This window comes from Odocoileus virginianus, chromosome 4 (genome assembly GCF_023699985.2).
Source record: "Odocoileus virginianus isolate 20LAN1187 ecotype Illinois chromosome 4, Ovbor_1.2, whole genome shotgun sequence".
NCBI classification, from domain to species: Eukaryota; Metazoa; Chordata; class Mammalia; order Artiodactyla; family Cervidae; genus Odocoileus; species Odocoileus virginianus.
In genome coordinates, this window is record NC_069677.1 from 27,860,388 (window position 1) to 28,004,566 (window position 144,179).

The 144,179-nt window shown below is 37.1% G+C and overlaps 2 protein-coding genes, 1 long non-coding RNA gene and 1 other non-coding gene across 9 annotated transcripts; 3 read left to right on the top strand and 1 right to left on the bottom strand.

Moving 5' to 3' along the window:
* Positions 1–26,803: 26,803 nt before the first annotated feature.
* Positions 26,804–31,938, top strand: DNAJC19 (DnaJ heat shock protein family (Hsp40) member C19). The gene is made up of 6 exons (XM_020901381.2): positions 26,804–26,956; positions 27,722–27,773; positions 28,572–28,645; positions 29,627–29,706; positions 30,370–30,440; positions 31,789–31,938. The coding sequence occupies exons 1-6, from the start codon at positions 26,954–26,956 to the stop codon at positions 31,857–31,859; spliced, it is 351 nt and encodes a 116-aa protein (XP_020757040.1). The 5' UTR covers positions 26,804–26,953; the 3' UTR covers positions 31,860–31,938.
* Positions 31,939–38,569: 6,631 nt separating this feature from the next.
* FXR1 (FMR1 autosomal homolog 1) lies at positions 38,570–106,112 on the bottom strand. 6 transcript variants are annotated; one of them, XM_020901376.2, is made up of 18 exons: positions 105,971–106,110; positions 85,629–85,681; positions 84,019–84,112; positions 67,664–67,735; positions 67,101–67,249; positions 66,777–66,870; positions 66,004–66,120; positions 64,545–64,715; positions 63,017–63,095; positions 58,922–59,031; positions 52,960–53,046; positions 51,645–51,702; positions 51,495–51,557; positions 46,633–46,836; positions 44,445–44,645; positions 43,663–43,743; positions 40,031–40,122; positions 38,570–39,288 (listed from the first exon to the last, which is right to left on the bottom strand). In XM_020901376.2, exons 1-18 carry the CDS (start codon positions 106,019–106,021, stop codon positions 39,118–39,120), a joined length of 1,947 nt encoding a protein of 648 aa, XP_020757035.1. In that variant the 5' UTR covers positions 106,022–106,110; the 3' UTR covers positions 38,570–39,117. The 6 variants fall into 6 exon arrangements, with proteins under 6 accessions (XP_020757035.1, XP_020757032.1, XP_070322446.1 ...); XM_020901373.2 differs by having other exon boundaries at positions 51,495–51,702; positions 105,971–106,112; XM_070466345.1 differs by lacking the exon at positions 52,960–53,046 and having other exon boundaries at positions 105,971–106,109.
* On the top strand, positions 40,120–44,871 carry LOC139034747 (uncharacterized). Its single transcript, XR_011487283.1, has 2 exons — positions 40,120–41,007; positions 42,137–44,871. It is a non-coding gene; the product is annotated as an uncharacterized lncRNA (long non-coding RNA).
* Positions 106,113–119,745: 13,633 nt separating the features above from the next.
* TRNAC-ACA (transfer RNA cysteine (anticodon ACA)) lies at positions 119,746–119,817 on the top strand. Its single transcript has one exon. It is a non-coding gene; the product is annotated as a tRNA-Cys (tRNA).
* Positions 119,818–144,179: the final 24,362 nt, after the last annotated feature.

Here is a 144,179-nt window from a genome sequence, read left to right on the forward strand (position 1 = left end):
AATAGTGTAAGATGCTAACATCAGGGGAAACTGAGTAAGGAGTATATAGGAACTCACTCTATACTATCTTCACAATTTTTCTATATACCTAAGTTATTCTAAAATTAAAAGTTTATTTTAACAAAGACTGATAATAACAAAGATTTATAATCCATTTAAGAAAACAAGAATGCAAGGGTATACACTGATAGTCAACATAAATGAACACATGAGAGAATGAATAAATAAGAAAGAAGGAAAAGCTCATTCTAATTACAGAATATCAACTGATAAATATAAAAAGAATGATAGCTAGAAAATTTCATTTTACAACCATCAGGTAAATAATTCAAGCAAAAATCAGAAAAAGATGTTATAACTATTGGATCATATTTCAAGAAGCAAAGGACACTCACACAGTGTCAGAAAATCTTCCCATGTTACTAATTTTCAAGGGAAAATGGTTAATATCACCAGTAATGGGACAACTATCATCACCTAACCTCTAACATGATACACTGAGGACATAACATCACTTATATAATTTTCCTATGAAAAATTTCTAGCCTGGACTTACTCATAAGGAAAGAGGCAGACCCAACTGAGAGAGATTCTGGAAAACTACTGGCAGATATTTTCCAAGAGCATCTATGACATGAAAGAAAAAGAAAGATCAAGGAATTACTACAAGTTAAAGGAGACTACAGAAGCATAACAACTAAAGGGCAATGCACAATCATATATTGAATTTGGGTTAGAAAGGAAAAATATTATATTACCAATGTTAATAAACCATTCAGTCTACATCAATTTGTAACTGAATTAGTTATGCCATATATGATGTAGAAAACAGAAAATTATGCTCAAGAATTCTAGGAATTCTATCAAATTACCAATAGTATTTTCACAGAATTAGAATGAAAAAACTCAACATTTGTATGGAGACACAAGAAACCCTGAATAGCCAAAGAAATCTTGAGAAAGAAAAATAGAGCAGGAGGAATCAGACTCCCTGATTTCAGATTATACTGCAAAGCTATACTCATCAAAACAGTATGGTACTGGCACAAAAATAGAAATATAGACCAATGGAACAAGATAGAAAGCCCAGAAATAAACCCATGCACCTATGGGTACCTTATTTTTGACAAAGGGGGCAAGAATACACAATGGGGCAAAGACAGCCTCTTCAATAAATGGTGCTGGGAAAACTGGACAGCTACATGTAAAAGAATGAAATTAGAATACTTCCTAACACCATACACAAAGAAAAACTCAAAATGTGTTAAAGATTAAATGTAAGACCAGAAACTATAAGACTCTTAGAGGAAAACATAGGCAGAAAACTCAATGACATAAATCAAAGCAAGATCCTCTATGACCCATCTCCTAGAGTAACAGAAATAAAAACAAAAGTAAACAAGTGGGACCTGATTAACTTAAAATCTTTTGCTCAGCAAAGGAAACAATAAGCAAGGTGAAAAGACAAACCTCAGAATGGGAGAAAATAAAACCAAATGAAACAAATGACAAAAGATTAATTTCCAAAATATTCAAGTAGCTCATACAACTCAATGCCAGAAAAACAAACAACCCAATCAAAAAGTGGGAAAAAGACCTAAACAGACATTTCCCCCAAAGAAGACATACAAATGGCTAACAATGAAAAGATGCTCAACATCGCTCATTATTAGAAATATGCAAATCAAAACCACAATGAGATATCACCTCACACCAGTCAGAATGACCATCATCAAAAAATTTAAAAATCCACAAACAATAAATGCTGGAGAGGGTGTGGAGAAAAGGGAACACTCTTGCACTGTTGGTGAGAATGTAAATCAATATAGTCACTATGGAAGACAGTATGGAGATTCCTTAAAAAACTAGGAATAAAACCACCATATGACCCAGCAATCCCACTCCTAGGCATACACCCTGAGAAAACCAAAATTGAAAAAGACACATGTAGCCCATTGTTCATTACAGCACTATTTATAATAGCTAGAACATGGAAGCAACATAGATGTCGATCAACAGATGAAAGAACAAAGAAGTTGTGGTACATATATACATGGAATATTACTCAGTCATAAAAAGGAATGCATTTGAGTCAGTTCTGATGAGGTGGATGAACCTAGAACCTATTATATAGAGTGAAGTGAGTTAGAAAGAGAAAGATAAATATCATATTCTAATGCACATATATAATCTAGAAAAATGGTACTGAAGAATTTATTTACAGGCCAGCAATGGAGAAACAGACATAGAGAACAGATTTATGGACATGGGGAGAGGGGAGGAGAGGGTGAGATGTATGGAAAGAGTAACACAGAAATTTACATTACCACATGTAAAATAGATAGCCAATGGGAATTTGCTGTATGGCTCAGGAAACTCAAACAGGGGCCCTGTATCAACCTAAAAGGGTGGGGTGGGGAGGGAGATTGGAGGGAGGTTCAAAAGGGAGGGGATACATGTATACCTATGGCTGATTTGTGTTGAGGTTTGACAGAAAACAACAAAATTCTGTCAAGCAATTATTCTTCAATAAAAACATAAAAAGAATAGTGGCTAACTCATGATATACATTGGAATAATACTGGCTCACTCATGATATAAATTTTTCCCTTCTTACATTTTTCTCTATTTTCTATATGAATGTTATTTTTATAACAATAAAAGACATTATTATTTTTTAAAAAAAAAACTACAATGAGATATCACCTCACACAAGCCAGAATGACTATCATCAAAAAATCCACAAACAATAAATACTGGAGAGGGTGTAGAGAGAAGGGACCCCTCCTGCACTGTTGGTGGGAATGTAGATCGGTATGGTCACTATGGACAACAGTCAAATAATATGACCCTGCAATATATCCTGAGCATATATCCAGGGGAAAAAAAAAAACCTAAAAGGCTATATGCACCCAATGTGCAGTGTAGCACTGTTTACAATAACCAAGACATGGAAGTAACCTAAATGTCCTTTGACAGAGAAATGAATAAAGAAGATGTGATACATATATACTGTGGAATATTACTCAGTCATTAAAAAGAATGAAATAATGTCATTTGCAGCAACATGGATGGACCTAGAAATTTTCATACTGAGTGAAGTAAGTCAGAGAAGGAGAAATATCATATGACATCTGTTATATGTGGAATCTAAAAAGAAACTATATAAATCAACTTACAAAGCAGAAAGAGACTCACAGACTCAGAGAATGCACTTATGGTTGCCAGGGTAGGTGGGGAGAGTTGGGGGAAGGGACAGTTAAAGAGTTTGGGATGGACATGTACACACTGTTATATTTTAAGATGGATAACCAACAAGCACCCACTGTATAGCACATGGAACTCTGCTCAATGTTATGTGGCTGCCTGGATGGGAGGGGAGTTTGGGGAACAATGGATGTGTGTGTGTGTGTGTGTGTGTGTGTGTATGTCTGAGTTCCTTCACTGTTCACCTGAAACTATCACAACACTGTTTGATAACTGGCTATATCTCAATACAAAATTAAAAGTTTTAAAAAAATAGGAATTAATACTAAAGAATACTCCAAAGAATTAACAATGTGAAGATACTCATTGTAACATATTTATAATAGACAAAATTTTTAAAATAAATGCCTGTATTTAGAGTTCTTTAGGTTGCAACTGACCAAGAATTCAACTTATAAGTATTTAAACAAAAAGAAAATGCATTGACTCTTGTAACTAAAATAGCGAGAGAGAGAGAGAAGCAGGCTTTAAGGCTGTCTTCAGGTTCCAACAATGTCACCAGAATGAATCTTCTGAGTCTGCTTATTCTGAGAGTCAGCTTCACCTTGTAACTAGTCCACTTAATGGTCATCATTTGAACACCACCAAATCCAGAGCATGAGAATCTGTTTTCCCAGAAGTCCTGACAAATGTGTTCTTGCATTATGTTAGTTCTAACTTGGTTACGTATCCACCCTGATCCTGATTATATGGCTTTGCTAGAGCAATCTCACGTGAACCATATGGCTAACAATTGGTTAGTAGGAGTTTACAATAGATATGTGAGGTACAATCATCACTAACAGGGAGAATTGATACTATGCAATGGACTGGGATTTGCCATGACTTCTAGTGATAAGCCATTGCTTAAATACATTACAATACATATATTAAAACTGTGTTGAAGAGGAATATTTTTACATGGAAAAATTGCCAAAATATATTGTTAAGACAGAGAACAAGTACTAACTAAAAGAATGGAAAATAATTACAACAAAATATTAATAGTGTTTATTTCTGAGTAGAGAGATGTTCATAAATCCTCTGAACTCATAAGCAAAATTTTGTGTGTAAAAGCTGTTTAGTATGAATAGGTTTCATAGTATTCATCTAGCTCTCAAAGAGTTATATAGTTCACAAAAAAGGATAAGATTAAATGATTAGGGCATCCTCGCAATTCTGAAGACGAGAAAACTGGGGTTCAGAGAGGTTAAATGCTCTCCTCTTGGTCAAACAAGAACACGGTACAAGCTTCAGATCCCTGAACAGACGCTCTTCCCATTTTGCCATGATGCCTTAATTTAGCTGGTCAGGTGACAGGGCCCAGGTTGCAACTTCTTGCAAATTAAAATTCTACTAAACGTTGTGAATTAGATAAGTGAAAGTGTTAGTCACTCAGTCATGTCTGACTCTTTGTGACCCCATGGACAGTAGCCCACCAGGCTTCTCTACCATGGGATTTTCCAGGATAGAATACTGGAGTGGGTTGCCATTCCCTTCTCCAGGGGATCTTCCCCACCTAGGAATCAAACCCAGGTCTCCTACATTGCAAGCAGATTCTTTGCCTTCTGACCCACCAGGGAACTAGATAAACCATCCTATTTTTAAATGTATTGCAAAAGTTAGGAAGCTTATATGTAAAAGAAAGAAACAAAAGAGAGCAAGCTTTCTCAAATTTAGAACCAAAGATCTCTTGGAAATGTGCCATGGACTTCTTTATAAGGATCAACAAGTTCCTTATGGCAATATTTTTATTTCCATTTTCATTTTATTATAAAATTAATATTCTAATACATCCTGATGATTCCTAGCAGGATATGAGCTCTGCAAGGACAGAGCCTTTTTCATTTTTATTCATGGCAGTATTCCCAGTGCACAGAACAGGGCCTGGCACATAGAAGTATCTGGTAAATGAATTACTAATGAACAAATAAATAACTAATTTCTGCCACATAACTTCTGTGCTCATGCTTGTGTTACATTTACACTGGCACTAAGTTGTACAGCTTTAATTATTAAAAGCTAAAAAGAATGGGAAAGGTAGGTTAAGTAAGTAAATGATATGCTTGCACTTCAGTTCAGTTCAGTTCAGTTCAGTCATTCGGTCATGTCCTACCCCTTGTAACTCCATGGACTACAGCATGCCAGGCCTCCCTGTCCACCACCAACTCCCGCAGCCTACTCAAACTCATGTTTATCGCGTCAGTGATGCCATCCAACCATCTCATCCTCTGTCATCTCCTTCTCCTCCCACCTTCAATCTTTCCCAGCATCAGGGTCTTTTCCAATGAGTTGGTTCTTCCCATCAGGTGGCCAAAATATTGGAGTTTCAGCTTCAGCATCAGTCCTTCCAATGAATATTCAGGACTGATTTCCTTTAGGATTGACTGGTTGGATCCTTGAAGTCCAAGGGACTCTCAAGAATCTTCTCCAACACCACAGTTCAAGAGCATCAATTCTTCGGCGCTCAGCTTTCTTTATAGTCCAACTCTCACATCCACACATGACTACTGGAAAAACCATAGCTTTGACTAGATGGACCTTTGTTGGTAAAGAAATGTCTCTGCTTGTTAATATGCTATCTAGGTTGGTCATAGCTTTCTTCCAAGGAGAAAGTGTTTTAATTTCATGGCTGCAGAGACAATCTACACTGATTTTGGAGCCCAAGAAAATAAAGTCTCTCACTGTTTCCATTGTTTCCCCATCTATTTACCATGAAATGATGGGACTGTATGCCATGATCTTAGTTTTCTGAATGTTGAGTTTTAAGCCAACTTTTAGACTCTCCTCTTTCACTTTTATCAAGAGGCTCTTTAGCTCTTCTTCACTCTCTGCCATGAGGGTGGTGTCATCTGCGTATCTGAGGTTACTGATATTTCTCCTAGCAATCTTGATTTCAGCTTGTGCTTCATCCAGCCCAGCCTTTCCCATGATGTACTCTGCATATAAGTTAAAACAACAGGGTGACAATATACAGCCTTAATGTACTCTTTTCCCGATTTGGAACCAGTCTGTTCTTTCATGTCCAGTTCTGTTGCTTGCACTTAGTTGAGGCCAAATAATATCCTTATTTACTATGCAAATCAATAAAGGAAACTGGCTAAACAGTTGAGTCATGACATAGAATTATTAATTAGGTGAGCCAAATTCAAAGAAACTCATCCCATAACAAACAAGATCAAATGTAACATTCAATAGATGATTTGGTTTCAGCAAAACAACATCTTCCAGCTTATTGAGTTCAATTTCTAGGTTTTTTATGTTTATTGATTTCCTTCAATTTTGTAGAAACTTAAGCATGAGATATATGCCTGATTTCACATTCTTAAATATTCACATAATTGTAAATAAACAATTCATCAACAATAGGAGTCTAAGAAATGTATGCCTAATTTCATAGTCTTAAATATTCACATAATTCCCAATAAACAATTTTTTAACATTAGGAGTCTAAAATATCTTTTCCTCTAAAAATTATCTTTGTATTATTCAAGCTTTAAAGCCAATAAAATAGAACAAATCAAGAATTAGGAATTTAAATCAGTTTTATAAGACCTACTGTATAACCAAGTTTCAAACACCACTGTGGTTCCTTTTTAATTCATAAAAGTGGGATTAACTTGAAAAGTATTCAGCATAATAATTGCATTAATCAAAAAGTTAAGAATCTGAAATAACCTGGAAAAATATCGAATCCAACCCCTCCAGAGGCATTAGGATGACTTGCCCAAGGTCACATAATAAGCTATGGTAAGAGTGGGCTGAGAACCTAGATCTAATCATTGCATCTACTGAAAAAACGCCAAGCATTGTAAAAATACCTCTTAATGATAATGATGCTTTAACTCAACAGCCTATTGTTCTTAAATTGATTCCTGGGCACTGTTCTCGTTTCGTTCTTTAAGTACAGTGAAAAGCAGCATACTGTTCTGGATTTATACAATCAGATTTGAGGGCTGACATTATTGTAATTACTTGGTCCTTGAGTCAACTGGCAGTGCATCAACCATTAAAATGAAAAGCATGTAAGGAAGCAGGAAGATCTTGGCAGTGCGTAAATGCACTTAGTAAGAAAAGTCAAATTTGAACCTATCAACCTTGGCAGTTTTCCTTTAAGAGAACACAGAAAAGCCTTAGTGACCATGGAAATTAAAATCATATTCTAAATGAATGAGAAATGCTGCAAAAATGAGGAGCTGAGAATAATAAGCAGTTGAAGCCTCTATGTACCAATCAGGGTTTTTAAGATACATTTGGGATACCATGTAATAGATGAAGTATTGGAGTGAATAATAAGACCAAACTATAACAATAATTCTCTTCTCTTCATCTTAGACCAATCAATGTGATAGTGCACAGTTTATATTTAAATGTAAATCTCAAAACTAATTATGATTTCCAAATAGCAGATGGTAATTCAGTTAGAAATACAATAAAAAAAAAGATTCATTTAGCTTGCTTAAAATGTTTTAGCAAACAGGTTGAAAAACAAAGTTCATACCGGTCATGGGATTCAAAGTACACTGGAATCTGCGGACTCCCCATGGATATTCTAATCAGTTCAGTTTACTTAAGGTCCCAAATGAACCAGAATCTTCTGGTTTCTTGCTAAAGTTACTCAGAAGACTCACAGACTACCCATGTCAACCCATTCCCATAGTAGTTCCTCTCCAAGAACCGTTTAGCCAGTAAACAATACCCTGGCTTCTTCTGCCAAGCATGTGAGGCCTGTCTTTATCGGTACCATATACTATATCATATATCCTAGATGTGCTGGAATGGTCTCTATTTTTCTATCTCATTATCAGAATCATGAGTCCCAATATTTCAGCTGGAAAATAATGATCTCTATGACATGGCACAAAAAGTGAACCAACAAGGCCCCTGGGGGGCAATCCCAAATATTTGAAGCAGGCCTAGAAGTTGGCATTGAAGAGGAGTCCCTGGTTAACATCATGTAGAAGCCAGTTTCATAAAGAGAGGATCAGTGGACAGTGAGGTAGTACATTACTATGAATTTAGCAACCAGTAACCGACGAGTCACGAGTACACTCCCATTCTGAAGACACTGCACTTAGCAAGCTTTACCATAACTACACATATCTGCTACCAGTGTCTGAAATAATGGTGTTCAAAGAACATTCTCTGAGGTACTACGTGCATCCAGCAACACCATCTAAAATGAAACTATACTATTTATATAAAAGTTTTTATTTCTCTCTGTAAAATAACTCCTAAACCGGAGTCCTTATTGCTAACAGCACCTGTATTTAGGGAGACAGAAGAAATATTTATAAACTTTAAATTTTGTTCTTACCTCTTTGCTTTTAAGGGGAATTAACAATTAGGTAAAACATTCAGATGATTGCTTCTATATGACAAGTTTTGTTTTCACTAGCAGAAAAGGAAAACCAAGGAGAGCTCTGATATGCAACTGTCAGTCAGCTAGGGATGGCCCTGACACTCTTAATTCAGATATTTTCTTTGGGAAGCTGATTTTGAATTTTTATTTCTTATTTTTAAATTTTACATCCCTGCCTAGGAGGAAAAAGCACAGCTTTTCTAGATCTCAGTTATGTCATGAAATTAAAAAGATGATGCTCTGGGCTGAATTATGTACCCCCAAAGTTATACATTGTAGCCTTAACTCCCACAGTGACTGCATTTGGAGACAGGGTCTTTAAAGAGGGGTAATTAAGGATAAATGAGGTCATAAGGGTGGAGTTCTAACCCAATATAACTGGTGTCCTTATAAGAAGAGGCAGAAACATCCATGGTCTACTATGCCTGAACAGAGAAAAGGTCATGCAAGGATACAGCAGGAAGGTGTTCATCTGCAACCCAAGGAGTGAGGCTTCTGGCAAAATCAAACACACCAACATTCTGATCTTGAACTTCCAGCCCTCAGAACAAGGAGGGATACATTTCTATTGTGTAACCCACCCATTCTGTGGTATTTCATTATGGCAGATCTACAAGATTTATGTAGATGCCAAATATTCAATATGAACCAGATGGTGCCTGAAACTTCATTTTAACTACTCCTCTTAAATTTTTTAAAAAGCAAAGAACTGAGGCCCAAGTACATGGCATTTGGGACATTATAAACCACACAGAAGCACAGTCTCACTGGTTTACCGTGTTAAGGAAAGGCTCCAGGGTAACCGCAGCATCTAGTAAGTAAGGAAGGACATCCCAGGAAGAAGGGAGCCAGAGAGAAGTGTCCCAGATTCTGTGTATAAACTCCGCCCAAATCTCTGGCCAACTCTTGAACAATGTTTGCACAGGACAAGTTCCAATCAGTCCAGATAAGTTTAGAAGAACCGAACTGAAATTTCAGCTATCACTCTCTACATAAAAGACTAAATTTTCAATCTGAGCTAAGCCAAACTGGTAAAACAAAAGAAATAAATACATTCAAAAATAAATAACAGGAGTGATACTACCAAAAATGGCAGAGTAAAGAATTCCAAAACACCATCCCATCATTAAAGCAATGATTAACAACAAAAAAAAAAGGAGAATCAACTTTTTCAGAACTTTGGAATCTAATCAAAACTTTACAACATCCAAGAGAACACTTATGAGGAAAGAAACTACTGAATTTTGTTAAGAGAGGGTTGTGGCATTTTTTACCTAAAACCTCTCACCCGCTAGCTCAGGGGGCAGCCATGAAGATGATGGCCCAGCCTCTTGATAAATCCAAACAGAGCAATGTAGACATCGTTCTCAAAGGATTGTGGTGGTGTGGTTTGACCTATCAGTGGCTCCCTGAGAGACCAGCTCAGAGGTTTGGCTACTCCCTCCCTATTCCTGTACACTCTGGAGCTTTCTCAGTGCTAAAGAGTGGAGGGAATATAAAATTGTGCATCTCCTTTGGAAAACAGTTTGGAAGTTGCTAAAAAAATTAAAGAACTAACACAAAACACCTGTACTTCTAGGTAATATATATGCGTGTGGGCTAAGTCTCTTCAGTCCTATCCTACTCTTTGCAACCTTATGGACTGTAGCCTACCAGGCTCCTCTGTCCATGGGATTCTCCAGGTGAGAATACTGGAGTGGGTTGTCATGCCTTCCTCCAGGGGATCTTCCCCACCCAGGGATCAAACTCAGGTCTCCTGTAATACAGGCAGATTTTCTACTGTCCAAGCCACCTAGGTAATCTATATCTCTCTAAAATTGAAAACAGTTATTCAAATAAATACTTGTATATGAATGTCTCTAGAAGCTCTATTCATAGTACCTAAAGGTAGAAACAACTCTTAATAACTACCAGCTGATGAAAGGATAAACAAAATGTGGCATATTGATATAGTAGAATATTATTCAGACATAAAAACAGAATGAAATACTCATACATGGTCAACATGAATTAATCTTGAAAACATAACATTAAGTGAAAGAAGCCAACCTTAAAAGGCCACATAACTATATTATTCGTATATTTATATGAAACATCCATGGAGAAAGAATGCAGATTAGTGGTTTCCAGGGATGAGGGCGGGGAGGAACGGAAAGTGGTGATCAGCTAGTGCCAGTTTTCTTTTGGGATAAGGAATATGTTCTGGAACAAGATAGTGCTGATAGGGGCTTTTCTGAGACAGGGATTTCCCTGACGGTCCAGTGGTTGAGACTTCAGGCTCCCATTGCAGGGTGTGCAGGTTCTATCCCTGGTTGGGGAACTAAGATTGCCCATGCCACAGAGCAACTAAGTCTGCACACTGCAACTTCTGAGCCTACGTACCACGACTAAAGAGCCCGCACAATGCAACAACGATCCAGTGCAGCCAACTAAAAAATAATAATAAATTAGTTAATTAAAAAAACAAACACAAGACTTTATGGAAGGCCCAAAGATAGGAAGTTCAACACAGAATGTGGCTTATTCTGAAATAGCTCTGAGAGGTCATAGGTATCATCTGACTCTGAATCCATGCCTGGCTCCTGCAAGAACCACTTGTGAAGCAAAAACCATTCCACTCACATCAGTGGAAAGTCCATGTGATCCTATACCTCTGACTCAGTTCAATACTCCTTTAGTCCTAATAAAAGGAGAAAAGGAAAATAAATAAAAATTGTCCTTTCTCCAGTTCAAGTGGAAAAAATCTATTTCCTTCATGAAAACCCCATATTACTGCACCAGATCATTTCCATACACTGCAGGCAGATTCTTTACCATCTGAGGCACCAGGAAGCCCATCATTTCCATAGATTACTTACTTTTTAAACTAGAATCCATGTCTCCTAACTGCAATCCCAATATTCTTTCCACTGCTGTGTTGAGTGTGTATCATTCAAACACTAGCTCAGAGAACTATGATTTTTTTCAATACACACAAACACATAGCTTGGCTTTGGCAACCAATTAGGAAGCTACCGTAATAATCCAGTCAAATGTTGATGAGAGCCTAAACTAAGGCAGTAATTCAAACTTACAGATAGCAAAATGTAATGACCAATTAAATGTGAAAACTGAGGGGAAAGATAACAAGACAGAGAAGACAAGGAGCTGACAGCACTGAGGCTCTGTTTAGACCAGAGAGACTAGTTATCAAAAGATTACCACCATAAAGTCAAAATAAGGATGAGGTACAATTACCGTGTGTTCAGACGAGAACACAAAGTTCAAAACTCACGGTAGGTAGACAGAGTGGACACAGTTCTCATTAAACCACCTAGTCATAGATGTGTCCTTCTGGCAGAGAGGACAGTAGAAAACCTTAGATAAAAGAAGACTAACTTAGGTAAACCAGGAGACTATGGAATGAAGCAGGGGTGGAGGCCAGAGTAGCTCCTGAAAAACAGTGACAGATATATAACTAAATGACATACTAAGGAAATGACCTCGACCTAAAGTAAGGGCTACATGAAACAAAGCCCAGTGCTAGACAATGGAGCCTACGGAAACGTAGCAAGGAAGTCAAAGTCCCAGGAGAGCTATCCTGACCAAACACTGGCCAACGACCAGGTGATGTTTTAATTCTATGGGCCTGCAGCTAGCAGGGATGTTCTGAGGTGAGCAGAGATGGGGGAAAGAAAGAAGCAAAGAGATTTAAATTTCAGTGCCTCAGAAGTTCTTAACCCTGTTTCTACCATAGACTCTTTTGCCTATCTGTTGAATCATATGAACTCCTCAGAATAAAGTTTTTAAATATGCCAAATAAAATACATAGAATTGCAAATGAAACAAATTCCATTGAAATAAAGTCACTGAAAAATTTTAAAATTTGTAGTATGTAATAATAAGTATGCTTTATTAACCCATTAAATAAGAAGAGTCATTTCAAAATATCCTAATTTTAAGTATGTGGTGGTGGTTTAGTCACTTCGTCGTGTCCAGCTCTTGCAACCCCATGGACTGTAGCCTGCCAGGCTCCTCTGTCCATGGGATTTCCCAGGCAAGAATACTGCAGTGGATTGCCATTTCCTTCTTCAAGGGATCTTCCCAACCCAGGAATTGAACCTGGGTCTCCTGCTTTGCAGGTGGATTCTTTTCTGACTGAGATATGAGGGAAGCCCCAATTTTAAGTATGGTAAGTGTAAATGATATTTTAAGATTTATTATAAATTAAGTGTGCTATAAAAAATACCTGATTTCTACTGATGACAAAGTTACAGGTACTACTAATATGATGTGATGTTTCACTGCCTACATTCATAATTGAAGGAAATGATAAATTTCAATAAGAGTTAGTGAAAATTAAAATATAAGTTTTCTTCCATTCAAGTTCACAGGCCCTTTGCACACTGAGAACTCCTGATTAAGGATACTTGTATGGTTAAAAACAGATCACAGTCTGCTTGATGGAACATAGATCTAACTCAGGAGCCAGGGAATTCAGAAGGTAAGGAAAATGTTCTGGAACATCAGCAAAGTATAGGCCCAACCCTACCTGTTGTGGGGCCTGGGGCAAAAGTACAAATGGAGGCTCCCAGCTGTGCATGACGTACACACCCACTTCCACCTTCTCCTCCATCATTGCCCATTTTTCTGCTTCTTTAGAGACCTCAGTTTGAGTGTTCCCAGTGTGTGATCTAGAAAGGGAAACACAGTCTCCAAGCAAGCACATCTCCTAGGTCCCACAAACTCATCACCAATCAGGAGAGGCACAGCCAGAGAAGGGCCAGATTAGAGCACTCCAAAGCACTGGACTTAAGGCAGAATCCTGGATGACAAGGTGGAAGGGCATTCCTGAGCAGAGGTGTCTTATTTTTAAAGAAAGCAGGTATGCAATGCATGGGCATCATTAAAACACTTAAAGGGTCAAGGAGCTGCAAATTTCTGAAATTTTGTCTTTGCTGTTATTCTTATATTCTCCAGGAAACTAAATGGAATTGTTTTCCCATTTCCTCATTTTTCATTATATTCTTCACCTTTCACCGAAAATACTGACTTGCCACTTTTATTTGGGTCGAATTCTCTATTTCAACTCTGCATATCTCTATACCCTCCCCTTCAGTGACTACACCTAGCTCTGAAAATCTTAAAAAAGCATTAGAAACATTTAAAAGTATTATCTAATACATGGCCATTTCTTGACTACTTTTATCTCCACATAGACAGTATATATCTTCACCATTCATGTATTTAGACAGGCCTGGATTCTCTGTCCCCTTCCTGTCTTTGTCCCACCTCATCTTCACCAGGAGGGTGAAACAGGGTTCACTTCCCTTTCTCTCTTTCATCCTGCCCCATGCTCACACCAGGGGGAAAAGGAGATAATTTGCCATAAAAATACAGTAACTGTGCACCAGGAGAGGTTTGTGCCTCTGACAGGTCTTCACTGTGGAGAGCGTGAAGATCTGGAGCAAGCTAGGAGCCTACTAAGAGGATTGCGTAGAATGACGGAGAACAGAAGGGAAGCAGAATTCCTGTTCTACAGGAAGTGAACTCCCACTTTCTGAACGGGGACCTGAGGAGAGAAAGACAACGAAGTCTACAGAAACCATTCAATGCCAAGTTCATCCTGATTCACCTGATGAATGCATCCTGGTATTGAGTAAACCCATATCTAACTACTGTAATTACTTTACCATAAACCACATTGCAGCGTGCAAAGGGTAACTGAAAGAAAGCTGGTATAGGCATACATACTAAGATTAGAAAATAAAGCTTCAAAGCAAGAATTATTACTGAAAATAAAATATATTTCATAAGGATAAAAGATCAATTCAACAGGAAGATATAATAATTCTGAATTTCTTTACATACTAACATAGCCTCTAAACACATAAAGTAAAAATAAAAAAAAACTAAAAGCTGAAATGCAGAAATCCACAGTTAACAGTAGAATATTTTTTTCTACCTCTTTCAGAATGTGATAGAACAAACAGACAAATAATCAATAAGATATATGATTTGAACATTAATCTTGTTCAAATTAATGATTTATATTGAACAACGGCAAAGTACATACCTCTTTCAAATGCACATGAAATACTTATTAAAAGTGACCATATCCTGGGCCATAAAGCAAGTCTTATGAAATTTCAAACAGACCAATAATATAAAATACTTTCTGACCCACTGCAAGTAAGCAAGAAGTCAATTTTTTAAAGTAACTTAAAACCCCATAAGTTTGAAAATGAATAAATTCACTTCTGTACAACCAATAGATCAAAGACAAAATCTCAATAGAAATTAGGAAAATTTGAAACTGAATGATAATAAAAATACTACATATCAAAATTTGTGGGATATAGCTAAAGCATTGCTTAGAGGGGAATTTATAGTCTTAAATGCATGCATTAAGAGGAAATGATGCATGCATTACAAAAGAGGAAAGGCTGAAAATTAATAATTTAAGCAAACATCATACAAAGTTAGAATATGAAGAGGAAAATAAACTCAAATAAGAGAAAGGAAATAGCAAAAATATGAGCAGAAATTGGTAAAATCAAAACCAAAAACAAAATAGTTCACCTGAAATTCCATCACCTCCACTAGTTTTGTTCATAGTAATGCTTCCTAAGGCCCATTTGACTTTTCATTCCAGGATGTCTGGTTCTAGGTGAGTGACATAGGATCAAACCATAGACAAAATATTAGCAAACCAAATCCAACAATACATAAAAAGAATGAATATACAGGACCCAGTTGAGGAATGCAAAGTATCTTAACATTAAGAAATCAGTATAATTCTCCACATGAACACTGACAGAAAAGAAGAGGAAAAACAGGGAGAAACACACCTCTTTAATCTTCAATGAAAAAGAAGAATTGTTATATGTTGCCTTAATCTACAATGTTTTCCCTGAACAAACTGAATGAAAGGAGCCATAATGCCTTCACCACTTCCCCCAGCATCTCTCAAATAGGAGACCACTGTGCTTGTGGATGCTTGCAGGTATCCCCCCTACTGTCTACCTATATTTACGAAGAGAACCATAATAACTTTCTTGGAAGCTCAGAACTGATTTGATGGTTGAAGAATCTTTTCTTTAGGTAGGGGGCAGGAGAAAGACACATAATATCTAGGTAACATCTAGTATTGAGTTTTATTACAAAGAGGGGGAATGTGAAAATTTTCACTGACTTCTTACTTTTAATGATGTAAAATATCCAACTCATTGAAATCAAATAAATTTAGTGTGTGATCTAGTCCGGATATGGGTAGCAGACCTAGTTTTAGCAGTCCTTAAACTATTATTTAGTGCAGGAGTTCTCAATCCAACGCATTTTCTCTGCCACCAGGGGACTTTGACAAACTACACAAGCTTTAACCCCACCCTTGGAGATTTATAGGTATAGGGAGCCACTATTCTGATGGAGAGATACCACATTCCTCAGGTGTATTGTTCATGGATATATAGTGGGGGAAATGGGTTAGAATCATTGGAAGAATAATGTAACAAAAATAAAAATATAAATGCATGAAGCATAAATATATAAATACACTAATTTCCCTTTCCCCTGATATTTTTAGACTTTATCACACAAATCAAATTAAAGTACATGTATTTGTTTTCTATTGTATTAATATAATAAGTTACCACAAATGTTATTGGATTATTACAACATGTATTATCTCACGAGGTCACAAGTCTAGGCATACTGTATCTAAATTCTAGTCCCAGGGTCTTGCAAGACTGAAATCAAGGTGTCAGGCAGGGCTGCAATCTCATCTGAGGGTTCGGGGTCTCTTCCAAACTCACTGAAGTTTGGAGAATTCAGTTCTCGCAGTCATAGAACCAAAGCTATCAGCTCTCTGCTGTCAGCTCCTAGAGGCCACCTTCAGGTCCTAGCCACAAGGCCTTTTAAAATATGACAGCTTACTTCCTCAAAGCAAGCAGGAGACTCTCACACCAGTCTGCTCCAAAGGTCTCACATAAAGTAGTGTAACAACAGATGTGAACTATCACATCACCTTTGCCACTTCGATGTAATCAACCGAGAGGGCCATATTCCCACCATATTCACAGGTCCAGCCCATACCTGAGGGGACAGAATCATACAGGGGGTGTACACTAGTGGCTGGGAATCTTGGCAGCTATCTAAGCATCTGACCTACCACAGTGTACACTGGAGAAAGGGAGAGAATATAAAAGAATGGGAAAACCTCGAATGGGCAGAGAGTAACTGGACGAGAGGATCAAATTGATTGAGGAGTGGTGGAAAGAGAAGGAGCTGGGTAAACAGGTCTGGGGGAAAATCGGAGAGTAAAGAGTTCTGTCTGGCAATGGACTTGATGTGAGGGAGACAGAAAAATACAATAAAGAAAGAGGGCTTTAAGGAATTTCTTCTATTAAAAACTTACTCTGTTGATATTTTCTTTAGAGACTGCCATAAAATATCTCAGTTTCTTTCAGTTAATTGTATGTGTAGTTGTTTTTCTTTCATATTTTGAATTTTTTGCTTTGCTGTCATTCAGTTCAAAGAAAATTCATGCTCAGAATGAAACTCAACATGATCCAACAATATTTTGATTACACTGTAAAGATGAGGCTTAAACAAAACTTAAGTCAAATCGACACAACTTTATTTACCAAGACAGTTATTTTTTTAAACCATGACCAATTATTGGCAGACTCCCTGGTGGCTCAGGTGGTAAAGAATCTGCCTGCAATGCAGGAGACCCAGGTTTGATCCTTGGATCAGGAAGATCTCCCGGAGAAGGGCATGGCAACCCACTCCAGTATCCTTGCCTGGAGAATTCCATGGACAGAGGAATCTGGAGGGCTACAATCCATGGGGTCACAAAGAGTTGGACATGACTGAGTGACTGAGCACTTGTAAGAAAACAATTATTAAGCATTATATGCCTATTCTAATGATGTTGCTTACTTTAGCTTGTGATCAAGATATTGCCTCTAGTTGACTGACTTATGTCCTTTTATCTGGTTAAGTGACAGCTGTGGTCACCAGTTTATCCAGATTAACAACAAAATAAATAACTGCAGTTAGTTGCTTTATTAATTTCCTTAAGTGGTTGTACATATTAAAATGGATACCTATAACTATCTAAGGTAAATAATCAATGTTGGCTTCTGCTATTATACTTGTACTGTTTCTTGCACCCTGGCAAACCACGTGGCAAAATAATATTATCATTAAGTAAACGATCTGAAAAAACAGGAAAGTAAAATTGAGACATATCAGGAGAAGAGCTCATATTAAGATCATGCTTCTCAGCCTAGACTGCAAGGTGCCACAGGAGCTATCTTATCCACTAATATTACTCAGAGATTTGCATGTAAAAATTGCTGAGTGATTCAGTTCAGTTCAGTCACTAAGTTGTGTCCTACTCTTTGCGACCCCATGGACTGCAGCATGCTAGGCTTCCCTGTCCATCACCAACTCCCGCAAACTACTCAAACTCATGTCCATAGCATCGGTGATGCATCCAACCATCTCATCCTCTGTCATCTCCTTCTCCTCCCATTTCAATCTTTCCCAGCATCAGGGTCTTTTCCGATGAGTTGGTTCTTCCCATCAGGTGGCCAAAATATTGGAGTTTCAGCTTCAGCATCAGTCCTTCCAATGAATATTCAGGACTGATTTCCTTTAGGATTGACTGGTTGGATCCTTGAAGTCCAAGGGACTCTCAAGAATCTTCTCCAACACCACAGTTCAAGAGCATCAATTCTTTGGCGCTCAGCTTTCTTTATAGTCCAACTCTCACATCCACACATGACTACTGGAAAAACCATAGCTTTGACCAGATGGACCTTTGTTGGTAAAGAAATGTCTCTGCTTGTTAATACGCTATCTAGGTTGGTCATAGCTTTTCTTCCAAGGAGCAAGCATCTTTTAATTTCATGGCTGCGGAGACCATCTGCACTGATTTTGGAGCCCAAAAAAATAAAGTCTCTCACTGTTTCCATTGTTTCCCCATCTATTTGCCATGAACTGATGGGACTGTATGCCATGATCTTAGTTTTCTGAATGTTGAGTTTTAAGCCAACTTTTTTACTCTTCTCTTTCACTTTCATCAAGAGGCTCTTTAGTTTTTCTTTGCTTTCTGCCCTAAGGGTGGTGTCATCTGCGTATCTGAGGTTATTGATACTTCTCCCAGCTACAATGTTTAATAAATGAAAACAATATTCTATGTTTAATTACCAGTTCCACTTATGGAGCTCATGGCCATATTAATGGTCCAGGACCTGAGTAGAGGTAGAAGACCTACCTATCAGAAAATTAAGGGCTTGGAAGAGTTGTTGGGAAATAAATTATGTTCATGTTGGAAGATAATTTAAATAATTTATGCATTCATTTAATAAAGAGTGTTTGAGTATTTTCTGTGTTCTGATACCATAACAGAGGTTGCAGGGGATAAAGTACACAAGATATGATTTATACTCTCAAGAATCTTTAGTTCAATAGAGAAGATACTTGTATACCAACAATTTGTATACAAGGCTAGGCATGGTAAGTGGTATATATAACACAAATGAAATTGTACAGAACTTTAGAGAGATCAGAGACCACTCCAGACCATGGATTGGCTAACTATGGTCCATGAACCAAATTTATCCTGTGGCCTATTTTTAAATGGACCATGAGCTAAGGATTGTTTTCACATTTTGATAAAACAGGAAAGAATACAGAGGCTGTATGTGACAAAGCCTAGAATTCTACTGTTACTTTACATAAGAAGTCTGTGGATGCCTGTTGCAGACAAATAAACAAAGAAGACGTCACATAAGGCACATTTAGTCTGGGCTTTCAACTGACAGACGAGCTGGGATGGGGGAAGAGCACTTGGAACGGAGGGACTCACTCTTACTCAAGTCCAGGGGCAGTGGACTGCAGGACACATCTGGAGAATAATGGTGACAAGTCCATTTGGCAGGACTGTGAATTTTATGAATGAAGAAGTGGAGGAGTCTGGAAGGGTTGTTTGTGATGGGTGGACTTTGGTACTTGACTATTCATTTACTGAGGATGTCACAATAGCCGGAAAGAATTTTATGCAGTTTTTGCAGTGGCCTCTCTTCAAGAATTTTAATGACGGAAATGAAGACTATTTTTCATAGTAGAGCACTACCATAATGTAACCGCTATGACACTTTACCAGAGAGGAATCCCATGTTTCACTCCAGCCAGCAAAGAACTCATGACAGCAATGCATATTCTCTGAACTATAGTCGAGGTCACACTGAAACTCCCAACCAGTTGCTTAAAGACACCTTGCTTTATTATTTCTCATCTCCTCCACCAGTTAGCTCCCTGAAAGTGTAATTTAAAATGAGATTTTAGAAAGACCTTCTAGTGTAGCTTTGTTTCACATGACACTATGCTATTAATGCATGACACTCTATTATTAATAATATTCACCAACAAGTCTCAGACCCACTATTTCACCCTCATTTAGTGGCAACCTCTAGCAATCAAATAATTGCACTTGTCTGTCTGGCCCAAGCACAAGACGCACTTACACAGACTGTTCTGTTGGTCAGTTCCATTTGCTGACAGCTCAGCAGGAAGGGTTCGCTTTATTCAACACATAAAGCTGTTGCATACAAATGGAACTCTGGATAGGGAAGGAAGTAAAGAACTGAGAAAGGCAATGGAAAAAGACGTGTAACAATGGAATGAAATAGAGGGTTGGCTGGGAAATTTCCATTGGGAAAAGACATCTAGTCTTTACCCCCAATTTCCAACTTTCCCCGAAATCTTGAGTGCCTCAATTCTCTTCCCTACAGCCTGAGAAGATAGCAGAGTCTTTACCCAGAAACACATGCCATTACTCCAGTCAAACACATTGCAATTCTTTGGTCCTCCCCTCCACACACATGCTCTGGACTTTATTAATTAGGACAATGGTTCTTGTAATTAGAAAGGAAAGTAGGAAATCAGACTAAAACAGATGCAGTGAGGAAAAAATAAAGCAAGATAAAGAAAAAGGAAAGAAAATCACAGAGAAATAGTTATAAATTATTTTATAACAGGCACAAGGCAGGGTGGGATCACCTGACTTGGATGCAGATGAATCCAACAGGGTGAAAGGGTGGCTAGACTTCAGCCTTCTGATTTTCCAGCATCCCCTCCACTTCCCACTGCCTTAGGCCCTCACATTCCTACCCAGACCTGTCCTCCAGCTCACTTGCTCTAAATATCTCCTTTCTTCCACCTATTCTACACCAGCATTAGAACATTCCTTTTACTAGCTATAATAGCAAAAGAGGCTCTTAAAACACTTCATGAAGGAGTCTGGTGATCACAGCTCAGTATGATAATTATACTAAGAATACTGATTTTCAAACAGGGGAAAACAGGATGAATTCCCAGTGGTAGATTGTCAGGTCATGGTAGGATCACTGGAGATAAACAGGAAGAGGACAAAAAGAGATGGAATGAAGGAGAAGGGAAAGGAACTAAATATTTACTGAGTGCTATTTAGTTTTACATACAGCATTGTATGAACAGCTGTCTACAAGAGAAAGTGAAAGTGAGTCGCTCAGTCGTGTCCTACTCTTGGAGACCCCATGGACTATACCATCCACGGAATTCTCCAGGCCAGAATACTGGAGTGGGTAGCCTTTCCCTTCTCCAGGGGATCTTCCCAACCCAGGGATCGAACCCAGGTCTTCCTCATTGCAGGCGGATTCTTTACCAGCTGAGCCATGAGGGAAACCCACCTATAAGAGAATCATGGGTTAAATGGCTGCTAGTCAGGAACCTGGACTTCACTGACCAGATGTGAGTAAACTCCTAAAGGGTGGTAAGGAAATACAGGGAAAGGCAATTCTATGAGCTTCTTATGACCCCAACATTATATACATTTGGAAAGTGGACAATAAGGGTAAGCAATTACTGGACACAATCAGGGCTTTGGAAAAGTTAGTCTACAATTTTGAAGCTCAGTTTCTTCATTTATAAAACAACGCTGTTGTGGGGAAAATGATCTCTATATTTTCTTCTCATTCTTAAATTAGATGATTCAATGAATTTGGTCCAAATTTTTTCCTCTGTAAGATCATTTCTATAGCAGGTAAACATGCTTTTATTTCTTCCATCTTAAAAATAAAAAAAAACAAAAGCAGAAAAACCATTCTTGAACTGTTTCTCTCTCTGAGACCTGTCATATTTCTCTAATTCCCTTTTCAGCAAAAATCCTTGAAAGAGATGTCTTATGATCCATATCTCCACTCTTTCTCTTCCCATCCTCTCTTGAATCCACTCCAGTCAGACTTTTGTCCCCATCATGTTGCAAAAACTCTTCTCATACGTATCACCAATGATCTCTAGTAGTCAATTCTCAGTTGTTTTTTTATTGTGACTATTAGCAGCATTTTATATAGTTCCTCCACTGAACAATGTCTTCCCTAGGTTTCCAGGACACCATACTCACCCGGTTTCTGGTCAACCGTTTTCAGTCTAATTTTCTGGCTTTTCCTCATCTCCCCAAATTCCAAATATGAAAGATATCAATAGGCAAAACACTCTCCAACATAAATCACAGCAGGATCCTCTATGACCCACCTCCCAGAATATTGGAAATAAAAGTAAAATAAACAAATGGGACCTCATGAAACTTAAAAGCTTTTGCACAACAAAGGAAACTATAAGCAAGGTGAAAAGACAGCCCTCAGAATGGGAGAAAATAATAGCAAATGAAGCAACAAAGGATTAATCTCAAAAATATACAAGCAACTCCTCCAGCTCAACTCCAGAAAAGTAAATGACCCAATCAAAAAATGGGCCAAAGAACTAAACAGACATTTCTCCAAAGAAGACATACAGATGGCTAACAAACACATGAAAAGATGCTCAACATCACTCATTATCAGAGAAATGCAAATCAAAACCACAATAAGGTACCATTATACGCCAGTCAGGATGGCTGCTATCCAAAAGTCTACAAGCAATAAATGCTGGAGAGGGTGTGGAGAAAAGGGAACCCTCTTACACTGTTGGTGGGAATGCAAACTAGTACAGCCGCTATGGAGAACAGTGTGGAGATTCCTTAAAAAACTGGAAATAGAACTGCCATATGAACCAGCAATCCCACTCCTGGGCATACACACCGGGGAAACTAGATCTGAAAGAGACGCGTGCACCCCAATGTTCATCGCAGCACTGTTATAACTGCCAGGACATGGAAGCAACCTAGATGCCCATCAGCAGACGAGTAGATAAGGAAGCTATGGTACATATACACAATGGAATATTAGCCATTAAAAAGAATTCATTTGAATCAGTTCTAATGAGATGGATGAAACTGGAGCCCATTATACAGAGTGAAGTAAGCCAGAAAGATAAAGATCAATACAGTATACTAACGCAAGATGGTAACGATAACCCTATATGCAAAACAGAAAAAGAGACACAGATGTACAGAACAGACTTTGGGACTCTGTGGGAGAAGCTGAGGGTGGGATGTTTTGAGAGAACAGCATTGAAACAAGTATACTATCAAGGGTAAAACAGATCACCAGCCCAGGTTGGATGCATGAGACAAGTGCTCAGGGCTGGTGCACTGGGAAGACCCAGAGGGATGGGATGGGGAGGGAGGCGGGAGGGGGGATCGGGATGGGGAATACATGTAAATCCACGGCTGATTCATGTCAATGTATGGCAAAAACCACTACAATATTGTAAAGTAATTAGCTTTCAACTAATAAAAATAAGTGGAAAAAACAAGATATCAAAACAGCCCTTATCCCTCTTCTTTTCTCTCCACTCATCCAATGGATGATTTCATCTGTTCCATGGTCTTGAAGATCATCTATGGACTGATGACTCTCAGATCCCTCTCCTGACACAGGACTTGCATATCCAAATGCCTTCCTAAAACTTTTTGGATATCTAGTTGATATTTCAAACTTAACACAACAAAATCTCCCATCCCCCACTTGCTCTTCCTGAAGTCTCTCCAGTCCCATTAAGTGGCAACTTCAGCCTTCCAATAACCCAAGCCTACTGCTTGGGAATCACTCTTGAATCCTTTCTTTTTCCCACAAACTATATCTCATCCATCAGAAAATCCTATCAGTTCTTCCTTCAAAATATCAGCAGGAGTCCAGCCACTTCCTTCCACTTCCACTACTACTATCATCTCCTGCTTGATTGTAGCAATCTCTTATAACAGTCACCATTCATGTTGGAAAGAGACAGCAGTCCCCAATGGAGTAACTAAAGAAATTTTAATTAGGGACTGTTTACGAGGATACAGACAGGATTAAGGGAAATAAGCAAATAATGATCAAGTGCTTAGTGTCCAGCATGGCTTTGGGGGCTAATGGAATCATTATTACCCTTAGACATACCTGAAAGAACAAGGAGTGGGAGTAATTACCTGAAGACACACACAACAGGAACTGTACTCTAGTGGACAAACTCAGCCAGCCTTTGGCAACCACCATAAAGGAAGACGGAGAAAGGAAGACCATGAACTCAATCTCGTCCTGCTTTCTGATCTGCTGATCAGACATAACTGAACTCCAAGCTAGAAGACAAGGGAGTCCACTGATGTAGTCCATTAACTTCAGCCTCCTAGCCACCTGTGCTCCTCTGGGAAACAGAGCAGAACGGAAAACAATAGAGAGGGATCTTGGGGGGCAGGGAACAAATGTATTTGGCAAAATATCCTCATCTGCAAAACAGAAATAAATATTACTGTTGTGAAGCGAAATAATCAACATGAAGCATTTAGCACAATGTCTGGCACATGGTTTTTGGGAAAGAACAAATTTTATATGCTTGGCATTAATTTCCAAAGGTGGATTTTCATGGAGTGATGTTTCCCAAACTTCAGATTATGACCAATTAGTGGACTGCAAACTTAATGGATTTTCTGGATTTTTTTCTTTAAATAGGAAAGGAGCATACATCTCAGGAAGCAAGTGCAAGTACTGTCTCAAAAACATCAATTTCCATTAAGTTCAATTTAAATTCACATTAAATTCAATGTGTGTGTGTGTGCACATGCACATTCAAGTATGTCTTTGTTTCCTAGAGTCACAAGCTAAAATATACTTCTTACTATTAATAAGAGTTATCGTCAAAAAGTGTTTGAAAGTCACAATTCAAGACTACGTCTAGATACTCCCTCTAATCTCTCACTTATTACTCCCCCAAAAGTGACTTACTTGGTCGACAAATTTGAGAGGAGAAATTGAGCAGATGTGCTTGAGACTTTTCTCATTATCTGGTCATTCCAAGTCCCCTCTACAGTCTTCTCTTATTCTCTATGGTAGCCTAAATAATAACCCCCAAAGACATCAAGTCCTAAAACCTGGAACCTGTGAATATTACCTTATATGGCAAAATTTTTGCAGCTATGATTAACTTAAGGACCTTAAAATGGGGATATTATCCTGGATTAATACAGGTAGGCCCTATATGCAATTAAATGTATCCTTTAAAAGGGAGGCTGTGAAGATTCTACACACAGAGGAGAAAGGCAACACGAAGACAGAGTAGAAAGGGATTTCAAGATACAGACTTCTTGAAGATTGAAGTTATGCAGTCACAAGTCAAGGTATGCTAGCAGATACCTCAGGCTAAAAGAGACAAACAGTGATTACTCATTTATTTATCAGTTAATAGACTTTTAAAAAATTGCTTTGAAGGGTTCTTCCCATGCCTTTAATGTGCTTGCACTCACGAGTGAAGTGTCATGAGAATTGGGAAGAACTTTGCATTCTGACTTCCCTCTGACCTTCCTTAGTAATAATAATAGCTATACACTGAGTGATAAGTATGTATAGAATACACAATAAACATCTCTATCCTTACAAAAATTTGCCAAGATAGCCATCATATTCTTGTTTTACAAATGAGAAAATGAAGAGTCAGGAATAACTTGCCCAAATGCACATAAATAGTAAGTGACAAAGGTTGTGGATCTAGTTTGATTTGCATCCAAAAACAGCTATCTGCACTTCGAGTGTCTCCCTATGTTGTCCACCCCTGGTTTCCTAAGTCTAGGCTTGTGTTCCTCGAGCAAGCTACATATCATAGCTTGTATATACCAAAACCATATGTAACAGGAAGTTTTAAACATAGGAACTTTAAACTTTTTTCAGGTCAGTTTGATCCCAAGGTCTTATATCCTACTTATCTTTTGTAGTTGTTGGGTTTAGAACTAGATTTTAAAAAGGCAAAAAAGGAAGATGTACACTTAACACTAGGATCTCAGTTTTGGATAGTTTGTTAACAATAAATTTCATTACAGCTCAGGGCTGCCTTGGAGATCCAAATACAGACTCTTTTTACAGAGGAGGAAAACAAAGCCAACAAATTCACCTATTTGTCTAATAACCAAAGAGCTCATCAAAGCAGAATTTTATTGCAGTGTAAGCAGACTTCTGATACTTTCTAAGTGGAATTAATTCCAAATTTATTTTCATTATACAAACAACACACTGCAAAATTTTCATTATTGTCTTCATTGTTTTTCTCTTCTCCTTTTATGTATAGATACATGATACCCTGTAAGGCAAAAGCAAACATTACTTTTTATTTTGAGAAAGGGAGTAACCTTAAATAGCATTTTTCAGTTGAGGTGATTCTGAGATCCCATGATCAGAATATTAACTGTCCTTAAGTTGTAATTCCATTCCACAAAACCAAACCGCAAACATTCACACAAGTTCCTGTCAAGTCACGTATTTAAATAATATTATTTTAAATAAAAGAATGCCACGGAACAACCCCCGAAACAATATGGTTTGCTCTTTTTTCTAGAACATTTTTTGCTATACTGTATCGCTACATTTATGTGGCTTTATGGTGGAACTGTAACGGCAGGTATATGGATATTCATTACTCTTGACAATTACAAACAAAATAAATGCCAAGTGTAGGTGCTAAGACGTAAAGCAAGAATAACGCTCAGAATGAAGCTACACAGTATTTGCTCATGCCCTTCTATACCAAAACCCTTCCCGTAGGAATTCTTAAATACTCTAGGCCCAGGAGCAAAGAACAAAACGGGGCCAGGCTTGAAGGACAAAACGCCGAGAAGCCCCACCTTTGAACCCAATTAGGAGGTGACGCGCCTATCCACCAACCAATCCAAAGTCGCGTTCTCCACCCGCCCACTGCTTGAGCGACCTTTTCCTTCCCGTCCGCAGGGCCACTTTTACGACAGTTTTCCGACTTAGTTTACGGCCGCCACTGCCGTATTTCCTGGGGCGCCCTTGCCTAGGTGGTTTGTAACTGCTGGTGCTGGACGAATCGCTTTGTGATAGAGGCATAAACTTGGTGGGCTGGGATGAACCGCGCTCCTGGTGGAGACAGGGGAACCGAGCAGGTGCCATGGTGAGTTCGGCCTGCTGGCCTCTTGGGCGATTTCAGGCCCAGTTCTCAACCTCAGCTCAAGGCCTGAGAGGAGAGGAGCCGATGTCACCCTAATGGGACTCTGAGCTGGGGGTGTAGCGCCTGGGGGAGTCACCCTCTCTAGGACACAAAGCTGTTGGCTCACCGCTCTCGGGCCTTTGTGCCTGCCGTCCCTAGTGCTCGGAGATAAATGGAAACGCACGTGATTATACCTGCTGTTCCCCTCCATCTCCTCGCAGTCCTTTATCTACATTGCACTGTCTTCCCCCTTTTCTCTTGCTGACTGACACACTTATCGATTCCTATACATATTTGGCGGAAGGCGCTATGAAAAGCTAATCTCTTTGTTAAGCTCACGTTTAATGTTGAATCAGAATTTACAGGTACCCTCTGTAAACAGTTCTTTCTCCGGCAGAAACTTTATTTCCATTCCTCTTGATTAAATTTAAATGTGACTTCACTTTCCCTGCGGTGAAGTAGAAGTTTTCAAGGAGCGGGAAATCATCCATTGTTGTAAAAGTAAATAAGCAAATCAGCTTGCTTTGTTTCCTCCCTGCAGTGAAAGCCCCCTACCTTTACAATGCATTGGATGTAAAATTTGCAGGATCCTTGGGCAGAGTATTTTCATCCTTAAAGTTGTTTCTCCCGTTGAAATAAATTTTGTAGTGAGTTGAAATGGGAGAATGGGCATGATAGGATAGGGTGAGAATGAGAGAAATAAATACTTACTCTGCTTCCCTTTACCAGGCCAGTACAGTGGTAGCAGTTGGACTGACCATTGCTGCTGCAGGATTTGCAGGTTTGTTTATGGTTTGGGGATGGAACTGAAGTAGGAAACGTTGTTCAGTTCAGTCACTCAGTCGTGCCGGACTCTCTGCGACCCCATGAATCTCAGCACGCCAGGCCTCCCTGTCCATCACCAACTCCCGGAGTTTACTCAAACTCATGTCCATTGAGTGGGTGATGCCATCCAGCCATCTCATCCTCTGTCGTCCCCTTCTCCTCCTGCCCCCAATCCCTCCCAGCATCAGGGTCTTTTCCAATGAGTCAACTCTTTGCATGAGGTGGCCAAAGTATTGGAGTTTGAGCGTCAGCATCAGTCCTTCCAATGAACACCCAGGACTGATCTCCTTTAGGATGGACTGGTTGGATCTCCTTGCAATCTAAGGGACTCTCAAGAGTCTTCTCCAACACCACAGTTAAAAGCATCAATTCTTTGGCGGTCAGCTTTCTTCACAGTCCAACTCTCACATCCATACATGACCACTGGAAAAACCATAGCCTTCACTAGATGGACCTTTGTTGGCAAAGTAATAAAAAGTCTGCTTTTTAATATGCTATCTAGGTTGGTCATAACTTTCCTTCCAAGGAGTAAGCGTCTTTTAATTTAATGGCTGCAGTCACCATCTGCAGTGTTTGGAGCCCCCAAAAATAAAGTCTGACACTGTTTCCCCGTCTATTTCCTATGAAGTGATGGGACCAGATGCCATGATCTCAGTTTTTTGAATGTTGAGCTTTAAGCCAACTTTTTCACTCTCCTCTTTCACTTTCATCAAGAGACGTTGAGGACTTTTTATTTTGTTGCTTTTGTTTTTAGGTCGTTATGCTTTGCAAGCCATGAAGCATATGGAGCCTCAAGTAAAACAAGTTTTTCAAAGTCTACCGAAATCTGTAAGACTTATTTAGCACTTTTGCTAATTCTTTGCTGTGTAGGAAGCCTAGAGCCAGACATTCATGGTATTCTAAGTGATTGCTTTAGATCCCTTCTCTTGCTTCCCATGGGAAAGGTTTAGAAGTTCTGAGCTTTGTAATGGGGCTAAAGAATCAAATGTTATATATGATGGCTTTGGGGAAGGGATGTTAACAGTTCTAGTATCATGAAAGGTAATGTCACTTTATTGTTCATATGTGATTACCTTCAGCATCATGTGCTCTGCATCACACACACAGAAGGATCTAGGGATCTGAAGTGACCCATTGTTACTGTGTGGCTGTGGCACTCCTTAACAGCTTACTTGGATAACACAGCAGTTAGTTGGGGTCTGGAGTATGACTGAATGTGATAATACCCTCTGTGGTCAAAATTCAGAGTGAATATGATTTTGACAATCTGTAGAGAATTGCCTTTTATTGTTGTGATTGAGTTACATAGTGGGTAACGGTAGGCTTTTACCAATATGATTTCTGACACATCGAGGTCAATGGACCTAATAGCCTGATTTTCTTAGTACTATCTTAAAGTCTTGTTTTAGTAGCCGCCTTGAACTTTAAAACATCCTTGAACAACTTGCTCACAAGATCTCCAGATCCTATAAAGCACTTGTTCTAAAACATTTAGTCATAGTCTGAGAACAAGTTTTTATTTGAACATGGCTAGCTTGGAATAATCTTCCCTTCACTCCCAGAAGAACTGGCTTTGAGGTATTGTTATTTTGTCTTGTTATCTTTGACAGTTATAGGTTGTCTGGCAGGGTGGGAGGTTGGAAATGGATGTTTAATGATCATTAAAATACCTGTTGCTACTTACAAGCTAAAATACCATAGGAATTACTCTTCAAAGTTTTCTGCTGGTTCTGTGAACATTTATAGACATTTTTTTTTAGCAACTTTCAGTTTGATAATCTTTTCCTACAAATTCATTTCCTCTTTCAGGCCTTCAGTGGTGGCTATTACAGAGGTGGGTTTGAACCCAAAATGACGAAACGGGAAGCAGCATTAATACTAGGTGTAAGGTAACATTTCTTACATTTTTAATATTTTTCTTTCAAATTTAGAGCTATAAGCAAATGTTTAAGACAGACCTTCTCTCTTTTATTAGGAGTTACTTAATTTTTATTTTTGGCCACACTGTGTGGCATGCGGGATCTTAAGTTCCCCAACTAATGATCAAACCCATGCACCCTGCAGTGGAAGAAGGGAGTCTTAAACACTGGACTGCCAGGGACTTCCATCTATTATATACATTTTTTTAAACCTTAACATTCCCTGCAAAAATCCAAAGAGAAGGCCCACTGACACAGAAGTACTTTTTAACTCACTGGAGGTAGGTTTTTCAACAGATAATCAGTACTCAATGTTGTTCTCTATAACTGAGTGACAAATTTTGTGGTGAAAATTCTTTCATTTCCAGATACTTAAACATGCTTTCCAATAACAGGATTGTTGTAATAAATAGTTTCAAGTTCAACTCAATTTTTGAGAATACCTTATTTTTCTAAGGAGCTCTGTTAAGTTCTGTGATTCAGAATAGTCATCTTCCTTGTGTTAGAGAAGAGGCTCCTAGGTAGCTTTTCATACTTAATCCAGTTTCACAATTTTCCACTTACCTTTATAGTTTTTTAATATGACCCAGAACTAGTCTGAAGTAAACAATACCTTTTCCTTTTTTAAATTAGCCCTACTGCCAATAAAGCCAAAATAAGAGATGCTCATCGACGAATTATGCTTTTAAATCACCCAGACAAGGGTAAGTATCATTAGAGTTGTTAACACATTTTGTTGGGGTGACTAATTGTTAATAATGGGATAATTTTATAGCTAAATCTTGGCTGTTTTAAGGAAAATGCTTCAATTTGTTTGTGAGCATTGTCTCCCAAGCTGGGTCTACTTGCTGTTTTGGTATCTTAAAAGAATAAATAGAGTGGAAAATTTACTTAGAGACTAATAAGCAGATCTAGTAACTACTGTCATTTGGAAGTAGTGATAAACATTAACCATGTTTTGAGACCAGCAGTTGTGATGTGTCTTAAATACTGCTAATTACTTTTTGAGGTGGGGTGTGAGGGGTGTCTACATTCTTAAGGAAAATGTTGAATTTCAGTTAATGAAACTAACAAAAACTTTCCCCCCCCATCCATTTAGACTTTTTAAACTAGTGGTTATCTAGTTAGAGAATTATAGGATGTACTTACCAGTTTCTGATACACTTCTAAGCAGCCTAAGGCTCTGTTGAAAGATCAAATGGAATACCAAAATATAGACCACAAAATCCATGAAGCAGTTTTAAGTCCGTTTACTTTCATGTGAGAGGTCTCTCATTAAGAGTTTTGGCTTCAGTGGGGTGGTACATATTTGGTATTTGACTGCATAACATCTTTTACAAAACTTAGCTGGTATTAACTACATTCTTGCCTGGAGAATCCCCATGGACAGAGGGGCCTAGAGGGCTACAGTCCATGGGATCACAGTCAGACATGACTGAGTGACTAAGCACACACCAGAGAACTTCTGATTCCTTAGGTCTAGGATGGAACCCATATATTTGCATCTTAGCTTACTGATTGCTTGCTGGTTTGGAGCCACACTGTTTTGAGACTCACTCAAATCACAGCTCCAGTTTAGAAGGAAAGCAGCTGTAGGTGATACATGAAGGGACTACTGATAACTGGAAAAGGAACTAGAGTGGGGTCTTCCAACAAAGCTCAGAAGCCTTTGACAATTTCATGATTTTATAATAACACAATATGATAAATCAGTGTTCATTTATGAAAAAGGTAACTTACACTATTTCAAAGTCACATGAGAACTTTTTTAAATCTCATTTCTGTTTAAGCTTTTTCAAAAGGCTGTTTTGTGTGTGTGTAAATCTCCCTCATTGGAATACATCATTTCGCATTGATCAAATACATTAATAACTGTTTTTAGTCATCCGGTTCCAGTGTCATAGCTATTTTTTTTTTAAATTAAAATTTCATTTCTGCTCATTTCATCTTAGATAAACAGAGGAGTTCTTGAAACAAGGTAATCAGCTTTTCACCAGGCAGAAATTGGAGAATCCAATATTATAACTATTCCTTTTTTCTTTCTTTCTATAGGAGGATCTCCTTATATAGCAGCCAAAATCAATGAAGCTAAAGATTTACTAGAAGGTCAAGCTAAAAAATGAAGTAAATGTATGATGACTTTACGTTCTTATTCACTTATGCATACCAGCTTTTTATAATAAAATGCCTCAAACTTACAAATTTTAGAAGTTATTTAGTACAAGCTAAATCAAAGCCTTGGTATAAATGTTTAAATTGGAGGATTTTAAATCAGATTATAGATTATTTGTAGGTTATTTTATGGCTAAATGCATACCATCTAAGTGTTGTTCACTACTCATTTGACAAATAATTTGGTACCTATTTCAAGACAACAGTCTCTGCCCTAAAGGAATCCCCAATCTAATGGGAGACTGATAATTAAAATGCGATAAATATGATGGTATTAGCACAGGTTGTTTTAGTAGGGACTCATGTCACTGGGAGGGAAGGCTTTTCAAGGTACAGAGGACTCCCTAGTCACTTAGAACCCTGAATTTTAAAGCGAGTTTAGCCATAACGTTAACCTAAGAAATTGATGTAAGGTATGTATTTACCTCTTTGTCAGTGATAAATCTGAATTGTTTCAGATTTCATACATTAAAAACTATAATAGTATGATAAAGATTTGAGAGTACATGGTTTTTAATGAAGTATGTGCATTTTATTTAGGTAGCCCCTTAGAGAGACTATTTATAAATTAATTGGTTATTTACATAATCAAGTTAAACACTTGTTAAAACACAGTAGGCAGAGCACTACTTTGTAGATACCAGGTGACTCATTTTAACAGCCTACTGGGAAATCACAGGTGATTTTGGAGGTATTAACTTGAAAATAAGAAATCTGCTAATAATGAGATTACTAGCCTTTTATTTCAATCTCCCGGACTAATCAAAAATTGTTTATGAACAAGAGTTTAGTATCAACTAAAAACCAAATTTTTCAGACACATAGAAAATACGCCCAAAGGCAATCAAGCGTTAACTTTAAAAAGGAAAAGTTCATATAGTAGGTATACTTGAGTGTTTAATGCAAAAATAGCATATGTGTTTTAAGAGAAGTCTTAAGACAATGGAATCCACTTTAAAATAATACTAAGGAGCACAACAGAGCATTTTTCTTTCACAGTGATCAGTTTTTCTTTTTCTCTAGGCTTACCTTTAAAGAATCTATTATTTCATTGAAAGCTATTAGACTTACCATTTTTCTTGGGTAAAAGTCATGAATTTGAGGGCTCTAGGTCATGATAATTGATACAAGTATGGATGATCTACAAGACAGCCTTCATGTTCAGTGTCCCCCCCTCCCCCAAATACCTGTGTATTAACATTTATTGACTATGATGTGCTAACACTGTGCTAAGCATTTCCCCTGTATCTCCAAAGCAGTTACTATTAAAGTACATTTTACAGGTTCAGTGAAGTTAAGAAACGGCCAAAGCAACACGCTGGGTCAAGAAAGCTGATCTTTTGCAAACCCAAAGATCTATGCTGTTAACCTCTACACTATGGTACCTTTCAAAAATATAATTCAGGGATGTCTTCCTTGGTGGTACTGAGATACAAGTCTGGCACTTGTCATTACACTTACACCTTGGGGCTTTTTATCGGTTTCTCCTTTCAGATGTAGACACTTTTAAAAGAGAGGAAGGTTACGGTTGAAGATAGGACTAGGGAATAGGAGATACAGGTTTCAATAGCCAGGCAACTTTGAGCAACAGAATCTATATGCTAAGAGCTCTGCTTCCTTATCTGTTGGGGGGAGGAGAGGATGAAAAATTGTGATTTCTCCACATTCTTTGGATGGGAAAATGAGAAACTATGCTGAGTTGCACAGCTAGTGAAACTATAAGCCCAGAATATGTTCTACAATTTACTATGTTCACTTATAATTTGGTTCTCTATGTATTAGTCCTTAAAAGATGCCTATTTACAGCCATCATATTTAGAACTAGCATACCAGAGGTTTAGTTTTCCTACTGACCCCCTTTCCCTTTGTCTTCACTGGGCCTCTAGGTTGTCATCATCAAAATGAGTCCTAACTGCTTCATAAGCTTTATAAACCTGCTTTGCTGGTTATGAAAGTAGGCTATAATGGGCAGTCCTGAAGTTAAATCTATTCCAACCCATGAGAGTTTTAAGCAAATTCTCTTGCTTTCAAGTATTTTACAAATGATGGGAATACCCATGGAAGCATTTAATACAAGTCATGCAGACCAAAACATTCAAGAAATAATTGAGAACCTGTAGGAAAATAGATGGAACACAAGTCCGTATCTATATATTGTGATAAGCTTGGTTTTACAGTTTTCTCTGCAGTTCTTAATTTCTTTTGCTCTAAATTACAAGGGTAAAAGGCAGCTAGATGTAACATGAGAAGTGGAAGAAACTGGATAACTACCGTCTTAACACAAGGGTGAAAACCTAAACACGTTGGCCTGTTACACACTAAACAGCTGTGTAAGAGTCAGCCACTAGAAATTGCACGTCCTCTGCCCTAAAGACGACCTTGTATCAGAAGCCGTTTAAATTAATCCAGGCAGTGTCTTCATTTAAGAGATAATCAAACAAGCTTAAACACTTTAGGCTAAAATACTGAGTTTTACTGTTTCAATGAGAATTTATAAGGCATCTTTCTATTGATAATGACCTGTTAACATTTTTGCACTTCAGAAGTGTGTCTTGCAGTTTACTCAGCATAAATGATTCCCCCCAAACATGTTAATTCCAAAGAAAATTAAGCAATTGGCTCCAAAACGTCAAAGGACAGAACATGATAGAAGGAAAAAAAAAACTAAACATCTGAGGTTAAAATTAAAATACTAGAATATGTTTTTCGTTAAAGAATCCTGAACTGAGAGAACCTTCAGTACCGGAAAACTTAAATAACCTTAAGCTCTGCTATTTGTTGTTGGCACTGTTGTTCAGTGCTGTGTATCTGCTTGGAGTCAGCTGTTGCCTTAGCAACAGGATATAGGAAGAGCTGCTCTCCACTGTTAACCTATTATTCCCGACCTGATGACAAGGTCACATAGTCCAGTGTTAAGATATAATCTTGAACAAGTTAACACTTGCTGTGGCCTTAGTGGTATTTTAGTTAATGGAATTTCAAGTGAAGTCTTTACGTGACTTTCTTTACAGCCTGAAAACAGCAAGGTGAAAAATGAAGCTCAAAGAGGTTGCAGTTAAGAGCTCCAGACAACAATGAAGCATAAATTAGTTCATCTAGAAAAACTATGGGATAATTTTTATAACGAAAATTGTCTCTAACCTAGAAAATGAGTAGCTACATTTGACAATCCAAGTAAAATAAGGTACAAAATACAAAAACATCCAGAAAATACCCCTGTAATTTCACTCTTCGCCCCCACCCCCACCCCCCGCGCAAAATACCACTCATTAAAACACAAACTTGAGAAACTGCTAACTAGTATACTTAATAGTGGAGCTTTGACATTAAGAATATTAGTAAAAAATAATTTTGCCCTTTATTTTTATATTGCATACAACATAGCTGGAAATGCCTGGGATAGATACATATATAAAACAAACACATTTTAATTCAGCATACTCTTTTAGAGTACATAGGACTATGGTTAAGTGTCACACGGTATCTAACATATGACTAGAACCAAGTTATATTAGAAAGGCCCTTATAGGATCTAGTTGGATAAAACAATATAGAAAAGGGTAGTACAACTAAGATAGTGACTCCCAATTCTGTACTTCAGTACCTGAAACATTAATATAGAAGATACAGATGAATCTGAATCTAAAGTGGTCCACTGACAAACCATGTTTTTACAAAATTTTATCTCCCTTATAGAGTATGCACCTCCCTCATCCAGTAATTAGGGGTTTTCTGGATAGTTAGAAAGGATTCACTGCTTGGATGTCCAGAGTAAATGATTATACCTTAAAACATATTATTATTAGGTTGAACCATAAGAAATTGTCGCTTTTGTGGGTCAGAAGTGGTCAGCTCTTGGCAATTTCCTATGTTTCAGCATAACTGACATTTTCAACCAGCAGCTGAATACAGTGTCAAATTACCACCACTTGCAAAAAGTTTTACTATAGCAGAACGCAGTTATTGCTTTATTCCAAGAGTCCTCTGAAATTAAACCCAAATGCTACCATAGGTTAATCATGGGTTATAAGTGACTATTACACATTCAAGCATCCTTAATAAGAAACTAAAACTTAAAACTAAGGGGTCAGCAAATTCACTATATCAGATATCCCTATAAAGGGTACAAGGTATCCAAACGGTAAACAGCAAAGATAGGAAGACTGAATGAGACTTTACAATGAACACTCTACTTGCTACCTTCTGAATATTGCTAAACCCATAGATCTAGTTCAAATCGAAGTTCCTGGAAACTTAGAAAACGTAAGTAATTTTCCTTTACTCGTTTCCAATAATGACCAATCATCTGACAGGACTTAACTGCATTATATAACTAGTATTCCATCCACCTGTCTTTAGTAAACTAAGCTCACTGTAGGCACAGCCTATAATACTGACTAGTTGGTTTCAACCTCAAAAGTCAATCTGTTTACAGCAATGTTAATAACATACCAACTTTGCAGACCATTCTCAGGTTAAACACCAAACTTACAGCAAACAGTAGCTACAAAAATACTTCCAAGGTGATGGATCCTAGCCACAAAAGAATGGCTGACCAGAAAAAGAGAGTAAAACACCAGCTTAGTGTTTTCCTGTTTAATTATTTTGCTTACCTGTATATATCTATACTTGCTTTTTAAAGACTATTTACTTAAGCAATCTTCCTCAGCCTGGTCCTAAGCAGTGTCTCAGTGGTTTGAACTCACTACTTTGATATTCTTTCTCTCACCTTCACATCAAAATACAGTAACTACTTAAGACTTTTATGTATCCCTACTATAATTTTACCAACAATGACTGACCTGTCAACGAGAGGACTAAGGGATCTCAAGTTTCAGGAAATGATCGTTTTTACACCCATGTAATCCCACCTCTTAGTTTGTAATTTAGTTCAGATATCATATATAATTTTATATATATATGCTAAAACAGTATTTAACCCGCAGAGAAACTTTAGAATTGGTGGGGGGATGGGAGGGGGGTCACAGTGGCTGGCAAATTCTTCCATAGCAACATTTCATGTAACTAATAGCCAAAAAAGATGCACCTCCTCAAAGTTTGGAAGGCTACCTCTATAAAGAAGAGTTACCTTTGGGGACTGGGCTTTTTCACTTCTAAATCTGAGCATGTGATATTTTTAAAAAAGAGCCTATCATGATGCTATAGTATGTATTTTTAAAGGATATTGGGATTAGTCATTTGTAAAAAATGAAATCTTAATATTTATATCCTAGAATATGGTTGTCAGTTCTAAAAAATTCCTTGGGTTAACTCCACTTTTAAGATGATTTTGTGTTTCTTCCTTGAACCAGTCTTTACAGAACAAGGAGGATTTTCATGAATATATTCTACTACCTGGAAGAAAATGAAAAATCACTTTTTTTGCCATATTTACCAATTTGGAGATTACTGAAAATTCCCATACCCTAATTTATAATTCTACTATTGAAGAGAAGGATTAAAAAAGCCAAAAATGTTACTTGTTTTTAAAGTCCAAAGACTGCACTGTTCACACTACACCTTTAAAATTTTCCATTATCAGGGTTTTAGGAAAAAGCATTTGATATTATCACAGCTTAACCTCACCAGTAATAAATCTGAGGGCTAAGGTTTATATACACTGACCTGACAAAATATTTTTAGCTACACCCTGAATTATCCTTCAGTTGTATAATCACTTGTTTTTTTAATGCACATAACAAATTAACACAAGTTATGCACATAAAAATACTTCTCAGATCCCAAGTGAACAAAAGGGCTCCCTCTTCTTGCTCAGTAGTCTTTATATAATATTGTGGAGCAAAACCCTCCCACAAATCCACAATTATTATCAACTTGTGAACTTTTACTTTGTGTAAAAGTTTGTACATTCCTAACATTAAGCCATCTGGACAAAATATTTACAAAACAATCATTAATACAAGAACCTTTAAAACTGTTACCTTGAAAACCAAAAATCAGTGACATTTCTTATTTAAAAACTGTTCATTATACTTTATAAAAATAATGAAGAATCAAAGGCAAAAGTAAAATTCTGGATTTTACCTCACTGCCTTCTAAAAGTTGCCTATGACTAGAATTTTGTTACAAAGACTTTCCTAATATCAAATCTCTGAGACCAATTCCCTAAACCATTCTAACATACTAAATTTTTAAGTACTAAGACTTCAGAGGATTCATTACAAAATGACCAACTAATATTTTAATACTATTTATGAACAAGTTTAAATGCATCTTAAAAAGCAATCAGAATACTACTCTAGGCCTTTAGGTAGGTCCAACTACTTTTCAACAGTTTAAAAAGTAGAAAGTTAAAAATCAGCAAATGGAAGATCAAAAGTTTATTTACTACCTGCATACAAAAACATATTGCACATCAAACAATCAAAACCAAAAAAAAAGGAAAAAAAAAAAAGAAAAAAGGGAAAAAAAAGAAAAGATACTCTACTGAAGACTAACATGTAGTTTATACAGAATAAACCTTCTGGAAATTGATCCTTTCAGTAGTTCAGGTTATGTCTGAATGGACATGACTAATTCAGTTTAGTGTTTTAACTAAAGCTATGTTTGATTTTTTAAATACTGTACACTTTAATAAATAAACCAAACAAAGCCTCAATGTAGAACAGTCACTGCCAATAACACCCAGTGTCCCTGCAGATGAGTGTTTAACAAATGTATTCCAGTGGTCTGCAGATTTTCCTCTACAATACAGCATTTTTAAAACACATTAAAACAGACCAGTTTCCAGACTAAAACTAATGAAGAAATTACAATTCAGTGCAAAATATCTTAGACTGCATTTCATTCTAGTTTTCCTCAGGTGAAGAAGTGGTTGCATATTATTAAAAATGTAACAAAAGCAGCTAATGCTTTCATAAAGAATATTAGGTTAGGGATCCCACCCCACCCACCTCCCCCCATCTCTGCCATATTTTGAAAACAAAATAACATTTCCTATAGCCAGCAACTTTTTTTAATGTTACATATACTATTCTCAAGGCACATCTGATGATATATAACACAGTAGGTGTCAAAGTATGTTTAACATATGATTTCTTCAGGATCCCTCCCCTTTCTGAATTCCAAATGGAGGAACTGAAAGTGCGATGGAAAGACTGGCGATCCATATTCTATCTTTGGCAAGCTTGTACAAGCACTATTGTAAAATGTAATGTAAAAGAACTGTAAACTAGGAACTTCTTCAGTTTATGAAACACCATTCAGGACTGCTGCATCTTGAGTATTTTCTTCTTTTAAGGTATTAATCTTTTCTTCTCCTGGAGTACGCTGTAGCTTAGAAATTTCATCGCCAGAAGCACTAGTTGGGCCATTTATTGCCTTTTCTGAAGGACCATGCTCTTCAATCACATCTTTTGCCTGCCAAAGGGAGACAACTTTTTCAACTTCTTTATAAATAAAATCTATAACTGAGGAGGAAAATAACTACATAAACATTAATTAGCTAATAAATAATTTTAGTTTCACATACCACAATGATCTGAATTAAAACATTCTTAAAATTAAAAAAGGAAAAAAAAGCAAAAACAAAAACCCCAATGTATTCCATCTCTCTGGGTCTTTCAACTCTTTATCTCTAGTAGCTAGCAATACATAAGCCACAGGAAGAATCTGTACCTGTTTATTGAAAACTTGCACCTAATTTCATTTTAACCACTGAAAAACTCACCATATAAAAAGACATAAACAGTTAATACCCTGAGTAAGGCAAACCACCACCTATTTACTCACCTTTTTTGCAAACTCAAATTTACATATCAAATCCCTTAAAATATTTCAAAAAATTGAAACAAAGGTCTTTATCCACCACTAAGAAGAGGGTCTATTCAGCCTATTGCTCCCCAAATTAAGGTTAACAGTCTTTATGCCCAGTATCTTTTACAATGCTATTTCTAATTCTAATTGAAAAGTATTTCAGGCTCAAGCATGCATACCTTGTTACCTGGGGCCAAAAACACAATCAAGAGTAGTCTTTAACTAAAATATTACTGGTCTAGTTGGGGCAACAAGTGATCATACAAGTTAAGAAGTAAAAATAAAACTAAACCATAACAAAAACAAAACCAAAAAAGCCAAAACCTACAGGTTAAATTCTCCTTACCATTTCTTTCTTGTTTTTAGCCAAAGTTTCCCTTGGGAGGTTTCTTTGTCTGCTCTGAGACTCAGCTCTAGAAATATAATCTGCAACTGTGACTGTTGAAGATGAGAAAAAAATTACAGGTGTTGAAAAAATATTTCTAAAGTTTATTTATGGATAAAGAGTAATTTTACTTTTAAAATAGACTAATGGTGGGTTACCCAATTTCAAAATTTTCTTAAGATGGGTACCACCTCCAACCAAAAATGAAGTTTGAAAAATATGCCTGTGGTTTGGTGCTGACTGTAGAATATTTCAAGCTGGACACAGAGGACGCCTAGATTAAAGTCCTCTTTCAAAAGAATCCAGCCATTTGCTTCTGGTTAGTCTACAGCTGTGGGATAAGTTTGATATAAAAACCCACAACTAAGAATAGGAAATGCCACATTCTAAGCCCAGATAGTGTTTGCACTTATCAGTTGGGGGGGGGGGGGATGGGTAAATTGGGTGCAGATCATGGTGTAGCACACGTCAATATGAAATTTTCATCAAACATATAAAAACTTTATTACTCAGGTATTATTTAATAGTTCTGTTTTTGTTTTTAAGCACAGTAAGATTTCCAAGTGTGTTTTATGGTTCCTTTTTAATATTTCACACTAGAAACTGTTCTGAGTAATATGAAAAAATTCAAGCAAACTAAAGATCTGTCCACCATCTTAAAATGTGGACAATGATCATGGTGGAAAATGTCCACCATTAATTCAGTAACTATCCCCTTTTCATGTTTTGCCAATCTCTCAAGGGACTGAGCTATTTGCAATGGTGGTGGGGATTGGGGAAAAGAAGGGAAAAGACTAACCAAAACTAACACCCTACCAGCAACCCAATGGCAACAAACTACCTCTGGTCTGCTGGGACTGGCCTCATTGTAAACCTCAGAGCTCTCTCTTCAAGGACTTGCAACTTAGAATTCACTGATTTGAAGAAATATCAAAATAGTAAGTCTCTTCCTTTCAAAGAATTTATTTTCTCTCAGAAACTGATGAAGAAAAATCCCTGATTATGTAAAATATGGTATAAATTATGGGAGCAAGTAAATTATGTAACAATTAAAACTTCGATAAACTTAATATAAGTCACTACATACATGGGAGAACTAATCTATCAGGTTCAAATTACATAAAATCATTTTAATATAAGACTGGACTGTATTTACAGTTCATTTCTCTTAATTGTGAATTAAAATGCTAACATCTTTATAAGATTCAATAATTTATAGAATCATTATATGAATCTTTTTAAATCTCAAGGAAACAACTTAATTCACAACTAATAAACATCTTTAGAAACACCACTAAAAGATGTTTCATGTCTTAGACCATTTCCCTCTATGAGAAACTCAATATGCTCATTTTGAGCTTTAAAAATCATTTAAAATCACTGTAAATGAATCTATAAATAAATTGAATAGTTTCCAAAACTGGGGAGAGGGATCAAACCCACTTCTTTATTATGTCTACATATATGGAACTACAAGCATCCTATCAAGTATTGTAGTTTAGAGAGCACCATGATGAATTCATTCTGTTTCCATGGTTCAGCCTTCAGTTACACCAGGAAGAACTCAGCTACCTGGAAACCTTGATGCACAGGCACACATACTACTAAATCTGAACTTAAGGGTAATTCTTAGAACCATTCGCCCACTATGCAGACATAGAACTTTGATACAGTTTATCAATTAACAGGCACGTAGCTGGAAAGGTAAAAACCAGTGCCCATCCTCCACCAAACAGAGGTAAAATTAAAATCAGTTAATCCAGAGAAAAACCTATAGTCTGTTTTTAGTCCTCATAATGCAAGCCACTTAAAAGTTCAAAACAGAGAAGCACTTATAATATCTAGGAAAAAAACTGAGGCAATTTGTGTGGCGTAATTTGGACTCCAGAATTTCCTCTAAGGGATCCAAAATTTATTAATTGTACACCAGTACACTGCTGCACTTTGCTAAGTATAGTAAATACTCACTGCTTAAATAATACTAAAGGCAACAAGAAATTTTAAGCAAATATGAACAAATTAAATAACTGTTTATTTCAGAGAATGCTGACATTAACTTTTAGATAGACGCTTCCTTCCTAGAACTGCTGCCAGAGCCAAAGGAGAAAATGATGTGATTGTTTCACCTATCCTATCCTATCTTCTGGGTGAGTGGGTGGGTAGGTGGGTGTGGGTGTGTGTGTGTGTGTGTGTTGGGGGCAGGCTGAGAAAGGCTATGAGTTCTAAAGAGGAAATCAGTACTTCCAAAGAGAGTAAAAACAGGAATAAATGCAGTAGAGAACACAAATCATTGTCAAATTATTTAGAACTCCAATTACTCAAGTTTTGATTAATACCATGCAGAAATCTCTTCCTCTTCTTTATCAAAGCCTTTTATGTTATTCCCTTTATGTCCTTTGACTTAGTAATGAACCACCATCCACCTAGTTACTAAATTATGTTTTAATTTATCCTATCTCAAGCCCATACTAGTAACTTAAATTTCCTTATTTATAAAGTATGGCCAGAAACTGGTATTCACTGCTATGCCAGCTTCAAAACCACAAACTAAATATAATCTCTTCATCCCAAAGATATTTCTAACACTAAAGAGAGAGAAAAGAAGATAAAAAAATAAGAAACATTTCCTTAAAACCTATTGTGACAGTATTTAATTTCTTTTAAAGTTACAACTAAATTTAAACAGGAACTTTTTTTTCCCCTAAGAATGGGAATTAATCCCCTTAATCAGTTTTCTCACATGTCTCGACAACCACTAAATTTAAAATACTAAGTAAAGATACTAGAATTTATATTCTTTATTTGGGGAAAAACACAAGAATTTGCTTTGGAAAGAATGCAAAATTGATTAGTTTAACAAAAGGGATTTATTTCTGGTGCACACAATTTCTCCACTGTGAATATACATGTGATTCTCTGTACACAAGAAATGGAATTATGTTCAAGATAGTATAGACACGGCAAACAAGTTTCTTTTAAGTTACTAAAAATTTTATCTACTTAAATTAACATTCTAAAACTAAGTAAGTACTATTAATTTGAATAGTTAGTAAGTGTAAGGGAAAAGGCATCACACTACAATGAACAAAAACATAACATGCATTCCTCTTATTAGGAAAAAGACACTTTCAAGTATTTTTCTCATTTATATTTTTTAAACTGTGGGTAGTAGAACCCCCACAAAAATGAGGTGCTGAATCCAGATATAGTAGCAGGCACCATGCAAAAGCTGTCCAGTTTTGCCAATCATCCAAAATCACAAGCTACAACACAGTCCCTGGGATAGCAGGTCCCAACTCAAGTGTGCAGTATCTGCCAAGTGGACAAAATAATGGTCTTTTCAACAGTATTTTCATGTAAAAAAATTGAGACACAACATTAGTTCAATTAGACAGGTTACATTACGGTGTGAAGGAAGAATGCATTTTCTTAATAGTAGTCTTATTAGTTGAGAAAACAATTTATGCAATGCACATCTTGAATGTATATACACACATGTGTACATGTAAGTATAATATATTTAGAAAGCAGACACATGACATTTTTTTTTCATGCGTATGACCTGGTGTTGTCAACAGGTCCACTCAAGTTACCTGGCTGTCTATCTTCTGCCTGACCCCTGAAACGACGCCTGCGGCTACGATTGCGTCGCTGGGGTTTTTTTTCACTATCATCTGTAATTGCAAAGTTCACCATGAAACTATTCTGACAAAAACAATGCAAAAAACAAAGCAAAAAGAAAAAAAAACCTTCTTGCCTTCAAAGATTTAAGGGGAAAGAAGCTTTTAATTAAACAGGAAAGATAAAACAATACATGCTATTCACAGGAAAAATACTTTTGTAGTTTTAAACATTCCTACTAGATTAACAGATGGAATTATCATCCAGAAATTAAGAGGGTTTTTAACTCTTGATTAAACAAACTCTAAGACTTAATTTATCATTCAGGAATAAAATTTTCCTCTCCAACAGAGTTTAGTTTTTACCAAAGTTAATGACATTTTAGTGCTTTGGAAATCAATGCCTGCAAAGTATACATACTTCATTAGTGTCATTTACAATAATACTTAAAGAGGCAAGATGAAAGCCCAATTTTGGCTTAGAAGATTGAGAGTATTAAGTGCCCCGCAGTTTGAATATCTGTATTGTTTTAATGGCATTAAAGGGCACTTTAATAAACCCTCCCAGTTTCAAACAGTCTGGCTATACAAATCTGAAAACTATAGACATTTAAGACAGACACAAAGCCATCTACCTACTTGAACACTAGGAAAAATTCAATTTGTGAATTGCATATGTTTGATTTTTTTTAAAGGCATCATATATTAACAATAGTATACACTAATATATATCTTTTCCCTAAATGCTTACATACCTAGCCCATTTTCATTAACTGAAGCTGTATCGGATTCAGTCATCCCATCCATCAGAACAGCATCTTCATCAGTCCTTCGTCTACGAGACCGCCTACGACGGTTAGTACTGTGATGAGATTCGCTGGCATCAGTGTCTGCAGTCTGATCTGATTCTGTATTATCAAGTAAGCTGTATGGATTGCTGTCTGGATCTTTGAGCACTAAATGCATGTCAGAGGCAAGAAATATTTGTTTAAGAGAGCTGCAGTTATTAGAAATGTTTTGACCTATATTGAACTATATCAAATAATAATAAACTTCAATTTTCCCCCAATAAAAATACATCCTCTGTCTTCAGACAAAATGTTTTCTGTATCACTATTTTACCTGAAAAATAATATGGAAAAACTTTAAATGATGATGAAAAATTAAAACAAGATGAGTGAACACCTTGGCTTTCTACCATTTCTCTTGGACTTGTCTTAAAAACATTAGGAACTAGTATACTATTACATATTACTTTTTACATTCACATTCCTAGCTAATTCTGTACAGAGGCTAAAGAAATAAAAGTGAAAACAAATATTCAGCTAATATATTTTCAAATAATACTCAACACCTGCACTCTATGACAGAACAGAAATCTATTATTACAAACTGAAGCAAGCAGAAGAAGTCTACACAAAAAAAGGCAAAGTAAAAAGTTTGAAATTCTAAATAGTTATAGGAAAATGTGGGAATGAATGCTGACTAGTACTCCCATCTCCAGAAAGAAAGAGTATAGGTGGGATATGGTAGGGTAAGAGTGGGAAAGGAAAGGTTTGTAAGACATAATTTATAGGGGAAAAAAAATACCCATCTTACCTATGTGCATTATTGCTTCCAGCAATCAAATTATAGAAGAAATTCACCTAATCACGATTTTTCCTAAGTTTCCTTTGGTAACAGCTAGCAAGCTAGCATCTTTGCAAAAGACACTAAGTTTATCCATTAATCATAAACACTAGGTAAAGTACATTTACTTTGAAATTCAGCAAATTGTAATGTTAAACCTTGGTAACAGTGAGCAATGTTCTAAAGTATAAAAACTATTTCCCTCAAAGTCTATAAAATGAACTTAGAACTTGAAGATTATCACTAGAACTAGAGAGTACTTTTTTAAAAATTCTTTGAAAAATGTGATTTGATTCACTTTTTTAAAAAAATTAAGAGTGGTTTTCCTACAAATGCCATACAATAATTGTTATGGTTATATCCCTGATATAATCTAATCCCTGACAATCTTTCCCCAGCCCATTATGCTAAGCAAGAACATTCTGTCAAGTCCTACACCACCACTTAAGTTAGAGCATTTAAATTTTCAAAAAGACAATGAGTAAAAGGTTTTTTATATCTCAAATCTCAGTCTTCTAGACACTCCTCTTTACAGGTGAATTCCTCAAACAATAAAAGATTTTTAAAGAAGGTGATTTCACAGTTTTTCCCTGTTCCAAAGTGGTGGAGTAGCAATAAATGCTTTTCAGTTGTATACAAAGGTATTTAGATCTCTCTATGGAGAAGGCAATGGCACCCCACTCCAGTACTCTTGCCTGGAAAATCCCGGGGATGGAGGAGCCTGGTAGGCTGCAGTCCATGGGTTCGCTAAGAGTCGGACACAACTAAGCGACTTCACTTTCACTCATTGGAGAAGGAAATGGCAACCCACTCCAGTGTTCTTGTCTGGAGAATCCCAGAGACGGGGGAGCCTGGTGGGCTGATGTCTATGCGGTCGCACAGAGTCGGACATGACTGAAGTGACTTAGCAGCAGATCTCTCTATACATTAGAATTATCTGGGTCTCTCTGGCAAACAGAAATATATAACCCAAGAAATTCTAGAGGGGAAAAAAAATTCTAATTACCTAAGCGTCCAAAGTCCAAACATCTGACCAATGAAGCAGAGAAGTCAGCTCCAACTAAAATTACTCTGACCCGAATATTCTGGCTAAACTTTCACTGAGAGACACTCTATAGTGCTTTTCCTTATGATGTTGTGTGTGTGTGCACGCATATATATATATATGTATATATTCTACTGTTTTCCTGAGACAGTTAAGCAAAAAGAGAAACTTCCAAAAACGGGGAGCGGGGGTCCTGGGAAATGGATTAACTGTTATGAAATTATACTGTTTACAAAGAAAAGATTCTGACAGAGTATATAAAAGACTACCAGAACTGATGGAAGATTTGCCACCACGTGGTCCACCACGACCTCGACCCCCTGAAACGCTTCTGCCTCTTCCTCCTGGGCGTCTCCTGCTGTCACGCTGATGGCGACTCTCTCGGTCATCTTCTCCCGCCAGTGACCAATCACTCAGCTCGTCTTTACGCTCAGATTCAGTTTCAGATGGGTTAGACAGCTCAGAGTTTGTACCTTGGGAAAGAAGAGAACATAAGCCTACTATATTTCTATTTTAAGAAAGGAATGAAATTTTTCAAAGAATTTCTTGCAAATCATTGTTTAAATAACATTAATATATGAAAATGCATTTAATATGGAAAATATTTTTTAAAAATTTTGCCCACTTTTATGTCTTTAACAAATTGCTAGTATAATAAAAAATAACCGCTATCCAAGTATTTAAAAGCCAATTTAATGATATTTATAAAAATGAGTAACAACTGTATACTGTATTCTATTATATCACTTGATTTTAAAGAGCACTTTCCCCCCCCACATTTAACATCTCTGAAATCAGGCTATTTCTTACAATTGATTGTCTCGTAAACTGGGAGTGCAGTTTTAGTGGCTGTACGTAAAATTTATCTTTTGCACAATAGTGCCTTAAGTTAGAACAATACAATGTTTCAAATCTCTGAAGAAATTTTAGGTTGCTCTGGAAAAGGGTAACTTCAACCTGACAATAAGAGATGAAGCCATTACCAATGAGACAAAAATTCAGCATAACTTTGAAAGTTAACTACAGACTATTTCAAACATCCCAATGACTGAATTTAATACTTTTTAAAAATGCAAACACCACAAAGATTCTATAAACCCTATATCATATCATATCACTATTTATGTGTCAGATTTATATGATCCAATCACTAACATACTCATTCCCACTTCTCTGTTAGTTCTGGGATGGCACTTTTTCATCCTTTCATCATAGAGCTATCCTATGCTTTTCAAAAGTTCATTTTACACAACTTAGCTTTTACAAAAGACTTACACTAGTATCTGTTTTCACAAACCAAAAGAAATCTAAAGAGGATTTTCACTAAAAAGGGCACGAAGAGAAAATAGCCTTCAGTATTCGCTTTGCAGCAAACCGCTGCAATTAAGACAGGCAGAAGCACAGCAAGCAGGGAGAGCAGCACCCCCCGCTCCCGCCTCAGGAACTAAACTCAGCATCTCAGCATCAAGCCAACAGATCTTTGAACCGTACTGGTGAGCATCTGCGCTTTATTTCCTGCATCTATTAGCAAGATGTGTCCTAAAGTAATTGCTTCTTCACTTTATGCCATTTCAGCTTACAAAAGGTTTCCCAGGAAAACTACTTTCTGACAATGTGGGAAACTATATGTGCAAATCTATCTCCTTAAAATTAAAAGCCCAGTTCAATGTCTGTAGCTTCAGACCAATTTAACGGAAAACAGACATCTCCCCTCATTTCCTTAAAATTAATGTAAAATTAATAAAGTATTGCCATGTGTTGTTTTCTTTTTACAGTGTGGCTTTACTTCCATATTGGTTCACAGTAAAGGGGAGCTCTCTTGTACCTCTAAGTGCCCAAGGAAGCCTAGCAATGCACATAACAATTTTCTCCTGATAAATTAATTTACCATAATTATGAAGTTCCTATGCTAAACTCGCAAATAAGAATGATTTCAAGATAAACTAAAAATACCCCATATTAACTCCATAGTCATTTAATGATAAAAGCAAAATACAAGAGCTCTTCAAGGAATAAAGCGTAAAGTTGAACAAAGCCTACAAACTTCCTTTCTCCTTTAAAGAGGACTCTTCTGTCTTTTTTTCTCCATATACCATATAGATGTAGCTAGTAATGAATGGATTAAGAAAAATGTAGCAAGTTTCTAGTACTGACATTTGCATCTTTGTTAAGATGAGTCTCATACTAGAAAATGAATCAAAACACTTATTTTTTCCAAAGGATAAGAAAGAATTTGTTAACTGATGCCATGGTTTGGTGGAATAAGGGTAATATATCATTTCATGAGTAGTTTAAAACAAAACAATAAAGTCTTTGGAATTATAAAAGGTTTTAACAAAAGATCCTATCAAATTATCTTTAAAAATACAGTGTAGTATTTAACTCAATATCATGAACAAAAAAATTTTCATAGTTTTAATTTAAATCTAGCATTCAAGATACTTATAGAAGGTATCTAAAATCATAGACTTCAGGAGATAAAGACAACTATTAATGTCAAAAACAAAAAAAGGGCTAATGAACTGGTAAATTCTCCATTTTCTTCATATTAAACATTTCTGAGATGGCAAAAGGAACTTTGCAAACGAAATTAAGGTTAAGGAAATAGGTTTGGGGATTATTCTAGACTATTCAGGTGAGGCCAATTTAGTCACATGAATATTTAAAAAATAGAGGACCATTCTCAACTATGGAGAACCAGAGAGGTGGCTGAATAAGGACTCTATAACCTGTTGTAGAGTCGTTAAGTCAAGTGTCCGGTTCTTTTGTGACCCCATGGACTGTAGCCCACCAAGCTCCTCTGTCCTTGGGATTTCCTAGGCAAGAACACTGGAGTGGGTCCCAATTTCCTTCTCCGGGGGATCTTCCTCACCAAGGGATTGAACCCATGTCTCCTGCACTGGCAGGAGAATTCTTCACCACTGAGCCACCAGGAAATCCCATTTACCTGTAATTACTGGCTTTTTAAGATGGAGGAAGGAGGACCTAAGCAGAGGAACAGAGGTTGTCTCTAGAAGCTGGAAGTATCAAGGAAACAGATTTTTTCCTAGAGCCTACCAAAGGGAATACAGACATGCCAACACTTAGATTTCAGCCCAGTGACATTAACGTCAGATTTCTGACCTACAGAACCGTGCAAGAGTACTGTTAAAGGCTTTGAATTTTTAATTTGCTGTATAATCAACAGAAAACTAATATTCTGCTGAAGTCATCACAATCATTCCAATCTCAATTTTGTAAAATATTAGTTCATAAATCCAGAAATTAGGGAGGGGGCTACAAGAAATAATGAACCATAAAACCAATCCCATTTGTAATGGCTCCAACAAATAAAAACTGTTTCTACAGAATTTTAAATCAGATTTCCCTAAAACTTCTAAAATCACCTTATGAAGATGGTTCACATTCTTTTAAATGAACATGTATGCTGAACTTAACATTAATAGCTAAAGTACCACATTTCATCAAATCCGCTATGCCATCCATTGTAGTCACAATATTTTTTGTGCCACTTAAGAAAATCCTGCCAATTACAGTTCTAAGACAACATCCATTGTAAAACACATTATAAGTTCAGAGATGTTAAATTCAGAAAATGTTCCTTATATAGATTATATATATATTCCTCACCTAAAAAATTTTCTGCCATTAAGTAGACAAGAACATCTATAACCAAATTCAAATAATTTTTATTTCTCTGGAGCCCATTTAAGTTCAACAGCTATTTCAGAAAATATAATGTTATTAGTTTGAAAAGACTCAGAAGTAAGAGTGCCATCTACTGAACAATTTGCATAGTGTTCTTCAATCCAAATGTTATTCCTCTACTTTCTCATTTAAATTTATTATCTACTGTCAACAAAAGCATTTTGCCAAAGAGGGACCTCTCATCAATAAGCTGACTTTTCAGAGGCTTATAAAATTCTTGGATGAGTTCATCAACCAAAAAACCAAATCTGATTATTTGCACTAGTAATTTGTACCTCTAAAATCATTCAGTATGTACTTAATCTCTATTTAATTACTGTCTTTTGTATTAAATGTGTTTCCAGGACCACAATTCTCAATCCTTCACATACCAAACACATTAACTGGAATTTTTCTTTCCAGGTTTCATTACAGGGTTAACTTTAAAATAATGAAAAAGTAGGAAGGGGAAATTACCATTCAACTCTACAACAAATGAAATATAGTACCAAACTGACTCTGACATCGTTAGATGATCCTTCAGACATGAAATATGGATGTGGAATCTGTACACTATAAGCTTTCATGTATTTTTATTTTCCCTAAATGCCTTCTATTCTGGAAAAGGCTTATGAAATATTTTCCCAAAGCAATTTGGATGAGCATAGGGGAGTAGAGAAGAGAGAAGAGGAGAGACAAGGGAACAGAAAAATCAGGTCACTGCTAAGATCCAAGTCCAAATGTAGAAAAATGGAACAACTCCAAAGCTGAAGAAGAAGTAAGAAATTTAGGATTAGAGAATTGTTGACCACCACCATCCACAGGCCCCTTCCTACATGGGTTAAGTCCCATCTTCAAAGTGAAATGTATTTTAGAAAAATGTTCATTTATGTTAATTAAGTTCTAACTTTTAAAGCCCTCATATTATTGAAATCCTGTATTTCACAAAATAATTGCAGATGTGAGATATTACTATTCAAACTGCCAAGTGAACCAATACAGTGTATTTTAAAAACTAGTACAGATTTTCTATATGTAAATATAGCACAGTGACGAGTGTATTTTTTACTTTTTCCTAAAGGATAAACAAAAGGTAAATCCTAGTAGTATCACCACTATCACTAGGATTTTATTGGAAAATGTATATGATTGTACAAGGAAACTATCTGAGAAAACCAGTTGTATATATATATTTAAGTATTTAGAATAAAAATGGTCATGAGCTACAAATTTAACAAAAAGGTGTTTCATTACACAGCTACTTGAACATTACAAATCTTGTAGTCATTAATATAAAATACAGTCACTACTATTAAAACATGTACCTCAGAACTATCTCCTATCCTCAAAACCAAGATAAAGTGATGAACTGAACAATAACAACCAAAATGTATTGAAGCACCTAAACTACAACTACTACCAAAAAGAAAAAAATTTTTTTTACCATAACCGGAGGTGTAATTAGGGCCCCGACGACCTCTGCCTCTTCCACTATAAGACCTAGAACCTTGTACAGAAGAGACGGTACTTTCATCAGTGGCATATCCTTTCTCTTTTTCAGGCCCTCTGGTGGAAGAAGGTCTGAAACCCATACCAATCTGTCGAAGCTGTTCATCAATCTGTAGTCGTTCCATTCTTAGCTGTTCTACTTCCTATAATGAAAATGAGAAAGGATAAATCTTATACGTATTTCTTTAAAGCCTAGAGTTGAGCTATACTCTGGTCCTACCACTGAAAGCAGCTGTGATCTTGGGCAGTTATTTGGCAATGTAGACTGCATTCCTAGTGAACATAATTTACAAGGTCAATTCACCAAGCATTTACTAAATGCCTTAGCATCATGTGCCAACCATGCTAAGTGCTACAGGTATACAATATAGAAAAGACAAGGACTCTTCTCCTTCAGGGGGATGTTTACAGATGATCATTAGAATAACCTAGGGGATGGTTAACAGACAACTGCTGAAATAACCTACTTTAATAGCTAATTATCAGACCTAGTCTTCAAGGAGTATCAAACTCTGCTAAATGAGGTAAAGTACCACCTATGACAGGTATTACTAATAAACTACTTTCCTATCAAAATAGTGACAACTGAGTTGTGGCCTAGCTGAACTGGTAGACTTGGTCATTCAGAGATTGAAGTCATTACAGGACGTGAAGGTAAGGTGTCTAGAGAAAGCTCTTGGCTAAAAAACAGTAGAGTACTGGAAAGACAAGTTTTTCAAAAAAAGGAATGACTTAATCAAGGGTGCTTTGAAAATATTAACAAAACAATGACCTCAGTGACTAAAAGGAAAACACAACTAGAGACAGCAGTCTAAGTAACCATAAACAACAAAAACACAGCAGGAATAAAGAGAATAGAAAATGACAATTCCAACTTATAATAATTTTAGGGTATTTCTTTTCCAAAACCTTTTCTCTTTATTAACCCAGATAGAGTAAAAAACAATGGTTAAGAGTTATCAAATGATATATATGGAGGTAGTTCATGTGATCCAGGGAGTACCAGTAACCATCACGTGCCAACTCTGCTAAGGGCTACAGGTATACAATATAAAAAAGACATTGGACTCATCTCCTTCAAGGGAATGTTTACAGATGAGCATTAGTAACCAAGAAAGCCCACATCATTCCCGGTTCTATCTCCTATCTACAACAACGTTAAGAGTAGCCATGTCTTAAACAGAAGGAAAGAAATATAAACGTTCAGAGGAAAAGAGAAAAATGTACATGAGGCCAATCATTTTACTATGGCAAAGGACCTTTTAATATTTTCACACAGAAAGGGAAATACGAAACTGAATTAACAAAAATAAAGATTTAAAAATTTACTACAAATACTAACATAAAATTAAAATTTAATGTGTGGAGGAACATGATATAAATATGAACACTGTACAAACCTTTAGATAAGCAATATGATACTCTAAAAGCACTTGCACATTTCCAATGCTTTCTTTAGTGCCAACAAATACAAATGGAACCATTCCCTGTAAGAAAACACAACATCCTCAGTATTTAGTATTTATGTCCTCTAATTCAAAACCAACTTTCAAAGAAATTTTCCATCAAACTGGCATGAATTTACAAATCAGATGTATCTTTAGTAGTGCTTGCCTTAAAAACATAAAACACATTGGGCAGGTTCTCCCTGTAATATATGCTCATATAGCAAAACTTTAAACATCTGTAGGTTGGAAGTACTTTGTGACCATTAACAGAAGCATCATTTACAAACTTTCAATATTTACACAGTGTAAAATAAAGAAATTACTGATATGGACAAATAGTCACCTTAGTTATTAAACCAAATGAAAGGATTAACCCTGACCTGTTTTACTTAGTTGAATTTCAAAAGACAGTTTTAAACAGTGAGAAGGAAGGAAAGTAAGATACCTAAATGATGTTTGTTTTTTTCTCTTTAAAGAAATAAACTTCCAGCTTCCTACTGGCTAAAGAAAATGAACAGTCTAAGGAAACTCACCCAATCACTTTCAATGTCCTTCAATTTCTTGATTTTACACAATCATTCCTAACAGTTATTTAAATAACCTGGCTTAAGAACTTTGGGTTCTAAATACAGAATTAAGTGTGGCTCAACTTTTTATTCTATATAAGAAACCACTATGTGACTTATTTTCAAAATAATTTTTTAAAAATTTAATTAGTGAATTTTAGTATGGGAAATTAAAAAGAAGAAAGGCCTAAGCAGGTGCTAAAGCCACAGTACAGAGTACAGCTATCAAGGAGCTTAAAGCTGTAGTGACTCTAAAAGAAGTAATTACAACTAGTAAGGCATGAAACAAGGGACTCTAACTTACGCTTAGGAAGTGAGAAAGCCTTGAGCTATCCTCAAGAATTCACATGCAAAAAAACAGGATGCAAAGTGAACGAAAGATAGGAGGGGGAAAACAAGAGCTAGAAAGTTTTAATCTGTAATGTAATTCTGGGACTATATTATTTATGTTCATTTTTAAGAAATATCCCAATTCTACAGATGAGAAAAAAATGTGCTACAAGTCATAAAATCAGCACCTAACCCAACCAATTTTGTATCCAGTTACCTAATTTCAAATAATACCCACTTGTTAACTGCCATAATCTATGTTAAAGAAAAAGGTAAAGGGAATCACAATCTCAGAAAAGATACTAAACATTCCTGTAATAATCTCACTGTAACATATTTGTGGAGGTGATGGAATTCCAGCTGAGCTATTTCAAATCCTAAAAGATGCTGCTGTTAAATACGCAAACAAAATCTGGAAAACTCAGCAGTGGCCACAGGACTGGCAAATGTCAGTTCTCATTTCAATCCCAAAGAAAGGCAATGCCAAAGAATATTCAAACTACTGCACAACTGCACTCACTTCACACATGAGGAAAGTAATGCTCAAAATTCTCCAAGCAAGGCTTAAACAGTACATGAACCAAGAACTACCAAATAGATGTTCAAGCCAGATTTAGAAAAGGCAGAAGAAACAGAGATCAAATTGCCAACATCTATTGGGTCAATGAAAAAGCAAGAGAATTCAAGAGGAACATCTACTTCAGCTTCATTGACAACTCTTAAGCCTTTGACTGTGTGGATCACAACAAAATGTGGAAAATTCTTCAAGAGATGGGAATACCAGGCCACCTGATCTGCCTCTTGAGAAATTTGTATGCAGGTCAAAAAGCAACAGTTAAAACTAGACATGGAACAATGGCCTGGTTCAAAACTGGTAAAGGAATATGTCAAGGCTGTATACTGTCACCCTGCTTATTTAACATATGCAGAATACACCATGCGAAATGCCAGACTGGAATAAGCACAAGCTGGAATCAAGACTGCCAGGAGATGTATCAATAACCTCATATATGCAGATAACACCACTCTTATGGCAGAAAGTGAAGCACCTCCTGATGAAAGTGAAAGAGGAGAGTGAAAAGGCTGACTTAAAACTCAATATTCAAAAAACTAAGATCATGGCATCTGGTCCCATCACTTCATGGCAAATAGATGGGGAAATGATGGTAACAGTGAGAGACTTTATTTTCTTGTGCTCTAAAATAACTGTAGATGGTGACTTCAGCCATGAAATTAAAAGATGCTTGCTCCTTGGAAGAAAAGCCATGACCCCAACCTAGTTCAGTTCAGTTGCTCAGTTGTGTCTGACTCTTTGAAACCCCATGAACCGCAGCACCCAAGGCCTCCCTGTCCATCACCAACTCCCGGAGTTCACCCACGCCCATGTCCATTGAGTCGGTGATGCCATCCAAACTTCTCATCCTCTGTCGTCTCCTTCTCCTCCTGCCCTCAGTCTTTCCCAGCATCAGGGTCTTTTCAAATGAGTCAGCTCTTTGCATCAGGTGGCCAAAGTACTGGAGTTTCAACTTCAGCATCAGTCCTTCCAATGAACACCCAAGATTGATCTCCTTTAGGATGGACTGGTTGGATCTCCTTGCAGTCCAAGGGACTCTCAAGAGTCTTCTCCAATACCACAGTTCAAAAGCAGGAATTCTTCGGTGTTCATCTTTCTTTATAGTCCAACTCTCACATCCATACATGACCACTGGAAAAACCATAGCCTTGACTAGACGGACCTTTGTTGACAAAGTAATGTCTCTGCTTTTCAATATGCTGTCTAGGTTGGTCGTAACTTTCCTTCCAAGGAGTAAATGTCTTTCAATTTCATGGCTGCAATCACCATCTGCACTGATTTTGGAGCCCAGAAAAATAAAGTCAGCCACTGTTTCCCCATCTATTTGCCATGAAGTGATGGGACCAGATGCCATGATCTTAGTTTTCTGAATGTTGAGCTTTAAGCCAACTTTTTCACTCTCCTCTTTCACTTTCACCAAGAAGCTCTTTAATTCTTCTTCACTTTCTGCCATAAGGGTGGTGTTACCTGCATATCTGAGGTTATTGATATTTCTCCCGGCAATCCTGATTCCAGTTTGTGCTTTCTCCAGCCCAGCGTTTCTCATGATGTACTCTGCCTACAAGTTAAATAAGCATGGTGACAATATACAGCCTTGATGTACTCCTTTTCCTAATGGGAACCAGTCTGTTGGTCCATGTCCAGTTCTAACTGTTGCTTCCTGACCCGCATACAGGTTTCTCAAGAGGCAGGTCAGGTGGTCTGGTATGCCCACCTCTTTCAGAATTTTCCACAGTTTATTGTGATCTGCACAGTCAAAGGCTTTGTTATGGTCAATAAAGCAGCAATAGATGTTTTTCTGGAACTCTCTTGCTTTTTCGATGATCCAACAGACGTTGGCAATTTGATCTCTGGTTCCTCTGCCTTTTCTAGACCAACCTAAACAGCATATTAAAAAGCAGAGACATTACTTTGCCAACAAAAGTCTGTCTAGTCAAAGCTATGGTTTTTCCAGTGGTCATGTATGGATGTGAGAGTTGGACTAAGAAAGCTGAGCACTGAAGAATTGATGCTTTTGAACTGTGGTGTTGGAGAAGACTCCTGACAGTCCCTTAGACTGCAAGGAGATCCAACCAGTCCATCCTAAAGGAAATCACTCCTGAATATTCATTGGAAGGACTGATGCTGAAGTTGAAACTCCAATACTTTGGCCACCTGATGTGAAGAACTGACTCATTGAAAAAGATATTGATGCCTGGAAAGATTGAAGGCAGGAGAAGGGGAGGAACAGAGGATGAGAAGGTTGGATGGCATCACCGACTCAATGGACATGGGTCTGTGAGGACTCTGGAGTCGGCGATGGACAGGGAAGCCTGGCATGCTGCAGTCCATGGGGTCGCAAAGAGTCAGACACAACTAGTCGAACTGACCCCACATAAGCCCGTAAAACCTTCAGATTTGTTTTCATGTTCAATGCTTTGAAAACTAAAAAGTTTTGTTTATTTAGGCTTTTAGCTTTTCTTTAAATATTAAAAGATAGAGCAGAACAGAATACACGCATACCTACACAGCAACCAGATTAAAACTGAGCAGCATTGGTTTCTTTTAGAGAAAGGCACAGTGTGCCCTCCCCTTCCTCTCTTTTGTATCCTAATCTGTTTGATAATTTACATAATCTACTTGGTATCTTTTAGCATTTAAATTTCTGTTACAGAAATTCTGGCACAGAAATGTGAGGTAAAAATGACCAAAACTACAAAGTAAAGTGTAATAATTTATGAAGGACATCCTAAAAAAAACAGCTTGCAACAAGGTGGTAAATACTGGAAAGCAGCTAGGAATAAGTCAAGCTAAGGGAAGACTAGATATTAGTTATCAAGCTAAGATATTTACAATTGAGTCTTTTAAAGACCCTGTCCAGTAAACACCTTAATCTTCAGACCAATTCTAGCCAGCAGTTATAAGCCAAACTGCTATTGTTGCTTAGTTGTGAAGTCATGTCCAACTGTTCTGCAACCCCATGGGCTGTAGTCCACCAGGCTCTCCTCTGTCCGTAGGATTTCCAAGGCAAAACTACTGGAGTTGGTTGTCATTTCCTCCTCTGGGGCTCTTCCCAACCCAGGGATCAAAACCTGCATATCCTGCACTGGCAGGCAGGTTCTTTACGACTGAATCACCAGGGAAGCCTGGTATGCCTAATGGGTCACCGTTATTTTATACATTAAGTATATAAACAGAGATAGTGTCAATTAAAATAGTATGACACCCTTGATTTTAATGGGGTCATCACCCACCCTCCAGGTGGAGTATGGTGTTTACTTAACGTGAAGTTAAAATTACTTAAGGTTTGCATCAATTTTTAAAGCTGTGTAGGATGTAATCAATCTCTAAGTATCCATTTGCCTAACAGTCATTTGTTTTTCCTCATTCGTTTTTATCACCACATCCTAACTAATTAAAAGAATCAAGGAAATGGTATCTTTCACTGGGGTCTTTACAATATCCAATATGTGGTGTGAGGCTGTTTATCTTAGAAAATATAAAATATCTTCAGTTTCTTCCATGTGTTTTTTTTTTAAAAAAACAAAACTTACTTTGTCCAATAAGCAAGCAAACTCCCCATTTACCCACTGTGCAAAACTGAAGAAGTTGTGAATGTACTGCTTTCTGGGAGATAATTTTGGGAGTGGGGGAGGGGGAAGTCTTTGCCTTATATTCAGACATATAACTATATAGAGTTGACCATCAGAGCCACAAAAGTTAGTGATGCTTAAAGTGGTGGATAAGAAGTTTAAAAAAAAAAGTACTGTGAACAAGACATTAACATGTAACAAAAAGATGGAAAAAAAATTTTCATAAAGTTGGCATCAGCTGCTGCTGCTAAGCCACTTCAGTCGTGTCCGACTCTGTGACCGCATAGACAGCAGCCCACCCAACTCCTCTGTCCCTGGGATTCTCCAGGCAAGAATACTGGAGTGGGTTGCCATTTCCTTCTCCAATGCACGCATGTATGCTAAGTCACTTTAGTCGCGTCTGACTCTGTGTGACCCTATGGACAGCAGCCCACCAGGCTTCTCTGTCCACCAGAGTCTCTAGGCAAGAATATCAGAGGGAGTTGCCATTTTCTACTCCAATGGCATCAGAATGACTAGCAATGTTAAAGCTTAAAGATTTCAATTAAGAAATGGTCAGAGCTTACCAAAAAAAAAAAAGTCAAAGAAGTGTTATTAAGAATTCCTTCACAGCCAACTGTTTTGTTTAGAGTACCAAATTCTTTACACTCTAAGCACAAAAAAAAAAAGAACCAATAAGATTATCAAACTAATGTCTTTTTTTTTAATCAAAATTGGCCTTTTTACTGAAGCACTGAGAAACAGAACTTAAAAAAAAATTCCACTGCAGAGTGAGAGTAGTTCACTGGATGTAACTTTCTTAAAACAATTTTCAAAATATAAAAGACTGGGTGGTGGGGTGAGCATATGCAGACTATGTTTTAAATACTTACATCTTCTCTAGGTAGTTTATTTTCATTGTCTCCTTCAATTCTCACCCGAACCACACCAGATTTGTCTACTATTTCTTGAATAACTTTGCCATTTTTCCCAATTACTTTTCCTTTAATAAGAGAAAACATATATAATAATAAATTAAAAACCAACACTGCTATCATTTCAACATGAGCCCAAATAATTTATGACTTGCTATCAAATTATAAAAACCAAGCAAAACTACATCTTTTTACTCTCAATTAAGTCACCCTAACGACAACTGAGAAACATATCCTTGGTATAAAACCTCCTCCTCTTCAGTATGGCTAACGTTGCTACTATTAACTGAGAATGATAACTCTACTCACATGTAAGATATTTTCAAAGTCCAACTATTTTTTAATATGTTCTATACCATTTTTATATTTTTAAAATATCAAGTCCAACCCATTTATTCCAAAAGCTTGAATTATATACATGAAGGCAAAAAGAAAACTTTTATTTTGGTATTAATTACACCAATTTGTTTACATTTATGACACAGTATATACTTATTATTATTCAAACAACTAACAATATCATTAACCTGGCTTTTATTTTCAAGGTCCTACTTTAAAAACAACTGTGACTTGAAGATTCTTTTAAAATGAATATTCTCTTCACTGAAATAAAATGTTCACATTTAACAAGTATTACATTTTACACCTATACGTTTTTAAAGTACTTTAGAACAATACAACTACATACAAAATGTATATGAGTTGCTGTCTTCCTAGATATGAAATATTGTGAAATGACACAGAATTCAAATTATTTACCTTCTCCACACTTAACTTGTTAAGTCTGTCAAATAACAGTTACTAAGGATCTGACAATTAGTGGAGAAACTAAAAGGAGGATATGAAGATGCTCTTCACTTAGGGAACTCACTTTTTATATAGCTAATATACACCCATAAAATAACAAAGCAATAGTGGGAAGTGAGCTGGTAACAGAAGTAAATGTTCAGGTAACCATTACTATAAATAGATGTATACTAAGTTAACAGTAACATCTTACTTGTTATTAAGTTCAAATCCTCAGTTAAAATGTTACACTATATCAGCACAATGTTTCCACAATAAATTAATTTTGGCTAAAATAGGTTATAATGTAGGTTTCAGCTACTGCATGCTTGACAGAACAGCTTTCAATAAAGAATAAATAAGGGGGAAGGGGGACAAACAAAGGAATAATGGCAACAGTAAGCCAGTCAGTACAACAGACACTATTATAGGATTTTCAAACCTCCTTGCCCAATAACCCTAAATTTAAAGGTAGCAGCAACCGAACAAGAGAAAAAACAAAATAGAGGACAGGGAATTCACATGATGCATGTCTTCTCAGAGCAGCCCTAGCAGCAGCATATAAAAGCAACCTTCATGTTAACACAGTGAAGCTCAAGCAGCAACTCCATCCTTGACCCTGCTAAAAATAAGCAAATATCTTTTCGAAAAAACAAAAATCAGATTGTTACATCATACCCCCTCCCCAAAATCTCTGCCCCTTACTTCTTGTGAACTATACCAGTGGTGAGTGAATATCCATCACACTTCTGGGGTCTGTGGCAAGGACCTACCTGCAAGTTTTATTTAGTCCCACCAGAGACCGTCAATATTTTAACTGATCATTTCCACAGTTTAAATTCCAAAGCATATTGACAAACTGAAGCAGACCTGTGGTATAATTTGAGCACTGAGCATAAATGCTGAAGGGACAGAGTAGAGAAGTGATTAAGGAAGGCTTCCAGGAGGTGACGTTTCAACTCATTTTCAAATCAATGTTCACATAATACTTTTGATTTGGGAGGGGTGGGAATGGTCAACAATTCTAGAACTCTTGGAACCTGAATATATGTGAGAATTCTCTCTGAAACTTACCCACCAAGTAGTCCTCATTTCCTTTTACTTCTCAGTCCTCTTTTTCTCTTTCCCTTTGACTAAAAATGTACTATTTTTCAAAAGACTGCTTCACCCAGAAAACATTTTAGAGAAAGATGTAGTACTACTATAAATAGACAGCACTCAACTCAGGTTTTTATACTACTTCTGAGTATTTAACCAATGTATAATAGTTGCTGCTAGTATTTATTTTCTAAATAGTAAACAAATAACCCAAATAAACAAAGCCAACCAAGCCAGGGTAGAGGAAAACAAGAGACATGTTAGGTTCTCACATCACTGAACAGATAAACAAAGAGAAGAATCTGAGAATTATAAATATATCCAATTTCCTATTTTTCAAATATGAGAAATTTTTATTTAAAATTAACACTACCACAAATTCTGTAAGACCAATGCTATCTTCTACAGAACTGTTGGATTGGAAAGAACCCTTGGACACACTCACCTCCAAATCATTTTTACAAGTGAAGAAATCTAAGTTAAATTACATTCTGTGAAAGTAGCAACCAAAATGTTAGTACTGATAGCTGTCAATAATGGAAGCATTATATAAACAATAAAGGGAATCATTTTCAAAAGCATCATTCTTGCCAAAGGTCATGTCCCCTCTTGACAGCAATGAATATTTGGTAACATTTTGTATCTTACCATTTATTTAAATTATATAAAATTCATAAGACTTATATTTAGGGGGACCGGGATGGGGAATACATGTAAATCCATGGCTAATTCATTTCAATGTATGACAAAAACCACTGCAATGATGTAAAGTAATTAGCCTCCAACTAATAAAAATAAATGGAAAAAAAAAAAAAGACTTATATTTAATTTTAACCTCTCATCATCTCCAGCCACTCAGTGCACAGTGATTGCTAACAACAGATTAAGTGGAGCTAAACTAACTGGTAGTATATCATAGACATCCAAATGTTTAGGCAGAAGTGACAAGCTTTTTCTACAGTTGAATACCAATAGACTGCCCAAATTCTTGTAGTGTACACTATTGTACCAAATACACTACTTGTTATTGGCCAAAACAAACATATTTTTAATAGCACAAATGTGCTGTTGTTTTTTAATTTTCACCTATTAATGTTTCAGACTCTGACAAGTAAAATGTGTACAGAATCTTTTCCTAAAGGTAGAAAAGCTGTGAGTGAACTTGCTCAGTTGTGTCCGACTCTTTGCGATCCCATGGACTGTAGCCTACCAGGCTCCTCTGTCTATGGGATTCTCCAGGCAAGAATACTGGAGTGGGTTGCCATTTCCTTCTCCAGGGGATCTTCCCGACCCAGGGATCAAACCCAGGTCTCCCGCATTGCAGGCAGATGCTTTACCATCTGCGCCACCAGGGAAGCCCTTACTTATATATAAATAGAGCCCAAGGGGCTCAATTTCATTATGGTCAAAAAACTAACAAGACTCAACAGATAACCAAAAAAAGTCATAAAAAAATCATTTCCCTAGGAAATTTCACTACTTTATGTTGATGCTTAAACATTTAAGATAATCACTAAGCATAATTTAACAAGTGACCAAGATTTCTCTCCTATGTTTCAGATTGCATCTTAAAGGATAGATCACACAGATACAGAGACTATTATTAACAAAGCTATTAAACAACTGATCTCTCAAGTTATAATGCTCATTAACTGCAGCTTCAAAAGCAAAACCTGTTGTCACTTAACTTACAACTCACAGGCACAGCAATCTTCATCAAAAGTGTCAAAAACTTAACAGTGAAACCTCCCCTAATATCATCACCATCCTTCTCTTCTGCCCATGACTTATGACTTCTTATCTTATTTGAGGTTTTTGCAACAACTATCACTTTCTCAAAGCCTACTGTGTAGAAGTTTATTACCCTATTGCTAGTCCACTCAAACTTTTTCTTCTGCACCAAACAAAACAATTACCACAAATACCTTCTCAAAAAAGTACTACAATTTGGATGGATATATGAAAGATAAAAAGACATCAAGCAAATGAAAATATTAAGAAAGAAGCCAAGGGATGAAAAAGCTTAAGAAAAACTGTAATGCCAAACTGTTATTTTTTTAAAAATTCTACATTACTTAGAAGGTAAAAGTTATCAGAAAAGGCTAATTTTCAATTGTCATCATATGTAATTAAATAATATTTAACTTAACATTTAGTAGAAGTACTTACCAACAAGATTCCTAGGAACCTGAATAAAATCCTCCACAAATTCCAAGAAACCTCTAGCCTTTTTTACAGCATCAGCACTCTGCGGGGTAGGGTGGGGGAACAAACATGAAATTCAATCTTGAAGAAACCCACTATCCACAACAAAAACACAAGAAGGAAAAAAGAAACTGAATTGTCATGCTCCAGTACAAGATTCTGCTCAGATGACCAAAGTGCTATTTCAAGTCAAGTATTCATAAAGTACTTTTCCAAAAGAAGAGTAATCATTAAAGAGCTAGGGGATCAAAATGTTAGACATCTCTAAGGTCCCTAAGACATCTAAAACTGTCTAAACAGACATCTTTAAGCTCTTGCGAAAACTACGAGTTTAACTTACTTATGTTAGCGAAATTTTAACCCCATCCTAAATACATCTGACCCACACTTCTATGGTTGGATTCTCCAGGTGAATTTAAAAAAAAAAAAAAAAAGACATACTGTATGCGTTGTCTGCATTGTTTTCTCCTTCTCAACATAAGAAACGATTTAAAAGGCTGTTTTTGTAGAGATGCATTTAAAAAATTACCTACTAATATGACCATTAAAATCCCTAAGCTCTAACAGTTAAAATTTTAAAAAACTAGAAGATGGAGGGAGGCTCAGGTTGTCTTCTCTAAAAGGAATTTAGAGTTCTCAGTAACAATTAACTTCCATTTTTAATGTTTGTCCTTTAATAACCATAAATCAAGTATATTGTGTGCTCACTATATCATACACAGCAAAAATTTAAAATCCATATTCAATCTTCATAAACTGTTATGGTAAGCACTATTATTTTCATTTTACAATGTGGAAAATTATGCAGGGGAACTGCGTAACTTTCTCCAAGTCTTCTCAAAGTGGCAGAGACAAAATTCTAATTCAGGTAATATGACTCTAAAGCCTTTCATCTTAACCACTTTGGTATACTGCCTACTTCTAAAGGTTTCAGAAGTAAAAATCAGACCTCCAGTCAGATTTACTATATGACTTAAATGAAAAGTTGAGACTTAAAATCATCACACCCAAAAACTCATCTATTTACTCTAATGTGAAGGATAGTCTTAATGAAGACCTGTTTTATTTTTTCAGATTATCTTCCTGCCCACACAGATGTCACAATTAACCAGTGACAAAATATTTAAAATTCAAGGTCTACAAAACGTATTATATACTATTTACAGCTGCCAGTGCTTGACATAATAAGCACTCAAAAAATACTTGAATAAATTATTTGTAATGCACATAAAGCTGAGAAGTTCAGAAGCAGCTGATTAAGGAACTTTTGAAAACAGTACACATTAAATATCCAGTAATCCTTCAAGGCCCCATAATTACATATATTAGCATATTATAATAAATTTTATATACTAATATAGTATCTTTAATCAACCTACATGTAATGATACTAGACTTGCAATTCTAAACCATTCCATCCAGAAACTAAAATTCCACACAACAGTTAATATGCTCTAGTAAAATTACCCAAGGTGGGAGACAAGCAGCATACCTCTCCGTAGATTCTAAATGTTCCAGTATCTTCATCTAGCTCAATAGCTGTAACTCCAGGAACCTTTCTAGCTTGCTGTATGTTACTACCGTGTGTTCCTATCGCCAGGCCCATCAAATCTTCTCTCACAACAAATTCCTCATGAAAAGCTGCTGCAAGTTGCTTTGTGCACTAGTAAAAGAGGCAAATTAGTATTATAAAAGATAAAAAAAAATTTTTGTACACCCATGTTCACAGCATTATTTACAATAGTCAAGAGGAGGAAGCAACCCAAAGGTCCACTGAATGATGAATAAACAAAATGTAATATATGCACACAATCAGAATTATTCAGCCTTAAAAAGGAAATTCTGATACATGCTACAATATGGACAAACACTGAGAACATTATGCTTAGTGAAATAAGATAGTCACAAAAAGACAAACACTATATGATTCCACTTACAACAAGGTTATCTAGAGTAATCAAATTTGTAAAAACAAAGTAGAATGGTGGTGGCCTGGAGCTGGGGGAAAGGGAAATAGGAAGTTGTTTAAATGGACACAGAGATTCAGTTTTGCAAGATGAAAAGGTTCTGAAGATTGATTGTTCAACAGTGTGAATATATTTCCCAATACTATGAACTGCACACTTAAAAGGGTTAGGATGGTAATATTATGTTTATTCTACCACAATTTAAAAAAAGGAAAAAAAAAGAAAAAAGGTAGTTCACTTGGTCATGTAATGGAAGGGGGAAGTCTGATCATTCTATTTAATCATGGTCACAGAAAACAGTAATTTTAAAACAATTTTCCAGAATTACTCACACAGGGAGCTCTCCAACTCAAATGATTCCTATTTCAAAACTCATTCACGTATCACTTGTTTGGAAGTTTGAAATAAGTTAAGGGCACTCATGTACTTGTTTTAAAGATAAACAAACCTCAATTTCCCTAAGACAGCGGGCAGGAGCACACATATGTGTGGGAGGGAGTAGGGGCAACAAATCACCTAATAATGTGGCAGTGAAAAGGAGAAGAAAACAGGAGTACCTCAGGACAGAATACAGAGAAGCAATGACAGGCTCTTTTTTAAAACTACAAGCCATGTGACCTCCTCTCTTCTTACCCAAGAGTTGTTATACTAATGAACTAGTTACTGAGAAAGTGCATTGACTGATAGCTCAGAGAGTGAAAAAAAACAGAAGTAAAAAACAGAGTAAAGAACTAGCTTTATTCTATTGGAAATCCCTAGTGAGTTTCTAAGCTCTTTGGCACCATTCAGTTATTTAGCATATGTTTGATAAAAGTAATAGAGAAAAGTAACTCTAAGGACACAATAATTCCAATTATTAGCCATAAAAGAGTTCCCAAGCTGCCTTACCTAACAATCAAATAGCTTCAGCCATAGAACTTGAATAATATACTCACGAAACTAAATGAGAAGCACAAAAAACCTTTTACATGTAAACCCACTTACTTCCAAATGCTTAGTGGCCTCTTCATTTCTGGACATAAGCATCAACTTTGTACGAATACTTCGCAAATGCATGTCACTCAAAATATTTACTCTCTTCACAGTTGCTTCACTGGCAGACTATAAACAAACAAGTTACTCATTCAAAAACTTAAACCCTTTTTCTAAGATAATACAAACACAAACTTCCAAATAAAGCCTCCCTTGATTTTCATCTACTGTACTCTCCTCACCTAACATGCACCTCCTCCCACAAGTAATCTTACTTGCTTTCTTAATTTCCATATTACTTAGATTTGCTCTTCAAATTATAATGGGGGGAGGAGGGATATAGAATCCAGGATCCCATACATTAAGAATTTTGTGAGGTAAAGAATGCTGTATTAAGATTTTTCCTCCTTTCTCCAGGAAAGATTTACAAATTAACAATTTTATAACTGCAAAAAAAATTTCCCCCATATTGTATTTTAATAAAGTCACCATAAAACAAGTTATCTTTTATCTTCGAAATATTTAATTATAAAATATGTGCAATGTACAGTTTAATAAAGTGAAAAATGTTAGTCACTCAGTCCTGTCTGATTCTTTGCAAACCCCATAGACTGTAGCCTGCCAGGTGCCTCTGTCCATGGAATTCTCCAGGCAAGAATACTGGAGTGGGTTGCCATTCCCTTCTCCAGGGGATCTTCCTCACCCAGGGATTAAATCTGGGTCTCCTGCATTGTAGGCAGATTCACAATATCCACTATATACCTTAAAATATGGAGTTATCTTACCAGTATCATTAGCTGTGTTGTTTCCGGATGGTAAAAAATTCTGCATGCTCCTACCGCTTTCTTAAAATCTTTATGTGCATTTTCATTAGCACACCTAAGGAGAGAGTAATTCACATGTAAGACCGAAACAACAGGTTAAATTTAGAGAGCAATTATAATGAAAACTCTTGTATTTCATACTGACACCACCCATTGAAAACTTTTGTCTGTAAAAAACATTTCCATCAAAGTTTTAATCGGGGGTTTGGGGTAAAAAAGATTTTTGTAGCCCTGAAAAATCCTCTTAATTCACAAAGCAATTCAACAGTAAACAAAATTACTCACGCCTCTCTCAAATCCTCAGGAACATCCACTGTGCATTTAAAGAAGGTATTTTTTTTGACAGTTTTATTTTGATTGACAGGTCGAAGTCGTTCAAATGTGACTATTTCATTGTAAGTGGCATCACAAGCAGCATATTCAATGACATAAAACTAAAAGACATCAAAACACTTTAAAAATCCCATCCGAACAAAAATAATGAGCTTTAAATGAAGTTCTAATTACTTTGCTTGGCTTAAGCAGTAGACCCTCCCCTTGTGGCACAAATACTAAGCACAGCTTAGTTATAGCAACCTGATTTGCCTAAACTAGATTAGAGGTTCTTAAAAGCAAGAACTCTGGTGGTCCTCACATGCTTGCAGAATACCTCTGGAGAGCAGCTTTGGTGTTTGCAAATCCAGAACAGAAACAGAAATTAATGATCTGATGAATTTTTAAAATACATGATTATTTCTGAAATAGGCTTTTTAACAACAAAACTAAGAGTTGGAGTAACAGTTACAGAAACCAGGAGTCAACATATTTCCTTGAAAATTAATCACAAAGCAAGTTTTAACATCACTTACTTCTCCTTTCATCATTCGAACTTTAGCTAACCACCATCCACATGGTTCTTGATCATTTGCTCTTGAATATACCTGATGGAAAAAAAAGTGCCCTTATTCATTTATCCCAAAAGATTAACACTGTAAATAATGACTTTTTATTAAGTGCAAAATTATGTTAAATTCAAGAATCAAAAAATGTTACTGTGAACAAGATGAAACTGCTGCATAAGTGTAATGTAATAAGAACTATATATGCATAAGGCAGAGGAATCAGAGATCAAATTGCCAACATTCACTGGATCACAGAGGAAGCAAGGGAATTCCAGAAAAACATCCACCTGTTTCATTGACTATGCTAAAGCCTTTGACTGCATGGATCATAACAAACTGTGGAAAACGCTTAAAAAGATGGGAACAGAACACCATCTTACCTGTCTCCTGAAAAACCTGTACATAGGTCAAGAAGCAACAGGTAGAACCTTATATGGAACTGACTGGTTCAAAACTGGGAAAGGAGTACAACAAGGCTGTTTATTGTCACCCTGTTTGTTTAACTTATATGAGAGCACATCATGCAAAATGCCGGGCTGGATGAATTACAAGCTGAAATCAAGATTGCCAGGAGAAATATCAACAACCTCAGATATGCAGATGATACCACTTTAATGAGAGAAAGCAAAGAGGAACTGAAGAGCCTCTTGATGAGGGTGAAAGAGGAGAGTGAAAAGGGCAGCTTAAAATTCAATATTAAAGAAACTAAGTCAAGGTATCCAGTCCCATCGCTTCCTGGCAAGAAGGGGAAAGGGGGAAGCAGTGACAGATTTCCTCTTCTTGGGCTCTAAAATCACTGCAGATGGTGACTGTAGCCATGAAATTACAAGACAATTAAGTCTTGGTAGGAAAGCTATGACAAATCTAGACAGCATATTATAAAAGCAGACACATTACTTTGCTGACAAAGGTCCATATAGTCAAGGCCATGGTTTTTACAGTCGTCATCTATGAATGGGAGAGCTGGACCGAAGGCTGAGCACTGAAGAACTGATACTTTCAAACTGTGGTGTTGGAGATGTTCCTGAGAGTCCCTTGGACAGCAAAGAGATCAAACCAGTCAATCTTAAAGGAAACCAGACCTGAATACTCACTGGAAAGACTGATGCTGAAGTTCCAATACTTTGGCCACCTGATGCAAAGAGCCAGCTTATTGGAAAAGACCCTGATACTCGGCAAGATTGAAGGCAGGAGGAGAAGGCGACAGAGGATGAGATGATTGGATGGCATCACTGATTCAGTGGACATGAGTTTAAGCAAACTCTGGGAGATGGTAAGGGACAGGGAAGCCTGGCATGCTGCAACCCATGGGGTCGCACAACTTGGTGACTGAACAACAACGTATATGCTTAAATTTTACTACTGAAAAACAGAATTGAACCTGTTTGGGCAATTTGGTGCCCTGAAAATTGAACTTCAAATTCATGAAAGTCTAGTCTAGTGAAAGTGTCAGTCCAACTCTAGTGAAAGTTGCATCCAACTCTTTGTGACACCATGGACTTCAGTCCAACAGGCTCCTCTGTCCACAGAATTCTCCAGGCAAGAATACTGGAGTGGGTAGCCGTTCCCTTTTCCAGGGGATCTTCCCAACCCAAGGATTATATCCAGGTCTCCTGTATTGCAGGCAGAAAACTTAACCATCTGAGCCACCAGGGAAGCCCCAAGTTTATGTGTCTAATAAACATAAATAAGTACTATTATAAAGAAATGTTTCTTACAAGGCAGTTTCACATAGTGTAAAGCACACATCTTTAAGCTTCTGTCAACACTGTTCATCTCTGAGCATGGCATTCTGATGATTTACGTATCAGAAGTGAGGATAAGCTAGAACTTTAATAAGATGTATTTTAAATCTGGTATCAGTGTTGATAAAACGCTGAAATTAAGAATTGTTTTTAGAAAGTGATAAACCCTATTTTAAAATTCCTTCAAGGTATCACATTTAAATCCTTTGCTAAAGAACTTAGAAGTACTAAAGTCTATGATTAGTCACTCGGTTGTGTCTGACTCTGTGTGACCCCATGAACTGTAGAACATCAGGCTCCTCCCTTTATGGAGATTCTCCAGGCAAGAATATTACAGTGGGTTGCCCAGCCCTCCTCCAGGGGATCTTTCCAACCCAGCTCTCCTGCATCGCAGATTCTTTACCATCTGAGCCACCAAGGTCTAGCTAACAACAAAAACATTATTTAGTCCATCTAGCAGAGTAAGTTATCTTACAAAACCACCTATCAAAAAAAAAAAAAAAAAACCCTGCTATCTTATATACTCTACAATTATCAAGTGTTTCAAAATATAATAGATTAGAAAAGTTTCCATTGAGGATTAGAGCTGTTTCTTATGACACAGCTGCTTGATATATTTTCAATACATGGAAAATGAGGTGGGGAAGGGAAGGCTGGGAAAAGATGACCAATACACACCTACAAAATATTGACTAAACTAAGGCTGTCCCTACACAGGTGGGTGGAGATATCTACCCATCAATACATGTTAACAGCCATTTGTGAAATAATGCAAACAACTACTGATAGGCAAATAGTTTTGGAAAAGTCTGAAGCTTCTATCAAGATGATGTGAAAGTAACCTTGGAAGTGGTGGAATTACTGGAACTAAAAATAAATAAGCCAAAATTTCATGTTCAACTTTAATGTATACCATGGTTAGAGAAAAGTTATGAGGGGGGAAAAAAGCACATTTACCACAAAGCTTCAGTGAACTCAATTTTAGCTTTTGCATTTCTCATATACATTTCATGACTATCCTTTCTTACAGATCTTGCAAGAAGATAAAAGACACTTCACCTTTTTTTAGAATAGAATAAAACTCACTGCAGTTACTATATGTATTCAGGGGAAAAATGAAAGTCAAAGTGTTAGTCGAGTTGTGTCTGACTCTTTACGACTCCATGGTCTGTAGCCTGCCAAGCTCCTCTCACGGAATTCTCCAGGCAAGAAAATTTTCTTCTCTAGGGGATCTTCCCAACCCAGGGATTGAATCCAGGTCTCCTGCATTGCAGGCAGATTTTTTTCTACTACTAGCACCACCGAGGAAGTCCCTTCTAACAGATCTTCCAAAAAAATAAGACACTTTACCTTCTCTTAGAATGGAATAAAACTCATTGCAGTTATTGTATGTATCCAGTGAACCCTTACATAAATCTAAGGTAGAGTCCAGGAACCTTATTTTTCCTGTATCCTAAATATTCAATACTTTGATATCTTCTTTGACTAGAAAGGAAAAGATGATAAATGCACAAAATGCAATGGATTAGTCAATCCAATTGGTTATATGAAGTGGTGTAATTATAGCACAAAGATGATAATACTCAGGATTCTCTGGTTGCTCAGCAGTAAAGAATCTGCCTGACAATGCAGGAGACATGGGTTTGATCCCTGGTCTGGGAAGATACCCCACATACCTTGGAGCAACTAAGCCCACGTCTTTCAACTACTGAGCGCACGTACTGCAACTGCTGAGGCCTGTGTGCCTAGAGCCTGTGCTCCACAATGAGAGAAGCCACCGCAATGAGAAGCCCATGCACCACAACTAGAGAAAAGCCCAAGCAGCAATGAAGACCCAGCACAATCAAAAAATAAATAATTTTAAAAAATGGCAATACTCAATTCCAGTGATCCCCAACCTTTGGGCACCAGGGATGGGTCTCATGGAAGACAATTTTTCCACGGACTGGGGGTAAGGGGAAAGGTTTTGGATGATTCAAGTGCATTACATTTATTGTGCACTTCATTATTATTACATCAACTCCACCTCAGATTACCAGGCATTAAATCGCAGAGGTTGGGGACCCCCGAGCTCTAGTCAATAAAATCAGAAGCCATCAAAAATTCCAAAATACAACTGACCCTTGAACAACAAAAGGGTTAGGGGCTCATTCATCCTCTATGGGATTGAAAATCAAGTGTTAACATAGCCACCCCTCTATATATAGTTCCACATCTGCAAACTCAACCAACCGCTGATCATGTAGTACTACCATATTTTCTATGAAAATATGAAAACAATCTGAGTGGGAATTCCCTGATGGTCCAGTAGTTAGGACTTTACACTTTCAGTGCCAAGGGCCCAGGGAGTTCAATCTCTGGTCAGGGAACTAAGATCACATAAGATGTTGGGGGGAGGGTGGGCAGCAGTGGAGTGGGTGTGTGTGGGGGGGGGGGGGGGCAGGGGTGTAGGATCTGAGTTTAAATGGACTCATGCAGATCAAACCCATGTTGTTCAAGTGTCAACTGCATTCTAACCTAAATGCATTGATGCATTCTGAGAATTCCAGGGTAAGATGAAACAGAAGATAAACTAGAACTTACAGAGACAGACTTTAAATGTGGTATCAGTATTTATTACAAGATGTGTATGTTCTGGGTTTATACACGATAGCTGATGATACACAGAAAACTTTGCTCATTTTAGGTATGTGTGTGCTAAGTCACTTCAGTCACATCTGACTCTCTCTGACCCTATGGACTGTAGCCTGCCAGGCTCCTCTGTCCAAGGGATTCTCCAGGCAAGAATACTGGAGTGGGTTGCCATGCCCTCCTTCAGAGGATCTTCCCGACCCAGGGATCAAACCCAAGTCTCTTTAAGTCTCCGGCATTGGCAGGCAGGTTCTTTATAACTACAGCCACCAGGGAAGACCCACTGTCTTCAACCCTATGTTTAAATGCTTATTAAAATATCTAATAATGCTGATCTTCACCACCCTTTTATTCTTACTTCTGTAAATTTATATGTAAAATGACTTAAAAATACAAAAAATTTGTAAAAATGGTCCATCAGACCCAAATGGTAAATTATGACTACTTCCCCTAGTATGAAAATTAAAGAAACAAAAAGAAAACCTTGAAAACAAGAAGCACCCCTTCCAACTGCTACCTGAGAACGGCAGGTCAGCTAAACAGACTGATGGACCTTTTGTTGATCCATAGTGGATGGCTGCCTCAAGCTTGAACGCTGAAAAACGGGTCTTAAAAACACCTGTTCTATTTCTATTTTCACCAAAGAATAACTGTCTAGAATGACTTCCTATGTAATTTTACCTACAAAAAAAGAGAATAAATCATTGTGGACTGCCTTACAGCTTTCTTATTACATTTTATTCATCTCTGTAAATTTCATTAATAACTGTATCCCTGAAAGACAAAGCCACTCTCATAAAGCAAAATGAATCTAAGTTCCTGAGGTTTAATCAAGGTGCTATGAATTTGCCTCCACTTTAGTGCTGTGAGTCAAATCACATACTTCACAAAATGAACAGTGTACTCAACACAATAAAAACTCATTTTAAAAACTCAGCATTAAAAACGTGCCCTAGTGTACTATGCCCAAAATGCTGATTACTGGATTTATTTATGCCTATGTCACTGGAGTAAGAGCACCTCATAGAAATTCCCTTATTTCAGATTTCAATTCACTTAAATCTCCAAACTATCCCAAAGAAGCATTTCAAACTCTAAGGCAACGGCCCTCATTTCTCTAATATTTTAAGTTTCTTCAAATCTAAGAAAGAGCTTTAGAAAAGCAGAAGCCTAAGGGGTGCCCATGCGACACCTAAAAACACAATAGTAACCACACTGAAGAAGGTTACGGTTTCATGGAATAAAATTCCAAAAGTCTATACTACCCAATTCAGTATTCTTTCTACCAAATTAATTCAAGTCAAACCTTACTGGCCTCCAAATTCTAGCACACAACCAAATTATGACTTAAATAGCATTCCATTCCAGATCCTAATGTGATCAACTTAATAATTCAAGTTAATAATGTTCAACAAGGTCTTTCAAAGTTATAACCAAATAGAAATAATGTGAAAACCGAAGTAGAGAATTTTTTACCCAGTTTTTATCAAGTTCTAAATGCTGTCAAGCATTAAAATTAAACATATGAACAAAAAATACTTAATCATAATGAAACTATTTTACAACTACATGAAAAACATTTGTTGACTACTGTTCACATCTATTTCATCTCATTACAATCTATGAATAGAAAATGTACATTAGGAAAGCAAGTTTAACATCTAGAAAACACTAATGTGCTTTATCTACTTACACAACAGTATGATCTTATTAGTATTTGTGGCTGATACTTTAACAAATCATTCCCTCCAAAGAAAAAGATGTAAGTAATAAAGAATAAATTCATTCATCCTTTGACATATAAGCATTTCCAACCACAAAGACTAACAATGCTGACTTGGTATTATGAGAAAGACTGACTCTAACTAAACACAGCTAAAATTTCCAAAGTTGGTCCAAGAACCAAACTGATACATTTTTAAAAGAAAGATAGAGGACTTCTCCTGGTGCTCCAGTGGTTAAGAATCCACCTGCCAATCAAGGGGACAGGTTTGATTCCTGGTCCGGGAAGATTCCATATGCCTTGGGAGCCTGTGTGCCAAAACAACTGAGCCCTGCACTCCAGAGCCAGCCCTCAGAGTGCAACTACAGAAGCCCGCCTGCCCTAGAGCCGGTGCTCCTCAGCGAGAGAAACCACTACAGTGAGAAGCTCAAACATGCAACTAGAAAGTAGCCCTTGCCTTCTTCAACTAGAGAAAGTCTACGTGCTACAATGATGACCCAGCACACACAAAAATAAAAGTCATATATTTTAAACCTTTTAGAAAGGCAAAATGTAAATTATACATGTATATTGTAATTTTTATATGAGTAAAATATTAAATTTTTTAAAATGTACAGTAAAGGGACATCCCTGAAGTCCAGTGGGTTATGACTCAAGTGATTCTACTACAGCGGTGCAGGCTGGATCCCTGGTTAGGGCTCTAAGACTCCGCATGCCACATGGTAAGGTAAGGGAGTATCCTATCAAATTATTCTTACTCCTTTTACCAACTCTTTCAAGGGACTTACCACAAGATTATAACTAAATTATAAATATGCATAACGTCTATCTGCCATAAAAGACGGAAGACAAGGTATATGTCACAAGAAGAAAAACCTGTTATTCTGTATTTCAACCAGACTTCACAATTCCAAAAGAAAAAAAAGTTTTTAAATATCAAATATGTTAAATCCAAGAGGAAAGACTTAAGTCTTATAAAATTACATATTAGCTTGATATATCAGGCTTCCTATGTAACATGTTTATGTGTCATTAACTTGCTAAATAAGGTAATAAAAACAAAGCATCTCACACATGAACTCACTGGGAAAACACTTTTTCTACTGGCTTTTCAATATGCCAGAACATACCATATATCCAGCTTAAGAGAACCTAAGGAACTCCTCATTTTCCCATCATCTCCAACTTTACGAGCTGAGAATTATTTTTTTGGGCAATCTTTTTTTTTTTTTTCCATGCCACATGGCTTATGGGGTCAGCTCCCTGACCAGGAATCAAACCCAGGTCCGCAGCAGTGAAAGTGCAGTCTTAACCACTGGACCACCAGGGAATTACCAATTTTCTTAGCAATCTTTAGTTAGCAAAATCAACTGTTAAGGAAATATTTAATCAAAAAAATTAATTACAAGATTAGAAAGATTTTAAAATATACGCCATTACTGTTTAAGAAATCAAATACAAAGCCACTAATTAGGTTTAAAAAAACAATTTTGAATCTTAAGACTTTTCAAAACCAACTTTCTAGTATCAGTCATATAGTGTCTTCTTGAGGCCATTCCTAGACACACTAACTTATGTTTTATAATTTCATGTAAACCTCATAGGCTGGTTGAAAAGGCAAATCTGAAGGAACCAAACATGTTTGTAAAGTGGTAAAATTTTAGAGTAAGCCAGGTGAAATTGTGACCTGACCGACAAGAATGTAAAGTTCAGATGGCTGAATTTTTTCAATTATCATTTTTAAACAAAAGTATAGCTGATTTACAATACTGTGTTTCAGATGTACAGCAGTGATTCAGTTTTGTGTGTATATACATACACACACACACATTTTTTTTCAGATTGTCATCATAGGGTATTACAAAATACTGAATATAGTTTCCTATACTATACAGTAAATCCTAGTTGTTTATTTTATATATAGTAGTGTATATATGTTAATCCCAAATTCCTAATTTATCCCTTCCCCATTCCCAACCGGTAACCCTAAGTTTTGTATGTCTGTGAGTCTGTTTCATAAGTAAGTTCATTTATGGCATATTTTAGATTCCACATACAAGTGATATCAAATGTGGAATTCCCTGGTGGTCTAGTTTAAGACTTTGCACTTCCAATTCAGATGGCATGGGTTCAATCCCTGGTTGGGAAACTAAGATCCCACATGCTGTGCAGCAGTCAAAAAATAAAAAAAAATTTTAAGTGATATTAAATATTTGTCTTTGGCTTACTTCACTAAGTACGATAATAATGTCTAAGTTCATCTATGTTACTGCAAATAGCATTATTTCATTCCTTTTTATAACTAATTCTCTGCTGTACGTATATACATACTGATGTGTGTCTAAGTGTGCACAAATACATATGCATATATATAACTCCATTATCGTCTTTATCTACGCACCTATCAAAAGACACTTGGGCTGCTTCCACATCATGGCTACTATAGTGTTGCTATGAACAATGAGGTGCCTATATCTTCTCAAATTAGTTTTCTCCAAATATAAGTCCAGGAGTGGGATTGCTGTATCATATGGTAGTTCTATTTTCAGTTTTTAAAAGAGCCTCCATAGGGGATGCACCAATGTGAATTCCCGCCAACATGCAGTAAGGTCCCCTTTTCTCCATACCCTCTGTTTCTTCTTGATGTGTGCTCAGTCATGCTAGACTCTTTGCAATCCCATGGACTACACCAGCCAGGGTCCTCTGTCCATAGAATTCTCTAGGCAAGAATACTGCAGTGCGTTGCCATTTCCTTCTCCAGGAAAACATCCCAACCCAGGGATCAAACCCAAGGCTCTTATGTCTCCTCAACTGGCAGGCAGGTTAACACTAGTGCCACCCGGGAAGCCCATACCCTCTTCAGTATTTATTATTTGTAAACTTTTTGATGATGGTCACTCTGACCAATGTGAGGTGATATCTCATTGAAATTGTGATTTGCATTTCTCTAATAATTAGCCACACATTGATGGTGTGGGAACTCACCTAGAGCCAAATACCCTGGAATGTGAAGTCAAATGGGCCTTAGGAAGTATTACTATGATCAAAGCTAGTGCAGGTGATGAAATTCCAGCTGAGATATTTCAAATCTTAAAAGATGCTGCTGTTAACAGTGATGCACTCAATACGCCAGCAAATTTGGAAAACTCAGCAGTGGCCGCAGGACTGGAAGAGGTCACTTTTCATTCCAATCCCAAAGAAAGGAAATGTCAAAGAATGTCCCAACTATTGTACAATTGCACTCATTTAACATGTTAACAAGGTATTGCTCAATTCCTTCAAGCGAGGCTTCAGACTGATGTGAAATGAGAACTTCCAGATGTACTGGAGAACTTTCAGATGGATTTAGAAAAGGCAGAGGAACCAGAAATCAAATTGCCAACATCTGCTGGATCATAGAGAAAGCAAGGGAATTCCAGAAAAACATCTACTTCTTCTTCATTGATTATGCTAAACCCTTTGACTGTGCAGATCACAACAAACTGTGGATAATTGTTAAAAGAGACAGGAATACCAGAACACCTTATCTGCCTCCTGAGAAACCTGTATGCAGAAGCAACAGTTAGAAGTGGACATGGAACAACGGACTGGTTCAAAATTGGGAAAGGAGTACGTCAAGGCTGTATATATACTGTCACCTTGGTTATTTAAATTCTATGCTGAATAATAAATCATGCAAAACACTGGGCTACATGAATCACAGCTAGAATCAAGACTGCCAGGAGAAATATCAACAAGCTCAGATATGAAGATGATACCACCCTAATGGCACAAAGCAAAGAGGAACTAAAGAGCCTCTTGACGAGGGTGAAGGAGAAGAGAGGAAAAGCTGGCTTAAAACTCAATATTCAAAAATCTAAGCTCATGAATCCAGTCCCACCACTCCATGGCAAACAGGGACAGGCTTTATTTTCTTGGACTCCAAAATCACTGTGGATGGCAACTGCAGCCATGAAATTAAAAGACACTTGCTCTTTGGAAGAAATGCTATGACAAACCTAGACACCGTATTAAAAAGCAGAGACATCACTTTGCTGACAAAGGTCCATCTAGTCAAAGCTACAGCTTTTCCAGCAGTCATGTATGGATATGAGAGTTGGACCATTAAGAAGGCTGAGTGCCTAAGAATTAATGCTTTTGAATTGTGGTGCTGGAGAATGACAGGGTAACAGGCAGGAAGGCCAGAGGTCCCCAAACGGAGGAAATAGGCTGCAAGTGTCAGACATGTTTTTTATCTCTCTCTCAAGGGGCAGAAGAAACAAACTAGTGTTACATTTTTTTCCCTTCTCTATACAAATTTAAAGAAGTTTCTCTTAAAGCTCTGTGTTGCCATAATGACAACTGGTTCCACCTGAACTTAACTTTTCTCTAACCTTGAGCCAATCAATGCATTTTTCTTAAGGAAATGTTTTGTCTTAAACTATGTTAATGTACTATGGGTTTACCTCAGACTCTGTCTTCAAGTCGGTTTCAACTAAAGGCTCAGAACCATCATAACAAACCAGTACGTTATACTTATACACTGTTCTCCTAATCTGTTAATGAAACTATGTATTTGTATGGGGATCTGCCTTTCTTCAAGATTCGTGGCCTGACATGACTCACCTGGTGGCAAGGTTATCTCAAAATGCATCTTACAGGTGAGAGGCCTGGTGCCATTCTCTTGAGTTTCAAGACATTTCCTTTCTTTAATTAGCAGACTGTTAGTAGCTATGTAACATCCAGCTAAAGACTAGCAGGGGGTACTCTTTCTGCCCCGTTCTGATGTCTATGTCAGAAGCTTTCTCTCTTTTATACTTTAATAAAACTTTATTACACAAAAGCACAGAAAGATCAAGCCTCGTCGCTGGCCCCAGACTAAATTCTTCTCCTCTGGAGCCCAAGAATCCCGGCATCTTACGTGGTTTAGCAACAACCTTTCAAGACGACTCCTGAGAGTCCCGTGCACAGCAAGGCAATCAAACCAGTCAATCCTAAAGGAAATCAACCCTGAATATTCATTGGAAGGACTGATGCTGAAGATGAACCTCCAATACTTTGGCCACCTGAGGTGAAGGGCCGACTCACTGGGAAAGACCCTTGATGCCTGGAAAGATTGAAGGCAGCAGGAGGAGACAACAGAGGATGAGATGGTTGAATGGCATCACTGACTCAATGGACATGAGTTTAACCAAACTCTGGGAAATGGTGAGGGACAGGGAAGCCTGGTGTGCTGCAGTCCACGGGGTCACAAAGAGTCGGACACGACTTAGTGACTGAACCACCAACACCATTCTAATGGCAGAAAGTGAAGAGGAAATAAAGAGCCTCTTGATGAGGTGAAAGAGGAGAGTGAAAAGGCTGGCTTAAAACTCAACATTAAAAACATTAAAATCATGGCATCTGGTCCCAAGGCTTCAATGGCAAATAGATGGGGAAAAAGCAGAAACAGTGGCAGATTGTATTTTCCTGGACTCCAAAATCACTGCAGATGGTTACAGCAGCCATGAAATTAAGACGCTTGCTCCTTGAAAGAAAAGCTATGACAAACCTAGACAGTGTATTAAAAAGCAGAGACATCACTTTGCAGACAAAGGTCAGTGTAGTCAAGCTATGGTTTTTCCAGTAGTCATACAGATATGCTAGCTGGACTGAAGGCTGAGTACCGAAGAATTGAGTCTTTCAAATTGGGGTGCTGGAGAAGACTCTTGAGTGCCCCTTACAAAGCAAACAGATCAAGCCCAGTCAATCCTAAGGAAAATTAACCCTGAATATTCACTGGAAGGACTGATGCTCAAGTTGAAGCTCTAATACTTTGGCAACCTGATGCAAAGAGCCAACTCACTGGAGAAGACCCTGATGACAGGAAAGACTGAAGGCAGGAGGAGAAGAAGGCAACAGAGGATGAAATGGTTTGATGGCATGACCAACTCAATGGACATGAGTTTGAGCAAACTCTGGAAGATAGTGAAGGACAGGGAAGCCTGGCGTACTGCAGTCCACAAGTTCACAAAGAGTCAGACACAACTTAGTGACTGAACAACAGTAATAATATTAGCTTACATAATAATAATCTGTATGTTGCCCATCAGTATGTCTTTTGGAGAAATGTCTTTTTAGGTCTCTGTCATACAGCTAGATTTTAGATAAATGCCTGAATAACTAATGAAAAACTCCCTCCTGTATCATTTATGTTCTAAGTCAATTAATAATGGCCAAACAAAGTCATCTTTCCGTTCTTCAAAAAGAAATGGTTCCTAGAGCCCTAAAGAATAAGAGTTGGTAATCTGGCACAAAACTGACAAGACCCTGTGAATATAGCATGATATATTAGAGAGAATAACATATAGGGCAAAAACTTAACCTGGTTATCAACTTCCTAAACCATCAGGCTATAGGAAACTTGGAAAGGTTAGTAAAGGTATTCACAGAATTTCGAAGAGGTCCTCAAGAAACTGTTATTTCAAACTGAGATAAGTGTTTATAAAGTCAGTTAGTTATGTATTTCATGGTTAGTGTCAGCTGCTGTTGTTTGGTCACTAAGTCATTTCCAACTCTTTTGAGACCCCATGTACTGTGGTCCACCAGAGGCTCCTCTGTCCATAGGACTTCCCAGGCAAAAATAGTGGAATAGGTTGCTGTTTCCTTTTCCAGGGGCTCTGCCCCACCCAGGGATCGAACTCACATCTCCTGCATTAGCAGGAAGATTCTTTACCACTGAGACACCAAGGAAGCCCGGTGCCAGCTGTTTTCACTGCTACTATAGTACTGACAACTAGCAGAAAGAGAACAGTGGCCAAAAGAAATGATACAAATGAGCTTACTTACAAGACAGAAACATAGACTTAGAAAAGGAAGATGGGTGGAAGGGGTAGTTAAGATTTGGGATGGACAGGCATACACCGGTATATTTAAAACGGATAACCAACAAGAACCTCCTGTACAGCACGGGAACTCTGTTCAATGTTGCGTGGCAGTCTGGATGGAAGGGGAGTTTGGGGGAGAATGGACACGTGTGTATGCATGGCTGAGGTGCTCTGCTGGACGCCTGAAACTGTCACAGCAGTGTTCATCTGTTATATTCCAGTACAAAATAAAAAGTTAAAAAAAATACACACCTAAATGCTATTTAAAAAAAGAAAAAAAGGGGCCACATCTGTAGAACTACTAAAATGGGTTATCTTGGAGGCCACACTGGGGAAACTGGCAGACCTGAGTAAGTAAAGAAATAAGTTCTTAATGGCCAAAGTCACTAAGCACAGACTGCCTGGGAAAAAACACAATATACAACAGGTAGAAGCTTACCCAAAAATGTAAACATATTTGACATAAAAAACTACATGGATCAAGAATAAAAACAGACAATAAACAGAACAAGCAGCTAACAGCCATAAAACTAATTTAAAAGACACTGTGTATCACTAGCATTCAAGGTTCACAAAATATAAAAGACAACAGCTTCCTTCAACCTTGTTTATGAAATTTTACATATTAAATTAATATTAATCCAGCCAGTCAATCTATGAGGAGCAAACATCTTCAGCATTAGCAAACTTATGAAGTGGTTATTCAAGAATCATTTCTGGAGGACAAAATGGTACATTTTGGTACTATCAATCACCAAGATTTAATACTACCATAGATGATGATTTACATAAGAACACTAAATCTGGCTTTGAGGTGGGGGCGGGAGGGGGAAATAAAAGCAAAAAAACTGAGTAATTTCAATGCTTTCTAATTATAATACATCTGTACCACCCAATACCATGGGGTGCTGAGGAAAATAAGGGTAAATCTGTATGTGCAGACAGGAAAATGTCTATGATACATTAATTAACTGAATACAAATATTTATAAATAAGGTGTATTCCCAATTTTTATAACTTAAAAAAAACACATAATATTCTTTATAAATGCGAAGAAAAAAATCTGAAGAGACTCAACTTTGGTAAATGAGATTTAAGCTGGGGTGGGCAGGTAAGCACATCAACATGCCTACACTAAGAGGGAAGTTCACTTGTTACCTTAGGGAATTCTGTATCATTTCACTTTTTATATGAAGCTTTGTGACTCTGAATGTAAAAGAGGTGGAGCTTACATAGTTATTTGGTTCAAAATATAAAGTACCAATAACCATAATTCTTAAACATTTCACATCCTAAGGATAAATTCCTAAACTCATGGTGGCAAAAACTAAAAATAAATAAATAAATAAATCAACAGGTGGCAAAATTAATTTTAAACTTTTCCTTATATGAATTTTCAAAAATTTCAAAGCACAAAAAAATTAAAGTAACAGTAACATCTTAATTCCAGACCACCATTCTCATATTTTTAAGGAACAAATTTTCCCAAGACCGAACCATAGAACAGAAAGTGAAATAAAACATTCTGTAATCATTAATTTCCAAACTATTCAATACAGTTTTGTATACAGTTGGCTGGGAGGTAGGGGGGCCCAAGCCATAAAGATGGTCCAGCGAATGGACAAGATCTTCCGAGACTGAGGAAAGCACAAAGTAACAACAATACCCTCAGCACTCTGCCAAGTTTTCCCTTTAACCTGAGCCTTTACACTACCAATAATTTTTTAAAATATGAAAAGCACTACTCACAGAACTGATCGCCACACATGTGGCACCCTGACACAACGAAGTTATAACCTGCTTTGAAAAAAGTGTTAGTCGTTCAATCATGTCCAACTCCATGGATTGTAGCCTGCCAAGCTCCTTTGTCCACAGGATTTTCCAGGCAAGAATACTAGAGTGGGTTGCCCATTTCCTTCTCTAGGGATCTTCCAGACCCAGGGATCGAACCCAGGTCTTCCACATTGCAGTAAGATTCTTTACCATCTAAGCCACCGAGGGAAGCCCATAATAGGCTTTGCTTTTGGTAAAAGCAGAAGAATGCATGCTTAGTCACTCAGCTGTGTCCAACTCTTTGCAATCCCATTGGCAATAATCCGCCAGGATCCTCTGGCCATGGGATTCTCCAAGTAAGAATACTTGAGTGGGTTGCCATTTCCTACTCCAGAGAAGCAGAAGAGTATTTGCTCTAATTACTTAGATCAAGTAATTAAAATCTAGGCAGAATTTTAGAATGTGAGTTAGGGGTTACAATCCTACAATCTGACTTCCTAACATAACATCTTCAATTAACTCAAAACAAAATTTACCATTTAAAAAGTTATGAAGCATAAAAGTGGCAAGTAACTAAATTAGTTCATATGCAAAGCACTCAGAACAATGTGTGGCACAAAGTACATAATGCTAAGTGTTTATTAAAACATTTATTTAAACAGCCGTTTCATCATTAAAGACTGACCTGTGTCCCCAGTTCTTCCACCCTAACCTACATAAACTAGGCACAAACAACATTTGAAAATCTATCTTTCAACACTATCAAGACAACTGTTTGTGAGAAATACAGTTAGCATATTTGAGCTCCTTGGAGGTATCAATTTCTTGAAAAATCAAAAATCAAATTTTCTCTCTCCAACAAATTCATACTTCTATTTCACAATTATTTCAAAATTTGTTACATAAGAGCAGACATATTAATCAAAAATAAATATATACTGAAGACATTCAGGAATTACTTACTAACTGAAAAAAACAAGATACAAAGAAATACAATTTTTATTTTTTAAAAGAGAGGAAAGGAAGAACCTGGGAATATGTAAACCATGAAATATAGGATTTTATCCCTAGCAAGTGATTTTGCTTTTTTCCCTTTTAAATCTTTCTGAATATTAGAATATTCAAAAAGGCAGTATGCTTATTACAACATTTCACATTGTTACAAATGAACTATATTAATGATCACTATAATAAAGGATAACTACTAACATTTTACAAAAATACTGAGGAAAACATTGAAGACGAAATAACTTGCAAAAAAAAAGGAAAATAATGACCAACATCATATAGTTCTCTCCACCAGATTCTGTGAAAAACAACTCAAATGCATTATCATCTTTAATTCTCAAATTATTTTTATTCTAGTGGTTAAAAAAACAAACTTGATCAGGGCTATAAAGCTAAAAACAGTAGCATTGAGACATTAATCCCAGTTCTGGCTCCAAAACTCAAGTACTGCTACATTACACAGACATTACCAATAGGAAGAAGAGAGAAAAGGAATTTAGACTTATTTTCTATCGGCTAACAGATTTTCCTACAAGAATATCTGTTTGAAACAAACAGAAAATAGGTACACAAGAAAATAAACTTATAAATACATACCTCTACTTCATCTCCTTCACTAATTTCTTTTTTTATATCAGGTGGTGGTGGTAATCTAACTTCATTGAATGGAACCTGGCGTTCTGGTTGCCAACTGAAGGATTAGAAAATGAACAGCTTTAATATATACTATTCTAACACTCCTTAATATAGAAGCTATGTAGTCTATGCTTAGCACTGTCAATTTTTCAAATCAATCATTTAGCTTTCCCCAAAGAAAAACAACCTCTGCATGAAAACTTTTTCCAAGCAGACTGTTGAGATAGAACAGATTTTGCAAAGCTCTTGAAGTTCATAGGTAATTAACATCATTGATAGTAATTACATACTACCTTCCTAGTCACTCATCCTAAGGTGACATCACATACATCATTCTGCAAATGAAAAAGGCTAAGTTCATAGCCTTAAATGACTGAGATTTAAAATAATATCATTCTACACTGCTACACTGTGATCAACTTACTACAAACATTTTTACAACTAAATGACCTGCCTAAGGAACACAATTCCAAAGATTATAAAATATAAACTGCATAATTCCTTTTTAGTGTACATGTTCACAGAAATATAGAAAACTAGTCAATATTATTCTGAACAGTAAATTACAAAAAGATTTACTTTTCTTACAATTTCTTTTCTACAATGAACACAGATAATTAAAACCTAGAAAAAATTTATTTTAATCTTTGTAGTAAATACAAATGTATTAAAACTACTGCTTTAGTTGTGCTTTTTGTGTGCTATATTTTAGAACTAAGTTGATAAAATGCTTTCCTATTTTAGGTTCTAATAAATCATTCATATGCCTGGGAGGTGCAACAGCACATAATATATTCCTATGGCTTCTAAGAGTTGGACACGACTGAACAACTGAACTGAACTGATGGGTTTCTATATGCTAACGATGGGCAAAAAACAGACAAGTAAAAGATATTGGAGTGCTTTCTTTCCATCTTTACTGTCTAAATAGGTGCTCAAAGTCAGGAATCATCTCAACACTTGTTTCTACATGAAACAGCTGTTGGGCTGCCCATAGCTCTTCAGGCAGTTCCAGAAACAGCTTAAAAGGGAAAGCTGCCCAGTTCTTTTCTGACCTTCAATTATATAGTGCTTCTTTATAATTCTTCCTAACCAAGCTCAGCACACATCTTTGACATTTTTAGCACAACTTCACCTAACCTTTACAATATCTATAAAACTTTATTATTCCTTAAGACTAATCAAGCAATTAAAGGCAGCCTAATATATTTATTCTATTAAAAGGGCATTTGGAAGGCCTTGTACAGTATCATTTAAAAATTCTGGGTTTTAAGAAGTATGCATGTTATAATTACATTCATGCCATCCAGTTTTGCAAAAACTGATTCATGTTCACATGTGATTAGCAAAGAAAGGAGTCATAGAAAAAGTGACAAGTGAATGGTGAGCAGAAAACCAGGTGAAGTCATCAAAAACTAAAAATTATTTTAACTCAAAAAGATAATCAAAGCAAAGAACCCCCCACCCAAAAGCACATTCATTTTCCGATTACAAGGGGAATTACCCAAAAGCAGCAGTTTGGCACTGTCAATCTTCAAAATTAGGATCTCTATCAATAAAAAATAACTTACTTGTTCTCAAAAACAACTGTGAGGGAGTCTTCATGAACATCTTTGATAAATCCCTGTTAAAAAAAATTAAAAAGAAATGAATATTCAATTAAATGTTACATTAACTCTAAACCACTATATTAAGAGATACAAAGACAATATGGAATACTGATAACAACCTAGAGCTTGGAATAGGCTGATCAGGTTTTGCTTTCCATCTCCATCATTTATGAGCTGTGTTGACCCTGCAAATTAACCTCTCTTTCATGATTACAACGGATATTAAATGACACTGTATTACTGTCTATCAGAATTGCAATATTCTCAACCTTTGCCAAATGCTCACATACTCTGAACCACTAGGCACTTAAATTCTTTTCTAAAATATCACACTAACCTCCATAATATACAGTATAAACTAGCTAAATAAATACACACACAAACTTGCAGTACTTGTTTAAAACATGTCCTCATCAATTTCCAAAATACTTAAACACTATGTGTCAGGTATTATTTTAAGCAAATTAGCAAACTAAAGACTAAGAAACAAACTGACTGGAAAAACCAAAAGCAAATAGATCAGCACTACCACCCTGGAAAATCTTTGGAACTAAAGACTTGAGAGGAGAAGGTAACAGATGAGGCTGAAAATAAAATTTTACTTTAATAATGCAGGATGACCAATCACAAAAAATGGAGTCATGTATCTAGTCTCTCAATGCCCTCCTCCCACATTTGCTACTCAATTGTATGATTCCGTAATTTGACCTGGATCGCTCTTCAGCTCCAAATGCCTGTGATCGATTTAATTGCGTGCTATGGGGCATTTCAATGCATGTATCTTCATGCAAGGCCTAAAACTCAAAGATACTTTCAAGAGTACAGTAATAGCACCTGACTTGCAATTCTGAAGACTGTTCTCCTCTCAAAGCTAGAGTTGCCATTCAGTTCAAGCTGTGATTTTTCTAATCATGCTACAACAATGACTTCTTGGCCAGCCTCTACTTCTACTAGTTCATCTGCACATCTACTATCAGCAATCATTTTGGTCACCAGCAAATCTCTATTATACTCTTGCCATTTGTACGGTAAGGAATATTTTCATAAACTGAGAACTAACCAAGTTCACGAATATTAGAGTAAGACATATCTTTCCATAGGAGATTAGCCAAACTTTCACTAATGTTTTCTAGTATTTAACAAACAAAAATAAAAGAGTTTGAGATGTTCCATTAATCTTTATCATTTCTATATAATTTGTATACTGGGTAAGTTCAACTAGAGCTCCAAATCATTGGAAAATTCTACTGTTATAATAAAAATCTTCTCCTATCTAAAAATCAGTGCTTATACCTCTCTACACTCCTACTTTATATTCACCACAAACATCAGCATCAGCTTTGAATGCACACATTTTTAACACTTAAAGGAAAAAAGGTAACTCTGGAACCTACTCTTATTGCTAGTATTCTTTCAGGTATGAGTTTAAGTAAATTAAAAACTTGATACCCAAGTAAAGTGTATCTGGACTGTAGTGAACAATTAAAAGACACGTTCTAATCCCCAAACCCTAGATTCCTGGGATAAAGACCTTCTAATGGCCAAACCTCTATAAACTGACGCACTGATACAGAGCACAGTGAACACGTCTCAATGCACAAGAATGACGGTGTTTCCCAGACACTCAAAGGGACAGCAGGGTCAGGCCTCCGCCAAAATAAGAGTCAGGAGATGCCAAATAACAATGGCAACACTTTCCTGCACACGACTTTACGACCAAGTCTCCATAATTTCTCTCTTCCTTGTTAGTCCAACCTTTGGAGATTTGGTCTCTCTTCCTAGTCATACTCATCTGGCCCAGAACCCTATTTCTCAGAATATCTGACGTTTCCTTTTCTTCTCTTCATGCATATACAAACGCAGAAGATTCCAAGCCATCATAAAATGGTCCCTTAAATTGTTCTTTCATACAGCCAGGTATATATTTACAGTTGAATCTCTTAACTACAATTAAAATAATCATGGATAAGTAACAAGGCACTTTAACATATTTAACATATAATCAAAACCTTTTAGAAAGCCATCCCTGACAAAAAAAAAAAAAAAAAAGCATTATACAGTAAAAACTCAGGAATGCCAAAAATTGTATGCAAACTAGGAGTAAGGGAGGGATAAAGGGAATAAGAGGAATATCTGAGCACTTGCACTAATTGAAGATCTGTCTTTTTCAAAAGCAATTCAAAACAGAATAACCTAAAATAAAAATTTAACAGACAACTCAAAGATTCAGTAAGGTCCCAAGGTAACCAAAATTAATTTTCCTTTCTAGCTAAAAATAAACAGCTGAAAAATAAAATAGACAAAAAAATAGTCTAACAAGAGCAAAGTCCTAGAAATAACCTCAACAACACAAATACTGCATACAACCTATATGCCGACATGTGTGAAACTTAACTAAGGAATATAATTAGAATATTTAGGAAAATGTAAACCACATCTCATTTTTACATCTTGATATCTTAAATTTGTCAATATACACTTAAATGGAATTCCACTAAAACACTAAGGACTGTAATTCTGTTGAGGGACTAAGAAGTTGAACTTTTTTTTTCCATTTATTTTTATTAGTTGGAGACTAATTACTTTACAATATTGTAATGGTTTTTGCCATACATTGATATGAATCAGCCATGGATTTACATGTGTTCCCTATCCTGAACCCCCTACCACCTCCCTGCCCATGCCATCCCTCTGGGTCATCCCAGTGCACCAGCCCTGAGCTTGTCTCATGCATCCAACCTGGACTGGCAATCTGTTTCACACTTGATAATATACATGTTTCAATGCTATTCTCTCAGATCATTCCACCCTCACCTTCTCCCATAGAGTCCAAAAGTCTGTTCTATACATCTGTGTCTCTTTTTCTGCCCTGCATATAGGGTTATCATTACCATCTTTCTAAATTCCATATATATGCGTTAGTATACTACATTGGTGTTATCTTTCTGGTTTACTTCACTGTATAATGGACTCCAGTTTCATCCATCTCATTAGAACTGATTCAAATGTATTTTAATAACAAAAAAGAAGGCATTCAAAAGGACAACTTTTAAATGAGGGTAGGGAAAAACAAGAAAACACTATCCGTACCAAATACTAAAATTTATTTTAAAGCTACAGTAATAAAGACCAAAAAAAGACAAGGTATTTGGTAATTATTAGGTGGGAGCTTAAATAACCGGTAGAAAGAACAAGGTGCGGGTTCCAAATATCTACCTAACTGAAACACACATTTTTCAAGTTACAGAACACTACAGCTGAAAAACAGGTTTTTCAATTCGACGAGGGTAATCATAAGGGTGATACCACCCTTACGGCAGAAAGCGGAGAGGAAATAAAGAGCCTCTTGATGAAAGTTGAAGAGGAGAGTGAAAAGGCTGGCTTAAAACTCAACATTCACAAAACAAAGATCATGGCATCCAGTCTCATCATTTCATGGCAAATAGATGGGGGAAACGATGGAAACCACAAGAGACTTCTATTTTCTTGGGCTCCAAAATAACTGCAGATGGTGACTATAGCCATGACATTAAAAGACACTTGCTCCTTGGAAGAAAAGCTATGACCAACCTAGACAGCATCTTAAAAGGCAGAGTTTGCCAACGAAATCATCTAGTCAAAGCTATGGTTTTTCCAGTAGTCGTGTGTGGATGTGTGACAGTTGAACCATAAAGAAAGCTGAGCACTGAAGAATATATGCTTTTGAACTGTGGTGCTGGAGAAGACTCTTGCCAGTCCCTTGGACTGCAAGGAGATCAAACCAGTCCATCCTAAAGGAAATCAGTCCTGAATATTCAATGGAAGGACTGATGCTGAAGCTGAAACTCCAATACTTTGGCCACCTGATGCAAAGAACTGATTCACTGGAAAAGACCCTGATGCTGGGAAAGATTGAAGGCAGGAGGAGAAGGGGACAACAGACGATGAGATGGTTGGATGGAATCACCGACTCAATGGACATGGGTTTGACCAAGCTTCAGGAGCTGGTGATAGACAGGGAAGCCTGGTGTGCTGCAGTCCATGGGGTCGCAAACAGTTGGACACGACTGAGCGACTAAACTGAATCATAGGGGGAAAATCCTATAGTTTAAGCAACAACAAACACGATAAGAATGAATTTCAGGAATTGAAAGGTTGAGGTTATATAGTCAAAACTCAAAACAGATGAATTACGGACCCGGGCTATGGGAAAGCCACTCTGCAGATAAGTATCATCTTTTACAGACCTTCCAGATTCCACAATTTCTTTTACAGACCTTCCAGATGCCTCACTCTCATTAGAGAGAAAGGGAAGCTGAAACTATATACACATATACAGCCCCCAAGTTTTACTTCCTAGGAGATTATAAATGAACTTAAATTTTCATCTTGGGACTTCCTGGTGGTCCAGTGAGGGGGCCCAAATTCAATCCCTGGTCAGGAAATTAGATCCCATATACTAAAACTAAAGACTCCACAAAATATTTATTTTTTTAAATAAAATAAATATTAAAAAATCTCTTCTGTCTGGAACACTTTCCATTAAATCCTTATCAATTAAATGATAGAATGCTTTTGCTAATTTATATTTTTAAACTCCAAAAAGTCAAGTCTGATAACAATACTATTTTGAAGAAATAAGGCACCTTTCCTAAAAAGCCTATTTAAGGTAAAGTCCCAGAACAAAACATCAAAATTTAATTTAGCTACCTCGTTTAAAATACTGATCAATTTATCAGAGGCTTTGCTTGAGTGATGGCTCAGAAATCTACAGAGATCCATAAATCCCTTTGAAAACATTCCCACTAAATTCATTAGGAACACATCATACTAGTCTAAAAAATTTTCTTGGCCTGCGAAGTGTCATTTCAAATTCACTTGCTACTTAGGTTTCTCAAAAGCCAGTAATGACCTCCTATTACTGCAATTCATTACAACACAAAATTTACTTATCTTATAAAGAGGGAAACAGGAACTTAAAAAAACACTCAGGGTCTTCCCTGGTGGCTCTGTGGTAAAGAATCCACCTGCCAATACAGGAGACACCGGTTTGATCGCTGGTCCAGGAAGATCCCACATGCCATGGAGCAACTAAGCCTGTGTGCCACAATTACATAGAGCCTGTGCTCTAAAGCCAGGGAGCAGAAACTAGTGAAGCCCGTGTCCCAGAGTCCCCAAGAGAAGCCACCACTACAATGAGAAGCCCAACTACAGACTAGCCCCCATTTGCCACAACCAGAGAAAGCACGTGCAGCAATGAACACTCAGCACAGCCTCCCCCTAAAATAAGTAAATCAATCAATCATTTAAAAAAAACCTTAATACTCAGCAAACTACTAACAGAAGTCTTACAGCTTGAATCCTTAAAACGAGGAAGCCCATACCCCAAAATCCAAGACTTACATCCTAAAGCTGTTAACTCTTAAACTTCAAAATTCTTGTTAGAAGCATTTACTGATTACCAATAGACTGAGCAAAAAAGGCCATTAAGAAACAGAATAATCTTCCTAAATGGAAACTACATTTTTTCTTTGCTTTAATATTTATTTGGCAGGGTCAAGTCTTTGAGGCAGCACACAAGATCTTCACTGTAGCATTCGGAATCTTTAGCTGCGGCATGTGGAATCTGGTTCCCTAACCAGGGACAGAACCCCAAGTGCAGAGTCTTAAGCCACTGGACCATCAGAGAAGACCACTATAGAAGTCTATGTTTTTAATGACTCTACTCTCAAGTGGAAAAAGCAAAGGGCTATCATTTTATTCTCTTAAGCAAGCCAAGAAACTCTCACAGTCACATGACTGCCTCCTTCAAATGTGATTAAGTATTCTTATAAAATTTAAGATCCATTCCAGTTTCTCTTCTTTAAAGTCTTTCTCGGGATCAGTGGCATGAAATTTAAAGTGTGTTGTTTTGTTTTTTTTTTTTAACATTTATTTAGCACAACAGTCAAATTAACTACATTTTAGTCATTTTTTCCAATGTTAGGGCATTACAATTGATGGCTTAATTACTGAAGCAAATCTGTGATAAAACATTGCATTTCTAAATAAACAAATGTTGTATTTCTGAACATAAACTGGCAAAGAACAGACCTGCAGTTGCCAGGGGGGAGCAGAGTGGAGGAGGGAAGGATCGGGAGTTTGACACTAGCTGACGCGCACTATTATACACAGGACAGAAAAACAACAAGGCCTTACAGTGTAACACAGGGAACTATGTTCTATATCTTGTAACAAATCATAAAGGGAAAGAATATGAAATATATATATATATGCAAACCAAATCACTTACACTTAGCTGTACAACAGAAACACAACACACTGTACATCACCTATACTTCAATAAAACATTTTAAAAATAAACTAAAATAAATTCTCAATATATTAAGAGGGACAGGCTTCAGTTTGTCAGATCCTATAGGGCCTTTCCTCTGACTGGGTAAACTCTCCATTTTACCAACCTCCATAGTTGAAGTTCACTGCTGCAGATAAATGTAATTACAAAAATATAACCCATGAGAAAGGAAATGTTAATAGCATAATTCATGCAAAATTTGACCTCAGGTTTTTGTTTTTAAAAAGCTGACAAAATTGATGATCACTTGTTATTCTTTGATCAATTATCAGTTTAGTGATTCTCTGGCCCCAGTCTACCTTCCCAGCTCATCAATTCTAACCATTCTGAGTCCCTAAAATCAGGATGCTTCCTAGAATTGATGGCACCTTAGAGTAGCAAACAGCTGAATGGCTGCCAGGATATAAATGTCACTGTTAAGCATGCTCAAAGTTGGTTTGCTTGCAATTTTCTGTGGCACTTGACTGCAACCCCTTGATAATTCAATCTGCAAACCAATGAAGTATCATTTTAGGAAGGATTTAGGTTTCTTACCAGAAGGTTGTTATGTTGACACCTTCTGATAAAATCAAGAAAGCACCAGCATCAAAACTTGCAGAGTGGGTGAAAATTCTTGGAAGAAAATCCTAGAGATAATAGAGGAGAGCTCTTTTAATGTATGCTTGCAACATCAATGCTCTCCGTGGCACTGAGGAAGATATTGTAAGAAGAAACACGATCATCTGAACATAAAGATGTCACAGCCAATTTATTTTGCTTGTATTTTCCATTTTATGAATGCAAGTGTTCAAAGATAAATCTTTAAGTATACAACAAGAGTTCTAAAAGAGAAAACTGTGACTACTCATAGATCAATTGGCAACATTTGTTCTTAGTGCCTCTTACAACTGATGCCATTCTAAGGAAAGCGTATAACTCTTCCACTGATTTCCCAAATCTGCTTACAGAAATATAACCCATTCTCTGGACTCTAAGACCCAAATTTCAACTATACACACATCTTCACCCATGGCTTACTTTTATACCTAAAAACATATCAGTTAGAATTACCTGCTGTCATGTTTTTGCACTTTACACATGTATGATCCATTTTACAGGATTAAAAGAAAAAAGTGAATACAGAAAACTATTTCTTAATCTGGGTTCTAAGAGAATATAATTTAGTTCAATCACTAGCATTCATTGTGTGTAATGAACTAACTCCTCACCCAGGCATATGGAAAAATACTAACTATGCACAATCCTAGGAGAAACTAGAAAAAAAAAAAAAAGCATTTCTCTGTTCTATAATTCAGATGAGAAACTCTATTAGGTTGAGAAAATTGACTTAGCGACTCCTGGACCTAGGTAGTCATATTTACCTAAACAATTTTACACATAAGGGTCTCATTCAATCTGCAAACTGAAAGAGCTGAAGCTTCTTCAATTAAGGTATTTCCAGGCACTCAAAAGACATGCCAGAAGTACTTAAAACTACTCCCATCCCCTATAAAACATCAGATATTCTTTCTGGAACTTTTATGTCAAGTAATTTATAAAGAATTTACAATAAACACCTTTATGTTTCTGGTGTATATGGTCAACAGACACAGAGAGAACTCCTTAGTAGAGAAAGGAAAAAAAACTTAAGTGTGCAGTATTACTGCTTTTACTGTTTAGACTGGTCTCAGATCCATTACTTACTATGTGGTAGGTAAAACTAGAGAGGGACCAAAGCAGTAAGGTAAGAAAAATAAGACTCATAACTGGCTTTATCTGCCCAGACTTCTTATGGTATTCCCAGAGCACCCTAGAGACTTTTGGGAGCAATTTTCAGAAGGTTCTATCAACACTGAACGGGACCCATCTCTCCCAAATGCTGGACATCTTCCTCTCCTCCCATTCCCAGACAGTACCTAATTTCCGCATGTGCAAAAATAGAAAACAAATCTTTAAAACAGAGATTACGTAACACATGGTGCTAGCACAACTGCCTATGAATAGTCAGAATAAGTTTTAACATAGTAAACATGAAATAAATGAATAAAACACAAGCAAATCTAAGAAATTATATGTATAACCTGGACACTGGCTCTTAACCAGGCTGGAAACCCCGGAAGTCTTAACAGGGAAATAATAGTTCAGTACATAAGAAACAGAACTTCTCTATGGACAGGGATACCAGAAAGTTAACCGATTACAGACGAAGGGTTACTCTTACAACGAGTCCCCAGTTCAGTTCAGTCGCTCAGTCATGTCTGACTGTTTGTGACCCCATGGACTGTAGCACACCAGGCCTCCCTGTGCATCACCAACTCCCAGAGTTTACTCAAACTCATGTCCATTGAGTCAGTGATGCCATCCAACCATCTCACCCTCTGTTGTCCCCTTCTCCTCCTGCCTTCAATCTTTCCCAGCATCAGGGTCTTTTGCAAAAAGTCAGCTCTTCGCATCAGGTGGCCAAAGTACTGGAGTTTCAGCTTCAACATCAGTCCTTCCAATGAATACTCAGGACTGATCTCCTTTAGCATAGACTGGTTGGATCTCCTTGCACTGCAGTCCAAGGGACTGGCAAGAGCCTTCTCCAAAACCACAGTTCAAAGGCATCAATTCTTCGGCACTCAGCTTTCCTTATAGTCCAACTCTCACATCCACACGACCACTGGAAAAACCATAGCCTTGACTAGACGGACCTTGCTGGCAAAGAAATGTCTCTGCTTTTTAATATGCTGTCTAAGTTGGTTATAACTTTTATTGCAAAGGATAAGCATGTTTTAATTTCACAGCTGCAAACACCATCTGCAGTGATTTTGTAGCCCAAAAAAATAGTCTGCCACTGTTTCCCCATTTATTTGCCATGAAGTGATGAGACTGAATGCCATGATCTTAGTTTTCTGAATGTTGAGCTTTAAGCCAACTTTTTCACTCTCCTCTTTCACTTTCATCAAGAGGCTCTTTAGTTCTCACTTTCTGCCATAAGGGTGGTGTCATCTGCATATATGAAGTTACTGATATTTCTCCTGGCAATCTTGATTCCAGCTTGTGCTTCGTCCAGCCCAGCGTTTCTCATGATGTACTCTGCATTTAAGTTAAATAAGCAGGGTGACAATATACAGCCTTGACATACTCCTTTTCCTATTTGGAACCAGTCTGTTGTTCCATGTTCAGTTCTAACTGTTGCTTCCTGACCTGCATACAGATTTCTCAAGAGGCAGGTCAGGTGGTCTGGTATTCCCATCTCTTTCAGAATCTTCCAGTTTATTGTGATCCACAGAGTCAAGGCTTTGACATGGTCAATAAAGCAGAAATAGATATTTTTCTGGAACTCTCCTGCTTTTTCGATGATCCAGTGGATGTTGCTAATTTGATCTCTGCTTTCTCTGCCTTTTCTAAAACCAGCTTGAACATCTGGAAGTTCATGGTTCACGTACTGTTGAAGCCTGACTTGGAGAATTTTGAACATTACTTTGCTAGCATGTGAGATGAGTGCAATTGTGTGGTAGTTTGAGCATTCTTTGGCATTGCCTTTCTTAGGGACTGGAATGAAAACTGACCTTTTTCAGTCCTGTGGCCACTGCTGAGTTTTCCAAATCTGCTGGCATATTGAGTGCAGCACTTTCACAGCATCATCTTTTACGATTTGAAATAGCTCAACTGGAATTCCATCACCTCCACCAGCTTTATTCGTAGTGATGCTTCCTAAGGCCCAGTTGACTTCACATTCTAGGATGTCTGGCTCTAGGTGAGTGATCACACCGTGATTATCTGGGTCATGAAGATCTTTTTTGTACAGTTCGTCTGTGTATTCTTGCCTCCTCTTCTTAATTATCTTCTGCTTCTGTATGTCCGTACCATTTCTTTTCTTCATTGAGCCCATTTTTGCATGAAATGTTCCCTTGGTATCTCTAATTTTCTTGAAGAGATCTCTAGTCTTTCCTATTCTATTGTTTTCCTCTATTTCTTTGCACTGATCACTGAGGAAGGCTTTCTTATCTCTCCTTGCTATTCTTTGGAACTCTGCATTCAAATGGGTTATTTCTTTCCTTTTCTCCCTTGCTTTTTGCTTCTCTTCTTTTTCACAGCTCTTTGTAAGGCCTCCTCAGACAGTTATTTTGCTGTTTTGCATCTCTTTTTCTTGGGGACAATGAGTCCTAGGAAATCTTAAAAAGTGAGAAAGGATATCCCAGAAGTAAAAGGGAGAAAACAAGCAATTTAAGGAAAAGCAAATCCAAATGGCCAGCAAACATTAAAATTCACAAGTAGGGATTTGCAAATAAAAGTTGCAATCAAATAACCCTTTACACCCAACAAACTGGCAAAAATTAAAGATTATAATAAAGCCTATTTCTGGCAAGGATGTAAAGAGGCTGGGATTCACTGAGAAAATACTAAGTGTTAAGCCTTTTGGAATGTAATCTGTTAACATTTATTAAGAGTTAACAGATAAATTTCCCTTCCACAAGCTACCTTATTTCTCTTTGAAATCTATCCAATGAAAACATACACAGAGTGGCATGTATGTTTGAAATAAAGTGTTTATTAACTAGGGATGGCTGGATTTCATGGTAATTATGTGAAACATGTAACCATTAAAAAATAAATTACATTCCCAGAGAAAATGACCAACATGTAGATTATCCGAATTTTATAGAGCAGAACTAAGAAACACCTACAATTGTATCTGAATTTGTATCTATTACATTCTAGGAGTATGAAAAAAAATCTGGCATGATGTCTACTTGGCTATGAACAGGCTACCTAAATGATGGATTGTGGATAACAGATGGAGTGAAGGGAATCCAAATGTGCAGGGCAGGAGTGGGAGCGGGGCGGGTGGGGAGGTGTGGTTAAATATAATAAAGCAAGTCTGTATATGCTCAATGAAACTATACATTTGCATATGCATGTATAAGTCTTTTTAAAGAGTTGAGATATAGCTTTAATACTGTCAGTCAGCACTTCTTCCATATAGCACATATATATATATATATATATATATATATAAAACCACTCCCCACAATTTTTTAATTTTTCCATCTCTAGAGACCTCAAATCCACATTCTAGGTAATAAACTTGTTTGTTTAATGTTTACACACAACGTCTAAAAGATGTGAGTTGCAATTTGATCCCAGTAACAAGCACATTCAAGATTGCAATTGCAATCAAAAATTTTCTTAACTTCAAACAATACACTTTTCTTTAAAGGATCTACAAGCTTTGACAAACTTAGTGTATTAAAAAGCAGAGACATCACTTTGCCAATAACAGTACAGTTAAAACTATGGTTTTTCCAGTAGTCATGTACGGATGTGTGACTTGGACCACAAAGAAGGCTGAGCGCAGAAGAATTGATGCTTTCAAATTGGTGCTGGAGAAGACTCTTGAGAGTCCTCTGGACTTCAAGGAGATCAAACCAGTCAATCTTAAAAGAAATCAACCCTGAATATTCACTGCAAGAACTGATATTGAAGCTGAACCTCCAGTGCTTTGGCCACCTGCCACAAAGAGTCAGTTCACTGGAAAAGACCCTAATGCTGGGAAAGATTGAAAGCAACATGAGAAGGGGGCAGCAGATGACGAGATGGTTAGACAGAATCACCAACTAAATGGACATGAATTTGAGTAAACTCCAGGAGACAGTGGAGGACAGAGCCTGGCATACTGTAGTCCAGGGGTTTGCAATGAGTTAAGACACAACTTTGCAAGTGAACATGAACAACATCTACATCTGAAAATTACTTCAAATCAATGGACACACGCTCTACAAATAAAGTCCACAAATTCACTAATCACAGTATGCATTACAGAAATTATTGCATCTTTATTCATTAGGTTCTATTAAGGAAAAAAGTTACTCAAAGCAAGCCTTCAGCATCCATCAGAACTGAACATTTAACTGTTCCGAATAAAAAATGGCAATGAAAATCTGAGGATTTCATAAAAATACATAAATATTTACTAATACTCACATACTAGTGATGTTCTAGGCTTATTAATTTCACAAGTTTATAGTATCCAACAGTTTCTGAAATGGAAAGACTTGCAGGTTTCAAATGGCCACACTAAACTATAATGACTTTCTTTTAGCCAAGAGTTGAAGTTCACTCTAGTCCCGTATTTTCCCTGGTGGCTCACATGGTAAAGTCTGCCTGCAATGCAGGAGACCAAGGTTCGATCCCTTGGTTGAGAAGATCTCCTGGAGAAAGAAACGGCAACCCACTCCAGCACTCTTGCCTGGAGAATCCCACAGACAGAAGAGCCTGGTGAGCCCCAGTTCATGGGGTTGCGAAGAGTTTGACACAACTGAGCAACTAACACTTCACTTCTTAAGTTCTGAGATAGTATCTTAACTTGAATCAATGCATTAAAAAAAAAAATTAAGTTCAGTTTGAAACAAAAATTAGAAATAATGAAATTAGTTTTGTATATATGTGTTTATGGACTTCCCTGGTGGCTCAGATGGTAAAGCGTCTGCCTACAATGCGGGAGACAGGGGGTTCAATCCCTGGGTTGGGAAGATCTCCTGGAGAAGGAAATGGCAACCCACTCCAGAATTCTTGCCTGAAAAATCCCATGAACAGAGAAGCCTGGTAGGCTACAGTCCATGGGGTCGCAAACAGTAGGACACGACTTCACTTTCTTTTCATATGTGTTTATACAGAGATTAACTAGTCAGAGTGCCCAGAAACCAAGAACGACTGATTCATTTGTTCATTCAACAACTATTTACTGACAGTCTACTAACATACTATTCATATATATCAAGTCACTAGAAAACATGGCTTGAAAATAACCTGAAAAACTATTAAAACAAAAAGCAATGAATCAAGAAAGAAGTTTTATTCTGTGGGAGGTGGTGGGCAGCGCTGTGCAGCCTATGGGATCTTAGTTTCTGGTCCAGGGATCAAACCCCTGCCACCTGCATTGGGAGAGCAAAATCTTAACCACTGGACCGCCAGGAAGTCAAGAAGTTTTACTACTATTAATTAACAGAATAAGAACTTAGGCACAAAGACAGGAACCTGAAAGATGAAATTCCTGATTCTAAAGAAATACTGACAAGGAAATGCCATGTAGCTTTGCCAATAATAACTATAAATTTCAGCTATCAATGGGGGAGACCTCCATTCATGCTCCCAAAAAACCTAAGCAAAAAATGCTGAGGCCAGAATATGGAAGACAAGTTATAACAACTGATATTTAACTTAGATTTAATTTTCGTTCTATTTGTCATGGCTTCTCAGCCTCTTTATGTCAGGAAAAATAAACTGAAAAGTCTATTGTACACATAAATATATATGTTCAGATTAACAAAAGTAATGCTTTGCATTGCTTAATTTTGTTTTGTTCAAGCTATTCTTGATGAAGGTTTGGTTCAAGAAAACTTCATACATACATCACAACAGAACTTACTACTATTAGCTAAACATTTCCCAAAGAATTTTTTCAAGCCTTTGATAACTACCATGTGAATATTACTAAGAGGTGCCACATCTTAAGAAAATTTGAACAGGAAATTTCATTATATATATATATGCATTTCAAACATTTCCCCAAATACCTAACATAACCAATAATATAAAGCTAACAACTGAGGACGTGTAAGTCATAACTATCCAGCACAAATTATAATCTGAGCCATCATCTAGTTTTTAAACTTCTAAGTATATTTAAATAAAATGCCTATTTCAAATGTAATCAATATTTTAAAACTATGGAGTTCCAGGTGGTGCAAGTGGTAAAGAATCTGCCTGCCAATGCAGGAGAGAAAAGAGATGCAGGTTCGATCCCTGGGTCGGGATAATCCCCTGGAGAAGGACATGGCAACTCACTCCAGCACTCTTGCCTGGAGAATCCCATGGACAGAGGAGCCTGGCAGGCTGCAGTCCATGGAGTCGCAGTGTCAGACAAGACTGAATCTACTCAGCAAGCACGCACATGGGAGTCTTGCATTCCTTTTTTTGGTATTAGTATGACTTTTCCAATTAAAGCACATCTCAATTCAGACTACATTTCGGCCTCGTGGATAGTGATTACCAGATTGGAAAGGGCAGATTTTTCTATTATTAAGACATAGTTCAAATCATTTCTCAAGAATCTTCCCAATTCAGTCCTCTTGACTCCCACTATATTCACCAGAATAATTTATAATTTAACAATAATTTAGTAAGCCTTATTTTCATACTTTAAAATCATATAATGGCTAAAGAGATCAGGCTCTCTGGGAGTCAGAAACATCCATCTTAATCTTGAATCAGCCTATTCATTTTATGGATAGATTCACTTACCTCAGTTTCCTTAACTGGAGTAACACCATCTTTCACTGTGATTGAGAGGAGTAAATAAGATAAATTCAGGTAAGGTACCTGCACAGTTTGACAGTCTGAAAAAAGTTCAGTCCTGTCAGACTCTTTACAATCCCGTGAACTGTAGCCTGCCAGGCTCTTTTATCCATGAAATTCTCTAGACAAGAATACTGGAGTGTGTTGCCATGCCCTCCTCCAGGGGCTTTTCCCAACCCAGGGATTGAACCTGGGTCTCCAGCATTGCAGGCAGATTCTTTACTGTCTGAGCCACAAGTGCTCAAAAATTGCTGTTGTTGTTAGAGCCAGATAGAACCTCAGAGAACTAAAGACCTAGTAGATTCCACCACTTGATGAACTGTCAAAAAAAAAAAATCCAAGTGCCTCATACTGCAGATGAAAAAATCTAAGGCCTCACAACTAGCCAGTATAAGATTTAGGGGTCAATCATAGAAAGTATACTGCAGTTCAACTACAAAACAGCCAGTTTGCTACATCCTTAACATTGTGGTAGAGAACTCAGTTCCTGAATTATTATCCAGTCAAAATGTATAAGCCTCAAAAGATACACAATAAGTAATGGACATTACTTTGTTTGTATAGTCACAGCTATGGTTTTTCCTGTAGTCATGTACAGATGTGAGAGCTGGGAAATAAGGCTGAGCGCAGAAGACGACTCTTCAGAGTCCCTTCGACAGCAAAGAGATCAAACCAGTCAATCCCGAAAGAAATCAGCACTGAATATTCATCGGAAGGACTGATGCTGAAGCTAAAGCTCCAATACTCTGGCCACCTGATTCGAAGAGCCAACTCACTGTTTTAAAAAAAAAAAAAAAAAAAACCCTGATGCCAGGAAAAGATAGAAGACAGGAAAAAAGGGTGACAGAGGACGAGATGGTTGGATGGCAGCACAAACTCAATGGACGTGAGTCCGAGCAAACTCCTGGAAATAATGTAGGACAGGGAAGGCAGGCATGTTGCCGTCCATGGGGTCACAAAGATTGGACACGACTGAGCAGACTGAACAACACAAAGAACAACAGTGCTTCCCTAACGGCTCAGACTGTAAAGACTGCAATGCAGGAGAACAGGGTTCAATCCCTGGGTAAGGAAGATCCCTGGAGAAGGGAATGGCTACCCATTCCGGTATTCTTGCCTGGGAAATCCCTGGAGACAGAGGAGCCTGTGGACTGGTTCATGGGGTCACAAAGAGTTGGACATGACTGAACAACTAACAGTACTGCTACTACTACCACTGTCCACTACTAATGGACAATAGTAATAAACAAACAATAGAAAGCTATTATTTTATTTACACAATACCCACAAATATCTGATGATGTAAAGAAAAAAATATGGAAAAATATGTTTTCTGTAAGTAAAGTCAAGGTCTTAGCATCTTCTCCAGATAGGGAAGATCAAGGCTTTCTTTTTTGCTTTTGTGTTTTCAGACTTTTCATGAATTACACATTGTTCTTGTAATACAAAAACAAAACTTCATGGGGAAATTAATTTTTAAAAATTAAGTGGTGTTTTCACTTAATTAAATACTAGTTCTTTTACATATTTAAAAAACTTCATTTTAAAACATGTACAACTAAAAACAGCTTCAAAATATCTTAAACTATGTTTTTAACCTAATAGTGTCCATAATGTAATACAGCAACCATCTTTTCCTCAATTACTAATCTCCACAAAGAAATCAATTTTCTATACTAACTTTGAAACGTAAGCACATTTTCAAAATAAAACTCCTTTACTCTAAGTCTACTAGCCATCATTGTTAGCAATAATAAATCCATTGGATAATTACTTTCAAATTTCATTTTAATATTAAGCTAAAGCAAAAAAAGCAAATTTTGGAAATATGGTACTCTAAAATGTTTCATAGATGATCAATTATATAGTCAAAAGCAGAAATCACAGAGCTTTCAAAATAATTCTATCTTCTAAAGAGAAGAACTGAAAATTCACTCAGCCATCTTAGAGACCACACATTTCCATGGAATACCATGGAAACTTTCCTCTCCAAGTGCCAGAAACTGAGTGACTTACTTTCAACTTCTATTTAAAATTATATTCTGCCCACGGCTATGCAAGTTGCAGTGCTATTACAAAGCTTAAAATCATATACATCAGTTAAAAAGCATTTTAATGACTCCAAATGGGCACAAGGCTTTTTGAGGGGGTAACGAAAATGTTCTAAAATGAGACTGTGGTAATGGTTACACAATTCCATAAATATATTATCAATACTATCAGAGAATGTAAATGCTATCTGAAAATTTAAAAAAAAAAAAAGCATCTTAAATGGCACAGTAGTATAAACCCTGTAATGCTGCACTCCAGATAAAAAACGGCTATAACCAAGTTTGTATATAAAATTACATGCCCATCAAGTGATTAATTACCATATTTCCCATTTTTCCAATCCCTATAGTTACCTAGCTTCAAATAAGAGTTAAGTTTTTATCTCTTTAACAACCACAGATCTACTGTTGTTAAGTAAAAAGAGCAGGACGCAAAACAAAGTATTTGTGTAAATATTTGGGGGAGGAAAAAAATATTCTATTTTAGATTGCATCTTCAGCTTTTCACTGGTTCCAACTAATTTCTGAAATGAAGTTTCAATTCCAGTAACAACTTTTAATTAGTGTCTACAGAGCACTGCCTCAAGCATGATGATACTGGCCACTAACCCCATGACTTTGAAACTCTTCAACGTTAATTCACACTCACTGCCAAGTGTGTGGTGGGAGGCAGGGCAAAGAAGGGGGGAAAATGAGGAGGAAAATCAGAACCACCAGTATATTGAAAACCACCGCTGAAAGAAAAAAAAATACACCAAAATGTTAACTGTTATTCTAGCTTTTTCTGATAGTTTCTAAAAGCCCTCACTGACCATGTATTACTTTTTAAATTTGAAAACATTACTTAAAATTACTTCCACGTTAAACTAAAGAACCCAAACTCAAAACAGTATTCTCTATGATTCTCTGTTTAGGATATTATGGAAAAGGGAAAACTATGGGGACAGAAACCACCCTAGAAACCACCTAGAGGTAAGGAGAGAGGATGACTACAAAGGGACAAAATGGAAATTTAGGGGATGATGGAATTATTCTATCCCTTTATCCTGTTGGTAGTGATTACACAACTGTTAGCATTTATCAAAGCTTACATAATCATCAAAGATGTTTTTAAAAAGATGCATTTTACTATAGGTAAATTAATCTAAAAAAATTCATGAAGCTACAATTAATAAAGTGCTTGTGCGGTGAGCCAGTTTTTTCCAAGTGGACAGTTTCATGTGATAAAAAGTATTATAGACTACTGAACTACTCCAAACATCTTATTTTACACAAAACAATATAGGACTAGGGATAGTTGGTCAACAGTGCATTGCTAGATAACATTAAATAAGCTGAAGTATGTAGAGACCTAGAATTCCTATTTGTTTAAATTCAAATGTAGGGCTCCTTCCACTTCATCATCCTTACTCTTCCAGAGTTCTGAGGACCATAGCTTCCACAAAGTACAAGTGGATTATTGCAGGACATAAAATTCAAAATGTTCAAGTGCTACCTCAGTAGATTCAAATGTGGCTTGGGTCCTTCCCAACCTCTGCCAAAGAACCACCTTACTACACTTTGTTAGCAAAATAGGTGTAATGGACTCAAAAAGTCTAAGAATCAAGCAGATTTTGTAGAGTATGGATAGATACCATGGATAAACTATAGAGTTCCAAAACAAGGACAAAAGCAAAAAAAAAAAAAAACAGGCAAAACCAAGGTAAGATGGTAAACAATCTTTACTAAAGCTTGCGAACTGACGGTATTATTGAACCTTTTAAATTTTTTACAAAACGTAAACGTTTAGCAAATGAACATAAAATATACTTGCATAAAAAGAAATGGTGTTGTATCATTTATCATCATGCTGAAAATAATTTGTTAAAGCAAAACAATCTTTCCTGTGTTTCGATATGCCAGGAAAAAATGCATATCTCCACTACACAAGAATTCAACAGCCGAATAGTGAGAATAATGCAAAAATGATGAACCTTATCTACCCTTGACAGTAAAGTCTGATAAAGCCCACCCTTTGTGCAGCTTGCCACAACTGTTATCTGCAGTCTTTCAAAGAAGGCAACCATTAGAACAGGTTAATGAAGTTATCTACTCAAATTTTACTCAGGGCTCTTGTATGACAAGAAGTTGTAAACCCAGAATGATAGTGGAACTACTCTTTAGGACTCCTTTCCACCAGTCACTGTTTTCACTTTATGTTAACCACCTAAGAAGATTTAAACTTGTAAAAAGCTTAGAGAGATCTTAAGATGCCAACAGTGATTCTCCACTATGCTATAACCACGTGACAGCTAAACCAATTTCACACAGCTAATTAGTAAACTAGAAAAGGAAAACGCTAAAAATAGGAATTACGACCACCAAGTAAGAGAAAGTTCCGTGGGAGATACTAGGTACGCTGAAACTAAACTCAGAATACATTCTGCGTACTCACAATACTACTCCTGTATTGGGAGAAGGCCCTTCATAAAAATAGCCAGGACTCTCAAACATTTGAGATGCTGGCTTAGTGAGATTGACTGACAGACAACAGCTGGGGAGATTTTTGTATTGATCTTGTAACATCGCGGCATTACTTTGGGAGAAAAGGAGAACCGGGAGAAAGGACTGTTATAATGGCAAGACTAAACTTGTAAGGATTTCATTTTCAACTATGTGACCCCTACACTGGAAGCCCCTAATAAATTCCTCTACTCTCGAATTCCTCTTCCGTTTTCCAGACTCGATCCCACAATAATGCACCTCCTTCTTCCCAAATAAAAAACGTGTGTAGGGGTAGGGGTAGGGGTAGGGGTGGGCGTGGGGGGGGAGGGAGGGAATCAACACCCTCCCAAAACACTGGATAACTGGAAAACAAACTAGTTACCTCCCCACCTGTGTTTTCTTAACCCATCTCACATTTTAAACCTTAAAGCCTAGAACTCTCGCCTTTTCTTCCGTAGTAGAGGGGCTAAGGCGCCGCCCAATTTCCCAGGCCAAAAAAAAAAAAAAATTTCTACCCGCCACATTTCAAGGTTTTCTAGTTTTCTCTTCGATCCTAATCTTCAATCCTGCACTCGCTCTCTCTTCAGACAACTGAAGTTTATTAGCCCAAAACCCTAGTACAAAGGTGAATTCCTAAGATTCCGCAAGGCGCCCCCCAAGGGGGTGGGGAGGGGTCGTAGCCGCGGGCCGAGGCGCTCTCGCTCGGCCCAGTCCGAGGGGCGGGGGAGTGGCTGTGACCATACAATCCCACCACCTTCTTTTCACGACTCCCCCCACCTCTCGGCGCTCGGGCCTGCTCCCAGGAAGCTCCCTGCGGCCACTCGGCTTCTCCTCACCGGCTCGCGAACGGCCACACTAGCATCCAAGAAAAAGGTTCATAAGTAGGAATACGCAAGAGATGTTCGGCGTGTTGTTTCAAAACATAACGGAGCCCGGGCCCCCGAGACCGTTAAACCGCGGGTGGAGGGGGGAGAAGAGATGAACCCAGTGGCCTCAGGCTTTGTCCTGGCCGCCTTTTTCGACCCCAAACGCCACTATGTTGAACCACCAACGCTCCCCCAAACCGGCCCGAGCCCCCAGAAGAGCCAACGAAGCAGCAAAAGGGTCGGTACCTTGTAGAAAGCCCCGTTGGAGCCGCGAACCTCCACCGTCAGCTCCGCCATGTTGGAACCGCAAAGGCCGCTGGGAAGAGATTCTAGAAACTTTCCAACCAGAGGGGAGGAGGGGGGAGGGGCGTGAAGGAGGCGGGGGAGGGGCGGGGAAAACAGGGCGGGACTAGGATCCCCCGCCCCACACCCCTGGGGTCTCACCGTGCCCCCCCGGCTCTCCCAGCGGGATCCCTCCGCTCCTTACATCACTCGCCCCCAGCCCCGCCCGCCGTCGCCAACGCCCCGTTCGCCTACCGACACAATCGCCCGACCTTTGCTGACCCGCCCTACGTCTCCGCCCCTAAGGGCCGGGTGCTCGCCCGCCCCAGCCGGTCGGGCCCTCCTGCTGCCCGGGAGTGAACTGCCCCGGCACCGCTTGCCCCACGCGTCTGCGTTCCGCCAGGCTCGGCTCGTTGCCCTGAAACTTCCTTGAGGTGCTGGAAGCCCTGGAGTAGCTTCCTTATCTGGTGAAAAGCAACTCTGGTGGCTTCAGTTGCACACTGGCACAAACTTCAGAGGAAAGAGGGAACCAAAAAATGTACATACTATGTGCCGTAAATTCTGTAGCCTCGCTTTCTTAAAAAAAAAAAGTACATTGGTGGCTCCCTCCTGACTCCCAATCCCTCAGTTACACACCTCCTCACAGTTCAGTCCAGCCCTCTCCCCACCTGTTAACCACTTCCAGTTCAGTTCAGTCGCTCATGTCCAACTCGACGACTCCATGGACTGCAGCACACCAGGCTTCTGTCTCCATCACCAACCAATTCCGCTGTTTAAAAAGTTAAACTAAGTATTTCCAGTTCAACTTAGATGTATTCATAACCCAGGAGGTAATACCATTGTTAGAAGTAATCATGAAAACAATACAGCTGAAGGCGTAGGAACGTCCACACACAGGATCAAAGCAGAACCGATTTGTATGGCTCTTCTACCAGAACCTACACCAATACCATTGTGTTATAATGGAGATACTCTGAATATCTAACAATACTGAAATTTTTTCCGAAAGCAAGGCCTTTGGAAATAGTACTGGAAGTATTCTTTACTGTGTGTTGTATTACCATTTTGACAGAAAAACCCCAGAAAAGGATGCTTTGCTGGCACACTACGCTCTTAAGGAAATGCCCAGGGGCCTAGCCCTGGCGTTTGTGAGCAAGGGGGTCCTTTAAAATGTACGTAAAATTCCATCTGCGTTTCGAAGTGCTCCATATTGCTATGGATGGAATGTTCCTTTTAAAATGCTCATCATTGTGAGGAAAACACAAGCACACTACTACATCAATGAGTAACAGCCACCGTTTATTAAGGGCTTCATGTGTGTCTGACACTTCATATAATCATCTTGCTATGATCCTTCAGAATTAAAATACTGTAGTTTGCTTTTTTTCCCCACAGCTGTATTGAGGTATAATTCACATACCGCACAATTCATCCATTTAAGGTGTACAATTCAATGGTTTTTTAGTGCATTTACAGAGTTGTGAAATCATCTCCACAATCAATTTTAGAACATTTTTATTATCCCCCCCAAAACCCTGTATCTGTTGACATTCCCCATTTAACCCTATGGTAGCCATGCGTTCCAGGAAACAAACTCACTCAGGACAATGCAGATAGTGGAGGGCAGTTTATTACACCGGCAGGCCCAAAGCAGTCTCCTCTTAGCCAAGGACCCCAACCAGTCTTTGTTAAAACCTTGTATACCCTAAGTGTATAAGCTTCCCTGAAACTAGTCAGGAAAAAAGAAAGATACAATCAAAGTTAACCGGTGATTCACATAGGTAGTTAACAGTGGACAATTATCAACAGGCTTGTGGTCATACCCCAATAACCATAATAGAATGTATAATTCTATTCGGTTACACAGATAATTAGGGTATTCTTTTAGGCATGGAGAGCCCTGAAGCACTTCCTTCTGGGGGCCTGGTTTTCCAGTTGGTAGGTCGTTTCTGCAGATACTGGACATATAGCTCAAAGTCTGGCCCAAGATGGAGTCCTGCTTTCAAGATAGAGCCTGTTCTGTTTGCTCCTTCAATCCCAATCCCCAAAACCCTAAGCAACCACTAATCTGTTTTCTTCCTTTCTTTCTTCCTTCTTCTTTCCTTGGCCTTCACATTTGTTCCTGAATGTCAGTCACTTTGGGTAGGGCTATGAAAGTTCCATTTGGACTAAGGTCAAGTTATTTGAACATTGAAGAATAAAGATTATTCCTCTTCAGGCCTTGTATGCTAAAAACATTTTGAGTTTGAACACCCCCAACCCATCTCCATTAACTCCTGCTTTTAATAGACAGAACTTATAACTTCCATTAAACAACAGAGATTTATAGCAATCAGTTATATATCTAAGATCACCTAAGTTCTAAATTAGCAGAACTGGAATTTAAGTCCCACCTCTTTCCATTTCCAAAGCTCACATCATGATCCAGTTTGTTGTTGGCATGTATGGGAGACTTGGGTCCCATCCCTGGCTTGGGAAGATCCCCTGGAGGAGAACATGGCAACCCACTCTGGTATTCTTGCCTGGAGACTCCCCATGGACAGAGGAGCCTGGCGGGCTTCGGTCCATGGTGTTGTGGTGTCAGACATGACTGAGCGACAAAGCATAGCACAGCACATATACAAATATATATCAGTTCAGTTCAGTCGCTCAGTCATGTCCGACTCTTTGCAACCCCATGAACCTCAGCACGCCAGGCCTCCCTGTCCATACCAACTCCCAGAGTCCACCCAAACCCAAGTCCATTGAGTCAGTGATAGCATCCAACCATCTCATCCTCTGTCGTTCCCTTCTTCTCCTGCCTTCAATCTTTCCCAGTATCACGGTCTTTTCAAATGGGTCAGCTCTTTGCATCAGGTGGCCAAAGTATTGGAGTTTCAGCTTCAACATCAGTCCTTCCAATGAATATTCAGGACTGATTTCCCTTAGGATGGACTGGTTGGATCTCCTTGCAGTCCAAGGGACTCTCAAGAGTCTTCTCCAACACCACAGTTCAAAAGCATCAATTCTTCGGCACTCAGCTTTCTTTATAGTCAAACTCTCACATTCATACATGACCACTGGAAAAACCATAGCCCTGACTAGACAGACCTTTATTGACAAAGTAATGTCTCTGCTTTTCAATATGCTGTCAAGGTTGGTCATAACTTTCCTTCCAAGGAGTAAGCATCTTTTAATTTCATGGCTGCAATCACCATCTAAAGTGATTTTGGAGCCCAGAAAAATAAAGTCAGCCACTGTGTCCACTGTTTCCCCATCTATTTGCCATGAAGTGATGGGACCAGATGCCATGATCTTAGTTTTCTGAATGTTGAGCTTTAAGCCAACTTTTTCACTTTCCTCTTTCAATTTCATCAAGAAGCTCTTTAGTTCTTCTTCACTTTCTGCCATAATGGTGATGTCATCTGCATATCTGAGGTTATTGATATTTCTCCCGGCAATCTTAATTCCAGCTTGTGCTTCCTCCAGCCCAGCATTTCTCATGATGTACTCTGCCTACAAGTTAAATAAACAGGGTGACAATATATAACCTTTATGTACTCCTTTTCCTAATGGGAACCAGTCTGTTTTTCCATGTCCAGTTCTAATTGTTGCTTCCTGACCTGCATACAGGTTTCTCAAGAGGCAGGTCAGGTGGTCTGGTATAACCATCTCTTGAAGAATTTTCCACAGTTTATTGTGATCCACACAGTCAAAAGCTTTGGCATAGTCAATAAAGCAGAAATAGATGTTTTTCTGGAACTCTCTTGCTTTTTCGATGATCAGTGAATGTTGGCAATTTGATCTCTGGTTTCTGTGCCTTTTCTAAAACCAGCCTGGAACATCTGGAAGTTCACGGTGCATGTATTGCTGAAGCCTGGCTTGGAGAATTTTGAGCATTAGTTTACTAGTGTGGGAGATGAGGGCAATTTTGCGGTAGTTTGAGCATTCTTTGGCATTGTCTTTCTTAGAGATTGGAGTGAAAACTGACCTTTTCCAGTCCTATATACATATATATATGTAATACAACCATATACACATATCTGGTTTAGAAGTTGATATTCATAGTTGCGTATTTTCAGAAGAGGACTTATTGTTGGACATGAATTTTGCAGTTTTTGTTTTCTTTTGCATTGTCTGAACTTTTTTGAATGAGCGTGTCACTTGATTCTCAGGAAAAAAAAGTATTTTCACTTTTTAAACACTATATCATGAATATTCCACAACCATTAGAGATAAAATTTTAGAGGAATATTAATGATATGAGTAAATGTCTACAATGTAACTATGAAAAGAAGACTGTCAAATACTGTATATGGAGTCAATTTTGTACAGAAAATATATACATATATTGCATAAAAATATATAGATGTTTACCAAAATGTTAGCAGTGGTATCTTCAGGTAGTTGCATTGTAAATGATCATTTTTCTTCATGTTTTCTATGTTTTACAAGTTTTCTACATTGAAAAGTGGTACTATTTCTAACTTTTAAAAATATAAATTAAATAGGAAAATGTTCTTCAAAAATATAATTAAATACACACATAATGAAACTTTGTATACATAGCTACTGTAACACTAAGAACTTAAGATTTTGATCAATTTTGTGGCACTATATTTAGTTTGAGTTGTCCATGAAATGTGATAAGAAAACATGCTTTCATTATTTAAAAAGTAGTTCTAAAGTAGTTTTTAGTATCTTCTAAAAGTAGTTCATTTGAAGATAATTTTAACTTGACTAAATTGAGACTATAGGAGTTTTTCTTCCTTGAGATATAGAAATCTAGAGGGCCTAAAATATTAATATTTTAACCAATAGTTTCCGGAACAAATTGTGCCCTGTTTTATAAACAGCTAATGAAAGACTCAGGAATCATAATCTAAAATGTTTTAACTTTTTCCCATAGGCATCGTTGATTTTTTAAAATCACAATATACTAATATACATTGAGTATAAGAATTAATATTTTAAAAATTACGTTAAACCAAACTGTTGAGTTTAGCTGTCTTGATATTGTGATGAGTCTATACGATATAGACAATTCCACATAAAGGAAGAGAGAAACCATATCGGTCTCATTTTGCAAGTCAGAAACAGAGCCTCACTCCACCCTAGACCCTAATCTAATATGAAGTTGAACTTAAAGCAAAAAACTATATTGCAAGACCACTGAAAAATAATTAATAAGAGTTAAGATCAAGGGCTCTGAATATGGATTGTCCTTTTGAAGTCTAAATGAAGTTTGTTATTTCCTAGTTTGGACTCTATATGAGCCCCCCCCCAAAAAAAAACTTTATTTAATGTTATGGCACAAAGATTTTAGGGTTATTTAAGATAGCAGTTAGCATTAATTAATCTGACAAATGCATATCCCTACTTTATTACTTACTTCAAAGTTAATTCCATTTGAAATAAAGATCTAAGTGCAAAAAGAATCATGAAAATAGTACAAATAAACATGGATACACTTTAAACTATTGTTTGTTTCTGCCATTACAAAATGCCCAGAAGCCAATGGGGAAAGATTGTAAGTTTGAATACATAAACACTTAAAACTTCTCAAAGGAAAAAAAAAGTTACCTTAAGCAAAGTTAAAGACAGCCAGGAGTAAAAATGACTAAGGATGTTAATCTGTTAGCTGCTCAGCCGTGTCCGACTCTTCGCTAACCCATGGACTGTAGCTCACCAGGTTCCTCTGTCCATGGAATTATACAGGCAAGAATAATGGAGTGGGTATCCATTCCCTTCTCCAGGGGCATCTTCCCCACCCAAGGATCAAACCTGGGTCTCCTACACTACACATAGATTCTTTACCATCTGAGCCACCAAGAAAGCCCTAAAAACAACTAACCTCTTTACTAAATAAAGATTTTTTTTTCCCCCCTTTTCTTGGGGGATCTTAGTTCCCTGCCCAGAGATTGAACCTGGGCCCTCACCCAGCTTTCACCCAGTGAAAGCTCAGCGTCTTAACCACTAGAAAGCCAATGCATTCCCAGTATCTCCTATAAGTCATATGGGAATACAAATAATCCCAAAGAAAAATGGACAAAAAACAACTTTTAATTGACATAAAACTAAATATAAATAAGAACATAGTAAAAATGCTCAGAACTAGAACTATAAACAAAGAAATATATATTAAAACATTATTTCACTGCTGAGGTCCAGGTCTGATCCCTCCTCCCGAAACTAAAATCCAAGCTCTGTGGGTGGCCAAGGAGAAAAGAAATACAAGAAAATTTTTAAAATAACTTTAAAAAACATCATTTAGATACCACTTTCCCTCTCTCTGAATGATAATTAGTGTTAGAAGCAATTTGGAAAATGGCCATGTTGATACACAAATATGTAAATTGATGAAACCTCTTTGGAGACATACTTTTTAATAGTATGAACATTTAAATTAATAATACTATTTAAGTCAGCAGTTCAGTTTGTAAGAATTTATCCTACAGATATACTCAATAAGTTTGCAAGATTGTTCATGAGGAATTTTCAGAGGTGGAAGCAACACACAAAAACAATTTAAAAAATAAATGAAAGAGGAAAAAGAAATAAAAGCCAGCAAAACCTATGCTTACCCTTACAGAGTAGTAATTAAAACAAATTAATCTATAAAATCGATTAATGTGTGCCCATTAAAAGGAATGGGATAGAGTTACAGTTCCCTAATTGTGCAAAAACAGACAACAGAATATGACAGTGAATTCACAGAAGTGCCTGAAGATACACTACATTTTTGGGTAAATATAGTAATGTTTAACACCTGTTGGACTTTGTGCACACTGCTATCTCAGGGTAGTTCAATTTCAATATTAGGTCATGCTACATTCCATTTGGTGATTCTATATCTTTCAAACATGAGTTTTTAGCAATTCCTCTAACAATAAAGCAAAAATCAATATAGAACAGGAAATGAGGGTGGCAATGTCCACTGTGATTCCAGGAGAGGTGTGTAGTGACCAGTGTGGATGCATATCTCATTAACAAGAAATTGGATTATTCAAGAGTGAGATTAAAGTATTTTTTCTACTAGTTTGCACTTTATTTTCCACCTATGTATTGAATTGTTATGACACAAATGCTTCCTAAGTTTTGACATCTTACTACTTAATAACAAAATCATTAGGTATTTATTTAGGCAGTGTAGTGAGTACTGAGTTATTGAGAATGCTATGAACCAAGAACGCTTGGGAAGTTTTGAAGAAAAGAGTACATCTATATTTGCAAAGATGGAAAGCTCTTTTACATATATTGTTAAGAGAAATAAGCTGCAGAATAGTATGTTTGTGGGAGGGGGGAGAATTGGTTTCTTATGTTTTTCTTTCATGTGCATATACTACCCTTTATAATTTTTTTAAATTGTTATTTTTAAAATAAAGTAACATCCTCCCCACAAAAAATGATCAAAATATTAATCGCCAAGATCCTTACTTGGGTATGGTAAGGTATTTCAAATTTGTATTTTCTCTTGCTTCACACAAAACAAATTACCACAGATTTAGTTTTAAAGAAGCACAATTTCTCCCATCAGAATATGTATTCTACCACACCTTCCCTCCTGTGCATAGATCTTCTCCATCACTTGAGGCCTTAAAAGACTGAGGGTTCCCCAAAAGGAAGGAATTCTGTATCCAGACTGCCCTCTGACTCAAGACTACCACATCAACTCCTGTCAAGACTTCCAGCTTGAGGGGTGGGAGAAAGTCTTTGGTTATTCAAAAGAAGACTTAACAACAGAGTATATGCTAATGAGGTGATTAAGCTGGTGATTAAGTTGGGCTCCTAGATAGCCTCAGGATAGGGCTGGTTGCCAGAAAGACCAAGGAACAATAACAGAGGGTTCGGTTTTCAGCCCCAGTTCAAACTCTGGGAAGGAGAAAGGACAGACAGGGAGGCTGGAAATTAAAGTTGTTTAAAAACTATTGGACAATGACATTTGATGATTATCCTGGTTGGTGAACACATCCCACCTGCTGGAAGGGTGGAGCATCTTAGTTCCCTAAGAACTTTTTACCTCTTCATGTGGCTATTCATCTGTAATATCCTTTATAAGAAACTGGGTGTAGTTCAGTCGCTCAGTCATGTCTGACTCTGCAAGCCCATGGACTGCAGCACGCCAGGCTTCCCTCCCTGTCCCTCACCATCTCCCGGTGCTTGCTCAAACTCATGTCCATTGAGTCGGTGATGCCATCCAACCATCTCGTCCTTTGTCACCCCCTCTTCCTCCTGCCTTCAGTCTTTCCCAGAGTCAGGGTCTTTTCTATGAGTCAGCTTTTTGCATCAGGTGGCCAAAGTATCAGAGCTTTGGCTTTAGCATCAGTCCTTCCAATGAATATTCAGGACTGAGTTCCTTTAGGATTGACTGGTTTGATCTCCTTGCAGCCCAAGGGACTCTCAAGAGTCTTCTCCAACACTAGAGCTCAAAAGCATCAATTCTTCAGTGCTCAGCCTTCTTAATAGTCCAACTCTCACATCCATATATGACTACTGCAAAAACCATAGCTTTGACTAGACAGACCTTTGTCAACAATGTAATGTCTCTGCTTTCTAATATACTGTCTAGGTTGGTCATAGCTTTTCTTTCAAGGAGCAAGCATCTTTTAATTTCGTGGCTGCAGTCACCATCTGCAGTGATTTTGGAGCCCAAGAAAATAAAGCCTCTCACTGTTTCCATCATTTCCCCAGCTATTTGCCATGAAGTGATGGGACCAGATGCCATGATCTTTGTTTTTTGAATGTTGAGTTTTAAGCCAGATTTTTCACTCTTTTCTTTGATCTTCATCAAGAGGCTCTTTAGTTCCTCTTCATTTTCTGCCATTAGGGTGGTGTCATCTGCATATCTGAGGTTATTGATATTTCTCCAAATGATCTTGATTCCAGCTTGTGCTTCATCCAGTCTGGCACTCACATGATGTACTCTGCACATTAGTTAGATAAACAGGGTGACAATATACAGCCTTGATGTACACCTTTCCCAATTTTGAACCAGTTCATTGTTCCATGTCTGGTTCGAACTGTTGCTTCTTGACCTGAATACAGGTTTCGCAAACTGGTAAACAGTGAGCTGCTCTAGTGAATTAATCACACTTGAGGAAGAGGTTGTTGGAATCTCCAATTTACAGGCTAATCTGAAACACAACTGACAACCTGGACTTGGAGACTGGCATCTGAAGTGAGGGCAGACTTGCGGGACTGAGTCTTTAACCTATGGAATCTGATGCTCTCTGCAAGTAGTATCAGAATTGAGTTAAATTTGCAGGACATGCAGTCTCTGTTCACTTAGAATTGGAGAATTGTTGGTGTAAGAAAAAACATCTGAGAGAGTAACCAGTTTTACTCAAAATCTATCAACATTTAAATGTTAATCTTATCTTTAAATGAATAAATCAGGTCCATGGGGTTGCAAAAGTGAAAGTGAAGTCGCTCAGTCATGTCCAACTCTTTGCGACCCCATGGACTATAGCCTACCAGGCTCCTCCACCCCTGGGATTTTCCAGACAAGAATACTGGAGTGGGTTGCCATTTCCTTCTCTAGGAGATCTTCCCGACCCAGGGATTGAACCTGGGTCTCCTGCATTGTAGGCAGACGCTTTACCTTCTGAGCCACCAGGGAAGTCCATGGGGTTGTAAAGACTTGGACAAAATTTAGAGACTGAACAACAGCAACACATCTTTAAAATACTTTCACAGTCACATCTATACTTGTGTTTGATTAAACAACTGGGCACAATAGCTTAGCCAACTTGACCCATAAAATTAACCATCATAGTCTCTTACCTTTAGACTCCCTTTTAAAGGGCTCACCTGATTAGGTTAGGCCCACCCAGGATAATCTTTTTTCTATTAATTTTGAGGTCAATTTCTCCAAAACCTTAACTGCATCTTCACCACTTTACCTTTGCCATATTCTATTGGTTAGCAGCAAGTTATTGGTTCAACCCACACAGAAACATGGACAACCAGGGAACGAGAATTATGAAGGCCATCTTAGAATTCTGCCTGTGCATGTGTGTGTGTGTGTGTGTGTGTGTGTGTGTGTGTGTGCGCACACGCTCAGTCGTATCTGACTCTTTTTTGACCTTATGGACTGTGGCCGACCAGGCTCCTTTGTCCTTGGGATTTCCCTGGCAAGAATACTGAAGTGGGTTGCCATTTCCTTCCCCAGGGGATCTTCCCAACCCAGAGATTGAACCCATGTCTGTTGCGTCTCCTACATTGGCAAACGGATTCTTTACCACTAGCACCACCTGGGAAGCTCCTAATTCTGCCTACTACAAAGTAAAGAGAGCAGAACCTGGCAGTGACTCTCAGAATCTGTGAAGCACAGCTTTTACAAGCCAACCTCTCCGACTATTTCTCTCATTTATTCATTCATTCATTTATCCATTCATTCATGTGGAAGAAAATCAAGCACATAGTAAACAGTATTGACTGCTGTCATTTTTATTTTTTTATGGTTTAAACAATTATGGATAGTATGCCCAGTGCTAGGTTTAATATACACCAGTTACTCAACAAATTATTGTGATGGTGTCAGATAATCAACAAACCATTGCAAGTTTAGAAGTAGGGATATCACTTGATCACCTTTGGGTTTTAGAAAGAGAATTTTTATCAGTAAAGAGGAAGATTTAAAAATCACAGTAGAAAAGGCAGAAGCCAGTCTATTGTAAGCATAGAGGAGAGATAAGTAGAGCCTGAACTAAAGCAATGAAAGTGGAGAAAAAGAGATAGAACTGAGATATTTAAAATGTTGAAGAAATGGAAACTAGTTGCTAGAGATGATGAGCAATGAGCAGAAACTCAAGGATAAATTTACTCAGATAATTGGGTACATAATTATGTCATTAATTTAAAATATAAGGGAAGATCCGTGGAGGGAGATAAGAAGTTCTGTTGGAGAAATAATTGCTTTGGAGGGGTCTTCAAAACATTCAGTGAAGATTTTAGTAGAAGTCTACAGTAGAGATTCCCTGGGGGCTCAGATGGTAAAGCGTCTGCCTACAATGTGGGAGACCTGGGTTCGATCCCTGGGTTGGGAAGATCCCCTGGAGAAGGAAATGGCAACCCACTCCAGTATTCTTGCCTGGGAAATCCGATGGACTGAGGAGTCTGGTAAGCTACAGTCCATGGGGTCACAAAGAGTCGGACACGACTGAGAGACTTACTTTCACTTTCACTTACAGTAGAGATTAAGTTTCAGGAGACTCCAGTGAATAGCATTTAAGGGAAGCTGATGAGATTTCCTAGGTAAACTTTTTAAGAGAAATTAGAATAAGAATAAATGCAATTTATCAATGGGACTATTTGGGTAAAGAGGCTACAGACCACAGGAGAATATATTATCCTATTAATATAGACTAAGCAATGCAAAGCAGGAGATAGATACAGGAGACGAGGGTTCAACGCCTGGGTCAGAAGATCTCCTGGAGGAGGAAAATGGCAACCCTCTCCAGTATTCTTGCCAAAAATATCCCATGGACATAGGAGCCTGGTGGGTTACAGTCCATGGGGTCACAAAGAATCAGACACAACTGAGCAACTAAGCAGCAGCAAATATTTAATAATAATATCAATAAAATAGGAAACAAACTGTCTGACTAATATAAACTAGACATAGATTCCCCTACAGCAATGATTTATTTCTGTTTGTGCACATTAGCAGGCTTAGTATTCAAAATATTGTGGGTGGGCTCTAAATATGAATGAATGCATTGGATAGGACAGGGCTTCCCTGGTGGCTGAAGCAGTAAAGAATCCACCTGCAATGCTGGAGACACAGGTTTGATCCCTGGATCTGAGAAGATCCCCTGGAGAAGGAAATGGCAACCCACTCTGGTATTCTTACTCGGGAAATCCCGAGGACAGAAGAGCCTGGCGGGCTACAGTCCATAGGGTTGCAGAGTCGGACACGACTGAGCATGCGCATACACAGGCCATGGGACAGGAATAATAAAAATAAATACCTAATTATGTAACAACATGGAAAATGCTTAACAATATATGAATAAAAACTAAAGTAAGATGTAAAAGTCGATCTGTGCAGTGATTGCTACAGCCACTGCTACTGCTAAGTCACTTCAGTTCTGTCCGAATCTGTGCAAGAACCCCATCCCTGGGATTCTCCAGGCAAGAACAATGATTACAACTATCTAAAACATGCACAAAGAGATAAGAATAAAATGAACTTAAACACATGAAAAAAGTTTAATTTGTTAGGGTGATGGGAATGTTGCTTTTTTCTCTGCATTTGATTGGAGTTAGATTCATTCCCTGGTGGCTCAGAAGGTAAAGAGTTTGCCTGCAGTGTGGGAGACCTGGGTTCGATTCCTGGGTTGGGAAGATCCTCTGGAGAAGGAAATGGCTACTCACTCCAGTATTCTGGCCTAGAGAATTCCATGGACAGAGGAGCCTGACAGGCTACAGTTCATGGGGTCGCAAGGAGTCGGACAAACGAGTGACTTTAACTTTCACTTTACATACTGTAAGTAAACTGTGAAAGCGTATAGGACCAGAAGGCAAGAAAACTCTCCACGCAGGCCCAATTCTATTGTGATGTCAGTTCACCTCTTTGAGGCAGTGCTGCTGTGCTGAAACCCAAAAAAGCTGATTCCAGATTTAATCAGGTAGAAAGAGGACAGTACTAAAGGGGACAATATACTAGTCAGAGAAAAAAGATTGTGTGAAGGCCCCAAGGGCAGAATGACTGGAGCATAGAGTACAGGGACATGTGGCAAGACATGAACTTTGCTAGAGATCCCAAGCAAACAACCAAGGGCTTTAAATTTTATATGAAGGACGATGGGAACCTATTAAAGGTAGAATAAACAAAGATGTGGCTCGCACAAGACTAGAAGCTCAGGCTGGAGAGCACACAGGTTCATCAAAATGTATTACTATATGATGTTCTGCATTGATTTTATATTTTTCTATAGCCCGGTCTAAGAATAACAATATTTTTCCAAATTTTTTTTTTTTTGATTCACTGTTTGTCCCCAGATTTAGCCAATGACAACCTCTTCAGGTGGGCTTGTGAGTTCTTTTAGTGTGGCCCATCATTGTTTGAGCAAAATGTACTTTCTTGCACATGTTGTTCTAGGTTCACTTTATTCTTTCCAGTGGTGGTGGAGTCAGCTACTTCTCCAAGGAACCCTGGCTCCTTTTATTAGGGAATTGCATTTAAAAATTGAGGTCTGGGTGGTAAAAGTATATCTTATCATTTTATTTCAGTTCAGTTCAGTTCAGTTGCTCAGTCGTATCCAACTCTTTCCGACCCCATGGGTTGCAGCAGGCCAGGCTTCCCTGTCCATCTGCAACTCCCAGAGCTTGTTCAAACTCATGTCCATTGAGTTGGTGATGCCATCCAACCATCTCATCCTCTGTCGTCCACTTCTCCTCCTGCCTTCAGTCTTTCCCAGAATCAGGGTCTTTTTTAATCAGTCAGTTCTTCACATCAGGTGGCCAAAGTATTGGAGTTTCAGCTTCAGCATCAGCCCTTCCAATGAGTATTTAGGGTTATTTCCTTTAGGATGGACTGGTTTGATCTCCTTGCAGTCCAAGGGACTCTGAAGAGTCTTCTCCAACACCACAGTTCAAAAACATCAATTCTTTGGCACACAGCTTTCTTTCTTTCTTTCTTATTAAAAGAAGAAGTGTCTTTGGAGGCATTGCATGGTCTGCGGGATCTTAGTTCCACAACCAGGGATTGAACTCGTGCCTCTGGCAGTGAAAGCATAGTCTTTAACACTAGGCCTTCCCTAGTGGCTCAGATGGTAAAGCGTCTGCCTACAATGCAGGAGACCCAGGTTCGATCCCTGGGTCGGGAAGATCCTCTGGAGAAGAAAATGGCAACCCACTCCAGTACTCTTGCCTGGAGAATCCCATGGACGGAGAAGCCTGGTAAGCCACAGTCCATGCGGTGCCAAAGAGTCGAACCCGACTGAGCAACTTCACTTTCACTTTTAACACTAGGCTGCTGCAGAATTCCCAAATTCTTTTAAAATACAAAATTTCATCAAAGACAGTTTTAGAGACTAAACTTGTTTCTAATACTTAAGAGTTTTATTCTTAAGTATAAAAAATGAGCTAGGATGCTAAGGATTCCAAAAAGTTCCTGTTTGGACTTTGGTACTTCTGATGACTAGAAGTTAGCTTGTTGTAAACACGGACCTGAACTTAGACTTTCATTGTAGTTTAGTATTGTAGCAAAGAATTTGAGAAACACGTGCAATTATTTGTATCAACTTTAATCTACTTTTCCATAACTATTAAAGGAGAAAAACACAACTACCTCCCATGAACACTTAGGCCAAAGCTTCTTAACATTTAAATAAATCCTTCTTAGTACAAAGTACTCTAGTCTATTCCTTATTACTTTGTTTTACAGTTTTAAAAATGTTAATAATGATCTGGTGAATTGATTCTATCTTCTGACAATGAATCAGACTGAGCAGTTTTTAAAAAGTACAAAATGCCCATGATGATTTCAAATAATTGAGTTTCATATTTAAAATATTGATTCTAACAGTAATACTCTTCTCGAGTTTGTTAATAATGGCCGAGCACTCGTTACATGCCAGACACTATACTCAGCATCTTTATGTATATTGCTTCATTCAATTCTCTCCTTAGCCCTAAGAGGTGCCAATTATTATTTTTCATTTAAAAAAACAGAAAACTAGAGCTCAGAGGTGTTAATTAAAACCCCATAACAAAATGAAGGATCAAGTTAGACTTTAAAGTCAGTCTTTCTGATTCTAAAGTTTATGCCCTTAACTGCTATATTACAACATCTTAGTAGTATTAGCAAGCTAATTAAGGTGGAATGTGCGTAAGAGTTAGATGATAAGAGTTGCCTAAAGAAGATAGTGAAGGAAGTCAGCTTATGAATAGAAAAATTATATGATAACTTGAGGTTAAAATAGGAATTTAAACTTGAGAACCATATCTTATCTATTGACCTTCCGAACATCCTTCCACTTTTCTTAGTCACCCCTGGTGCTACCAGACCTCATAATTTCAGTCTTGGACTCTTCTCAGAGCACTTAGGATACACTCTCTTTCTTTTTAAAAATTATATAGCTCCTCTTTTTTTTCATTAATTAATTTTATTTTTGGCTGTGCTGGTCTTTGCTGCTGCTCTCAGACTTTCTCTAGTTGTGGTGAGTGGTGGCTATACTTCATTGTGGCGCAAGGCTTCTCATTGCTGTGGCTTCTTTTGTTGAGGAGCATGGGCTCTAGGGTGCACGGGTTTCAGCAATTGTGGCACACGGGCTTAGTTGCCCTGCAGCATGTTAAATCTTCCCAGACCATGCATCAAACCCATGTGCCTTGCATTGGCAGGACCACTGGACCACCAAGGAAGTCCAGATATCTCCTCTTAAGCTTTCCTTTTTGGCAAAAACTTTATCTAATTTAAAGAATCAATTAGTTTTCAAGGAATTTTAGAAAACTGCTTTGCCCCACTTCCACCTATAATCATTTCCCCTTTCCCTTGACAATCACTTTTAACTTTTTAGCTTATTATTTTGCCATCTTTTATATTTCTAAATGATACGTGGGCATTATCTATTGACTTCTCTCTGTTGAAGAGGACTTGGGTCTCTTCTTTTTCCTGCCTCACCTATAACATGCATCCTTTCTGTTGTTTTTCCTTCAGTTTAATCTTATTGAAATTTATCTTACATCAACTATTTATTTATCTATTCATATATTCAGAGCTGAGGCATAAGATAATGAGGATTTAAGGATGACTTTATACTTTTCCTAGAGTTTAATTTTCTTAACTTAATATTCTGACTACTTATCAGCAGTTCAATTCCAAAGTCTCTCCCAGAAGTGCTTTTACCTTCTCTAAACTAGACTGGTTATACCCTTCACCAGATACACAGCTATCATCCTGAGATCTCCCTTCATCAACATCCTGGAGATTCATTTCACCTCTCTCCCTTATTAGTGTTCCTTTTTACTTCAGTTGCTTTCTCAGAAAGGATGCAAGGAAGTAAATATTTCTATGTTTTAAAGTATTTTTATTCTACTTCATAGCTGATGACAGTTTGTCTATAAAATTCTAAATTGGAAATCATTTGCCTTCAGACATTTAAAGTGCATTGCTCAAGTATCTATTTGTTTCCAATGTTGCTACTGAAAAGTCTAAAGAAACCCTAACCCCCTATCTTTTGTGTGGGGTCATTCTTTTAACTGGAGAAAGGAATGGCAAACCACTTCAGTATTCTTGCCTTGAGAACCCCATGAACAGTATGAAAAGGCAAAAAGATAGGACACTGAAAGATGAACTCCCCAGGTCGGTGGACCCCAATATGCTACTGGAGATCAGTGGAGAAATAACTCCAGAAAGAATGAAGAGACGGAGCCAAAGCAAAAACAACACCCAGTTGTGGATGTGACTGGTGATGGAAGTAAGGTTCGATGCTGTAAAAAAAAAAAAAAACAATATTGAATAGGAACCTGGAATGTTAGGTCCATGAATCAAGGTGAATTGGAAGTGGTCAAACAGGAGATGGCAAGAGTGAAAGTTGACATTCTAGGAATCAGCGAACTAAGAAGGACTGGAATGGGTGGATTTAACTCAGATGACCATTATATCTACTACTGTGGGCAGGAATCCCTTAGAAGAAATGGAGTAGCCATCATAGTCAACAAAAGAGTCTGAAATGCAGTAGTTGGATGCAATCTCAAAAACAACTGAATGATCTCTGTTCGTTTCCAAGGCAAACCATTCAATATTACAGTAATCCAAATCTATGCCCTGACCAGTAATGCTGAAGAAGCTGAAGTTGAACAGCTCTATGAAGACCTACAAGACCTTTTAGAAATAACACCCAAAAAAGATGTCCTTTTCATTATAGGGCACTGGAATGCAAAAGTAGGAAGTCAAAATATACCTGGAGTAGCAGGCAAATTTGGCCTTGGAGTACAGAATGAAGCAGGGTGAAAGCTAATAGAGTTTTGCCAAGAGAATGCACTGGTCATAGCAAACACCCTCTTCCAACAACACAAGAGAAGACTCTACACATGAACATCACCAGAGGGTCAACACTGGAATCAGATAGATTATAAATTCTTTGCAGCCAAAGATGGAGAAGCTCTATACAGTCAGCCAAACAAGACTGGGAGCTGACTGTGGCTCAGATCATGAACTCCTTGCTACCAAATTCAGACTTAAATTGAAGAAAGTAAGGAAAACCACTAGACCATTCAGGTATGACCTAAATCAAATCCCTTATGACTATACAAGTGGAAGTGAGAAATAGATTTAAGGGACTAAATGTGATAGACAGATTGCCTGATGAACTATGGACGGATGTTCGTGACATTGTATAGGAGACAGGGATCAAGACCATCCCCAAGAAAATGAAATGCAAAAAAGCAAATGGCTGTCTGAGGAAGGCTTACAAATAGCTGTGAAAAGAAGAGATGCAAAAAGCAAAAGAGAAAAAGAAAGATAGACCCATTTGAATGCAGAGTTCCAAAGAATAGCAAGGAGAGATAAGAAAGCCTTCCTCAGTGATCAATGCAAAGAAATAGAGGAAAACAATAGAATGGGAAAGACTAGAGACTTCTTCAAGAAATTAAACATACAAAGGGAACATTTCATGCAAAGATAGTCACAACAAAGGATAGAAATGGTATGGACCTGACAGAAGTAGAAGATATTAAAAAGAGGTGGCAAGAATACACAGAACTATACAAAAAAGATCTTCACGACCCAGATAATTACAATGGTGTGATCACTCACCGAGAGCCAGACATCCTTGAACGTGAAGTCAACTGGGCCTTAGGAAGCATCACTACGAACAAAGCTAGTGGAGGTGATGTTATTCCAGTTGAGCTATTTCAAATCCTGAAAGATGATGCTGTGAAAGAGTGCTGCACTCAATATGCTAGCAAATTTGGAAAACTCAGCAGTGGCCACAGGACTGAAAAAGGTCAGTTTTCATTCCAATCTCTAAGAAAGGCAATGCCAAGAATGCTCAAATTATAGCACAATTGCTCTCATCTCACATGCTGGTAAAGTAATGCTCAAAATTCTCCAAGCCAGGCTTCAGTAGTACGTGAACCATGAACTTCCAGATGTTCAAGCTGGGTTTAGAAAAGGCAGAGGAACCAGAGATCAAATTGACAACATCTGCTGGATCATGAAAAAGCAAGAGAGTTCCAGAAAAACATCTACTTCTGTTTCATTGACTATGCCAAAGCCTTTGACTGTGTGGATCACAACAAACTGTGGAAAATTCTGAAAGAGATGGGAATACCAGACCACCTGACCTGCCTCTTGAGAAACCTGTATGCAGGTCAGGAAGCAACAATTAGAACCGGACATGGACTGGACTGGACTGGAACAACAGACTGGTTCCAAATAGGAAAAGGAGTACATCAAGGCTGTATATTTTCACCCTGCTTATTTAACTTATATGCATAGTACATCATGAGAAACACTGGACTGAATGAAGCACAAGCTGTAATCATGATTGCCAGGAGAAATATCAATAACCTCAGATATGCAGATGACAGCACCCTTGTGGCAGAAAGTGCAGAAGAACTAAAGAGCCTCTTGATGAAAGTGAAAGAGCAGAGTGAAAAATTTGCCTTAAAGCTCAATATTCAGAAAACTAAGATCATGGCACCTGGTCCCATCACTTCATGGGAAATAGATGGGGAAACAGTGGAAACAGTGGCTGACTTTATTTTCTTGGGCTCCGAATCACTGCAGATGGTGACTGCAGCCATGAAATTAAAAGATGCTTACTCCTTGGAAGGAAATTTATGACCAACCTAGACAGCATATTAAAAAGCAGAGACATTACTTTGTCAACAAAGGTCCATCTTGTCAAGGCTATAATTTTTCCAGTGGTCATGTATGGATTTGAGAGTTGGACTGTGAAGAAAGCTGAGCACCAAAGAATTGATGCTTTTGAACTGTGGTGTTGGAGAAGACGCTCAAGAGTCCCTTGGACTGCAAGGAGATCCAACCAGTCCATCCTAAAGGAGATCAGTCCTGGGTGTTCATTGGAAGGACTGGTGTTGAAGCTGAAACTCCAAAACTTTGGTCACCTCATGTGAAGAGTTGACTCATTGAAAAAGACCCTAATGCTGGGAAAGATTGAGGGCAGGAGAAGGGGATGACAGAGGATGAGATGGTTGGATGGCATCACTGACTCAGTGGACATGAGTTTGGGTAAACTCTGGGAGTTAGTGATGGACAGGGAGGCCTGGCGTGTTGCAGTTCATTTGGTCGCAACAAGTTGGATATGACTGAGTAACTGAAGTGAACCTATTCCTTTAACCATTTTGTCTCCAATATTCTGGAATTTCATGGTGATATACTTTGATGTGACTCTATTTATGTCTATGTGATGCCCACAAGGTATTGTGTGTCTTTCTCTTGGGTCATGTTCCTGAATTATTTCATTGACACTTTCTCCTCTCCCTTTTCTCTGTTCTTGCTCTTAGAATTAATAGAATGCTTACTATTTGGATATGGTATCTTCTAAACTTATATTTTAATTTTCTTATCTTTTCTCTCCTAGTGCACATTTCTTAATATTTTTGCTCTATTTTCAGGAAGATTTCTGTGACTTCTCCATTGTGTTTTTCATTTTTCTATCATACTTTTAAATTCCAGAGGCTCTTTCTTATTTTCTAAAATAAATTATATAATTGCCTTAGTCCATTTGTGGTATAACAAAATATCACAGACTGAGTGGCTTATAAGAAAGAAATTTATTTCTCATTCTTCTGGAAGCTAGGATGTCCAAGACCTGGTGCTGAAGAATTTGGTGTCTGGTGATGGCCCACTTTCTCATAGACAACTGTTTTTTCACTGTAACCTCTTATGGTGAGAAGAGCATGGAATCTCTCTGGGACTTCTTTTATAAGGGCATTAATCCCATTCGTGAGGGCTTAGTTCTCAGGGATCTAGATTCCCCAACGCATGTATGCAATATGTGCCATATAGTGTATATATGTTTTTACATTCTTCAGATAAATATACATATATATGCAAACATAAACATTTCTGTTATATTTGGCTATATTATTATTAAGTAATGATCTTTTGTTGGTTTGTCCACCTTGCATTGTCTCTATATCTTTCAAGTTAACCTACATTACTATTCTAACAGATGTTTTATCTATTTGCTTATGGCCTTGGTCACTGACCTCTTAAAAAAGGGCTCATTTACACATTCAGGGAAGCTGAAGCAAGATCATATCATACAATCCCTGTTCAGTTTCTATTTTCCTTGGAAGGTATATGTAACAGAAGCAATACAGCCTTTTCTGTATACATCTTGGTTCAGGGTTACTCTGGTTTTCAAAACTAAACAAGAAACAGGAAATTACTTAGGGATGGGTGATATAAACTGTGAAGAAAAGCAAGGGAATATTTAGAAGAGATGTCAGGATAGCAGTTCTTGGGATGGGTGAAAGAAAAATTTTCAACTTGGAGGGACAAGAAAAGAGCTTGTAAAACACTAATGATGTTTTATATTTTAGGTTAATGGCCTTCTCAGTGTTCATTCTATTATAACTTTTATTCTCTAGACTGACTAATTTTTACATACTTTATGAATGTATGATACATCTGAAATTTTTAAAGATTATGTGCAAACTTAAAACATGATAGGCATTTTCAGTTTTACTGTAAAATTCCTTGTATTTTGAATTTAACCACTTTTGCTAATTTTGACTATACTATTTATAATGAGGTATTCTGAAAGATAACTGCAGATGATGTATATTTTGAATTAGTTTTGAAAAGATTTTGGATATAACTACTTTTAACACATGTGAAATTTAATATTTTTTCCAATTTCCAATATAAAGGAAATTTCAAAGCCCAAATGATGGAAATACATATCTTTTAAGCATTTTACTGTCCAATACTCTCAAGAGTTAGTAAGACAGGAGAGGGAATTGGCTTTATAAAACATTTTTAAAACAGGCCATATCATTTCATAATGATATGAAATGTGCATCAAAGAAAATTATTCTAAAACTCTATAAAGCATGACAGTATCAGAGTTCTGGTCAATTATGATAAGAGGAATTGGCTAGAACCCATATAATCTGCATGTGAATTTGATTAAAATTGTTTTGCTTCAAATCTATCCTTGGTGATGTTAAGAAGAAGATACTCCTAAATAAACATGTAGATGCAGTTGAATCAAAATGGGAAAGGAGATATCCACTTTAACTGAAGGTAGATAAGAAAATTTTTGGTTTTCCTAGGTTTGATGAATTTTTTATCTGGTTTAACTGTTTTCATTTTTTGCTTTTCTTATGAACTCACTTATTCATTCTGTTCTCTGTGAATAAGTTAACAATTTTAAAAAAGGAGTTGCAGTAATACTAATGGTGCCTTGCTATTAAGAAGTCTTAAAATTAGGGGATGTACAGGGTGTAATGGATTCTGTCCACTGAATAAAGCTTGGTTTTTATTCATAAGTAGGTTTTTTTCCCCCCTCCTCCAGGCATTATTAGATATACTGATTAATACAATCTAACCAAATATAAATTTGTATAGAGTAAAAGATAGGAGTTTTGAAAATTATAGTGTGACATTAAGAGTAACTGATGCTTACTCCTTGGAAGGAAAGTTATGACCAACCTAGATAGCATATTAAAAAGCAGAGACATTACTTTGCCAACAAATATCTGTCTAGTCAAGGCTATGGTTTTTCCAGTGGTCATGTATGGATGTGAGAGTTGGACTGTGAAGAAAGTTGAGCACCAAGGAGTTGATGCTTTTGAGCTGTGGTGTTGGAGAAGACTCTTGAGAGTCCCTTGGACTGCAAGGAGATCCAACCAGTCCATCCTAAAGGAGATCAGTCCTGGGTGTTCATTGGAAGGACTGATGATAAAGCTGAAACTCCAAAACTTTGGTCACCTCATGTGCAGAGTTGACTCATTGGAAATGACCCTGATGCTGGGAGGGATTGAGGGCAGAAGGGGAAGGGGACGACAAAGGATGAGATGGTTGGATGGCCTCACTGACTCAATGGGCATGAGTTTGTGTGAACTCCGGGAGCTGGTGATGGACAGGGAGGCCTGGTGTGCTGCAGTTCATGGGGTCACAAAAAGTCAGACATGACTGAGTGACTGAACTGAACTGAACTGATACTTATAATTTTTTGTTCACTCATCAATTAAACATTTCTGGAATATATACAACATGTCATCTATTTGCTAAGTGCTAGTTAAAGAGCGAGAAAAGACATGGTCAATTTCTTTGACTGTCATATTTTTTTTCCCCCTCATTTTTATTTCAATAAATATTTAAAAATTTTTACAATGTTGTGTTGGTTTCTGCCATATAACAATGCAAATCAGCCATAATTACACATATGGGCATATGTTGAGTAGAACTTTAAAATTATGTGGATTCTCCATCCTCTCCTCAAGGAGTAAAGAATGGGAGAAAAGTGAAAAAGGATATAATTCTTGAATCTTCAATTTCCATTGAATTCTTCAACTTACTAACTACATTGTACATAGCTTTAATATGAAAACAGTAGCCATAATACTCTTATTCATAGATCATATTGTTGCTGAGTGGCTCAGCAGTCATCATGAGAAAGAACAAATAATATATAACTTCACTTAGGAAATGGCTTGAGAACTTATTATTAATATACCCAAGCAGTCTTGATATTTTATTATAATTTTGTCTTCTGAAAGTCACTTACAGATTTATTTTCTTTCTTTTTCTGATCTTGCTTTGCAAATTCTTCTACCATGACAGGAAAAGAGAAACATTTTTTTTTTTTCTCTACTAAGAATTATCTTCTTGGGGAAAAGGTTGTCCTTGGTAAGATGACATTTTGGGGGAATAATACATAATTAATTCATAGCAACTCAACAAAAGTGTGATAACTCTGAATTTCATCTTCTTGATAATCCCTCATTCAAAGACACTGGTGTTCTAGGTAAATATACTATGAAGGCATTTTAATGATACTATTTGTTATTATTATTATTATTGCATTTTCCATGCAAAAATTTTTTTTTCCATATCTTACAGCTTGCAAGGTTTTAAGTTCCCCAACTAGGGATGGAATCTATGCCCCCTGCAATGGAAGCACAGACTCCTAACTACTTCATGAGAACGTTGTGAGACAAAACCACCTTAATACTTAATAATTATAATTCAATCCTATCTCATGAAGATACATATTCTTTGTACATCATGAACTCTTTGGAAGAAGGATTTTATATTAATCAAGTGTCTAATTTAAACACCTAGCAAAATGCCTGGCCTGGTATATAGGATATAGCCAATTTTTTTCATTTGATTGAATGGTACTAACAAATGCTAATGGGTCTCATAAATAACAAGACAAGTTGGAGACCTATTATAATTGGATATTTCACTTAAATGCTTCTTTTTAGTTATCATTGCTTTCATTTTTCTTTAGTTGCATAGATGTCAAGATGGTCAGTATATATTGGATATTAGTGTACAGTATGTTTTGAGGCTTTCAATAATGTTGGTTCAACTGAATTGTGAAGCTGTTATACAAAAGGCAAATGAGTACCTTCCTTCAAGAAATTACAATCTAATTGAAAATGTACAAATGCCTTTACAAAAAGGACTAAGAGAATTTTGAAAACAACAAATAAATGTGATGTATTAGAGGGCTTCCAAACTCCGGGAGTTGGTGATGGACAGGGAGGCCTGGTGTGCTGCGATTCATGGGGCTGCAAGGAGTCGGACACGACTGAGTCACAACTGAATTGAACAGAACTGAAACATTTTATATCTTCATCTAGAGTAAGATATACATTCTAGATGGTGACCAAGCGTGTATACATATAAATAACTTTAAAAAAAGCTTCATAAAACAATAAGAACTTTTATAGTTGCATTCTGGTTTTTTATTTTATCATATTTCATTGTACTTTGTTTAATTTTTAAAATTCTGGAATCTGCCAACTGAATTTTAACTTAGTTTATGACTCATAATTATGTCATTGCCTACATTTGAAAAACATTGAGCTTGTTAGATTACTACTAAATAATTTTTCATTTATTTACGATAGCATGCCTTCTATGATTTCAGTGTTTTGATCCACAAAAGTTATGGAGAAGATATAAAATGATGACACAATGGCAGTCATTTTGTATGAGGCAAAAATTGTTTGACAAGAACATAGTTGATAAAGCTACAGGTTTCTAGAGAGAATAATCTAGGGCTATAAATGTAAACAAGGCAAAGTTAACTAGAAAACTGTGTGAACAAGAATGGTGACAAAAGCATTGTTCCTAGGAGCAGGGAAAATACTGAATAAAATGGCATTAAGTGAAACAAGAGCGGAGCTGGAGACAGAGTGAGAACATGGCTGATTCAAGACGTTTGAAACATGAGATCAGCTAAGAGAAGCCAAGAGAAATACAGTTTGACTTGCTTGTGGTCACTTGGAATGACCCCAGAATTAATACTTGCTAAAATATTTTGGAATGAAGGAAATATAATAGTCAACCTAAATATTAAGCATATAGATACAAGACCACACACTACATATTTGGTTTCTGAGATTATGTTGTTTGACTGCAAATTAGTCATTTAGATGTATTTTTTTCTCTGATGTTTCTTTGTGTGGTCTCAAAGTCACTTTGAGTTGCTTTTCTTAATTGTAATTTATTTTAAACTATCTTTACTAATACACATAATATTCTTGTAATCAACCAGTTTGTGTCACACCAAAAACATTAATTTTTGAGATAATAAAAGTAAACATTTGTTCAGTGCTTACTATATGTCAGGCATTGCTATAATCACTGCACATATTCACTTGTCCAAACCTTGGAACACCGTTTTGAAATAGAAGGTATTATTATCCTTATTTTACAAATAGGTTAACATAAACAGAAATAATCTGCCCAATCTCATACAGTTAGCCAGTAGCAGAATTTGGCATCAGCACCCTTCTTCTTTTTTTTATATTAAACTTTAAATTTTGTATTGGGGTATAGCTGATTATTATTGCCAAATTCAGACTTAAAGAAAGTAGGGAAAATCACTAGGCCATTCAGGTATGACCTAAATCAAATCCTTTATGATTATACAGTGGAAGTGACAAATATATTCGAAGGATTAAATCTGATAGAGTGCCTGAAGAAATATGGACGGAGGTTCATGACATTGTAGAGGAGACAGGGATCAAGACCGTCCCCAAGAAAATAAAATGCAAAAAAGCAAAACGGCTGGCTGAGGAGGCCTTACAAATAGCTGTGAAAAGAAGAGAAGTGAAAAGCAATGGAGAAAGGGAAAGATACAGCCATTTGAATGCAGAGTTCCAAAGAATGGCAAGGAAAGATAAGAAAGCCTTCCTCAGTGATTAGGGCAAAAAATAAAGGAAAACAATAGAATGGGAAAGACAAGATCTCTTCAAGAAAGTTAGAGACACCAAGGTAACATTTTATGCAAAGATGGGCTCAATGAAGAAAAGAAATGGTATGGACATACAGAAGCAGAAGATATTAAGAAGAGGTGGCAGGAATACATAGAAGAACTATACGAAAAAGATCTTCATGACCCAGATAGTCATGATGGTATGATCACTCACCTAGAGCCAGACATCCTTGAATGCAAAGTCAAGTGGGCCTTAGGAAGCATCACTATGAACAAAGCTGGTGGAGGTGATGGAATTCCAGTTGAGCTATTTCGAATCATAAAAGATGATGCTGTGGAAGTGCTGCACTCAATATGCCAGCAAGTTTGGAAAACTCAGCAGTAGCCACAGGACTGGAAAAGGTCAGTTTTCATTCCAATCCCAAAGAAAGGCAATACCAAAGAATGCTCAAATACTGCACAATTGCACTCATCTCACATGCTAGTAAAATAATGCTCAAAATTCTCCAAGCCAGGCTTCAGTAGTACGTGAACCATGAACTTCCAGATGTTCAAGCTGGGTTTAGAAAAGGCAGAGGAACCAGAGATCAAATTGACAACATCCACTGGATCATTGAAAAAGCAAGAGAGTTCCAGAAAAACATCTACTTCTATATCATTGACTATGCCAAAGCCTTTGACTGTGTGGATCACAACAAACTGTGGAAAATTCTGAAAGAGATGGGATTACCAGACTACCTGACCTGCCTCTTGAGAAACCTGTATGCAGGTTAGGAAGCAACAGTTAGAACTGGACATGGAACAACAGACTGATTCCAAATAGGAAAGGAGTATGTCAAGGCTATATGTTGTCACCCTGTTTATTTAACTTCTATGCATAGTACATCATGAGGAACGCTGGGCTAGATGAAGCATAAGCTGGAATCAAGATTGCTGGGAGAAGTATCAATAACCTCATATATGCAGATGACACCACCCTTATGTCAGAAAGTGAAGAAGAACTAAAGAGCCTCTTGATGAAAGTGAAAGAGGAGAGTGAAAAAGTTGGCTAAAGCTCAACATTCAGAAAACTAAGATCATGGCATCTGGTCCCATCACTTCATGGCAAATAGATGGGGAAACAGTGGCAACAGTGACAGACTTTATTTTGGGGGGCTCCAAAATCATTGAAGATAGTGACAGCAGCTATAAAATTAAAAGACGCCTTCCCCTTGGAAGAAAAGTTATGACCAACCTAGACAGCATATTAGAAAGCAGAGACATTACATTGCTGACAAAAGTTTGTCTAGTCAAGGCTATGATTTTTCCTGTGGTCATGTATGGATTTGAGAGTTGGACTGTGAAGAAAGCTGAGCGCCAAAGAATTGATGCTTTTGAACTGTGGTGTTGGAGAAGACTCTTGAGAGTCCCTTGGATGGCAAGGAGATCCAACCAGTCCATCCTAAAGGAAATCAGTCCTGGGTATTCATTGGAAGGACTGATGTTGAAGCTGAAACTCCAATATTTTGGCCACCTCATGCAAAGAGCTGACCCATTTGAAAAGACCCTGATGTTGGGAAAGATTGAAGGCAGGAGGAGAAGGGGCGACAGACGATGAGATGGTTGGATGGCATCACCGACTCAATGGACATGAGTCTGGGTGAACTCCGGGAGCTGGTGATGGACAGGGAGGCCTGGCGTGCTGTGGTTCATGGGGTTGCAAAGAGTCGGACACAACTGAGCGGACGAACTGACTGACTGACTGATGCCTTGGGTGGCGGACTTGCACTGATTCATCACAAGCTTTTTGCCTCTCAGTTTTGGGTGGGGCTGGGCTTCTCAGGCGGCACAGTGTTAAAGAGCCTGCCTGCCGGTGCAGGAGAAATAACAATTACAGGTTTGATCCCTGGGTTGGGAAGTTCCCCTGGGGGAGGGAATGGCAACCCACTCCAGGACTCAGGCCTGGAGAATCCCACGGACAGTGGAGCCTGGCAGGCCATAGTCCATTGGGTTGCAAAGAGTCGGACATGACTGAGCGACTAAGCGCAGCACACAGTAGGAGATGGTAAGAGGGCAGAGAGCTATGGGACCTGGTTCCACCATCCTACATGTGTTTGCATCCATTGACCAAAGATCAGAGTACCTGTCAGGTGGTTCTCCTCACAGAGCTTTCTGCGCCTCCAGGTAAAGGAAGCCACAAATCCATCTGCAGCCCAAACCTTCCATCCTTAGCAGACCAACTCCTATTGTACTATCTCACATAGTTTCCCTATATCCTGATAATACTTCTAAAATAGTCTCTTTTTAAAAAGTCTCCTCAAATTATCCAATCTGAGTATGCTATCTGTTTCCTTCCAGTACCTAAAACCTTTTAGGATGGCTGTTATTCACCATTACTATATGGAATTGAAAATAAATAAGGCAAAATATCTAGGATGTCCTTGGTATATTTTTCCCCAACACAGTGAATCAGTATTTATTGTTTACTTGTCTTTCTCCATTCGTATTGAAAAAGGAAAGGAAGAAGGGAAATGTGGTAAAAGAAAATGCATGAAAATAGGAAATTAATAGTAGAGACAAAAGCAAATTAAGCCCAATCAGATGGGTAGAAGAGTACAGTAAGCACTGAGTTCTAAAGTCGCCAATACTGACTGCGCCACATAGCCACTCACCAACTGTGTGACACTGGGAAAGTTACTTTCTCTTATCTCTAAGCAATTGAATAACATTTCCTACATGATATTACTGCTCTGAGGGTTGAATTACTGCTCTGACGATTGAGGGAAAACATTTCTATCAATTTTTGGAAATGTATGTCTTCACTAATTCTTACTTATTTCTTGTTTCCTTTCCCTTAGCCTTTATTGAAGGCTACTAAACAACAGGCAACTACTTTGGGTGTATTTTCACTGACATGGAATTAATTTAGTTCTGAAATAGAATCAACATCTAGTCTTCCTGATTCCTAACACCTCAGCAAAAATAATCTTTCCGAACTGTCCAATTAATTTGTGCTTCATAAATTCAGAATTCTAGGCAGGAGTTCATGATATTCAATATAAATTTAGTTCATATTTCATAAAACTGAACTTCTTTATTGAGGAGGTAAAAACAAAAATGTAACTTAACAAAAAAAGATCATAGAGATTTTAAAAAATATCTACCATTTCTTGGATGACTATTTGATTTCACCAAGAAACTTTTAGAAGAATCATGTGTAAAAGAATCAAGAATACTTTGATTCATTTAATAATATATAATTCATCTCATTCCCAGGAAAATGTGATTTTAAAATGTGGGAAGCTTAACTGATAAGCATTAACATTTAAAAATAGCAATATTAAATACATTAAGAATATTAATAAGAAATCATTCTCCACTGGTGTTGTTTCCTTATTTGCTAGTTAAATAAATTTTTAAAAGTATGTGTAAAGAACATATGTGATATATAGTATATGCAATATAGTATATATGAATGAAATATATACATGTATATATTTCAGAACCTAAAATTAACAGAATGATAGTTGAATGACTAAATGATACAGAATTTACCTTCATATGAACAGTAGCTCTTTATAACATAATTTACTGTATTTAGTAGGGATAGAGCTATGATTGCTTCAGGTGAGTACTTGGAAACTAGTGTTTTTTTCAGTATGATGTATATATAGCACTTTGAAAACTTGGTTGTAATATCCAAGATCAAATTTTTAAAAAATGTATCAGGTAGCAAAGAAAATCTTCAAGTATAAACTTAAGAACATTTAAAAATTAAACTTGAATTAAACCACATCATAAATAGCATAATGTTCACATATATGTCTGGAAGATATTTGAAACATTTATAAAAATTAGTACCTTTTCAATATGGAACAATATGTTACCTTTTTGATAATGGAGGCTATTAAGTCAGAAATATGAGTCACCTTTGAAAGAAGCAAATCAATTTTTAATTTAAGTGAGATTCTGAAGCAGTCATGTGACCCCCTGGTTTATTCAGCTGCAGTGCAGTAAATTCCCCTGCTCTAGAATATTTATAATACCTTTCTACAGTAGCTGACCATTAGGCGTAAGATTCAGAACCCTGATTCAGACTGTTTTTTGTTACACTCTAATTTCCTTTAAAGGTTTCCTCCTCTTTCTGTCATCTGTATACTCAAGGTATAAAAAATAAAAAGTCTCTCAAAAGTGCTACAAAAACTATATCCTAATACAAATATAAACACTAACCCTTATTCTTGGTTTATTTTGTTTTGTGATTCATGCTTCAGATACTTTTTGAAACCATAAGACATGGCTGGTATTGGAGATAAATATAGTTTACATACTGTAATATTATCTGTCCCCAAGGTCTGTTTTTATTTTTTGTTTTGGTCCTTTTTCCACCTTCACATAGGTCTTTTGTTTTCATAGTCATTAAAAACAAACAAGCAAATCCACCTCAATGTAACTTAAAGTTGCTTAAGAAAGCAGTTCTCTTTAATTTTTTCTGCTGCAGTTATTTGAATGAAACTTAAAGATTCCTCAGCTGCTTTTTAAACTATAACAGAAGCTGAATATAAGTTTCATGGCAACAGGAATTTTAATTTTGTTTACTAGTATATTCCAAATACCTTATCTAGTTGACTATCACATGTTTTGGATATAACACATATAAACAATACAAAAATGTTTAAATTAAAAAATAAGTCTTTCCTTCTACAATCTTCATTCCCAAAGGTAACTACTATTAAGTGGTGTGTGTTCTGGTAGACTTCTTCCATGTATATCTACTTTTTTTAGAGCTTAGTGATGGTGCCTATTTTTATATGTTAACTGGCTATTTATATTTCTTATTCTGTTTATATACTTTGCTCTTTCTTTTCCTCTTAGGAAAAATGATAAAAATAACGACTCTGCACTACTGCTGTACGGCATCAGCTACAGTGCATTTCTATTTTCAGTCACTGCATTGGTATTTTAAGATCATTTGGTGCATTAAGTCACATCCCAGAAATTTCCAGAAAGCTAATTCTGATTTGTTACTAAAATGTTATGCGAGCTTAGGAAAGTTATTCAACATCTCTCTGCCTTTTACTTTTGTCTACAAAATGGAAGTGGCTGAGAGGCTCATGGTGAAATTTGGCAAACTGTGGTCAAAAAAAATGAATAATGAATGAAACCTCAATCTCTCACAGTCCCAGTCTCATGCCAACAATGAGCAGGAATCAATAAATTGCATATGCTGCAAAATTAAGAGCCAATAATAGCACTCATTTATTTTTTTCTTTGTCATTAATAAAACCATGTTAAACTCATACTTCAAAAATTTGATAACACTGATAACAAAAATCTCAATAACACTATCATCAGACAACCAAAATTTGAGAAAGCATTTATGATTTATAAATGATATGAAATGCTTGTGATAACTACCTAAGATTATTTAGAGTGGAATCAGAATTAGAGTAAAATTCTTTTCTGGATTGAAAATTCTTCCTAATTTAAAGCACCTTTACAGATACAAATGCAAACTTTATTCTAACTCATTACATTTCAAAAAATCTTTGGTCAGAGTTCGAAGAGATTGCTCTGGATATTCGTACAAAAATGCTGAGAGAGTATAATTAAGATTTCTAAAAAGACTCAACAAGGAGACTTAAGCCAGATTTATAGCCTTCTAAGAAATCTACTTACAAAGTCTCCAAACATTTTCGTACTTTAGTATGGTTAAATTAAATTCAACATGACTGGATGTTTGTTTAGCAAAGTTCCTTACTTATACAAGGAATGTTATCTAAATCTGCACTTGTGTGTTCGAAGTCACTTTAGTAGTATTGGACTCTTTGTGACCCTATGGATCGCAGCCTGCCAAGCTCTTCTGTCCATGGGATTCTCCAAGCAAGAATGCTGGAATGGGTTGCCATGCCCTGCTCCAGGGAATCTTCTCCACCTAAGGATGGAACCTGAGTCTCCTCTCCTGTGTTGGCAGGCGGGTTCTTTACCACTAGTGCTGCCTGGGAAGTCCTGACTGCACTTGACTGACATCTAACCTGGCCTTTGTGCTAATTGGAATAACTTCTTGTGGGGCTCTTGCACTGCCAAATCACAGAAGTTTTTTACAACCGGCTGCCTGGAAAGACCTAGGACACAGCAGTAAACAAGCTGAAGAACTGCTGAAGAGAATACTGGAATTAAAATTAAAATGTATCTTTTGTTACTGTTAGGACCCCAAGGAATTTTTCATCATGCATTTTGTCTTAAGGGCTTTACGAAGTTGGGAAGACTAGTTATTGAATTTTAATACCTGAAATCCACACCTAAAAAGAGCAGATCATGACCCCACAGAAGTCTAAAAATACCCTCTGATGCCTTCAGACCTTGATTCTGTTACAATATTCTTCTTAGGTTGCTAAACTAAGAATTACTGCTAATGCAGACAGCAATATGTGAGGGACATTTGGTGTTGGTTTGTTGACCCATGAACCTCAGGAATATTTGATACCTTATGTAAAACTTATCAAATTTCTGCTTCCTTTCTGCTGAATGAGAAAAATCTATTTATAGACTACATGATAACATGAAAAGCATGACACAGGTTTCTTTCAGGCAATAAAAATATAATGCAATTCTTCTCTTACAATGAAAACCAAATAGCTGACAAGTATAATTCTGTAGCTGCTTAAAAGAGGACTGCTTTTTAAAAACTGATCTTTTAGTCTTCTGATGGTGAAAATTAGAAACACCTCTTAGTATTAATAGATATCTGTATGTAATAACTATTACACAAATATACCTCAGTGGGTAATGGAAGTATCAAGACATGGAAGGTGTATTCTAATATATTTAATAAATGGCTAGTGATATTGATAAGTATGAGAAGAAGAGAGGGAGGGAGGCAAGAAAAGAAGGAAAAAAGAAATTTGGTCCATTAGGCCATGCCTAAAGACAGCTTGCATTCTCAATTAGGTTAGTCAGCTCATGAACTTGTCTGTTGCAGTTCCATTTTGAGACATGAGGCATTTATTAAGTATGCTATTTTAGGCAATGTCCATACAGGCAGTAACCTATTTGTTCAAATGATATATTATTACACCCTGTTATAGGTAATTCTTTACATGCAATTGAAGCAAGAACTTCATGCAAGCATATGGGAGTGAGTTAAAGGATATTTTATTGTTCCTGGTATATACTGTCTCCATTTTTTTAAATGCTACAGAAAAATATGAATAAAGAAATGTTTGTGGTTCACTGAAATATAGTAACAATTGAAAATTGGAAGGAATCTAAGTATCAGTTACTAGATATGGTTAAATAAATTATATGTACTCCATTATTGAATATTATGTTGTTGTTAGCATGAGCTCTGTATTGTTGTTTAGTCAAGTTGTGCCCAACTCTTTTGCGATTCCATGGACTGCAGCCTGCCCGGCTCCTCTGTCTATGGGATTTTCCGCAAGAATAATGGAGTGGGTTGCCATTTCCTTCTCCAGGGAATCTTCTTAATCCAGGGTTCGAACCTGTGTCTCCTTCACTGCAGGCGGATGCTTTACCACTGAGCCACCTGGGAAGCCCAAGCCCTGTATACTGACTTGAAAATTTTTTCAAAATAAATTATTAAGTAAAAATGCAAACCACAGAATAGTATATTCATGATGACTACATTTATATAAAATATTTAAAGTTATATGTGTGTATGTATGCAAATAGTTATAAAAAGGAAAGGAACTTGGAGATTGTTTGAATCTTTCATAATAGAATACATTCATGTGTTACTTATGAAATTAAACAGACATCTGAAAATAGCAGTTATATTTGGGTTCAAATTGGCTCATTGTGTGTTTAGCATGCAGCTGGGTACAAAATTAGGGCTCTTTGTTCTAGTTCTTTTCGTTTCTTGTCAGTTTTTAAGGCAAATATATTACAGTTACTGCTTAAAACACATGGGTATTACATCTAATTTTCAAAATACAGTGAAAATAAAATCTGTCAATCTCAGAAAAAAGCTCACTTAGGGGTTTGAGAAGAAAAATCTGGGAACTCTGCCCTTAGTTTATTTTTGGATAAGGCTCTCAAGACTTTTAAAAATAATTCATTACTATAATTTCTATTCATAATCACGATCAATTTATTAGTTTTCTCAATATTCTCTGAGGCTTTGAAGGCAATAAGCTTAGAGCTTCCAAAACAGGACCACTGAAATTTCCTGAAAAGAAATCAAACATAGAATCAGCCACTCCCTGTCCATAAATAAACCATACCAGTAAGAGAAAAAAGTTAATGTATCAATATTATCAGTAACAGTGACTTTGGTTCCAGATAACCTAAAATGAAAACTCAATTAACTTAAATAATAAGGAAAATTCATAATTTCACAAAGCAAGACATCTGTCAGAGATGATCGGGAAGGTGATTGGTCTTCTGCAGAGAATCTGACAAGCGGACTGTTGTTTATAGTCACAGTTAGGGTGGATCAGTAACTGTAAATACAGAAAGAAAGGTCCATGTCATGGGTGTTGCAGTTAGAAGGGACTATCAGGTTAGTCACCAAAGGACTCATAAAGCCATCTTTATGAATAGGGAGTTCCCTGGTGATCCAATGGTTAGGATTCTGTGCCTTCACTGCTGTGGCCTAGATTCTATCCCTGGTTGGGGACCTGAGATCCTGCAAGCTGCATCGTGCTGTATAGTGTGGCCAAATTTTAAAAAGCAAGCAAACAAAAGACTCAGTTTTAAGTATCCACCAAACCAAAGAATGCAGACATCTTTTTTCCTTTATTCTGGCCAAGCCAAATGGCTTGCAGGATCTTAGTTCCCTGACCAAGGATTGAAATCTCATCCTCGGTAGTGAAAGTGCAGAGTCCTGACCACTGGACCACCAGGGAATTCTCCTCAGTATTTTATTATTTTGATGTTACTATAAATGGAAATTTTAAAATTAACTTTGCTTTGGGTTTTCATTGCTGGTGCATATAATTGAATTTTGTATATTGATCTTGAATCTTGCAAACTTGCAGAGTTTGTTTAATGGTTCTTGTAGCTTTTTGGTGTATTTCTTAAAATTTTCTACATATAAGAGTATATCAGTTTCAAATGCAGAGTTTTGCCCTTCCTTTGTTATCTGTTTTATTCCTTTTCATTTTTTCCCAATTGTCATGGCTAGATCCTACATTATGTACGAGGTTGAATAGAAATGCAAGAGCAGATACGTAGCTTATTCCTGATCTTAGGGAAAAGAATCTATAGCCTTCAGTCTTTCACCATCTAGTTGATATTGTGTGTGTACTCAATCACTCAGTCTTGTCTGACAGTCTGTGACCCCATGGACTATATCCCACCAGGCTTCTCTGTCCATGGGATTCTCCAGGCAAGAATACTGGAGTGGGTTGCCATTTCCTACTTTGGGGGATTTTCCTGGCCCAGGGATCAAATCTGCATCTCTAGTTGTACTTTTTCTGGTTGAGGAAGTTCTCATCTGTTTCTAGTTTGTTGAGCATTTTTGCCACAGAGGTTGGCAAAACTCAAATGCTGTTTCTGCCTCATTGAAGTACATCCTTGCTTCATCATATACGCATTTTAAACTTGGCTAGATAATGTTAAACTGCTCTTCTCAAGCTATAGCAATTTATATCCTTAAAAGAAATTTTGAAACTTCCCATTTCTTCATTAAGAGCAATGATTATTATTATGGTCCTTTATTTATTGTCAATCTAATGGATGGAAAATGCTATCTCCTTATGTTTCTGATAACTAAGTAAAGTTGAAGATGCTTTAATAATTTGAAATTTATGGATGTCTATAGTGTTTTTTTGGACAAGGAAATGGCAACCCACTCCAGTGTTCTTGCCTGGAGAATCCCAGGGACGGGGGAGCCTGGTGGTCTGCCGTCTATGGGGTCACACAGAGTCAGACACGACTGAAGTGACTTAGCAGCAGCATAGTGTTTCTTGTGAATTATCATAATATCAATATCCTTTGATCATTTTTATATACCTTCATTTATTTTTCTTGTTAATTTGTGGAAGCCCCTTATACTCATTTCATATCACTTATGAATATTATAGATATTTTTCCAAGTTCATAAAAAGATAATTCTGGAGCATATGAGGATTATTAATTTTACCTTAATCACTGCATTAACATTGCTTTTTACATAAGATCTTATGTTAACTCCCTTTAGGTTTTTTAAAAAAAGACATGCTTTCCATCACATCTTTGACACATTTAAAATTATATTCTCAGAGTCTACTGATGCTTTTTGCTAGAGAACTGATCATAAAGGAACTAAAAATTTCTGTATGTTAAAAACTATCATTGTGACTGTGCCTTATAATTTTCCATAATTACTTCTGTTCTCTTTCAATTCTATACTAACCTGCTTTTGCCTGAGTAGAATTGAAATTTCCAAAGGAAATTGGTAGTTTGTATCTTTCAAGGAGTTTTAATATTTCATCTAAATTGTTGAATTTCATGGCATAAAGTTGTTCATGATATTCTCTGATTATACTTTTAGTATCTGCTTTTAGTAGTATCTGAAGCTTATTCACCTCTCATCCTTGATCTTTCATTTGTGTCTTTGTCATTTTTCCTTATCAGTCTCACTATATGTTTGTCAATTTTATAGATATTCACACATAACCAGCTTTTGATTTTATTGATTATTCTCTAATGTTTTTCTGTTTCCTATTTTATTAATTTCTGCTGTGGTCTCATTATTTCCTTTATTCTGCTTACTATGGGTTTCATTTGATCTTGTTTTCCCAGTTCCTAATGGTTGAAGCTGAGATCATTTATTTGAGAGCTCTCACCCATGGTAGGTGTTTAATGCCATAAATTCCCCTCGAAAAACTGCTTAAGGTGTATTTCATAAATTTTGCAATACTCTACTCATAGTATGTCAGTTGCAAAGACTTTATAATTTCCTTATTGATTTCTTTGACCCACTGGTTATTTAGAAGCATGTTTTTTAGTTTCCAAATTTTAGGTTGTTCTCCAGAAATCTTTGTTATTGATATCTGAAGTAATTATATTCAGAGAACATACTTTAAATGATTTTAATTCATTCAAAATTTTAAATTTTGTTTTATAACCCAGGATATATGGCATAGCTTTGTTAATGTTCCAGATTCACTAAAGAAAATGTGCATTCTGCTGTTGTGTTTGTTCAATGAATGTCAATTAGGTCAAATTGGTTAATAGTGTTGTTCAAGTTCTCTATACCTTTGCTGATTTCTTGTCTACTCGTCAATTACTGACAGGGTAATTGAGAGCTCTGAAATGTAATGGCAAGCTTTTTTCACCTTGAAGTTCACCATTTTAGCTTCATGTATTTTAAAGTGCTGGCATTAGGTATATATATATATTTAGAATTATTCTGTCTTCTTGATGAATTGATCCCTTTATGGTTACAAAATGACCCTCTTTATCCTTGGAAACTTTATTTGCTCTGAAATTTACTTTGTCTGATATTAGCTAATATAGTCTCTACAGCTTTTTCATTAGTGTTAGCATGGCATATTTTTCCTTTTCTTTAATATGAAATCTATTTGCAATTTTGCTTTTAAGTGAGTTTAGAACATTGTTGAGTCTTCTTATTTTATCCAGTCTGACAATCTCTGTCTTTTAGTTGGGATGTTTAAATTATCTATATTAAATGTGAGTATTGAAATGTTTGTGTTTAAATTTGTCATCTTGCTATTTGTTTTCTATTTGTGCCAACTGTTCGTTGTTTACTTTTTCTGTTTTTCTGCCTTATTTTAGATTAACTGAACATTTTTATTTTATTTATTTAGCATTTATTTTATTTCTTTGTTGGTTTATTAGCTGTAGCTCTTTGTTAGTTATATAGTGATTGTTTCAGAGTTTACATGTTTACAGCATATATCTTTAAGACATCATAATCTGTCTTCAAGTGATATTAAATTACCTCTCATAGTTTAACAACTTTGTAATGATATACTTCCATGTGTTTCAAGTGTTTGTACTATTATTGTCATACATTTTACTTCTACATATTTTATGAAACCCAAGACATTATTATTTTGCTTTCAACAGTCAATTATCTTTCAAAGGGATTTAAATAATAAGAGAAAATATCTTTCTAATTATCTATATAGTTACCATTTCTGGCGTTTTTCATTGCTTTGTGTAGTTCTAGATTTCAGTCTGTTATCATTTTCCTTCTGATTGAAGGACTTTAACATTTTTTTTATAGTGCAGTCTTGCTAGCTTGTAATGAATTCTTTCAGCCTTTGTATATCTGACATAGTTTTTATCTTACCTTCATTTTTGTCAGATATTTTTGCTGAGTGTAGAAATCTAGGTAAACAGCTTAGTTCTTTCAGTATTTTAAAAGTGTTCCTATCTTCCAGCTTCCATTGTTTCCAGTGAGAGATCTGTAGTTTTTGTTCCTGTGTTCATAACGTGTCTTTTTTCCTCCGGTTGTTTTTAAGATTTTCTCTTTATCAATGATTTTAAGAAATTTGTTTATAATATGTCTTGCTATTATTTTCATTGTGTCTCTTGTTCTTGTAGTTTACGGGGAATCTTAGATTCAAGGGTTTGCAATATTTATCAAATTTGGGAAATTTTTAGCCATTATTTCTTCTAAAGTTTTTACTGTCCTCCCCTCTGTCTTTTCCTTCGGGAACCTCAGTTACACTTAGGTTAGGCTGCTTGAAACTCTTCTGCAGACTGGATATTCTGTTCCTTTTTTTTTACGTCCTCCCCCTTATCCTTTGTATTTTTCATTTGGCTAGTTTCTATTTCCGCATTATTTCATTCACTAACTTTTTCTTCTGCAATGTATTCCTCTAGTTAATTCCATCAAGTGTATTTTTTATTTCAGATGT

What these genes read in the sequence shown, in the direction of transcription:
- FXR1 (XM_020901373.2), bottom strand. Translation starts at nt 106,021, where the DNA reads ATGGCGGAGCTGACGGTGGAGGTTCGCGGCTCCAACGGGGCTTTCTAC. An exon ending in GGTTCCTAGGAATCTTGTTG is followed by an intron (nt 59,032 to 63,016) that starts GTAAGTACTTCT and finishes CTCTTATTAAAG; the next exon opens with GAAAAGTAATTGGGAAAAAT. An exon ending in CTAAAAACAAGAAAGAAATG is followed by an intron (nt 39,289 to 40,030) that starts GTAAGGAGAATT and finishes TCCCTTTGGCAG; the next exon opens with GCAAAAGATGTGATTGAAGA.
- DNAJC19 (XM_020901381.2), top strand. An exon ending in GCATTAATACTAGGTGTAAG is followed by an intron (nt 29,707 to 30,369) that starts GTAACATTTCTT and finishes TTTTTAAATTAG; the next exon opens with CCCTACTGCCAATAAAGCCA. An exon ending in TTTAAATCACCCAGACAAGG is followed by an intron (nt 30,441 to 31,788) that starts GTAAGTATCATT and finishes TTCTTTCTATAG; the next exon opens with GAGGATCTCCTTATATAGCA.